This window comes from Rissa tridactyla, chromosome 22, assembly GCF_028500815.1.
Source record: "Rissa tridactyla isolate bRisTri1 chromosome 22, bRisTri1.patW.cur.20221130, whole genome shotgun sequence".
Lineage (NCBI taxonomy): Eukaryota > Metazoa > Chordata > Aves > Charadriiformes > Laridae > Rissa > Rissa tridactyla.
The window spans coordinates 2,995,559-3,115,948 of record NC_071487.1 but is presented as its reverse complement, the minus strand read 5'-3'; the positions used below and the strand labels follow the sequence as shown (position 1 = coordinate 3,115,948).

General features: G+C 56.8%; 7 protein-coding genes and 1 long non-coding RNA gene across 19 annotated transcripts in view; 5 read left to right on the top strand and 3 right to left on the bottom strand.

Moving 5' to 3' along the window:
- Positions 1-9,731: 9,731 nt before the first annotated feature.
- Positions 9,732-19,019, top strand: FSTL3 (follistatin like 3). Its single transcript, XM_054182193.1, has 5 exons — positions 9,732-9,876; positions 12,627-12,812; positions 15,668-15,883; positions 17,533-17,760; positions 17,903-19,019. The coding sequence occupies exons 1-5, from the start codon at positions 9,816-9,818 to the stop codon at positions 17,953-17,955; spliced, it is 744 nt and encodes a 247-aa protein (XP_054038168.1). The 5' UTR covers positions 9,732-9,815; the 3' UTR covers positions 17,956-19,019.
- Positions 19,020-22,559: 3,540 nt separating this feature from the next.
- PRSS57 (serine protease 57) lies at positions 22,560-24,353 on the bottom strand. The gene is made up of 5 exons (XM_054182192.1): positions 24,284-24,353; positions 23,860-24,013; positions 23,529-23,673; positions 22,838-23,098; positions 22,560-22,739 (listed from the first exon to the last, which is right to left on the bottom strand). The coding sequence occupies exons 1-5, from the start codon at positions 24,351-24,353 to the stop codon at positions 22,560-22,562; spliced, it is 810 nt and encodes a 269-aa protein (XP_054038167.1).
- Positions 24,354-25,705: 1,352 nt separating this feature from the next.
- On the top strand, positions 25,706-44,146 carry PALM (paralemmin). Of its 5 annotated transcripts, none has more exons than XM_054182161.1 (9): positions 25,706-25,820; positions 34,855-34,903; positions 36,030-36,110; positions 36,233-36,363; positions 37,946-38,069; positions 38,451-38,472; positions 38,723-38,812; positions 39,840-39,971; positions 41,329-44,146. In XM_054182161.1, exons 1-9 carry the CDS (start codon positions 25,816-25,818, stop codon positions 41,877-41,879), a joined length of 1,185 nt encoding a protein of 394 aa, XP_054038136.1. In that variant the 5' UTR covers positions 25,706-25,815; the 3' UTR covers positions 41,880-44,146. The 5 variants fall into 5 exon arrangements, with proteins under 5 accessions (XP_054038136.1, XP_054038138.1, XP_054038139.1 ...); XM_054182159.1 differs by lacking the exon at positions 25,706-25,820 and adding an exon at positions 30,237-30,554; XM_054182160.1 differs by lacking the exon at positions 25,706-25,820 and adding an exon at positions 30,273-30,554 and having other exon boundaries at positions 38,750-38,812.
- A 3,404-nt stretch (positions 44,147-47,550) lies between these two features.
- MISP (mitotic spindle positioning) lies at positions 47,551-54,033 on the top strand. Of its 2 annotated transcripts, none has more exons than XM_054182124.1 (5): positions 47,551-47,672; positions 49,405-51,567; positions 52,395-52,606; positions 53,033-53,071; positions 53,355-54,033. In XM_054182124.1, exons 2-5 carry the CDS (start codon positions 49,524-49,526, stop codon positions 53,439-53,441), a joined length of 2,382 nt encoding a protein of 793 aa, XP_054038099.1. In that variant the 5' UTR covers positions 47,551-47,672; positions 49,405-49,523; the 3' UTR covers positions 53,442-54,033. The 2 variants fall into 2 exon arrangements, with proteins under 2 accessions (XP_054038099.1, XP_054038100.1); XM_054182125.1 differs by having other exon boundaries at positions 47,574-47,672; positions 49,435-51,567.
- A 1,171-nt stretch (positions 54,034-55,204) lies between these two features.
- LOC128900732 (uncharacterized) lies at positions 55,205-66,694 on the top strand. The gene is made up of 3 exons (XR_008463358.1): positions 55,205-55,373; positions 66,035-66,118; positions 66,589-66,694. It is a non-coding gene; the product is annotated as an uncharacterized LOC128900732 (long non-coding RNA).
- Positions 55,505-70,168, bottom strand: LOC128900698 (uncharacterized protein KIAA1958-like). Of its 2 annotated transcripts, none has more exons than XM_054182134.1 (3): positions 69,988-70,168; positions 60,572-61,772; positions 55,505-57,454 (listed from the first exon to the last, which is right to left on the bottom strand). In XM_054182134.1, the coding sequence occupies exons 1-3, from the start codon at positions 70,135-70,137 to the stop codon at positions 56,607-56,609; spliced, it is 2,199 nt and encodes a 732-aa protein (XP_054038109.1). In that variant the 5' UTR covers positions 70,138-70,168; the 3' UTR covers positions 55,505-56,606. The 2 variants fall into 2 exon arrangements, with proteins under 2 accessions (XP_054038109.1, XP_054038110.1); XM_054182135.1 differs by lacking the exon at positions 69,988-70,168 and adding an exon at positions 62,554-62,739.
- An 11,072-nt stretch (positions 70,169-81,240) lies between these two features.
- On the top strand, positions 81,241-111,957 carry PTBP1 (polypyrimidine tract binding protein 1). 6 transcript variants are annotated; one of them, XM_054182146.1, is made up of 15 exons: positions 81,241-81,385; positions 85,387-85,417; positions 97,064-97,139; positions 98,154-98,326; positions 99,360-99,506; positions 100,729-100,899; positions 101,648-101,758; positions 102,113-102,287; positions 102,904-102,993; positions 104,277-104,425; positions 107,150-107,183; positions 107,690-107,782; positions 108,161-108,377; positions 108,633-108,710; positions 108,902-111,957. In XM_054182146.1, the coding sequence occupies exons 1-15, from the start codon at positions 81,378-81,380 to the stop codon at positions 109,032-109,034; spliced, it is 1,686 nt and encodes a 561-aa protein (XP_054038121.1). In that variant the 5' UTR covers positions 81,241-81,377; the 3' UTR covers positions 109,035-111,957. The 6 variants fall into 6 exon arrangements, with proteins under 6 accessions (XP_054038121.1, XP_054038123.1, XP_054038122.1 ...); XM_054182147.1 differs by having other exon boundaries at positions 81,242-81,385; positions 102,904-102,981; XM_054182149.1 differs by lacking the exon at positions 81,241-81,385 and adding an exon at positions 84,272-84,290.
- Positions 111,958-117,544: 5,587 nt separating this feature from the next.
- The window catches only part of PLPPR3 (phospholipid phosphatase related 3), a 3,518-nt gene continuing 672 nt past the window's right edge, over positions 117,545-120,390 (bottom strand). Inside the window, 16 exon segments of the mRNA XM_054182136.1 lie at positions 117,545-117,753; positions 117,755-117,951; positions 117,954-118,072; positions 118,075-118,357; positions 118,359-118,416; positions 118,418-118,570; positions 118,572-118,723; positions 118,725-118,889; positions 118,988-119,112; positions 119,115-119,160; positions 119,462-119,519; positions 119,607-119,689; positions 119,692-119,804; positions 120,029-120,047; positions 120,049-120,110; positions 120,113-120,161. Of these exon segments, the coding sequence (XP_054038111.1) occupies positions 117,618-117,753; positions 117,755-117,951; positions 117,954-118,072; positions 118,075-118,357; positions 118,359-118,416; positions 118,418-118,570; positions 118,572-118,723; positions 118,725-118,889; positions 118,988-119,112; positions 119,115-119,160; positions 119,462-119,519; positions 119,607-119,689; positions 119,692-119,804; positions 120,029-120,047; positions 120,049-120,110; positions 120,113-120,161 (1,818 nt within the window). The 3' untranslated portion in view covers positions 117,545-117,617.

Below are 120,390 nucleotides of genomic sequence, written 5' to 3'. Positions count from 1 at the left end.
GCTCCTCCAGCGCTCGCCCCGAGCCCCCCAACCTGCAGCCTCGGGGCTCGCACGGCGTCCCCTTCCCAGCCCTCGACCCTCCGCATCCCCCCGATGCTGAACGTGGGGAGGGGACCCCACGCCAGCACCTTTCTTCGAGGCTTGCGGTTCCCCCAGGCAGCCCCGTGCCCTGCTGTCCCTTCCCGCAGGGGACACGGAGGGGCCTGGGCAGACGCACCCCGTCCCTGCCGCCGCTCCGGCAGCCCGGGAATTGGGGTTCTGGGCTTGGCTGTCCCCTGCCAGCCCTCCAAGGGAGCTGGGTCCGGTCGGGAGTACCTTTGAGTCACCCCAGGGAGCAGCGGCCCGGAGGATTTTCCCACGGTGCTGCAGAAAGAAGCAAACTGCACCCTTTTGTGAGAGGACTGACGAAGAGGTGACACCTCCCGAATTAGGTGGCGATTCATCGTTAGACAGAGCCCGCTCCCCAAAGCAGCCGGGCGGGCAAAGCGGCCGTCGCCGCTCCGGGAGAGTGGAGCGGGAAAAGGGCGGGTTTTGGCCAAGGGCAGCGGAAAATATCCTGGGCCTGGTGTTGTCTGAGAGGATGGGATGGGCTGGGAGGCTCCGCCGGCAGCTCGGAGTCAGGATCGCACCTGGGCTATGCCTTGGAGGCGGCCACAAGTCCCTCTGCGATCCCACTTTGGCTATGCCATGGAGGGGGACACAAGCCCCTCTGGGATTCCACTTTGGCTACGTTGTGGAGGGGGACACAAGCCCCTCTGTGATCCCGGACCAGGGCTCACGGGACCCATGGGTTCACCAGGTTCGGGCACACAGTCTGCGGGTGTTTGGGAGCAGAGGTGGTGTGGGGCTGGTGGTCCCCGATGCCAGCCGGGGCTTTGCAGGAAAGGTGAAACCCCGGAGCTGCTGCGGACCATGCAGGTGTCAGGAGGAGGGGGAGGAGGAGAGCGGCGGGTGCCACGTGGGAGCCGCCCCGGGTGTTGGCGATGAGCTCACGTCCCGAGACGTTACTTAATTCAGACAGTGCCACCGTGCCAGGTGCTGGCGGGGAACGGCCGCGGGCCGTGGCGGTGCAGCCGCCGGCGGGCTGCGGCGTGTGCGCGTTCTCAGCGGCAGCCGCCGCGCCGTGCGGCCAGACGCCCCCGTGGCACCAGCCAGCGGCACGGGTGCAGGGTCCGCTTCCCCTCGCACCCCCCTGGTCCCGCGGAGAGCCCCGAGGGCGCCGGGTGAATCCGAAGGGTTTGGTGCCGCGGGATCTGCAGCGTGCAGAGAAACCCGGACGCGCAGCCGTGGCATCGCATGGGCACGTTGCCGATGGTGAAGCCTGGGGTCTCTGGCTCCTCGTCTTTCCTATGGCCGAGTGTGGAGGGATGGACGGCAGCAGTCAGAAACGGGCCTGGCTCACCCCCCAGCCCCAGCCCCACACGTTCCTGCCCTGTGGGGCTGGGAGCAGCCAGTGCTTTCGGCAGATCCCGGCGGCTTTGGGTGCCGTTTCCAGCTCCACCGCCAACTCCCTGCTGCCTCGGGCAAGTCATTCTCTAAAAGGTCTTGGTCTCTGGGCCCTGCGCTCTTAAATGACGCGGTGGCTGTAGCTGAAGCCCCCTCAGCGCCTGGCCATGGCGCGGGGGGGACCCGGGGGCGGCTTCGAGCACGGGCTCCATCCCAGGCTCTGCCTCCAGCCCTTGAAAGCACAAGCACCTCCCGGAGCCGGAGCAGCTTTTCCAGCAGGGTTCCTGCCAAGGGAGAATAACTGGTGCAGCTGGTCTCCCCGCTCCCCTCCACCCCACATTATATATAATTGCCTATTTTAATTAATAAATTGGAGGCCACTCAAAGGAAAGCGGCAAGATTTGTTACAAACACTGCGGGGATTGTCTGCCAGCCCCGAGCCAGTCATGTCACGGCGGATTTGAATCGGTCTCCCTTTGAATTCCCTCACAGACAGATGAGGAGATTTACATCCCCCACCTCGTCTCCCCGAGCTTTGCACCTCGGGGGCTGCAGCTTGGGATCCCGTCCCGGCAGCTCCGATAACCCCCGAGCAGCGGGTACGGGCTAAGCCCCGTCCTCGCCGCCGCCGTGCCGGCCGGCTCTCAGCTCCGAGGGATGCTGCCAGCGTGCGGCCCCCGGCCGGCTCCCATCTCCTGGATGTGGGATTTCACTGGCAGGCAGGGGCTGGCAGCCACCAAGGCCGGGCAGCGGCACATCGGCGTGGTGCCCGTATCCCGCGCTGTCCCGCTGCGCCATCCCGGCGGGATCCCACCTGCCTCCGGAGCGGCGACGGCAGCGGCTCGGGGGAAGTTCCGAGTCTCAAGGGACTGCTTTCGGGCTCCACCAAAAATTTCCCTTTTCTTTTTCTTTTTGGAGTCTTTGCTTTTCTTACGCTTGGTTTAAACCATTGTTTTTTCAAGGGAAATTTTAATGTGAAAAACATGTTTTGTTTTTCTACTAAACGGCAAGCCTGGGCTATGTAAGCAATCCGGCTTCTCCCCTGACGAGGGCTGGGGGGCGGACGGGGGCTCCGTAGGGAGACGTGCCCTGCGGCAGCTCTGCCCTTCGCTGGCCAAACCTCGGCTGCTGAGAGCCGGGGCCGGGGGTCCTGTGGGGCTGCCGGGGCTGGGATGCTCCAGGCTGGCGCGGCCGGGATGTCACAGCCCGGCTCGGCTCGTCCTCGGCCACAGCGGCCATTGTCACTGCAGCTCGTAGCACAAACCGCCTTCCCCCGGTGAGGTCCGGCTGCAGGAGGGGCACTGGCCCGCCGGCATCCATGGACCTGCGCAGGATCCAGTGGCTCCGTTGGATTCTTTCCCCCGGTTCTGAGGAGGGTGATGGTCAGCCCTCGCTCGCCACACGGCCTGTGCCCCGCTGTGCGGGGTGGCCACTTGCCTTTGCTTGCCCAGATATGCTGCCTGGCCCTGAGCCTGCCAGCCCCCGTGCCCTCGTCCGCCCGACCGGCAGCGGGATGTGGCTGCAGGGGATGTGTTGGAGATGGGGTCAACGGCTGGCGTCTCCCACCCCTTCCCGAGCAAGCCCTGTCCATGATGAGCGCCGGGTTATGCTGGCGTGGGACCCCAGGAGTGCTCTGGAGAAGACCCCCTGGGGCTGAAGGTGGGAGAAACGTGCTCAGGCGCCGGCTGAGTTCGCACCCTCCGTCTGGCCGCTATGGCAAGCGGGTGACCAGCAGCCCGGCTGTCCCGTCGGCATAACTGGCACGTTGCTCCCGGACCGAATATGAGCGGAGCAGACGCTGCCCTTCCCGGTGCTGCTCTGCCTCCTCCCGCAGCACCTCCCCGCAGCCTCTCCGAGGAGCCAGAGAGGCTTTAATGACCCGGGAGGTTTTACCCACTCCCAGCTCCTCTGGACCCAGTTCAGCCCCACGCGATTTCATTATGTTTTACGGCGCTGCCAGCTCTTCCCTGGAGGCTCGGTTTGGTCCTTCCTTCCACCGCGGCAGAGGAAGCGTTTAGGCTGGGGAAACCGCACGGCCGGCCCGGCCGCTGACTCACGGCTTGTTTACACGCCGTGCCCGTGAAAGTTACTCAGAGAAGCGTGTCACACGTGGGGGAGCCCGGCCACGCGAGCCCCGACACCCGGCAGCCGCCGCAGCTCCTGTGGGAACGGTTACGGAAAGCGCGGCGGAGCGGGGACGGCCGGGTGCTGCCAAGGAGGTGCCGGGCACAGAGGTGATTCCTGCTGCAGCATCCCCAGGGATGCTCGGAGCATCCTCCTCCTCTGCCCCATGGGATGAAGGACCCGATTCGCTCGTGGCTTTGTCCCTGCGGCTGCTGTGGGTGGCTTCCTGCGGGATGGAGGTGCCGTGGCCGCTCTTCCCTCTGCGTGTGGATACGGGGGCGGTTTTCCTGCATCATCTTCCTCGCGAAGGCATCTCCTGCTTGGAGCCGAGGCGGAAGCACTCGGTGCGGTGGGGAGCGACCCTGGCAGCAGCGCGGGGCTGGGCGGCAGCGGGGAGCCCCCTCTTCTCCCTCCCCAGCCAGTGCCGTGTCCTGGGAGCAACCGGTGCCTTCCCACCCGGCTTACGGTGCTCCCGGCTCGGGCTGGGCCCGGCAGGTGACCGGTGGCTCGTGCAAGCGCTCGGGGTTGCCAACACGAGCCTGGCCGGCCGCAGCGGAGCCCTCCCGACCCCTCGGCCCGGCTCCCCCGCAGCCGCCCCCCACGAGGCTCAGCCAGCCGTGTGGGCAACAAGATCGTTTTGTGAGGAACTCATTAAGGCAGCTATAAATCCGTGTGTGCAGAGAGGAGAGATGGAAACCAGAGCCAACCGCGGGCCGGGGACAAGAGACATCTGTTCTTTCACTGAGAGGAGAAACGCGCGTCGGCAGATCCAGCTCCTAACCCTGGGCCGGGATGCACAGATGGGAAGGGATGGGATAGGATGGGATGGGATGGGATGAGGTGGGATGGGATGGGATGGGAAGGGATGGGATGGGATGGGACAGGATGGGATGGGGTGAGGTGAGATGGGATGGGAAGGGATGGGATGGGACAGGATGGGATGGGGTGAGGTGAGATGGGATGGGGTGGGATGGCACGGGATGGGATGGGATGGGATGAGGTGGGATGGGATGGGGCGGGACGGGATAGGATGGGATGGGATAAGGTGGGATGGGATAAGGTGAGATGGGATGGGAAGGGATGGGATGGGACAGGATGGGGTGAGGTGAGATGGGATGGGGTGAGGTGAGATGGGATGGGGTGGGATGGGACAGGATGGGGTGGGATGGCACGGGATGGGATGGGATGGGATGAGGTGGGATGGGATGGGGCGGGACGGGGTAGGATGGGATGGGATAAGGTGGGATGGGATGGGGTGGGATGGGGTGGGATGGCATGGGATGTCCCTGCTGCCTCCCAGCTCTGCTCACTGCTTTCCCACATCCCAGCCTTCCCGGTCTCTGCTCCACGCTGCTTGCACCTCCTGGCTCCACGAACCGGCATTTCCCAGGGGGCTGGGGAAGCTGGGGACACCAGCTGGGGACACCAGCACCGACGATGCCTGGAAGAGGAGAGGCGCTGGGCGGGCGCAGCTCTCGCTGGGGGCAGCCAGAGCCCTGGAGGACGGCGCTGGGGAGGGGAGAGGGAGCAACCCCCCCCTGGGATGATGCTTCCCGCAGCGCACGGGGCCATGCCGGGTGCCAGCAGCAGGAAGGGGCCCTGGGGCACCCCCCCAGGCACCCCCCGAGGCCCATCCAGGACCCACCACCCCACAGGAGGGGTGCAGAGGGGGAGAGGGCCCCGGGCAGTGGCAGCAGGAGAACAAATCTGGGCTTTAAGTAAGCCTTGGACACAGCGCCTGGTGAAATCTTACCCGAATGATGAAATCCAGTTGCCTGAGATATGGGCACTTTTACAATACACTGAAAACTGGCACGGAGATCACCAGCAAACGGCGGGGGGTGGTGGGGGGGTGAGGCTGGGGGGGCGGCGGGTGCTGCGTCATGTCACCTCTTTCCTGCCGGCAGCCCGGACGCCGAGGTGAAGGGCGCGTTAATTAACTGCCCGGTTGATGCCGCGTTAGGAATCAGCGCCGCCAGCCCCGCGGGGAGGGGGAAGAAGCCACCTCGCGCGTCCGGGTGTTCGCAGGGCGCAGCCGGGGTGGCAGAAAAGGCGTTAAGCGGGAGGGATGGGAGGCCGATCAGGAGTCAAACAGGCCGGGTGATCAGATTTGGAGGGGCAGGTCTTGGGAAGATCTGCAAGCCCGCCCCGCACGCCAGCTCTCCCGCCCTGCCCGCCTTCATCTGCACAAGTGGAAATATCCCAGGAACATGAAACGATTACTCGGCGAGGAGAATCCAGCTCAGCACTTCTTGGCATTTGTTCACGGCTTTTCATCTTCAAAGCTCCTCGCAAACATTAGCTAACTAATCCCTGCAACCTTCCTGTGAGATAGTGCAGGATCAAGCGGAGGAGCATTATCTCGCCGCAGCAGATGGGGAAACTGAGGCACGGAGCGGTGACGCTGCTGCCCCGGGGCGCGGGGCGAAGCTGCGTGTCAGCGCTGGGGGTGGAGTGTGTGTGGGGGGGCCCATCGAGGTGCGGATCAGGCCGCTCCACCACTCTCTCCCCAACGCCGGTGATGCAGCCGTGAGCCATGAGCATCTCCCCGACCGACCCGGCTGGAGTCGTGTGGACACGGCGGAGAAAATCCAGCCCCGGGGTCAGAGCCGCCGGCAGCAGCTCCGCACCTCGAGGGGCAGCTCCCGACGGGGGCTGCGGGGACACGTGCCGCGGGGACGGTGACGATGCCGCCCGCAGCGCCGCGGCCGTGCCTGCGCACCGGCAACTCGCCACGTGCTCCGAGGGATGCTCATGGGGAGGGAAACCGCGGCTCGCGTCAAGTTCCCGCATACTGGGTACACGATCCGCTCTTGTGCGGACCCTCGGCAGACCTCGAGCACGGGTCCCGTCCCTGGGGGGTTCCTGTGGCCCCACAGCTACGGCTGAGCTCGGGCAGCGCCTCGGGTGCGGGGACCCCCAGCCCCTCGGGGACATTGCTGGGACTCGGGCAGCATCTCCATTTGCACTGCAGAAACGTGGGAGTCCCGCTGCGACGGGAGCGTAACGGGGCCGGGATCGGCTTCGCTCCGAGGGGAAAACGGCGACCAAAAGGCAGCCAGGGACCGGCCCGACGCCTGCCCGCAAACCCACGCCGCCAACATGAAACCTCTGCTCTTTTGCCTGTGCCCTGACCCTGGGCTCTGTGAGAAACACTTCTCAATTGAATGTCTTGTTGCAAATTGCAGCTCTAATTGGTTTAGCAGAGTTTAATTAGCCTGAACTGATGCGAGAGGCGAGATTCCCTCCTTAAAGGAGCCCAGCCGTTCAGGGGAACGAAGCAGCTCGGGTTTGGGAGGGAGGACAGTTGGCCCTTGAGCCTCAGCCCGAAATCCTGCCGCCGGCCCAGCACGATGCCAGCACCCAGACGGAAAGGTCAGATGTGAGGCTGCCATTCACTGCGGCTCCAAAGGGCTCCTTTGTCCCCTCTCCAGCTCCTCCCGCCGCCCCCAGCCCCCTGCCCGGCCCGCGGGCTCCTTTGCTTCTCCCGGGTGCCGGAGCAGGGCTGGTTTCTCCATGGTCCCAGCCCGGCTCCGTGGGTGCTGCCGGGGCTCGGCTGCTGTCGGGCGGGAGCGGAGGGCAGGGGGGTGGCAGCGTTGCCCCAGGCTGGTTGGTGGAGTTTCGCTCCCAGCTTTGCTTGAGAACCAACCTTGGCCCCCGCCTGAGGCGAGACCGTGGGCAAGTTGTTTCCCTGCCCACGGCAGGACGGCGCTTCCCAGGGCTGCCGGAGCCGGGGCAGGGGGCGAGTGGAGCCCCCAGCACGGCTTTGCTGGGATCAGGGTGGCCTCGGTGGGGCTCCGAGCCCCTGGGCACCCACGGGCCTTCTCGAGGCAGTGAGATACGCCAGCTTTGGGGAAGGAGCCCGAGCCGCTCCCCTCCGGCCCCCAGGCTCCTCCTGCCCCACGTCAGGCGGAGCGGGAGCCCGGCTGCTCCCTTCCAGATGCGGCAGCGCCGGCTGCTGCGGAGCGAGGTCCGACCCCTTCCCTGCCAAAGCCGACCGTTGTGCAACGCCACTCGCAGCCAGGGAAAATCCCTCCCTGGCCTCCTCTTGCATCCTTGGAGCATGTGAGCGAGTGCATCACCACCCGCTCGCTCATCGAAACCCAGCTCAGGGATTTGGCTCTTCTGCCCTTACATGGGCAATGGCTCCGAGGCCGGCAGAGCGAGCCAGGGGTCACGCCGGCCGGGAACAGGGACGGGGACGGGAGCAGCGCTGCCCAGCCCGGGGCCAGCAGCATGCCAGGAGCCTGCGCAGCCAGGGCCGCCGGCTCTGCCCTTCCTCCCGGGGCAGCAGAGCCTTCACTGGCCATCGCCACGGGGCTCCCAGCCCCGCACGCATGCTGTCCCACCCGAGGGCCCCTCCACCAAACGCCACCTGGGGTAAAACCCCAGCCTTCCCCTTTCCTGTCCCCTCCCTGGGGGTGCGAGGAACTGTATGTGAAGAATGGGGGTAAAATCCACCCTGGTGGAGGGCCAGCCCGCTGCCCTTCCCTGGGACTCATCCTTAGGATGGAGGGAGGGATGGGGACACGGTGGTGCCAGCAGACACAACGCCTCTGCCTGTGCTGGCTGCTGGCATCCCATCCCGCTCCCCGCCTCCCCAAGCCGAGGGACCCCGGGCTGCTCCGTGTCTCGCTGTCCCAAAGCTGCATCCAGCCCCATCCCACGCCAAACCGAGCGGCTCACGCTGTGCTGGCACCGGCTCGGAGCGAGGAGGCTGCCGCAGGCTGGAGGGGTGGTGCAAGGTCCCCCGGGCCCTCCGGCCGGGGCCCCACTCCTGAAAGAGCCCGGCTCAGCTCTGCCGAAAACATGACCTCAGCTGAGGCCAGTGCAAAGGGTAAAACGTTCCTCAGCTGCGCGGCCGGGGACGGACACAGAAGTTCACGGGGCTGGAGGAGGTCCCCGGGCTGCAGCAGGCGGAGCAGGGACAGGCAGAGCGAGCCCTGCGTCCCCAGTGCTCTGCCCGGGGAGCGGGGTGACGCATGGGGGGGCCCTTGGCTGTGCCCCTTGCAGATGGGTGGGCGATCTCCATATGGTGGCACCAAGCAGGGAGCAAGGCTATAGGTGACGTTGGGGACCCAGACTCACCTTGTCCTGGGCTCCCTGCAGCCCCCCCTGCCCACCCCCATCCTGCCAGAACCGTCCCCCCGAAGCCTGGCAGCGCTGGCACAGCCACGGTTCCCCAGCCCAGGACGGGCCGTGCAGGGTGCGGCACACATTCGGGAGCTGGGATGGAGAGGCCCTAGCAGCGATGGGGACATGTGGGGAGGACAGTGCCAGTGTGTGCCATGGGGGGGTGCGTTCCCCCCTCCTCCCCAGCTCTTCTCCTTCTCCTCCTCACCTCACCCGGACCAAGGCTCAAGCAGCTGGAGGCAGCGGGACTCAGCGTTGCCTCAGTTTCCCAGCCGGCGCAGCGTGGGTGATGCCGGGCCGCCGGCGGAGCTACGCCGGGGTTTAGGGAGCAAAGATGAAAGGGGCCACATGACACAGACCTTACCGTAAGGCTGCTGCCAGACGGGGCTGCTTGCGGGGAGGAGGAGGAGGAGGGTGGGAGGAGGCAGACAGAGGGTTCACTCGAGGATGGGTGGGTGGGGAAGGAGCGGCGTGGGGAGGGACGGGGCGGGGGGGGGGGCTGCTCTGGGCAGCACCCAGGCCCCGGCAGTCCCCCACGTTCGGGATCTCCTGGGTCACGTCTCCGCTCCGAAGGTCACATCCCTTCCTCCGCACCCCGAGCGCGGGGGCACCCCCAAACCTTCCCCAGCCCCTCGGCCACCCCAGTGCGGTCCAGCTGCGGGGGGCCAGCCCCACGGACGCGTCGTCCCCCCCACCCCCCGACACCCACCCTCTCACCCACGGGCGGTGACGAGCAGCCCCTCGCTGCACCCCACATCCGCCCCCCCCGCGCTCCCACCGACCCCCCCCTCTTTTTGCACCCCAATTTCCACCCTCGCCCCCCAACTCTCAGCCCCCCCCGACACCCCCCCTCCTTTTTGCACCCCAATTTCCACCCTCGCCCCCCAACTCTCAGCGCCCCCCCCCCCCATCGCCCCCCACCTCCCACCCCCGCCCGCTGCCCCCGCCCCCGGCCGTGGCCCCCCCCCAGCCACCCACCCCTCGCCGCCCCGCCCGGTGATTCACCGCCCCGCCGCTTTATAGCTCGGCCGGCCCCGCCGCCGCCGCACAGGCAACAGGTCGCCGGAGTGTCCCGGCCCCGTCCCGGTCCGTCCCGCCGCCCCGGCTCGGCCATGCCGCTGCGGCTGGCGCTCTGCCTGCTCGCCCTCTGCAGCCCCGCCGCCGCCGCGCACGGTAAGTGCCGCCGGGGTGTGTGTGTGGGGAGGGGGGGGGGGTCCCGCCGGAGGGGGAAGGGGGTGGGGGGACGGCGGCACCGGGGCCGCCGCTCCCCGCCGGGGCCGCCCCGGGCCGTCGGTGCCGCCGGGATCCCGGCTCGGCCCCGCCGGCAGGTGCTTGGGGCGGCTCTGCCCGGGGTCCCGGCGCCGTTACCGGGCTGTCCCCCTCCCCGCCCCGGGCGTTGCTGTCCCCGTCGTTCCCCCCCGCCCCCCTCCCCGGTCCCTCCCGGCAGCCGCCGCCCCGGCCGGGTGGGTGCGGGCTGCGGGGCCGGGCTCTGGGCGGCAGAAACCCGTTTCCCCGGGAGGGGTTCGGGCGCCAGACGGTAGCGGAGAGGTGCCCGGGGCTGGCAGTGCCATCGGGTGACCCCTGTCCCCTGGCTGTCCCTCCCTGCAGGCAGCTGCCTCCGTTGGGCTCGGTCCCAGGGGTGCCGCAGCGGGAGCGGGTACCGGGGGTCCCGCATGGCCCTGCTGCCACGTCCCGTATGGTGGCGGTGCTGGTGCCCGGCCCCGCCATCCTGCACCTCTGTGTGCCCCGGGGTGGGGGCAACCGGGCCGACAGCCTGACTGGTCCCGCCAGCCCCCCTGCATTGCTCCCGGGATGGCTGCCTAGGGCGGGGGGGGGGGGTCCCTCTCCCCAGGCTGGGGGGCTGGAGAGCCCCGCTCTGGAGCTATATGAGCTGGGTGGGAAGAACGGGGCATGGCAGCCGGTTCCTGATCTGGGTGTGGATTTCGCAGCTTGAACCCCTCCCGGTTCGGCTGACGGGGCTGGCAGCTCTCCCGGGAGGTGTCCGGGCTCTTGGGGAGCTGTTTCCCCGCAGGGAAGCCATCCCGCACTCAGGCTGGCTGGGATCCCGGTGCGGGGCTCCAGCAGCCCTTCCCGGCGGAGCGGTGAGCGCTGCTGCCGGCCTCGGCTCTCCCGCAGCGGCGCTGGGGTTTCCATCTTCCCCCTCACATGGTCCCGTTCTATCGCTCTCGGCAGCATGGGCCGGTGCCGCTGCCTGACGAGCGGCAGGTCAGGATGCCCCGAAGGATGGGGGAGGCTCCCGCAAGGCCCCTGGTGCCACTGCAGCCCCTGGGATGGAGTTTGGCATCGCCCCCAGGCCCCGGGATTGCCCCTCGCTGCTGCCCAGGGTCGAGTACAGGCGCTGGAAGGCCCCGGGCAGGGACGTGCTCTGTGTCCCCTGGCAGAGCCCGGGTGCCGCAGCCGCGCTGAGTGCGGGAGCGCTGCACCCTCGCGGCTGAGGCACTGGGGAACCCCCAAGGATGAGGCACCCCAAGAGCCCCACGCTGGCCCCCATGCGTCACCTTGCTCCACTCACGGGGCAGGTGGGCTCTGTCTCCCTGGCTGGGGCATGTCCCTTGGCATCCCAGCGCGGCTCAGGAGGCGGCGTGTGCCCCGCTGCTGCTGGCTGGGGCTGCACCCCTGTGGTTGGACGTGTGATCAGGGGGCGCGTGGGTCCGTCCCATGGCGGGTGGGATCCCACGGGCAGCAGTTGCAGGGTGACCATGGTCCAAAGCCAGGAGGGGGGGGATCAGGGATCAGGGCCACTGGGTGTTTTAAAGGAGAAATGGGATCGAAAGACCGATTAGACAAATCCACGGAGGAAAACCCCCCCGAGGCAGAGGTGTGTTGGCCTGGCTGATGCTTCCCGCGGTGGCCAGGCTGCTGGTTCCCGCAGCCCGAGGGTTTGCTCCGTCCTTGTGGGGCAATCGCTGGCTGCAGCCAGGCTGGAGCCCCACCTGCTTTTGGCCGAACCACAATCGGGTGCATGGGAGGGAGTTGGAGGGACACCCAGGGTCCAGGGGGGGTGCTGACTCTGTTTTAGGACAGGGTGAATCCCCGCTTTGGAGGGGAGTGACTCCATCCCGGCACCAGCGGGATCTGTCCCTTCCCCCATCCCTCCCTCCCATCTTCAGCCGTTTAACAAACCAGCTCAAACGCAGCTAATGAGAGCATAAACCCAAATACGCGTCAGAAGAGGCTGGTTTGCAGAGGCGGAAATTGCAAAGGAATCACTCACAAAAAGAAAAAAAATTATAACTGATTCGCTCATGGGGTTAAGGAACAAACAGGCTTTTGACTCAGAGGGATCCGGTGCCGCTGGGCTGGCCCCGTCCCAAGGGCTGTGTCAAGTGCCCTGTTCTCCAGCCGGTGCCTCAGATGCCCCTCGCTGAGGCTGTGGGTGTCGGGCACCCTCGCTGTGGGGATGGTCCCTGTCCCTCCATGGGGCCGCTGGCCCACGCCGAGGGATCCAGCCCTCGCAGCACGGGTGTCCCTCGGGAACTGGGCAGCGATGCCGGGGGGGGAAAGCTGCAAGCCCAGATCCTGGCTGGGCATCTCCCAGAGCGTCGGTTGTGAGTGCTGGCATAACCGGTGTGTCCCTGAGGTGCCAGTGCTGGGTTTGGAGCCTAATGGCTCCTCCTTGGCCAGAGGAGCTGGGCTACCAGCAGCCCAGGGCACTGGGGCGGCAGTGCGGGCACGGAGCTGCCGCGCTGTGCCGGGCTCCCACAGGGATGCCTGCTCTGGGACAGCCCTTGTGCCGCAGAAGGGATGGGCACCAGCACGGAGCCTCTTCAGGTTCCCAATTTCATCCCAACCGGCCCTTCCCAGGGACTGGTGTGGTCCCCATGGCTCTGCCCCACTGGTGACATGGCCGGGGTCTCGCTGCCCTTCCCGCGGTGGCCCCTCACCCTCTGCCCTCTCCGCAGGTGGGATCTGCTGGCTGCAGCAGGGGAAGGAGGCCAAGTGCACCATGATCCTGAAGACGGGCGTGACGTGGGAGGAATGCTGTGCCAACGGCAACGTGGACGTGGCTTGGTCTAATTACACCTACCCAGGCAACAAGATCAGCCTGCTGGGCTTCCTGGGGCTGGTGACCTGCCACCCCTGCAAAGGTGAGCGCTGCTGTGGGGCTGAGCTCTGCCCGGGGAGGATGCTCGGAGGTTTGGGGGGGATGCTCGGAGCCCGCAGCTCCGGATGGTGGGGCAGGGCTGCCCCACGGCAGGCTCGCCGGCTGCCTCCTGGGGTGTCTGGGGCAGCACAGGGACCCCAGGGACCACAGACCCCGTGCTGCTGCAGCCCTGGGATGGATGGGGGGCGGCTGGGGCTCATGGGGTAGCCTCCGTCCCCTGGCAGTTCTCGTTTCGCGTCTATTTTTGTTGCTTGGCTGCGGAGTGGGATGCGTGACCTGGGTCTTGGCTGGGCAGCCCGAGTGCGAGGAGCCGAGCTGGGGCTCCCAGTTCCCCGGTTAACTCTGCTGTGGCCTCCCGCCCCTGCCCTCGCCAGGTCTGCTCAGAGGGAAACTTCTGAAGTTGGGTTTTTGTGTGGTGGTGTGTGGTTTCTTTTTTTTTTTTTTTTTGGTAAGGAAAAAAAGATCTATTTCTTCCCCTCTGCTCCCCCTTCCTCCTCCCAGCGTGTGTGTGAAATGGCTTTATGTAACGGGCAGTTCCAGAAGTGGAAACTCTCCAGCTGTGAGTTCCAGCCCCGCCAGATGTTTTGGCGTGCGCCGGAGGCGCGGATCCCCCAGTCGCACTTGCGTGGCCCTGTGAGAACATGCTGGAGGACCTGCTGACCGCAGTAGGCAGGAGCAGGTCTTTGGAAGGTCATGTCGTTATTTGCTTAAAGGGGGAAGAAAAAAAAAGAAATTCTTAAAACCGCTTCTTCCAGCCTCTCTGTGCTCCCTGGTGCTGCCGTACTGGCTGCTCCTTGGCCCTCGGGGTTGCACCCTGTGCCATGGCTGGGTGGGATCCTGGCCCTGCCTTTCTGCCCCATCTCCCCTGGGATGGTCCTGCTCGGTGGGTGCCGGCAGCACCGGGACCCTCTCCAGGGGCTGGCTGGGAGCGCGGCTTCCCCGTGTCCGAGCGCCATGGGGACAGGCAGCCCTCGTCCCAGGGGTCTGCCCTCACCTCTGTGGGGAGGCTGGGAGGCATGGGGGGCTGCCAGCGGCCACAGATCCCACTGGGGGCTGCGGATCCTGGGGATCATCGGGATCTGGGAGCAGGACCTTTATCAAAAGCGCCGGAGAGCCCGGTCGGCACGTACCCCACACCTCCCCACCCTTCAGAAAGCCCCTGCCTGTCCCATCCAGATGGAGCTGGTGCTGCTCCCCACCGGGCTCCAGCGCGCCAGAGGCCTTGGAAAAGGGCGGATGAGCCGAGCTGGGCTCATGGGGCCGGCAAAGGTTACTCCAGGATAAAGTGGCTGCAGCCACCAGCCCTGGGCCAGCAGCCGGGGCGGCCGAGCCCCGCGGGAAGGTGCTGGTCAGGCCCCGGGGTCTCGGCAGCAGGTCTCCGAAGGGGAGGCAAAATTCCTGGCTCCAGCTGCTGGGGACACGGCGTCCCCCTCCGGGGACATGGCGCAGGGGGGAGGGCCGGGCTGGGGTCACAGGGTGGATGGTCCCGCTGCCTCCCTCCTTGCGGAGACGGGATGGCCCAACTCTGAGCAGGTCGGCCGTGTCCCGGAGCCCTCCGGAGCGGAGGGCAATGAGGTTTCCGCTTGCTCCGGCAGCCCTGGGGCTGCCCCTCTGTCCCAGGGTCTCAACCCTGCAGCTTTCCGCAGGGATGCTGCCGGGGCTCAGCCTGCTGCTCTCCCCTTCCCTGGGACAGGCCCCAGCTATGGAAATCAGGGAGCAAACCGGGAACTGTCTGTCTCCCACCAGGGAATTTCCCCTGGGGAGAGCTGGGCCAAGCAGACAGGGAATTTCCCCTTCCTCCTCCTCCTCCTCCTTCCCACCACCGCTGTCTCCCTAAGTGACCCCTCTCCGGTGGGGAAATCCCCCTCTGTGCCTCCCGACGGCTCCCAGCACACACCCTGTCTGTGGGAATCCCTCCTGCGCGGGGTGAATCCCCGGCTCGGGAAGTTTCTCGGTCCTGCCCGATCTTCCTCCCTGCGGGTGCTGATGGAGCCGTGTCCCTGCGCCGGGGGCAGCCCCTCTCCCCCCAGCTCCCGGGGAGCAAAGGATCCCTGTGGGGTGAGGGGCTTCCAGACCCCCCGTCCTTACCCTGCTGTGGGCTCTGACCCCTTTGCCTCTTCCCACGAAGGCACCAGCATCCGAGACTGGCCCCTCTCTGTCCCCTTGGCGTGGGCACGGCCCCGGGCGCTGGCGGGACCCTCTGAACCCGGCCCCCGGGTTGGCTGGGGGGGGTCGGGGGCCGGGGTGGGGGGGTATGTGACCCTGGGGACAAAGCGGCCGCCTGTCTGGGGATCTGCGCTCGCTGCCGTGTCCCGCTCTTGTGTTCAAGTCACGGAGGCCCGGAGCGAAACAGGGCTGGGTATTGTCTGGTGGAAGCGGCGTTCTTGATTGCCCAGACAACTTGCGAAGCCCAGTTCCTTCTGGAGGAGCTGGGGCCTTGCAGAGATAGATTTTTTTTTTTTTAATTTTTTTTTTTTTTTTCCATTGCACAAGAAAAAGAAATGTCTCCTTCCAAAAAAGAACTCCATAGAAATGAGTGAGCTGGTGCTGAGCGGAGGCCGGGGCTCTGGCTGGATGAGCGTGCGGAGCTCCAGCCAACGACCTGCTCCTTGGCGGAGCTGAGCAGATCCAGATGCTGCTCGGGGCAGCTCGGCGTCAGCGTGTGTTTTTTTGGGACCCTGGGAGGGATTTGCGACCCCCGAGTGCTGATGCTGGCCCCGTCCCGGTCGGTGCGTGCTTTGGGGCGCCAGCCAGGCTGGGCACAGGGGCCCTTCCCTCGTGGGGGGCAGCCGGTGCTGCGTCCTCACGTGCCGGTCCCCTCTGTCCCCCCCTCCACAGAGAGCTGCGAGGGGGTGGTGTGCGGCCCCGACAAGGTCTGCAAGATGAAGCACGGGCGTCCCCAGTGCGCCTGCGCCCCCGACTGCTCCAGCCTGCCCCGCAAGCTGCAGGTCTGCGGCTCCGACGGCTACACCTACCGCGACGAGTGCGACCTGCTGACGGCCAAGTGCAGAGACCACCCCGACCTCGAAGTGATGTACCAGGGAAAATGCAAAAGTAGGTGTCGTGTCCCCCCACCGCCACCTTTTCATCCCATCCCCCGCGGCTCTTGTGTCCCAGCCCCGCGTGGGACCCGTCCCAGCAGTACCCGCGTGTAGGGAGATGGACGGCAGCGCAGTCCCGCGGGCTCGCCGGCTCTCCTGGCCACCATGAGCCGCTCGAGTGTGCCAAGGAGGGGTGGCCCTGCCATGTTGTGCCAGCACGGCTATGCCCACGGCTATGTCCTCCTCTCACCCGCCCAGGAAGACGGGTCCCCCCCGTTGTCCCCGCTGTGGGCAGCGTGTCCCTGGAGGAACCGTCCTGCCCCGAGCACTGGCGGCTCCACCAGCCTGCGCCTGGCGCTGGCTGTGCCCGGGGGGCAAAGGTCTGCCCCAGCGCAGGGCTCCCCCCATGGGACATGGGGCTCTGTTCCGGCTGAGGGGCATTGCTCTGCAGCCAGCCCAGCGCTGGTGGCCACCAGTGGCCCGCGGGGGAGTCGCGTCCCTTGGCATCGCCCTCGCTGCGGCTGGCAGCCACTGGCCACCCGGGGCCCTGGCTTGGCCACTCCAATGGGGATGTGGCAATGGAGCTGCCCGTGATGCCGACCCAGCCTGTCAGTGCAGTGGGGGCTTAGCCTTGCCGCCGGCTGAGGAATAACAGTCCGTAAAATGTCACTTACAAACATCGAGCCCCCTCTTTTTCTTTTTCTTTTTTTTTTTTTTTTTTGTTGTTTTGTTAAAGAGAGCAGCAGTCCTCCTTGCCCTGCCAAGAACTGTCAGAATTATTATGATTATTTTTGCCAGCCCTCCTCTCTGAAATGCTTTGCCTGTCAAGCTCTGGACTGCACAGGGAAATATGGGGCAAGAAATGTGAGTTGGGAGTTGCAGATGCCAAATCCCCTTCCAATTCGGGGGGGGGGGGGGGCAGGGGGGTGGAGGAGAGAGAGATTGAGGAAGGCAGAAGTCCGGTGTTGCGCAGTATTTACGATGTCGGGGGAGCGCTGCGGGTCCCGCCGTGCCCCCATGGCTGCCACAGGGATGTGCCGGCATGGGGGGGCCACAGGGCTGGCAGGATGCACAGACCTCAGGATGGGGTTTGGGGTGGGGGGGGGGATGTCTATGAGCCCCCCCGCTCCACGCCAGCCCTGCAGAGCTCTGCGCAGGGCCCGATCCTGAGCGCTGGCTGCCTCTGCCCCTGCTAACCGGGCTGGGTCGGGTCCAGGTGACCCTGCCCTTCACTGCTGGCCGGGGTGGCTGCCAGCTGGGTCGGAGCGGCTGCTGGTCACCGTGCCAAGGCACCTGCACGGGGCCACTCGCCCCCACCAGGTCCCACCGCGCCGAGCCGGGCTCAGGCTCTGCAGATGGATCCCCCCAGCCCCGCGAGGCTCCGGCTGGGGCTGTACCCAGGGGCTGTGGGGCCACGCGGTCCCTCACACCCGGGACATTGTCCCTCGCACCCGGGACATTGTCCCCTGCCAGCTCCCATCCTCGGAAGCGGTGGCGATGGGGGAGTTGGGACCCTCCAGCCCAGCTCTGTCCCCTTATGGTGGGAGGGGGCCGGGCTGGCTGGGTGTCCCTGGAGCGATGCCCGCCTGGATCGGAGGAGCTGGGGGAGGAGGATGGCCGTCCCCGGCTCAGCCGCGTCCTCCCGCGTGTGCTTTCCCACAGAGTCCTGCTCCAGCGTGGTGTGCCCCGGCACCCACACCTGCGTGGTGGACCAGACGGGCAGCGCCCACTGCGTGATGTGCCGGACGGCGCCCTGCCCCGAGCCCACCAGCCTGGACCATGCCCTCTGCGGCAACAACAACGTCACCTACCCCTCGGCGTGCCACCTCCGGCGGGCCACCTGCCACCGCGGCCGCTCCATCGGCGTGCGCCACTACGGCAGCTGCTCGGGTGAGCGGGGCGTCCCGGGGAGGGTTGGGGCGGGGGGGGGGCAGCGGGCCGGGACCCCAAGCACCCGGCCGCCCCTCGCACCCCCCTCACCGCTTTCCCTCCTCCCTCCCTCCCCCCCCCTTTTCTTCTGCTCCATTTCCAGCTGCGGCCAGATTCTCCCCGGAGACGGACAACGCGGAGGAGAACTACGTGTGAATCCTCCCTCGCCGCGAGGCCGGACCCGGGAGACAGGGGCATTATGTGTATATTGTACAAACCATATACCTGATATTTATTAAGATAAAAAGATCCTTATTTATACCTGTCTATGTTATGCAGTCGCAGGGGGCCCGATTCTCGGTCCTGCCAGCAGGGGAGGGGGCTCCCAGCCCGTGCGGCCAGGGTGATGCCGAGCCATCCCAGGGAATGCCGAGCCACCCCGGGGATGCTCCGGTGTCCGGCAGAGCTCTCGGTCGCCGGCGCTCGTACAGCGCTGAGGGGGCGTCCGAGCTGCCGCACGTTGGGCCCCCTTTCCCCCCTCAACGTGTCCTTGGCCGGCAGCCCTGGGGCTATTTATTTTTGGATTGAATTCTCGGTACTCCGCTGACGTTTCTGGCCGGGACCTCGAGGTCTAGAGGGAATCTGCGCTTTCGCCTTCCCCGGAGGGGCTCAGCCCCAGCTGCCAGCGGCGGGAAAGGCAGCACGGGCTGCGTCAGATTGGGGACGGATAGATAGATATTTTTATATACATATATATAAAAAAATAAATATATATATATGTATGTTATTTTTCTCCTAAAGTTTTAGCACGCGTATGTTAAAACGGATTTTAGTTTAGGCTTTTCCCGGGCCCCTTCACCGGGGGATATAAGGATCCTGCCCGTCTTCGGAGGCGACGCCGGTGCCCGATGGCTGGTGCGATAGCGGCCGGGCAACGCTGCCCACCGCGGGCCATGGCAGCCCTCCCCGGGGGGGCACGACCGTCCCCCCCCGCTAACCCAGGCCCACCGAGCCCACCGCTGCAGCCAGTGCCCCCACCCGGAACCCACTGCCAGCGGCCAGCCTGCCCAGAGCCCTCCCGGCTTTGGAAGCAGCCGAGGGAGGCAGGGGGGTGGTCCATGGCCCCCGCAGGCACTCACGGTGCCCAGCTCAGCTCCTGGCCCCCCTGCGGAGCCCCCCCGGGGGCACAGGGCTGGGGTGGCTGTGGGGAGCACGGTGTGGTGGAGGGGGACAGGAGGGGGGCGATGGCCCTGCCTGTCCCCACCCCGGGGACCCCCACCCCTGGCCCCCCCACTTCCCCCCCCACTCCGTCCCGGCTCTGTCGACACCCTCTGTATTTATTTTTACTACTTCTCTCATTTTGTGTGTTGTCACCTGTGTAAATACCATCTCATCTCTCACACCGAGAAGCTATTGCCTTTATATAAATATCATATATATTATATATATATATATATATAAAAAAATACCCTATTTTCTATTTTTGTATGAGCGCGTTCTGATCCCTGAGGTAGGCGCTATGGGAACGTATACATTTCCTATTCGGTGTTGTTAGGGGCGTTTTACGGCTGTGTTACAATTTGGATTATAATTAAAAAGAAGAATAAACGCTCCCGCAGGTCCGGTTTTGTTGAGCGGGTTCTGCGGCCGCTACGTCCCCCGGGGTTGTTTCCCCCAGGGCTCTGCTGCCCCCAGCATCGCTGCCCATTCCCCCCCCCCTCCGGCCCCCCCACCGGGTCCGGGGGGACGTGGGGACAGCGGGATGGGAGAGCCCCAGGTGAGGAGCTCGGCGATGGGGGTTTTTTCCAACCGGGCCGAGGCCGCGTTTTGGAAAGGGGAAGAGCAAACCCCAACCGGCAAAGCAGATAAATCTGTTCCCAATATCGGGCCGTGCCATGAGGGTTTGGTATTTCACAAAACAATTCCTGCCGTTAATTGGGTCCCGATGTGCGATGCTCCCCCCCCCAACCCCCGCCGGCCGCCTGCGGCTTGGCGCTCCCAGCCCAACGGGAGCTGCCGGCGGTTCCCCCCCTCGGCCGCGTCCCCTCTGCCGGGGGCCAGCGCACCCCGACGAGCATCGCCTGGGTCAAGACACCCCCCCCCAGCTCATGACCTGCCACCTGGACAGGCCCCGGCATGGCCCCCACAGCAGTGGGGGGCTCCTGGGGCTGGGCTGGCTCTGACAGACAACCCCCCCCCTCCCCCAGACCTGGAGGGGGTTTACACAGGGGAAACTGAGGCACAGTGAGGGCGAAGGAGACCTTTGCTCCTGGCTGGCACCCAGCGCCCTCAGCCCTCCCTGCAGACCTGGGGGGGGCACTGAGCATCGCCCAGGGTCCGGCCAGGGCTGCAGCCGGGCTTGAACCCGGGCGACTCGTGCTCCCCAGGGCTGCGCTGAGCCCGGCTGGGCCCCACAGCGGCATCGCAACCTGGGGCGGGGGGCTCTCCTGCAGCCCCCCTCTACCCACCCAGCTCAGCGATGTGTCCCCCCCCCCCAAACCCCTGCTTTCGGGGGTGGTTGTCAAGGAGCTAGCTGCCAAAATTCTGCCCAGGACTTTCCCTGGCGCCAGCGTTTGCCGCACGTGGTGGTGTGTGGCCCCGGGTTTCACTCCAGCCCGCCCGCAGAGCCTTCCTCCCCGAGGCCGCTCACCATCCTCCGCCTGCCCCGGCCGGAGGGTTTGGCCCCCGCAGCGCCTGGCGTGATGCCCTGCGCCAGCCCGCGGGCACGGGCTGCGGCCGCGACGTCAGCGCCCGCCGATGAGCGGGAGATTTCGGCTTCCAAAACACGGCCGTGAGTCAGGCGCCTCCTTCCCCGCCGGTTTTTGGGTGGTCTGGGACGAGCTGGGACAGGCGCCGGCTCCCCAGGCTTCCCGGCAGCGCGCAGAAGCCCCGGGGCTGGCAGCCCTGCCCTGCCATCCTGGGGGGCTCTGCCCCACGCCGCTGCCGCCACCAGGAGCCCACAGGGGTTTGGGGTTTCCTTGGAGGTTGGCAGCTTGGCAGGGGTCTGTCCTCTGCTGGCTGTCCCCCGGTGTCCCCAAGGCCACCGAAGCCCGTGGCTGTGTCCCCCTGACCCCATGCAAAGCCCCGCAGTGGGGAGCCGGGATTGGGACGGGGCAGCGGGGGGGGCAGCCAGCGCGGGGACCGCGGGGACCACAGAGGTGAGGGTGGCCTCTGGGCACGCTGGCCCAGCCCTGGCCTTCATCCTCCCTGGCAGAGCCCCCGAGGGTGGCGAGGTGGCCCGTGCCGGATGCTGCGGTCAGCTGCAGCCTCCTGCGGGACCCCCCGGGCAGGGAGGGCGGCTGCGCCCCGCGGCCTGCCAGCAATTTGCAGATAAAACAAACAACCAGGAGCAGGGAATGTCTGGATCCGTCCCCAGAGACGGCCGCGACGCCGGGCAGAGCCGCGCGCTTTGTGTGCCTCTCCGCTGAGACCCAGCAGCAGCTCGGCGCACGTACCAGCGTGGGCAGCTCCTGACCCCTGTGCCCGTGGCCACCCAGATCCCCCTGGGGCAAGAGCCCGAGCGTGCCGGGGAGGCGGGCGAGGCTCCCGACTGGATCCCCACGGCTCTGCCAGTGCAGCCGGGATGGCCAGGCGCCCATCTGCCCCCGGGGGTTGTCTGTGGTTCCCTCTTTGGGGGGTCCCGTAGCGCGGTGGGGAGGGTGCGGTGTGGGATGGGACAAGATGAGACGGGATGGGATGAGACAGGGTGGGATGGGAGAGGATGGGAAGAGGAGGGTGGGACGGGACGGGATGGGAAGGGGAGCCACGCCCCGGGGGGAAGGCGGCTCCAACGCTGCTGAGGATGCTCCGTAGGGTGGCAGTGCCTGGATGCGAATCCCTGCTCCTCTGGGGTAGGGTCTGGTCCTGAGTGGGGGCTGCCACTTCCCTCCCTCCTCCTGCACCCCTGCTCCATCCATCTCCCTGGATGGATGGATGGATGGATGGATGGATGAGCTGGGGGTCTGGCTGGGGACCGGAGCAGAAACGGGAGCAGCGGGATGTGCAGAGAGAGGGGTCGTGGTGGGGCAGGGGGACAGGATAGGGCAAAGCTGGGAAAAATCAGCCCCCGTTGAGGTGGGCAGCGGCTGCCTGGGCAGTGCGGGGTTAAGGATCGGCCCAACCAGCCCTCCTGGGCTCAGCTGCCATCGGTGATTAAGGTGATTAAAGGGGGATAAAACCCTGCCCAGGATCTGCTGGCTCTGTGGGCAGGTGGGTCTTTGGTCTTGGTCTTGGTCTTGGTCTTGGTCTTGGTCTTGGTCTTGGTCTTGGTCTTGGTCTTGGTCTTGGTCTTGGTCTTGGTCTTGGTCTTGGTCTTGGTCTTGGTCTTGGTCTTGGTCTTGGTCTTGGTCTTGGTCTCCCCATCACATCCCTGGGGTAGGACCAGGGTGGGCAGGGTCTGGTGTGGGGTGGGCGAGTGTCCCTGGGGCTCCTGCCTGTCCCAGAGCCAGGGGCTGTGGCCCCCATGTAAGCTGGGGGTGGGGGACAGGGTGGGTTGAGGGAAGGTGGAAGGCAAAGGTCTGGGAATGAGGTTTTATTGAGGATGGCTAAATGTTGCGGGGCACGAGGCCGCGTGGGGTGCCGGGGCTTCTTGTAGAGCCTGGGGGGGGGGGCTGTACCTCCCCTCGCCCAGAGGCAGAGCCGATCTGCCCTGCCCTGGGCCGAGGAGCCCTGAGCATTGGCCCACAGACCCCCCCGGAGCTGGGAGGACCTGGGAGCCGCGGCCCTTTTCCCCCCTCCTGGGAGCTCCCAGGCAGCCGAGATGCCCCGGCCACACTCCCTGCAGCCCGTTTGCCCCCGGCACACCCCCCGCCCCAGCCCGGTTAGGGCTTTGGCTGCCCTTTCTGATGGCAGTGCCCTCGCACGGTGCAATGCACCCAGTCGATGTAGTTGGAGATCTTGGTGTAGATGTCAGGGTGCCGGCGGTCCCCGCATCTCTGCCCAGAGAACGAGACGATGCCGTAAACTTTCCCCTTGAAAATCAGGGGGCCCCCGGAGTCACCCTGCGAAGCAAAGGGATGGGAGGAGGGGGAGATTAGCGGGTCTCCCCGGAGGGGGATGGCCGGGGGGCGGGGGGGCACGGGGCCGGGAGCGCACTCACCGCGCAGACGCCCTGCAGCGTGGCGTTGCGGCTGGCCCCGCACATCATGTTGGGCGAGACTTTGCCCCTCCACAGCGTTCGGCAGAGGCTCCGCTTGATGATGGTGGTGCCGGTTTCCATCAGCTCGCTGGGCCGGTCCCCGTAGTTGGAGGTGTCCCCCCAGCCCAGCACGTAGCAGACGGTGCCGGGCTTCAGGTCGATGTTGGGTCGGGGCAGGCGGATGCGCTTCACGTACTTGTTCAGCGTGGCCGACTCGTTCAGCTGGGTGGGGAGTCGGGGGGCGTGGGTGGCTTCGCTTCTGGGGTCCCCTGACCCCCCCCCCCGCCCCTGCACCCATCGCGCTGACACCCCCCCCACCCCCCCCTCCCCAAACCTGCCTTTCCCTTCCCTCTCCGGAGGCTGCACCCCAACACCAGCCCCTCTGCACTGGTCCCAGTCTGCTCTAGAGACCGGTTGCCCAGGAGCCGTCGAGGTTGGCGTGTCCTCAGCCGCCTCCATCGCACCCCACGGCGCGGTCCCGCTTCTCCGGAGAAGCACTGACATCTAGTGTCGGCTCGGGGCGTGGGGGACCCCATCTCCCCTCCTGCGCCCCGTGGGGCGCAGGAGGGGAGATGGGGTCCCCCACGCCCCGCGGGATGCAGGAAGGAGATGCCCACTTGGCCGGCGATGGCCGGCGGCGAGCGGGACTCACCTTCAGCAGGCGGATGTCGTTGTCCACCGAGCTGGGGTTGTAGCGCGGGTGGGCGATGGACTCCACGACGCTGAAGACCTGCTGGGACCTCTCGGGGTCCTCCAGCCTGTGGGCGCCCAGCACCACCCGCACCAAGGGGTTGTGCCTGCGGCAAGTGTGGGGGGGTGATTGGGGAGGGGGAGAAGGGGGCCAGCGAGGAGGGCTCAGGGGCAGCATGGATGGGTGGTGGTGCGGGGGGGGGGGGCGGTTCTTCAGGAGTGTGTAACCCCCTGGGATGGGGGTATCTGTTTGATGGGGGCCGCGGTGTGTTGCGGGGGGGCCGGGCGCTCACCTGGGGATGGGGCAGTGGGCTGCCGTCATCACCCACTTGGGCCACACCAGGAAGCCCCCGCAGACGTGCTGCCCGTCCATCTGGATGGAGGCGATGAAGGGCCGGGAGTGAGGTGCCACCGCCTTTCCCCCGATGATCCGGCTCCCCTGGACTCCTGGTGGGTGGGTGCAGGTGGTCACCGGCTGCCGGAGAGTCCGGGCATGGCTCTTGCCCGTGTCTGTCCCGTTCCTGGATGCGCGTCCCGAGCACCCCAGCTCTACCCACGGGTGCCGAGGAGCGGCCGAGCATCGGCTCTGGCCCGGGGCGGGGGCTGAGCATGGCAGGGCAAAGCCTCCCCTGCCCCTCTGGAGCCCGGGGTCTCCCCCTCCCGCCCCAGCCATGGCGACCATCCCTGCAGCCCTCTCAGCCCCAGCTCTCCCATTACCTGCCGGGGCCAGTGCCAGGAGCAGGACGGAGCCCCCCAGGCTGAGGATGAACAGTCCAGCCATGGCCATGCTGGCGCAGAGCGGGCCACTGTCACCTCCTCTGGGGCCGCTCGGGGTGGGGGGTGCTTAAATAACCCCTGGGGGCTGAGCCTCTGCCTGGGTGCCGGCGGGTTTCTCCCCCTGGCTTCTTCCCCGCCCCCCCCCCCAGCTCCGGGTGTTGCTGCCTTGTGCAATTGCTGTGGGGTGGGGGGCAAAGGCAACGGGGGGGAGACGCAGCGTTGCGGCTTCCCCTGGCGCACAGCGGCTGCTGGCTGGGAGGAGAGCGGGTTGGGGAAGGAAGAGAGAAAGCAGAGCGGCTTCCCGACCCCGGCCTGGCTCCTCTTGGGCCCTGAGCTAACTGGGATGAAACCCCCCTCCTCCTCTTGGCAGAGACGGGGGAGCAACGGGGCCCCGCCACATCCCAGGCCGCTTCCCAGGCAGTGTCCCCAGGGCTGGCTGCCAGCCTGGCTGCTGTGGGTGACACAGGGACTGTGCTGTGCTTGGACCCGGATCTTTTGGCCCCTCCAGAGACCACCTGGCTCCGGGGTGGTGCTGCAGGTGGAGGGGCAGTTTGCTCCCCCTCCTCCGCAGCCCCCCTGGGGTGTGAGAAGGGCTGCGGGTGGGCCAGGGTGGGGGGGACGGGGACCCCACTGCCGGGGTGATGCCTCCCCTGCAGAGCTGGGCTTGGAGCACGGAGCTGTGGCTCCGGCAGCGGGCAGATTTCCCAACGGCACCGGGGTCAGAGGCTGGCGCGGGGCTTCCTGTGTCAGTTTGCCAGCGTTTGCCCAACGCAACCGTTGCGTTGGGAAACGGAGGAGCGGCGGAGGGGGGGGAGAAACGCTCAACCCCCGCTTGCCCCTTTCTCCATCCTCTCCCCGGTCGCCCTTCGCACCGCCGGGGCTGTGTGCGGGGGGAACACGGAGTCCCAGGTGCGGGGGGTGCGATGAGCGTGGTGGGGGGGGGGACTTTGGCCGGGGTGGGGACACTCCTGGGGTGGCAGGAGGAGGGGGGGGGGCAGCAGGAGGAGGGGGGGGGGGCCACCCGAGGGGAACCCCACCCTGCTCGGGGCAAGGAGCTGGCAGCGCTCGCAGCGCCCCCCTCCCTCCCCCGCCAGCTCCGGGGGTCCCCCCTCTTTGGGGTCCCCCCGCACCCCACAAGAAGCCGCCCTGCGGTGGGGCGAGGGGCGGCCCCGGGGGTTCGGGCAAGGGCGGGCGGGGAGCGCCGCGCCCCGAGGCCCGGGTGAGGGGCGGCGGCAGTGGCGGGCGGCGCCCGGCAGACGGAGCTGTGCGGGAGGGAGGGAGGGAGGCGGGAGCACCGGCGCGGCCCCGACATCCCTGCGCATCCCGCAGCCCCGCCGGGGATGCCGCCGCCCGCCGGGCCCTGAGCGCCGGGACGCCGGCGGCTGCCGGCCCCGCTCCGCCGCCCTTCGCCCGGCCCGACCCCGCCGGAGCCGCCGCCGCCGCCGTCGTCGCCGGCTCAGCCCGCCGGGAAGATGGAGTGAGTACCGGATCCGGCCGCGCCGCCGCCGCGGGACCCCGGCACCGGGCCGCGGCCCCCCCCGCCGTGCCGCCGGCCGAGCACCGCAGTACCGGGGCGGGGGACGGACCCCCGGGTGGCGGGGCTCGGCACCCCCGCAGCGGGGCTGCGGGAACCCCACACCGCGGGCTCACGGAGCCCATACCGGGGGCTCATACCCCCGCCCAGTGACGGGGCTCGGGACCCCAAAACCGGGGGCTCGCATCCCCCTCATCCTGGGGACTCAGGACCCCAAAGCAGGGGCTCGCATCCCCCTGATGCCAGAGCTCCTGATGCCAAAACCAGGGGCTTGTATCCCCCCGATAGCAGGGCTTGCGACCCCAAAACCGGGGGCTCACATCCCCCTCCCTCCCCCCAGATGCTGGGGCTCAGGATCCCAATACCGGGGGCTTGCATCCCCCCAATGCTGGGTCTCAGGACCCCGATACCGGGCCCTCGCGTCCCCCAGATGCCACTCAGCAGGTGCTGCCCCTCCCCGGGTCCCTGCCTGGCTGTGGGGTGCCACGGCACCAGCTCGGGGTGCAGCGGCGGAGGCCCTGGAGCAGGTGTGGGGGCTGTGGGGGGGTGAGTGTCCGCTGGCAGCGGTGCGAGAAGTGGGGAGGGGGGTGGGAAGGGCGTTTATTTTTGTGTTTTGAACCTGTTGTTGCTGCTGCGTGTGGCTGGGGCGAGTGGGTGGCTGTGAGCCGCGGACCCCTCCCTGCGCGCACCCCCAGCTGCTGCCGAGGGACCCGGCTGTGGCGGGGGGGATCCTCCAGACGCGCTCCGGCCCCGGCCTTATCCTTTGTGTGCGGTGGCGGTGGGGCCCTGCCCGGTCGGTCGGTGCTTGCGGGTGGGCTGGGAGCCGGGCAGGGGGCTTCGCAGGCGGGTGGGGGAAGAAGGGAGCAGGTGGAGGCCGTTGGGATCTGGGGACCATCCTGGTTTTGCCCCCTGGGATCACCAGCAGCTCCCACCTGCAGCGTGGTGGTGCCGGGAGAGCAGGGGGCTGCTCGTCTGCTCAACATGCCGGGTAGCAGCGACAGCAGCCGGCCGGGCTGGCCCTGTCTCTCCCAGGCCTTTCCTTCCCTCCCTCCTGGGGCTCCAGTCCCCGTCGTGGCAAACGAGGGTCCCCCCCAGCATCTCCTGGGTTTGGCACTGGGGGCTTCCCGGGGGGACAGCCAGCTAGCCAGACCCTCCACTTCTCCACCTCGCCTCACACCGGTTAACCGGCCACCGGCTAGCGAGATGCCGGGCGCTCAACAGGTCCCGCCGGCCACCGTCTGCCTCCCACCTCAGGAGCCCCATGGAGCCGTGGGGCACTGGCGAGGGACGGGGTGGGGGTTTCCTGGGGCTGGGGTGGGCTCTGGCTGGTGCAGGGCTGAGAGCGGCATGGGAGGCTCCGGCAGGGGCCTGGGGATGTTTCAGAGGCTGGGGGGCAGCATCTGTGGGGCCGGGGGCTGCCCTTGCTGCTGGAGGGGCCGGAGGCTCTGCGGTGCGAGAGCTCGCCCGGGCAGGGCCGCGGCGTTGGGCAGCGCCTCGGTGCGTCGCTCCCTTCGGGAAAGTGCCTCTTTGGGGAGGAAAACGTGTGCGTGATTTGCCAAAAGGCAGAAAAGGAAAGGGCCGAACCGAGGGGCACCGTGTGCCCTGGGGAGCGGGATGAGGAGCTGCAGGGAGCGGGAGCGGGGTCTTCCCTGGGGTCGAGGGCTGGGGTGGAAGGGGGGGACGGTGCCGGGCTGGATGGCAGCTCCCGTCCCCGAGCTCCGCGTGCTGCCTTTCACCCTGCTCCGCTCTTCCCTGAGCTCCTCCGGCAGCCGAGGCTCCGGACAGACCCTCCCGGTGGCCTCCGTATGCTGCCGATGGCTCTTCCTTTTGAGTTGAGACCCCGCGAGTGACCCAGGGCAGGGGCTCTCCCCCCACAGCCGTGGGTGCGGTGGCTCCTGGGCAGCGTGCTGCTGGCCTTGCCTCGGCTCCTGCTTTGCCTTGGTGCGGGCAGCGGCTGGAGGAGGGTCCTGGCTACCGGGAGCCGCTGGTGCCCGGTGAGGTTTGGCTGAAAGCTTCCAGCTCTTGGAAAGGTGGCGCTGGTCCCGCCGGGGCTGCTCCTCTCTCCTCCGCTCCCGCTGCCATCGAAGCTCTTGAGCAGCCGGAGATTTTGTGTCTCCACGTCTGGCCGCTCCCAGAGTTTGTCCGGGCAGGTCGTTGCTCTCCCCTCCGGGTCTGGGGTCACCTCGGAGCGGGGGCTCTCCCGTGCCTCCCCTCCCGACCCCGATCCGAAGGCAACCGTTGCACCCAGGGGAAGGAGGGACATTTCTGCCTGAGGGGTGACCTGGGGCACAGCCCTTCGGGAAGGGACACGGGGTCCTGCTCTCCCCTTCACGTGGCTCCGGGGAGAAGCTGATGCTCCCCAGCCTGGAGCGTCGCTGCCTCCCGGGAAGCTGGAGGGGGTCAGGTCTGTCCCTGTCCCTGTGCGCAGCTGAGGGGACGGCACCGTCACCCTTCTCAGCTCTCCCAGAGGAAGCCATAAAGCCCCACCACCGGCAGCCGCACAACGGCACCCATCCCCAGCCGGGGCCGGTGGATCTCAGGGCTCAGAGTTCGGTCACTGCCATGAAACGGGGCCTCTCAGCCCGGCAGGAACCGGAGCGGGTTTCCTGGGAAGCTGCCGGTGTTGGCGTTCCCGCTTCCTCACCACAAACAGCCCCTTTCTCCGTGCAGGGTCGGTGGTTCAGGCGGTCTGCGCCGTGCCGGGAGCCGTGCCGGGGCTCAGTCTCCAGCGGTGGAGGTGGTGGCAGCGGGGAAGGGAGGGAGGAAGGCCGGGGAGGCGACGTGCGCCGGGGCAGGGTCGGTCGGAGGCGTCGAGCTCAGGGCTGGAGGCAGAGCCCTGGCAGGAGCCCGGTTTCCCCAGTCTCTTCATCCGGAGCTGAGTGAGCCCCCGGGCCCCAGACAGAAGCCGCTGTCGGGGGCGAGGATGAGGAGAGAGGAGCCGGGCGGATCCTGCCCCAGGTGTTTCCTGGCGGAGCACGGCTGGACCCGGGCTCAGCCCAGCCCCTTGGCTCGGCGCCGAGGACCGAGCACCCCGTGGGTGCCCGGGGCTCACCGGGGTGTCCCTGCCGGGAATCCAGGCAGGAGCCACGTTCCTGCTAGCTCCTTGGAGCCTTGCGTGTGTTTCATGGCACTGGGGTGGGAAAGCCGCGTTGCCTGGTGTGAACGGGAGCCCAGGGACAAAGTGAGGTGGCCAGGGCCACCCCAAGGTGGCGGGGAGCCGGTGGCAGCATTCCAGGCCCTGTCCCAGCCGGTCGGCGCTCCCAGGCGCGGGGAGAGGCCGGCTCCGCTCTCGTTCATGCGTCGTGGGGGAGTTTCCTGGTGGAGCCTTGCTCCTCTAACTGGAAGAGAGCTGGAAACCCAAGTGTTTGGAGGGCACTTGAACCATTGTTTGAAAGATCTGTAATTTTCCAATCAAACTCCCTCCCCAAGCCTCCGTTCATCAAATATTCATGGGATCCATTTTCTCCTGGCACTCCCAGCCCACGTCTCAGCCCGAAGAATCAATCAGGCAGCTCGGCTTGCTCTAATGCATCCTGCGTTTTTCGGGAGCCCTGGGGCTGCCGTCTCCGCCTCCCGTCTCCCCCCATCTCCCCCCCCACCTCCCCGGCCAGTCGTCCCCCCGTCTCCTCCCAGGGTGGCAGCGGTGGCTGGGGCTCACGGGGAGGGACGAGCGGGACCGAGCGCTGGGGCGATGTGGCCGGTTGCGGGCAGGGCAGGAGTGGCCCCCGTGTCACCGGGACCCGAGCAGGCGCATGGGACCCAGCACCCGGCTCCCTCCTCACCCGAGCCGCTGATTTCTTTGCCTTCGCGATCGATGCGTGCCGGCCCCCCTTACTCCCGGGGCTGCCGCGGCCCCCTCCCCTCCGCGCCCACCGCCAACCAGGGCGTTCGATAGCGGCCCCGCTGCTAATGGCTGCGTGATGGAGGCTTCGCAGACTCCCCGCCGGCGCGCTCCCCACGGCAGCGTCGCTCCGGCCAAGGGGCCCGGCTTTTGGCATGGGGACAGTGGTGTAAATCAGTGTGGGTCCCTCCATTGACGCCGGCGCTGCCGTTTACACGGCAACTCACACCGGGGCCTGTCTCCCCCAGGGTCGTGGCTGGCCAGCGTCAGTACGGGGGTCCAGGCGGTGGGGGCCCCCCCAGGGCTCTCTCCCTGCCCTCCCCCTGGCTCGGAGCTGGGCGGGTGGAAAGGGAGCAGAGGTCAGGGGAGCGGAGGAGCCGCTCGAAACGGCTCTTCGCACATTTGGATGAGCTAATGGGAAAAAAACAGAGGAAGGCAAATAAACATTATTGTTTCATGTCAGGCGGGGAGGAGACAAAAGGTCACGGGCTTCCCTTGTGATGGTAGGAAACGGCAGCCTCAGCAGGGCTGGAAAGAGCTGGAGAGCCGAGGGGGAGCGGGTGCGAGCCCGGGGGCGCCTGCGTGCTCACGCGTGTGCGGGGTCCGTCCGTGGGCCCTGGGGACTGCTGCCTTTGCAGGTGGGAGTTCCCGGGACATCGTCCCCCGGTGCCGCCAGCGTCCCCGGTGCCGCCGGCCTCGTCTCCCGCGCCACGGACCGTGGCTCTCCCTGCCATGCGGTGCACGCGGGAACGGCTCCAGGAGCTGCCGTGGGACACGCGCGCCCTGGACCCTGGGCGGAAAACCATGAACCGGTTAACGGGAACTCACGAGAGCCGGTGAAATGAGGGGGGAGGCAGGGCTCGCTGCGGGTTTCTTTCTGGGCCTGGTGGGTCCTGAGGGGCTCGCTGGCCCTGGGCTCGCTGGCCCTGGGCTCGCCTTTCCACCCCTCCCGGCACCCGGGATGGACACGGAGCTGCCCCGTGGGGGGGGTCCGGTGCTGCTGTGGCCTCGGCCGGCGGGGGGTGCGGGGGGTGCTGGTGCCGGGTCGCGGCGCTCCCAGCCCCGGGGGGGCCCCTCGGTCCCTCCGCCCGCCCCGCGCATCCCGCATCCCCCCTCCCGCCGGCTCGCCCGTTGCCATGGCGCCGTTGCCATGGAGCCGTTGCCAGGGAACCGCCTCCCGGCTCGGCGGAGCCATCAGTCACCGGGGCCGGGGGCTGCGGGGGCCCCACCGGCAACGACCCCGGCCCGGGGGGGAGGTGGGGGCCGGCACCGGCCGCTCTGCTCCGTGCAGGGGCCTCCCCCACCCCGCACCCCCGGGGCTCCGCTTTCCTGCCCCCCCCCCCTCCTCCGGCAGCAGGGTCCCGTCGTGCTGACCCCCAGGGACAGGGTGTGGGGGGGGCTGGGGGCATGGGACCCATCCTTCCACCCGGTGGGCAGGGACCTGGGGGCACCAGGGTTGTCCCCACCCTGTCCCCCTCCCGCCAGGGTCTGGCAGTGATGGATGAGCCCCCCCGCCCGGGGCGGTAGCTCGGGTCGCAGCAGGGCGCAGGGTGCGCGGGGCGCTGGGGCTGGGGGGGGGGGGGGGAGCAGAGGGCGCAGCGAGGGGCATCCAGCCCATTCCATTGCACGTCTCTCCCTGGGCCAGGAAGATTCCTGGCGTTCAACCCTGGAATGCGGAGGCTGTAGCAAATAATGGAAAATAAAGAGGATGGAGGAGGGAGGAAAAGCAGAAGAGAAGGTTTCAGGAATGCCGGAAAAGTTTGGATCCATCGAACGGGGCAAGATCCAGGAGAGAAACAGGCCATGGTCCAAAGCCTTCCCAGCTTGGGATGCCAAGAGCCGGACTCGGGGGTTTGGGGGGGGGCCTGGCCCCGGGTGGCCACCAAGGGCAGCCCCGGCACCGCGGGGCTGGTGCCAGCCTGGCCCCATGGCCGCTTGGGGCAGGGTGCGGGGCCGGGGGGGGCAGCTTGTTCCTCCCTTCAACTTTTGCACACAATCCGTGTCTGCGGAGAGCCGTCCCAGCTGCCCCGAATCCCTGGGGGGGTCGTCACTGGTGTAGGGGGGGGAAGGGGGAGTTTTTACCCCTTGGGCCGGAGCCCGGGGCAGGGCATAGGGCCATGATGCGGATGCTGCTCCCAGCGCCCACTCCGTGCTCCGTGCCAGGACCCCACATCCCGCAGCTCCCACACCCACCCGGGGATGGGGGGGCACCAGCTCCGTCGCCGTCCTTGTCACAGCTCCGTCTCCGGGTTGTGCTGCTGCAGGAGAATGATGCTTTGGGTCTGTCTGTCCTGAGAAAATTCCTTCCCCTGTGTCGGGGGGGGGACGAGGTGAGACCCCAGCCATGGGGCTGGGGAAGAGCAGACCCCGCTCATGGCCCCGGCGGCTCGGCAGAGGGTTTTCCCTTGGGAAACCCGCTGTCCCAGCCCCTCTCCCTGCGAGGGAATGCCTCCTGCCATGGGGGTTTTGCAGGTGTTCGGGGCAGTCGGGGAGGGAGCGGGGTCAGCCCTTCATCCCCTCCATTGTCCCTGTGCCCAGAGCGGCAGCGGAGCAAGCGGGGATGGCGGAGGGCCTGGCGGATATTCCCGCTCTTTCTGGGTTTGTAATTATTAAATTCCCGGCCGGAGCACGGCGTCGGGCCACGGGCTGCAGGCGTGACACCGGGAGGCTGCGAGCGGCGGGTGTGCGCCTGCGCCTGCAAAGCAGCCACAGCGTCGCTGCAAACAGCACAAAAATAACCGCTACAAAAGCGACACCTTCCCCGGTTTGTTTTTTCTGGCCTGGATTTCACGCGCTGCCAGCATCCCGGGGTGCGGGGTGAGGGGAGGACGGGCGGCTCTCAGCAGCTTTCGGTTAATCGCCGGCTTCGCAGGAGGCGGCAGGCGGCGGCAGGGGGGTCCTTTCGCCCCGGCAGCCCCCGTTTTGGTTTGGTGCAAAGCCCAGCTCTCGCACAGGCGCGCGCCGTCTACGCCGGTGGTGGGCTCGTGCGAGGGCACGCGCGAGGGCACACGTGCGGTGAGACCCCAGCCCAGGGGGGTACCGTGGAGGGGGGGGGTGGGTACAGCAGCCCGCCGCCCACCCTGTGTGTAAAACCGTCTTTGGAAAAAGCCCTTAATGGGAGCGCGGAGGAGATCTGCCGCCCCCGCCGCCCCCAGCCCTGGGCCATCTGCGGAGCCCAGCCTGCAGCAGCGGGGGGAGAGGGATGGGGAGAAACCCAGGGAGCGGGGCCGGTGCCCCCCGCCGAGGTGCCCGCAGCGTGTGGGTGCCGGGCAGCACCTCGGAGTCCGTGTTGTCTTCCAGAATGGGCACCCCGAGCTGGGCTGGGGCTGCGGGGCACGGGGCTGCCCCCGCCCTGCGCCCCGGCTCCCGCTGGGGTCGGTGCCGTACGAAGCCGGGGATGGCTTCAACCTGTGCCGGCGGGTCCGTGCCCTCCCCCCGAGCATGCAGCCACGGTGAGGCCCGGCTGGGACCCGGCTCTTGGCACTCGCTCCTTGCTAATGGCTTTTCCCGCTGTGCTGGGGACACGGCGCTGCCGCCCCTCCCTGTAACCCCCCCTCCGGCCACCCCGCCTGGGCTGGGACTGCCGGTGGCCCTGGCCGCTCCGCTCCCTCCCTCCAGCCCCGCCGGGAAGGGACTGTCTGCCTCCTGCTCTAATTGCACTTTGCAAAGCCCTCAGGGACGGAGCCGGGGGGAGGCCGGGGCGTCCCGCCACCCCCCCGTGCATCAGCCGTCACCGCTCCGTGCACTTACAGAATCACAGAATGGTTGGGGTTGGAAAGGACCTTAGAGATCATCCAGTTCCAATCCCCTGCCATGGGCAGGGACACTCGGCCAGGGCAGGAGCTCCCGGGAGCTGCAAAAATGGATGTGCACGTAACCGGCGGGATAAATGAGGTCCGAGAGCTCTCCCTTCCGCCACCTTGGCACCCACCAGCTGCAGGAACAGCCATGGGCAGGGATCGGAGCTGGACCCCACTCTGGGCAGGGGTGTGCAGACCCTCCCGCCCGGCTTCCTCCCTCCTGCTCGCCCAGGGCAGGCGGCCCCGGGTGCAAGGGAGCAGCCGGAGGAAGGGCTCGGCCGCGGGGATGGGAGCCTGGACCGGTGTCTCCATGCCGGTGTCTCCTCCAGAGCGGCTCCCGGCACAGCTGCCCCCTCGCAGCCTCTGCTGTGCCTTGCTCTGGGAAATAAGTGGCAACGATCCATCGCCTGACGGGTACCTCCGCGCCGCCCACCCTAATTACCGTCACAGCCAAGCACTTCGTTAGCGTCGTCTGGCAAGCGGCCAACGGGCTCCCCGTGCGACGCCGGAGCATCCCCAAGGCCCCGGGCAGCCGCCTTCGGCTCCGCTCTGCGGCTCCCGGCTGCTCAACCTGCACCTGATGCCGCGCGACGTCGCGGCTCTCACCGTGCCCCGTGGGGCTACGCTGCCGGTGGAGCCGGTCCGGGGCAACCAGGATGCGGGAAGGCGGGTGTGTGGTTGCGGGGGGGTCATAACATCCCCTTCCCGCAGCACTTCGGGGCCCTGCTGCACCCCGGAGAGCTGCGTCGGGGCCGGCGAGGCGGCTGCCGCCGGTAGCATCCCCGGGGCACGGCGGCGACAGTTGGCGTTGCTGAGGCGGGCGCCGGGCCCGGGAGCAGGAACCCCAGCTGGAGCGGAGCCTGTTGCCGGGTGTGCGTCTGTGCGTGTCCGTGTGTCCGTGCACGTGTGTCTGTGTATCCGTGTGTGTGCTGTGCCTGTGCGCGCTGCCCGGAAAGGTTGCTGTCCGGGAAAGGTGTCGGCAGCCAAGAAATGGGCTTGGAATGGAAAGTGTGAGCCAGGTTGAACCGCAGGGACGGCCAGCACCGTCCCGCTCCAGCCTCTCCGGGGTCACCCTTTCCATCCGCACCACCGGAGGAGGAGCGGCTCCGGCTGCACCGCGTCACCCCCAGCTCCCTCTCCCGGGGGGGGACGAGGGGTGCCTGGAGGAGCCGTGGGAGCGAGGAGCTCTTGGTTCCGGGGTGGCGAGGGGAAAGGGGGAAAGCAGCCGGCGGAAGGGAAGCGTTCCGCCTTTGTCCTGTTCGCTGGTGGCACAATGTCCCCATTCAGCCGCTGCCTGCACCGCTGCTCTTCACCGCTGCTCTCCGCTCTCTTGCAGGGTTGTGGAGGCCAGCACCCTTCAGCAGGAGAGGCTGCAGGCCATCGCGGTGAGTCCCCCCGCGCGCGGCGAGTGCCTGGCGAGCACGCCGGACCTTGACCTGGCGTGTCCGTGTCCCCGCGCTGTCACCAGCAGCACGTGGGGCAGAGGCGAGCGGGAAGGAGGGTGCGGGCGCTGGGGCTGTGCCAGCATGGGGGCTGTGCAGACGCATTCCCAGCCCCTGTCTCTGGCCTGGAAAGCTGCTCCGGGGCTGTCGGCTGGGGCGGGAGCCAGAGAGCCCCCCTGGGTGCCCACCCCGGGCAAGGGGTCTTAGCAGCCAAACCAGGACCTGTGCGAGCCCGTGCCGAGGCATCCTGCCCCGCGACGGCTCTTCCCAGGGATGCAGGATCCGGCAGGGCTTGGCTGCTTTGCCAAAACCGGGACAGAGCAAGCAACGGGCGGCTGGGAGGTTTAATTAACGAAGCAGCGGCTCGATGAGCCCCGAGTGAGAGTGAAATGAGTGCTGATCCCTGCCTTGTCCTTTCCCGGGGAAGGGCTGGGGATCGTGCAGGATCCGTCCCTGCCCACTGTGGGCACTGGTAATTGTGGGTGCTGGTAATTGGTTTTAAACCCCGTGGCTGCCCCGCAGCAGCTCCCCTGGCCCGTCCCGCTATCGGCCGATCTCCGCCACACAAAGGGCAAATTGTTCTGGGCCGGAGGAGAAAGAAAGCGGGTGACGCTTCCCGGGCTGGGACGGACTCTGCTGAAACAGTCTGGACCGGTCCCAGGACGCGTGGTGAGGGGGGGCCGGGCTGGTGTCCCCCCGGCCTGCGCTGGCAGCTCGCTCAGCGGGGCCGGCCGAGGGGAAGGTGACATTTTGAGACGGCGAACAGAGTCCAGGCTCTGCCCCGATTTTTCTGCACCCTCCGTGCCTCAGTTTCCCCCAGTGAGGGCAGGGACGTGAGGCAGGGCTGGGGAGCTTCCAGGGCGTCTGTCCCCAAGGCCAGTCTTGCAGCTCTGGGAAGGGGTTGTGTCCCCATGTCAGACCCCACAGGAGCCCCTCGCCCCCCGCTCCCTCCTCCCCCCAGCTCGGGGGACGCTGCCCATGCTGGGAGCGGGGTGCTCCCGCCCCGGAGGTGCCCAGCACCGACCCCCTCCCCGCGCCGACCCTGGCTCGGCCGCTCTCGTCCCTCCAGGAGAAGCGGAAACGTCAGACGGAGATCGAGAACAAAAGGCGGCAGCTCGAGGACGACAGGCGGCAGCTGCAGCATCTCAAGGTGAGGATCCCCCGGGACCCCGGGGCTGCCTCTGCACCGGGGACGTGCCAAGGACCATCCCCTCCCTGCTCCCAGCCCCGGCTGCGGAGGCAGCCGGACCGTCACCCTTCTCTGCTCCCCAGTCCAAGGCTCTGCGGGAGAGATGGCTGCTGGAGGGGGCCCCCACCTCAGCCTCCGAGGAGGACGAGGCCATGAAGAAGCAGATGCAGGAGGATGAGGTGAAGACCAAGGAGCTGGAGGAAACCATCCAGAGGTAACAGGGACGGCGTGGGGCCGGGGGCCACTTGGAGGGTGGCTGAGTCCCTCCAGAGCCCCCTCGACCTTCTCCCCCGCTTCCCGGGCAGATGGGGGGCTGAGATGAAGCTCGCCCCCCGTGCGCTGGGCACGAGGCATGAAGCACGAAGCGTGCCGCCGTGCTGTGGCGCTTGCCCGGGCTCTGCCGGGAGGAGAGCGCCCGCTCTGCAGCTCGGAGCTGCCGGGATCTCCGCGGTGCTGCCGGGGCTCAGCCGCTCTCGCCATGGACCCTCCGGCTGGGCTCTTGCCGGCATTTGTCCCGGCCGTGGCCAGTGCCAGAGCACATCCAGCCCCACACGGACATCCCCCACCATGCTCCTGCCCGGGGCTGTGGGAGCCACAAACTACGTAGGGCATCAGTGGGAGCCATGAGGCTGGGGGCCAGCGCTGGGCTGGGCTCCCCGGGGGGGCTGCTGGGTGCCCAGCACCCGTGATGAACCAGGGGGCCGGTTCCCCATAGACGTCCACTGTGGCGACTCAGCCCTTGGGGAAGGGGCAGGGTGGGAGGTTGGGGGGGGAAGAAGCCTCAGCCCCTGCCCAGCCCCCTCGTCCCTGGCCTGCTGAAGGCGGCAGGGGGGGCCGGGAGCCCCAGCGCTGAGGTGTCCCGGCAGCCCGGCTGCCCTGCAAGAATGCAATCAGTCACGGCTGTGCCGTTAATTACAGAGCATCGGTGCAGAGAGGGGTCAGGCACGAAGGGGCCTTTGTGTCCGTCTAATGGCGCGGTGCATTCCTCCGCCAGCGCCTTGCGGGGAGACGGGAGTTAAGGCTGGGGGGGGGTGGCTCTGCCGGGGGGTGCTGCCACCGTGCTGACCGAGGGGCCCTACTTTACACGGACATGAATCCGTGGGGACTCCCCCGACCTCCTGCCGCGCCGTGGTGGGGCCCTGCTGCCACCGCAGCTCTTGGCCGGGCTCGGTGGCTGGGAACGGGCCGTTGTCCTCGTGGGAAGCTCGAACAGGCTTCGGGTGACACGTGCGGGAGCCGAACGGTGACAGAGCGGCGCTGCTCCGTGCCACCGAGTGAGGGCACACAGTGCGTGGCGGGCTCGGTTGTCCCCGCCGTGGGGTCAGTCCCCCTGCCCGGTGCCCGCGGCGGGGTTTCTCCCGTCCGCTTGGGCTGAGCCCATCGCCTGAGCGGCCACCCCCATTGCTCGGTGGCCATGCAGCTGCGATGACAACCCTGAGCATGGCTCGCCCCATGGAGATGGGTGGAGGCACACGGCCGAGGAGCACCCGGGTGAGGGCAGCACCCGCTGGCGGAGCCCCTGGGTCTGTTCCAGCAAACGCACGCTTTTCCCCTGCAAAGAGACGGTGACGGCTGTGCTGGAGGTCCGTCTGTCTGTCCCTGGTGCTTCGCGAGCCCAGGGGGTGGTGCGTGCCTCCCCTCTGCCCTGCGCCATGTCGTTGGCCTGTGTTCGCAGGGCTGCTGTGGCTGCCTGCACCGTGGTTGCCTGCACCCTGGCTGCCTGCACCATGCTGCCTGCACCGTGCTGCCTGCACCCCGGCTGCCCGCAGCCTCTCAGCCCCCGACTCTCCCCACAGGCTGGAGAAGGAGCTGGAGACGCTGGAGAACGGCAGCTCAGCGGCTTCCACCAAGGAGAACCTGGCGGAGGTGGCGGCGCCGGCCAAGGAGGAGAAGGCGGAGGCCGTCCCCAACATGCAGAAGGTGGGCACGGACGCGCTCCGCGGGCAGGGCTGCGGGGGGGAATGAGGGGTTGACTGGGGGGGGTCAGCGCTTGCTCAGCCCCCAGGGCTGGTTCTTGCTGCCGGCGCGGAGCAGGGAGCTGCCAGGGTGATGGCACAGTGGGGAGATGCTGCGACCGGCTGCGGGGTGGCAGCGGGGCATTGGCACGGCGGCGGTGGGCTCTGGTCCCAGCCGTGATGGGGGGATTGGCCACCTACGTGTCCCTGTCCCCCTCGGAGCCCCTGCCCTGCTGACCCAGTGCCAGGGGGACCAGGGGTCCCTTGTCCCGCTGGGGCTGGGTGCGTGGGTAGCGGGTGAGCGGCGTCTCCCGGCAGCTCCTAACCTCTCCCTTCTGTTTTGCAGAGTCCCCTGGGCACAGTCAAGGGTAGGTGATCCCCGCCTCAGCCACGGTTCCTGCTCTCGGGGGGCAGCACCCACCGCCCCATCGTGCTGCCCCAGCTCTGGGTGGGGGGAAGCCGGGGCAGCCCCGTCCCCACGTCCCCTGTCCCCTCTCGGGCAGCGGTGCCCTGCGATGGGGGAGCCCATCCCAGGCAGCAGCCACGGGGGACACACGCCGCCCTCCCCGGGGCGCATCCCATGGGTGCACGGACGAGCGGGTGATCGTTTTGGCTCAGGCGGTTGCCTCTCCTCTCCGTCCCCAGCCGAGAAGAAGGTCTCCAGCAGCCCCATGAAGGCGGTGGAAGGCACTGACATGATGAAGGCAGGTGGGTGCCCGCTTCCCCGGGAGGAGCGCTGCTTCCCGGTCGCTTCCCCCCCTCCCCGATCCCGCGCCGCCCCTCGGCTCGCTGCCCGCTCCGCAGCCCTGCCGCCGCCGCTCCCCACCGCTCGATGGCTTTCCAAGCCCAAGGCAGAGCACGTCGTTTATTTGCAATCAGAGGGGTTTGGTTTCGCTTCTCCCCCGCGGCTGGTTCGGGTCCCTTGCCCTCACTCCCCGTTCAATGTCTCTGCTCCGGTTTCATCCTTCACCTCCCGCTCCGTTTGCGGGAGAAGCGGCACGGTGGTGCTGGCATGGCTGATGCCGCGCCAGCGCTGGCGGCCCCGTGGCTGCCGGTGGGGAGCTTGCAGGGTGCTGAGAGCACGCAGGGCCGCACGGGGCCAAGCTACCCACGCTGAGGGGGGTCAGATGCGCTGCTGGAGAGGTCTGGGGGGACGGCTCAGGCCGGGCTGTGGCACCGGCGCTGGGCAGAGCCTGTCTCGGGGTCCATGGAGCGAAGCGTCACCGGAAGGAGGTGACCCCGGTGCCAGCAGGGACTGGCCGGGAGGAGGAGAGATGCCGAGGATCGCCCGTGCCATGGGGCCAGCGGAGCTGCCCCAGCGCCCTCGGTGGGGGATGCCACCTCCCACGAGCGTAAGCCTGGCTCCTCGCCCAGGCCCCCGCGGCCAGCGCCGCTCACCGGCCGGACAGACGGACGCGGCACCACCTGCCATGGTGCCTCCAGGACCTGGCTGAGCCCCAGCTCGGGGGACGCAGAAGCCGTGGAGGTAAGGGGATGCCGGCAGTGCCAGGATGGCCCCGTGGGTGCCGGTAGGAAGGCTGTGCCCGGGATGTCACACTCACCTCTGCCATTCACCACTCCTCGCTGCCGCCCGCTGCCTCGCTAACGCCGCTGAGCACCGCACCGCACCACACCGCATCGCTGCCGCCGCACGCCTGCCCTGCTGCTGGCCGCTGAGCAGGGGCTGGGGAGGGCCGGGGCGGCCGTAACGCGCGCTGTCCTCTTTGTGTCCCAGCCATGTACTCGGTGGAGATCACGGTGGAGAAGGACAGAGTGACTGGGGAGACCAAGGTCCTGTCCAGCACCACCCTGCTCCCCCAGAACCACTGTCTGCAGGGGGTCAAGGTGTACGAGGACGAGCTGAAAGGTACGGCCCGTCCCAAACCGCTCGCCGGCATCAGGAGCACAGGGCAGGGACGAGGGAGCGGCCACCCGAGCATCCCGGCGGGCGCCGGGGCTAGGAAGGGCTGGGGCCGCTCCTGGCCATCCTGGCCAGCCCTGTATGGGAGACTACCGAGGGCAACCCCTCGCCGGCCCCAGTCCCGCATCCCGGCCAGCCTGGCGTGGGATCCATCCCAGCGACATGGTGTGGACGGTCCCGACGGGCCAGCCCTGGTTTGTACATTGTGACCCGGCGCCACTGGAGAGCGGGGAAGAGGATCTGCTGTGTCCAAGACTTGGGGCCAAGGGACGGCCGTGCCGGCGCTGGCAACTGGCCACGGAGCCAGGGCACGTCACTGGGGGCTGTGGCTGCCGAGAGGACGCTGGGCTCCACGGACCTGCCGCTTCTCCAAGGAAACCGTGCTGCACCAGCAGCCGATCCCATTCGACACCCTCCCTGTGGCCATGGCCATGCCGGGCCATGCTGACCTTCACTCCCACCAGCCACCGGCCGCAGCCCCCCACTGCTCCGGGATCCCCAGCTCCAAGGATGAGCCGAGGAGCCGCCTCGGCAGCAATCGGCGCGGGGCAGCCATGCTTGGTCCCGGCCCTGCCTGGCCCGTGGTCGTCCATCACTCCATCGACCGGCTGTTGAGGCTGTTGCACTGATCGTCGCATGATGCCCCAGGTCAAGTGGAAAATGCGATGAGCCGGAGGCCGCTCTCGCCGTGACGCACGTCTGCTGCCTCCATCCCTGCAAGCAGCCGTGCAGAGCGCGCTGGCGGCGGAAGAGCCCTGTCCCCTCCCAGGCAGGGGGCCACCGGCTGCCACGGGCAGTGGGACGTGGCAGGACATGGTGGGACGTGGCGGGGCAGCATCTGCCGAGCGCTCGCTGGGGTCTTACAGGTGGCAGCAGTGATCTGCCACGGAGGATCGTGTCGGCCCCGGCTGAGCTGGGCACCATCCCGCCGCGGCGAGTGTGGCCAGCTGGGCAGGCTGTCGGCAACCTGGCAGTCGGCCGCGGCTCCGCGGGGCTTGCCGGGTCTGAGGCATCGGAGGTGCCAAGGGCTGGGAACGGCTCCTCGCGTTGTGCTTTTGTCTCGGCCTCCCCGTCTGCTGTAGCGGGCAGGGGCTGGGGGGTTTGGCAGCAGCTCCGGCCAAGGGGGGGTCGCGGTGCTGCTGGGCGTCCCAGCCGCGGTGCCGGGTTTTGGGGAGGGGAAGGCACCGCTCCCCAGCCGCACGGGAGCCGGCTCCGAGCGGGTCGTGCCAGCAGGAGCTTTGCCGGGTCGCCCCGTGCCCCCGTCCCGAGCCCCCCCTCACCCTCCCTCCTCTTGTCCCTGCAGTGGTGCACGCGGTGAGCGCCGAGGACGGGGCCCTGCAGAACGGCGCCCACCCCCTCAGCTCCTCCGAGGTCGACGAGCTGCTGCACAAGGCGGACGAGGCCACCCTGAGCGAAGCCGCCCCGGCCAAGGCGGGCGAGGAGGCCGGCAGCGCCCCGGCCAGCCAGAAGGCGACGCCGCGGCGGGAGATCGTGGGGCTGCAAGCCAAGCCGCGGGAAAGCCCGCCGGCCGGCGAGGGGACGGAGCCGAGCCGGGAGCAGCCCGTCACCATGATCTTCATGGGCTACCAGAACGTGGAGGATGAGGACGAGACCAAGAAGGTGCTGGGGCTGGAGGGCACCATCAAGGCCGAGCTGGTGGTGATCGAGGACGCCGAGAGCAAGCCGGAGCCGGCACGCAAAGACCACGCGCCGCCCAACGGCACCGCGCTGGAGCCCACGGCCACCCAGCCGCTGGGCGAGGAGAAGCCGGGTGCCAACGCCACGGACGCCAAGGAGGCCGAGCAGGAGACGGACGTGAAGAAGCAGCGCTGCAAGTGCTGCACGGTGATGTGAGCCCCGCGCCGCCGCCGGAGCAGGCAGCCCCCGCCGAGCCCCCTCCGCCCCGGCCCCCGCCAGCCAGGCACGCCACCCCGGCACGCCGGGCTCCCTCCCCCCACCGGACACGGACCCTCTTTCTGCAGCGCCAGGGACATCCAACACGGCGTCTGCCAACCCGCCGCAGGCAGCACCGATCCGTGGCCCCGCTCGCCCCGTCCCCCCGCCCCGCGCCGCACCCCACCAGCGCTGCCCAGGATATTTATTAGGGACACCCCCCCCCCGGCCCCACAGCCCATGCCGGCGCCCTCCCAATGCCGGAGCCGTTCCCTCCTCTCACCGGCAACTTCCCACCCGCCGTCAGAAGACGGAGCCCGCCGGGCTGGGGGATCGGAGGACGCCGCCGTGTCCGTAGATGACTCCCAGGGAGCCGGCGGCCAGCGGGACCCGCGCTTGGCCCAGCCCACAGCGGGCACGGAGCCAGCCCCACGCCAGCCCCTCTCTCGGCGCCTCCATCACCCGCTTCTCCTGCGGGGAACAGCCCTGGGGTGTCCCTCCCCGGGAGGGGAGCACAGGAATGGGGATGGGGTGGGAGCTCCCGTGTGGCCCCGCAGCAGCGGGAGGGTGTCCCAGCACCGCGTCCCCCTCCTGCCTCTGCTGCCCGGTGGCGGCGGCTTTGCAGAGCCGCTTTCTGGGGCTGGGGGCCGCAGCATCAGCTCCCCCAGGCGAGCGGGGCAGCCCAGTTCAGCCCAGGCACCAGGACTGGGAGCTGCCGGGGGTCCGGTGTTCCACGGTGGGTGTCCCCGAGGTGCTGTGTCCGTGCTGGGACGGCGAGCAGCTTTCCCCGCTCCCCCCACCCCGTGCCCCAGCCCTTCAGCGGGGATTTCACCACCAGCACCAGCGTTTCCTCCCCACTGAGACCCGCTGGGGTGGGCGGGGGGGGCCCACGGTGGCACCCATGGGTGCTGAGCCCTGCCCAAACCCTGGGTGCTCCTGCCGCAGCAGCTGACACATCTCGCTGGCGTTGGGCACGTGGCTCCCGCTGAGCCCACCTCAGCGGGCTGGGGGCACGGTGCTGCCCTGCCCTGGCACAGGGGCTGCCTCCGGGGGGGTTCCCATGTCCCACCAGCGCTGTCCCAAACACTCCGGGGCTCAGAGCCCCGTGTGCCAGCCCTGGGCTGGGGTTGCTTTCGGTGCACGGTGCCCCACGTCAGCCCCCCCCGAGCCGGCGGCGGCCGTGCAGCGGGGCTGGCAGTGCCCGGTGCTTGTGTCCCGCAGGCACAGGAGCTTTGGGCAGTGGCCCGGCCACCAGCCAGCGCAGCTCAGGGGTCCCGGACCGAGTGCGAGTGGGTCCCTGCTGCCGAGCGCGGCCGGGCAAGTCCCCAGGGATGCCCTGAGCCCCCGGCACAGCGCGTGCAGAGCAGCCCTCCCGCTGCCCAGCCTGCCGGGACACGGGTGACAGAGCAGCCAGGGATGGGGCTCAGCCCCCCAAGGCCTTCTTTGCTCCCCAGCCCCCTCGTGTGAGCAGTGACGCCCCCCTCCCTGACATCCTCATTGCCCCCAGTTACCGCCCAGGCTGCAGTTTTCCCCCCAATGGAGTCTGCAGGGATAGGGGAGGGGGCTGCGGGGGGCTCATGGTGCTGCCCTCCTGCGCGGAGCCCGGCCGGGCACCGAGAGCCTCTGTGAGAGGCAGAGCTGGGGAAGGGGGTCGGGGCTGGCCCCCCCGGGGTGAGGGGGAGCCTCTCCTGCCTCCTGCGCAGAGGGACATCGCCGGAGCCCCATCGCTGCAGAGCGGGGTGCTGGGCTGGGTGCCGCGGGGCATCTGCCCCATCCATCCTGGGGGGCTGGGTGAGGGCTCGGTCCCCAGTGGGGATGCACGTCACCTCCCGCCACCCCCTCGCTGGGGGCCAGCACCACTCACCCCATCCCACCCCGGATCCTGCAATCCCCCCGACCCCAAGCCGGGGCCCCCTCCCACCCTCGGCACCCCACCTGCCCCTCCGTTGGCTTCGGACCCAGCGCCAGCCCCCGGCCCCATCCGGCCCCCGCGGCGGCGGGGAGCGGGATCGGGCCCCCGCGGGGCCGGGGCTGCAGGGGCTGAGCAGCAGCAGGCGGAGGAGCCCCCGCCCCGACCCCGCCAGCCCCCACTGCCCCCCGCCTGGCTCCGCTGAAGTGCACTTCCCGCGCTCCCGTGCTTTCCACTTGTGCCGAAGCCGTTTGAAGTTTTCCCCTTCCCCGGCGCTCCCCGTTGTTTGTAAGAATCCCGAACCGAGCAAATAAACTGTGTGACCAACCAGCCTGGCGCCTCCGCCCTCTGCATGGGGACCAGGGGTGGCACCTCAACGCCTGGCACCCCCGCCCGGCATCCCGGCGTGGGCACTGGGCACGGACGGGTGGGAAGGGAGCGGGATGGGGATGGGGATCTGGGGGGTAAGGATGCTGAAGGTAGGGATGCGGGGGATGCTAGGGATGGGGATGATGGGGATAAGGGTGCTGGAGATGGGGATGCTGGAGGTGAGGATGAGGGGATGGGGGGGATGGGGACGGGGATGTAGGGGATGGGGATGCTGGAGGTGAGGATGATGGGGACACGGATGCTGGGAATGCTGGGGATGAGGATGTAGGGGATGGGGATGATGGGAATGGGGATGTAGGGGATGGGGATGCTGGGGACGGGGATGCTGGAGATGAGGATGATGGGGATCCTGGAGATGGGGATGTAGGGGATGAGGATGCTGGGGACGGGGATGCTGGGGTTGCTGGGGATGAGAATGTAGGGGATGGGGATGATGGGGATGTAGGAGATGGGGATGCTGGAGGGGAGGATGCTGGGGACGGGGATGCTGGGAATGCTGGGGATGAGGATGTAGGGGATGGGGATGATGGGAATGGGGATGTAGGGGATGGGGATACTTGAGATGGAGATGCTGGAGATGGGGATGATGGGGATCCTGGAGATGGGGATGCTGGGGATGGGGATGTAGGGGATGAGGATGCTGGGGATGATGGGGATGAGGATGCTGGGGATGATGGGGATGAGGATGCTGGGGACGGGGATGCTGGGGATGAGGGGGATGGGGATGGGGATGCTGGAGAAGAGGATGAATGGGGATCCTGGGGATGGGGATGCTGGGGATGGGGATGCTGGGGATGCCGGGGATGAGGATGGTGGGGACGGGGATGCTGGGGATGGAGATGCTGGGGATGGCGATGCTGGGGATGATGGGGATGAGGATGATGGGGACAGGGATGCTGGGGATGGGCCCTGCTGCCCCATCACTGCCCGGGCTGTGGCTCCTCTCGTCCCTGCCCAGAGGCTTCCCGCAGCCTCACCTCTCCGGCTGTTTCACAGGCACAAGAGCCACGTGCAGGAGCATTTGTGCTGTCGCTGGGGGTGGCAGAGCCCTTCCTCTGCTCGGCAGCTTTCCCGTGCTGCCCAGGCAGCGCCCCGCTGCCCCTTCGTCCCGGCAGGGTTGTGCCCCGTGCTCAGTCCTCAGGTGCCATCACCCACCCGTCACCCGAGAGCCCCAGCAAAGCCAGCGCCAGCCGGGCGGCACAGCAGGCAGCGCATGGGGGATCCCCACCGCCTCCACGCGCAGCCCACGCTCGCCCGGCGCTGCCGTCACGGAGTGCCCCATTTCTCCGGCAGCATCACAGCCCGCCAGCACGGGGCAGAGGCAGGAGCTGGCTGGGATCCAGCCCGGACAAGCCTCTTCCAGCAGACTAAATCCTTTCAGTTCCTCCTTCCTGTGGCCAGCGGCCAGGGGCATGGCGCTTTCACACCCCTGCCTGTCGCCGGCCCCCGACGCTGCCCCAGAGGTGTCTGTCCCCAGACCAACGGTGACACCAGGCAAAGGGAGATGTTCAGCTGCACTGCGCCGTGGCGGGTCCCTCTGTGCCACCCTGGAGCCCAGGGCACCGGTAAGGGCAGTGCGGTTGGGATGGTTGGGATGCCATCCCGGCACTGCCGCGTTGCCGGCCCTGACGCTGGGGTGATGGACACGGGGCCTCGCCAGAGGAGCAGGAAGGAAGAGGCGGGTGGGAGGCAGGGTGCTGGGAGGAAAGGGACGCAGGTGGGTGAGCCCAGGTGAAGGGGACGTGGCAGCCGGGATTCCTGCTTGTCCCAAGGGGCAGGGCTGGGGTCAGGGCCCCCCAGATCCCATCGCCATGTGGCCGCCGGTCTCTGCCCGCCCCTGGGCTGATGGGGGTCCTGCTCCTGCCTGGGGACGGGATGCCCACTCTCGGTCCCAGAGCTGTGGGGCCCCGGCTCGTCCCGGTGCCAGCCCGGCGAGCCACGCACACACCCTGCCGCGGGTGTGGTGCACTGCCCGGCCGCCGGCCATCGCCCATGGACTTTGTCTCAACCCTGCGGTAAAACAGGCTCCGCTCTGCCGCCCGGAAACGCAGAGCCGCCCAGCAGCCGCTGTCCCCAGGCCAACCAGCGCCAGCGCCGGCAGCCCCACAAGCAGGGCCGGGGGCACCAAGAGGCCGGGCAGGGGGTAAGTGGGAGCCCGCAGCCAGGAAAGGGCAGCCGGGGTCTGACCCCATCACCCTGCTCGGGCCGTCGCAGGCAGCGGTGGAGCCGGGAGGGACGTTCCGGCAGGATCAGGCTCCGGCGGGGAGCAGAGCTGTCATGGCGGGGCAGAGAGGACGAGGAGAGGGACCCCCCCACCCCGCCCCAGACGCAGCGAAGGGCTGAGCATCCCGGCACAGCGGCGCCCGGTGCCGGAGTGGGGGGGACGACTGGCTGTGGGCGGCGGGTGCCGGCGATGCCGCCCGCTCTGCTGGGGTCCAGCAGGCACGGCCGCAGACACCGAGGGCATCGCGGCCGCCATGCCACAGTCCTGCCCTTGGCCTGGTGGCTACAGGGTGCCCGAGGTTTCCCGACCAGGCGCAGGGGCTTGTCCCTGCTGGGAGAGGGCTGCGTTCATCCCCGGGGAAGGAAGGAGATGCCCCGTGCGAGGGGCTGGCGGGCAGCAGGGGTCCGGGGGGGGGGGTGTGTGCCAGCAGAGCCGGGGCTGCCATGGCAGCGAGGGCACCCGCCCCAGCCCCGTCTGCGCACACCGGGGGGGGGTTATCAGGCGGCCGGGCCGGGAGAGGCCCCGTGTGTAAACACAAGAGCGCGGGCTCCTGGCACCGCTGCTCCCCTCTGTCCGTCGGGCTCCTCCACGTCCTCCCCAGCGGGCACCGCCGCGGCCCCCGGGGCTGAGGGACGCCAGTGGCAGCCTGGCTGTGTCGTCCCCCACCTCCCCGGGCTACCTGCCTGTCCCCCGGGAGCAGCCCCAGCTCTTCTCAGGGATGGCCGAGCCCACCTTTGCGCCGCTCCGTGGGGAGAAATGGTGGGGGGACACACAGGCTCCCCTGGGGCACGGGGTCAGGGAAGAGACGGACACCCCGTTTCTCCTTGGACCCCCCCCCACCATTGTGTGCGGGGGGAGGCAGAGCATCCCTGCGGGCGCGGGTGTGGATGCCTTGGCATGTCGGCGGGTGGGGGCATCGGCCCACCGGTGCCACGGCACCTCGGCGTGTCGGTGCGTACCGCGGGCGGGGAGAGGGCCAAGGTCAGCCCCGGCGGCGCGGGGGGGTTCGGGAACAGGTCACTGAACCGGGGCCAGCGCCGAGCCCGTTCAGCGCGGTTCTTGGAATTCCCCGCGGGCTTGGGCTGAGCTTATCAGGGCCCTGCAGCCCCACTGGCCCCACGGCCCCCCCCGACGCCACCTGCGTCACTCCCGGGCAGACACGGCACAGCTGGGTGCCCGGCACAACCTCGCGGGGGCATGGGGACCCCCACCCCGACGGCTCCCCCGGACAGTAAGTGCGGCACATTCGGGGTGGGGGCGAGGGGAGTGCTGGGGTGCTCAGGGCGGCCGTTCCCCCCCCCCCTCAGATCGGTCCCGGCGCAGGGTCCGGCGGCAGCGAGGGTTACGTGCGTGTACCGGCTCTGCCTGTGGCGGGCAGGTGGGGGGGCCCATGCCGGCACCCTTGTGCACGGCTCACACGTCGGCGGGTTTGGGAGTGCACATGGGCGCTTGCACAGGGGGGGTGGGCACGCTGCATGTCCGCAGCCCACTGCGGGACCCCCGGGGCGGGGGGATGCTGGAAAACCCCCCAGAAGTCTCTTCATGGCGGGGGGGGACCCAAGCCAGGCTGACGGGTGTTGCAATGCCGCCTGCTCTGCCCAGCGTCTCCCCGTGGCGCTTGATCGGGCCGGGGGTGGCCTGGCACAGGGGGGGGACAAGCCCAGGACCCCCATGTCCCGGCACATGGAGGGGTGAGTCCGGGACCCCCGTGTCCCCACAACCCCACAGCGTCGGGCAGCCGGGGCCAAGCCGAGCCAGCTGGAGGGTTTTGGGTGGCGCTCTGGGAGGGGCCGTGCACGGCGGGGTGCAGCCGGGAGCCCTGATAACAGCCCTGCCGGCCTCTCCCTCCCCGCCAGCGCTGCCCGGAGAGGGGTCCCCTCTCCGCAGGGGCCTCCCACCTTCCAAACGGGATGAGAGACGGGCAGATGGTTCTTAATATCCAGGTCGGGGGTGGGGGGCCGTAAAAGAGCAATAGTGACTCACAGGCAGGGACATGAAGAGGTGACGGGGATGGAGCTGGGCACAGCGCACCGGGAACGGCAGCTCCCGCAGCCCCCAGCCCCGTTCCCACCGCAGGCAGCGAGGCCAAGCTGGGCACGGGACCGGGCAGCAGCACCCTTGGGGTGGGGGCATCGCCCTGGGGCTGGCACCTGATGAGCCCCAGGTGCTCCCACCCCAGGAAAAGCTTAAATGGCTCCTCAGGTGCGGAGCAGCCCTGTTTGCCCCCCCGGGGAGGAAGCCGGGAGGTGAGCAGAGCTCTGTCCCCAGTGTCCCCGCAGGGAAGGAGGCACGTCCAGGGCACGGCGCATCCATCCTGGGGATGAGCCGCGTGCTCCGGCCGCAGGGACCCGCAGCCGCCCGCCCCAGGGCGGCCTCAGCCCTCGCCAGGACGGCAGCACCCGGGCATCCCCCTCGCCTTGCTCCCGGCTCCCCCGCCTGCTCCCGGGAGGCTGCCAGCGCCAGGGGAGTGGTGCCAGCGCTGACACCCCCCCTCGGCGACGGCAGGGCTGAGGCTACGCCTCGGCAAACAGAGGATATGCCGCTCGCCCGCGGGCACGCCCGGCTCGCCCAGGCCACGCGTGTCCTGCAGGCACAGGGGCACGGGGACGGTGGCTGCAGCTGCCGGTGCCACCCCTCCCTGCCCGGCCCCCGCCGTCCCATCCAGGGGAGGACGGGCACCAATGTCGGGGCAGTTTAATCCCGTTTTGCGTGACACGGGGGTTAAAGTCCCTTCCGTTTTATGATCCGTGAAACCATTTTTATGGTCCCCGCTGTTTCAATAGCTCGGTTATCGGGAGGCTCCTTCCCGCAAATGTGCAGGGAGAGATTCCAGGCAGGGGTGGACCCGGTGCCACCGGAGCCTCTCCCTGCCCCGACCTGATGCTCCCGGGATGGGGAACTGCACGCCCCGACCTCTGCTCCTCCTGCTGCTCCTAACGGCCGCTCTCCCCTCCCACTTGCAGGGCCCCCCACGTCCTGCCCCTCGTCTGCAGGTCAGCCGGGAGACCGAGGGCCACCTGGAAGCTGAGCGGCGTCCCCGGGCGAGGTTGGCAGAGGGTCGAACGCTGATTCCTGCCGGGAGATGGATAGAGTCACCAGGCACCTGGTCTTCCAGCTCCCGCAGACCTCGCACAAGCAGGACTACGGCGATGCTCCCCACGCCGGCTCCTTCGCGGAGTGGAGGGCCGACAGCGACGACGACGTGTTTGGCTCCGCTCAACGCAGCAGCCAGAGGGTGGAAAACGGCTATGGCTGGAAAATGAGGTCGAAATCTCCCTCGTATTTCCTGGATGGCGGAAAAGACGTCTGGACCCCGTCCCCGGACAGGGAGTCCAGGCTGGAGGTGGTGAGGTCGGGAAGTTTGTACGACCTCAGGGCTTACAGAGGTGAGAGGAAGCCCTCCAAGCTTTACGATGAGGACGAGCAGGAACAGTACAGGGTCCCTCCACCGAACATCTCGCCCGAGAAAGCCAGGGAGCTCGAGGACGAGAGGAGGGATGTCATCCGGAGCCAGGTGATGAGGAAGAGCTCCACCATAGCTGAGAGGTGGAGCTCCATGGATGAGCTGAGCTCCATAAACACCGGCACGGGTGACAGCAGGCACGCGGGCAGCTTCACCAGCAGCTTCGCCATCTCCTTCGACAAGCCTTCCTCGGGGAGGGCAGCGACGCCTGTTGACCCTGAAAATATCGACACGGAGCAGATCAACTTCTCCGCTGCTCGGCAGCAGTTCCTGATGCTGGAAAAGACCAACCCGGGCTCTTTCGTCAGCCCAGGGCAACAGGCCATGTCTCCAAAGCCAGAGTCAATGACGAGAGTCTCTAGGCAAGAGTGGCCCAGTCCTGAGATGGCCACGAAGGCTACGAGAGGTTACAGTAACGCCGGTGCCTCCAGCCAGAGCAGGACAGACAAGACCGTTTATCAGGTTTATAGTGTGTCCTACAAGACGCCTGGGAAGGAGGAGGTTTATGCTTCCAGAAGGGCTGATACCAAAAGGTCATATCCCACCGGGAAAATGTCCAGCTTGACTAAAGCGTCTTCCAGAGAGGACCTCGACTCCGGCTTGGGTGAGATGTATAACGAAGGCAACGCAGGCTACACCAGCGACGGGAGCACGTCCAACGAGGTCTTCAATGGCCTTGTGGATCTGAGGGGAGGGAGTAACGGCCTGGACAAGGAGACGAAGATCGGCAACGAGACGCCCATCGAGCGGGAGATCCGTATGGCGATGGAGAGGGAGGAGAACCTCTGGAAGGAGAGGGGCATCCAGCGAATGACCTCCAGCAGCGAGCTGGTGGAGATCCAGACCAAGCCTCTCCTCTCCATGCACGCTTCTCCCGGGCCGGGCAGGAAAGGGAAGGACAAAGGCCGCGCTTCCCTTTACGTCCAGAGGGAAATCGAGCAGGAAACCAAGCGCGAGGAAGATCTGAAGAAGCAAGGGAGGCTGCTGGGGACGTATGACAGGGGGACGCAGCAGGAGCTGGAGGAGCGCCGGAGGGTGTTTGAGCAGGAGGAAGCCCCCCCGCAGAAGCCCCCCACCCCGAGGAAGGCGGACGAGCAGAGGAACTGGGTTAATGACTTTGCGGCGGAGTCACCCACGAGCCGCAGCCCCCACCCCGCAGAAGACACCAGGGGCGGGAGAAGCCTTCCCAGCTACGCAGTGAGCACCGCGCACGTCCAGGCATCCCAGACGCCCTTCGCCGCCAGCGAGAAGAGCCGGGACCAGCCCCTGGTGTCCCAGCACGTTTCCGCCAGCGCCAGCAAATGGGGGAGCACGGATTCCCAGGGAGGAAGGCTTCCCGGCTCCACCCCGAGCCCCGCCGGCACCACTGTCCTGCCCAGAGAGTACTTCTCCTTCTCTTTCTGGAAGCCCAAGGTCTCCTTCGTGGACAACATGGGGACGCAGAGCCCGCTGAGGAGGGAGGATGGCCGGGAGGAGCAGTACAAGCTGAGGACCTGGAAGCCCCAGACGTCGGCGATGATTGAGGAGGAGATCCGGAGCGACCTGCAGCGGGAAGAGGAGCTGCAGGAGCAGCGGCGGCAGCGGCGGCAGCTGATGGACGGCTACTCCATGGTCGGCAGCGACGGCTTTCCCCAGGAGGGCTCCCGCTCGCGGCACAGCTCCGGTAAGGGGAGGGGAGGAACGGCGGGCTGGGACAGGGCATGGGCCAGTCCCGGGGGCATCGCTCCTGCCCTCCCGTTCCTTGTGGCGCTGAGTGCCGGCAGGAGCCATTGGAGGGGCAGGAGCGGCACCGTGGGGAGTGCGTCCCATGGGACCTTCCCGTGCAGGCCGGTGCCTCCCCCAGGCATGGGAAGCCCTTCTGGCCGGTGTCCGCAGCCAGAGGCGACCTGGGCGAGAGCAGGAGTGGCCACGGCAGGGACCGAGGGGGACAGAGTTCGGGGTGGAAAGCATCAATTCCCGGCCTGGGAGAGCCTGGCTGTGGGTGAGGGGACCAAGTTCCTCCCTGCCAGGATTTGCCGAGATGGTGACACCTGTGTGTTGGTAGCGACACTTGTCCCAGGAGAAATAATTCTCCGCGGACAGGTATTGTGTGGTCAGCCAGCAGAAGTGAAATGATGTGATGTGAAATCCCTGTGAGGACCGGGGGACCAGACGTAGGGGACGTGGCGATGATGACGATGAGGGATGGGCTCTGTGAGAGCAGCACGGCTTTTGATCCCAGAGCTGCTTGGGTTTTGGCGACTTTTGTGCCATGTTGCTGCAGAAAGCAGGGCTGGAAGGGCCCAGAAGTGCCCAGCTCATGCATTTCCCCCCCCTTGCTCCCGACGCTCCCCGCCTGACACCCAGGCACGGGGTCCCAGCTGTGACCAAACCTGCTGGACCTGCCGAGGAGGCCAGTCTGGGGCAGGAGCCGGGCTTTTCTGGGGTGTCCCAGCCCCCAGGGACTGTCCCAGTGTCCCTCACCCCCTCCAATGGCTCTTTCTCTTGAAGCTGCCTCAGGTGCCAGCGGCAGCTACTCGGTGTCCGAGTCTCCCGTCTCCACTCCTGCCTCACACCAGGGTGGGGTCCTGGGGCTCATCTCGTCCTTCACCCCGCTGAGAGTGGCCGGTCCCTCCCAGGGCAGCACGGAGACCCTCACCCCCGACTCAGCTCGTTCCAGCCCCTTTGAGGAGCGGAGGAGGAGGGTGAAGGAGGATGGAAAGGTGAGTGCCCCCACCCTGCCTGCACTGGGCAGCATGTGCTCAGGGAGGGAGAAGGTGGCCAGTGGCTCCGGGGCCGAAGGTGGCCGTGCCCAGCTCCCACCCGGAGCTGGATGTCCAGCCGCTTGGCTTGGGGGGGAGACCTGGCGGTGGTGTCACCCACAAAGGGCCGTGCCGAGCCCCCCGGGGCTGTGCCCCCGCTCAGGGCTGCGGCACTGGGTGGGAGCAGCAGCTTCCTCCTGGGATGGCGGGGGGGTCCCAGCCCAAACCGTCCCCCCGGCTCTGGGGAGGGCACGATTGCGTGCGCTGTCTCCCCTGCCCGGCAGCCTGACCCCCACCCCCCCCATGCCCCACGTCCGGCTGCCGCTGGGTGTTTCCCTACGAGGTTGCTGTTTTCTGAACTTTTTTTTTTTTGCCCCCTTTTCGCAGTACGCCGGCATCGAGCCCGTCGACAAGATCAACACGGAGGTAAAACCCTTCACACGTGCGGGGGGTCTGCCTGCGCTGCCCCCGCTCCCCGGGGCTGGCAGGGAGGGATGGGCTGGGGGGAGGGGGGGTGTCCCGGCTCCCGCAGGGCCACGGGCACCGCGCGTGTGGCACCGCCGTGGGCAGGACGCGTGGTGGCCGCTGCCGGGTGGGGGTAACCCCGAGACGGGGGGGGTCCTGGCCGGGAGGGCGAGTCGTGCAGAAAGGATTGGTTATAAAAAATACCTTCTTTATCAAACGATACCGCGGCGTCTGGTTTGTTTAGGTTGTGGAAAGCACCAGAGTGGTTCGTCACAAGAGCGCCATGGCGCAGCGCTGGGAGGCCGGGCAGTACGTCAGGGATGACGACTGAGGGAGCCCTCGGGGCCACCAGACTGCGCCGCATACTTGCCCCATTTGGGGTCAACTGACCGAAATACCTGCTCAGTTCAGCTCCTGGTTATCGTCACAATCAGAGACTTGTACACTGCAAATCGCGTCCGTTTTTAATATAACAGCCGATCCTTCCAATGCGTTACACGCGCTCGTCCCTCCCCCCTTCCCTTTGAGGTGAGGAAATACTTTTTCTTTTTTTTTTTTTTTTTTTTCTTTTTCTTGAGAGGGGAGAAATTGGATCGCTTTCTTTTAATCACTTCTGCGAGGAGGCGGCTAGAGGAAATCATACGGTAATTTAACTTCTTTCTCACTGGAAGCTGTGTCTCTGCCTTATGAAAAAGCTCTTTTATTTCTAAGGGGTTTTAGGTTTTTAGGCCCCACACCATCAGGGCCCCGCGTAGGAGGGCACCTAAACTGGTGCCTTTGGATCAACATCAGCGTCAAACTGGGAAATCAACGTTTCTGCTTTAACTCCTGTGATCTGCTGCGATGCAGTAACATAACATACATATATGTATATGTATAAATGCTGTTTATTTTGCTAATTTATTAAAGAGTCCTCGCTCTCCCTCGTTCTTCCTGGCCTCTTTTCTCCGCCTGCTCCCCTGGTTTTGCAACCGGGTGGTGGGGGACACGGGAGGGGACGGGCACCGGGGGCTTCTGCCGGGGGAGGCGGCTCCGGGGGGGTGGGATGGCTCCCTGCGGATGCCGGGACCCTGCTACCACCCCCCCCCTCCCGCCGGCAGCCGGTCGGGCCCCGCTGTCGCCGCTGTCCCCGCTGTCGCTAGGTGGCTCCCGGCGAGCGCGGCGCGGGCAGCCCCGGCGGGGGGGGGGGATCCCGGCCCGCGGCCGAAGCGCTGCCCCGGCTCCCCGGGGGGGTATTTGTGTGTGTGGGGGGGTCAACACCCGCCTGGACAAAGCGGGACAGAAACGGTTCTGCAGCAGCCGCCGGCCGTTCCGCCCCCCCGGCCGAGCCCCGAGCGGCCGCTGCGGCGCTGCCCGGGGGAGGCGACCGGTCCCGGGGGTGCGGGGCCGCCTGGGGCTCGCCCCATCGCCGCCCCCCATCCCACCCCCTCCGCGGGCTGGACGAGCCCCGTTTCCTGCGGGGGGGAACCTGCTCCGCCGGGCCCCGGAGCCCCGGTCCCGCCTCCACCCACCGGCCGAGCGCCGTGTCCCGGTCCCCGCCCCCGTTAATCGCCGTTTCTCGGGACGCGAAGGGGAAAGGGGGGGTGTGAGACCCCCGGGCGATCCCCGGCCTCCCCCTCCCCGCAGGATCCCGGGGGTGGGGGGGAGAAGCGAGGGCTGGGCAGGAACGGGGCAGCCCCCATCTCCCCGGGCCGGGGGCTCGCTGGCCACCCAGGGCCGCAGCGCGCTGGCCTGGCTGGACGTTCTGCCGGCCCCGAGGGCTGGAGGGTGGCCCGCTGGCGAGCCGAGAGCGCCCGGTCTCCCTCCTCGCTGAAAAAGATGTTCCTAGAAATCCTTTCCCACCGCATCCCAACACACAGGCATTGAATCGGGGGGGGGGGGGGGGGGCGTGTGCCCCTGGCAGGAGGACGGGGACGTTGCCCGCTAATTGTGCCACCTGCTTGTTAAGGCAGCAGCCTCTCATTAACGGGCTTTGGGGTGTGGGCTCAAGAGATCAGCCCAGAGGAGAGAAAAGCCTGACCCGACCGTTATCTCCAGGCGGGTGGGGGCAACCCAGCCCAGCCCAGCCGGAAGGGCTCTGCTCTGGCTCCCAGCCGGTTGCCACGGGGCTCCCAGGTGCCCACGGGGCTCCCGGGGCTGTGCAGTGACTGGGCTTCACCTTGGGCACCGGCGGGTCCTTCGTCACCGGCTGCAGCAGTCGCGATGCCATCGGTGCTCAGCAGCGCAGGGAAAGCTGGAAGATGCCCTCCAAGCATTAGATTGAGTGAGTTTGTCTTTTTTTATGGCTCTTTAAATAACTCTTTAAAAGTTACGTGGTGATGTTAAATGTTGCTCGGACAGGAGTGGTGGATCATTGGCCCCAAAGCCCTGGTTGAGAAGGTGAGAAGGGGGGGGGCTCAGTGGGTTCCCCAAAGCCCCCTTGGGGCCGGTCCTGAGGCTGAGCCGTGACGGGCTGGGACCAGGAGGGACCCGGGCACATCAGGGATCCATCACCTGCTGCTCTGGGGCCACCGGCCTCCTCCGGTCAGAACAGACAGAGCAGACAAACGGGACCGAGTGAAACGTTCTTTTATTAGGTTGTGTCGGCAACCCAACCACCAGCTCCATGGGCTGGAAGTCACCGTCTTGACTGAACAGTACTTGAACAGCTGAAAAAAGCCGACTGCGTCTCCCAAAGTGTGTTTCTGTAGCTGTATTTAGCACTCCGGGGAAAACACTTGCCACAAAACCTTTCAACGCCGTCAGCCGTTTTCAATAACTTTCGAAAACACAGTCACAACTTCTTAAATCTACAAATCTTTCACTAAGAAAAACGATGTAAACCTTGTTGAAAGCACTCCCAGGAGACAGGGGTTAGCCGCTGGCAAACGCGGCGTTTCGTGGTTCCCCTTCCAGCCTAGAACCGAGTCCTGTTACTCGTCCTTTTACAACAGGCTGATGTGCGAGGCTGAACGCCGGGACAGGTCTTGGCTCCCTAAATCCGAGCGCGGTTTAAGCTCCTTGCCGGGTTATTCAGCTACCGAGCGCCCTCCACGTTAACATTAGCTATTTTATCACGTCCTTAATAATACAGTAGAACATTAACTTGTTTTACAGTCATGAAACCCAAGATTCTCATATTTATTGAACTTGCTGAACTATCAATTCCATTAATAGAAAGAACAACGGAAGTTTTTCACTTAACCCCAAAGGCAGGTAATGCAAATGCGTTACGCGCACTTGTGCACTGAGGACTCTCCCAAACCCCTTCCTCTAAAGCTTTGCTGTGGCTCTGTCTGTTTAAATGGGAGAGAATGAGACTAATTCATTAATTAATGAGATTTAATCACCACGTGTCAATGGAATCACGAATGCAGATGTTGATGTTTTAAGGTGTAGCTGAAGAGGAAGATGTTCTCCTCGACCTATCCTAAATATTGACACTTAAACCTTTCAGAGCCTGCTCTAAAACATGCTCCTGTCAAAAAGTGGCACAGCAGGAACTCACTGGACACCTTTATTTCTTGGACTTCTTGCCAGATTCTTTGACTTGCTGGATAATAACTTTCATGATCTTTTCCATTTTGGCTTTGGTCACTGACTTCCTGCTGTACCATACCTGGTCCCAGATGGAGCACAGGGGCTTGGGTGAGAGATAAAGCGGGTCGTAGTCGTGGAGCATGTCCAGGGGCCTCCTCCTGGCGTACTCCTTGTAATCCGCCACCGGGCAGCTATCGGGGCTGTCGGGCTTGGCAAAGAGACGCGGGCCCGACTCCCCCGCGTTCAGCTCCACGCTCAGGTCATCCTTCCACTCCAGGTACTCCAGCTCCCCCTCCTCCTTTCTCAGCACCAGCTGGCCCCAGTACAGACCCTGGCTCTGACTGTGCGTGCTCGCCCCGAACCCCCTAATGGCGTTTGTGAACATGAGGTGCAAAAAGCCCTGAGGGTTCCTCTTGCTTAAAATTCCCTTCTTACGAAGGTTTTCCACATCTTCGTCTGTCAGATTCTCCAAAATACTCCACTCTCCCTCTCTCTCTTTTTGGGATAGGTGCTGTTGCTTTAGTTTCAAGGCTTCCTGAGACGCTCTGAATTCCAGCCCTTTAACCACGCTGTACTCGTAGCTGTGATCCTTGAGGTACCTCTCTATGCTGCTCTGGTAGAAGTGCAAAGAACTGGCGGAAAAATCTGTGCCGTTCCGTCTCTTTGCAGAACTGTAGAACAAGGCCAGGTAATTATCGAGGTCTTCGGGTGGCAGGTTATAGATCTCGCGCGTTTCCAAAGGGCAATGTAAAACCAGCCAGTCTTTGAAAGTTTTTATATCGCCAATGTTACGTTTTCTCTTTTTCTCACACTTCTTCAACCCATCTAAAAGATAAAACACAGCTTTGTGGGCAGCAAGAAATTACAAGGAGATCAGTGAGATAGAAGGAGATGCAGAGTAACCTTCACCTTCCTTGAAAAAGTAATTTAGAGATTATGGGACTTTCACAAACCCCTTCCTCTAGAGCTTTGCTTTGGCTCTGTCCCCTCAACACCAGCCAGCGCCAGCCTAGACACAGGCAGCACTGCCGCCTTCCCTGGCTTTCTCGCTTGGCTAGTGCATCTGCACGCTCCCATGGAGGTATAGTTAAGATATTCTTTCTTTTTGAACTATGTTTAAGTGGGAGAGCATGAGGTCCTCGTGAGCTTTAATGAGTGAAGGTCACCGTGGGGTGCGCAGGTGGAAAGCGTTGGTGCGAGCTCTGTGGGCCGGCTCCGGCAGCACTGTGGGACCCGAGGCTGGACCCGTTGTGGGGGGGCTCAGCCGGACATTGAACTTCCCCCTGGCCGGTTTTGGAGCTGACTCTGGGTGTGCTCGCAGGGACCACGCTGGTGGGACCGGCCACGTCACTGGTAGCTGCGGTCCCAAGCCTGCAGCGCCAGCTGTGCGGCCCCAGCAACCCCGCGTGGACCTGAAACGCTCTCAGCAGTTTGCAGCGACTCTGGCGCAGATTTTGTGGTGACTGGAGGGGCTGAACTCTGTGCTGTTAAAACAGAGAGTTAATGGCCTGTACGTGGATCGTGTGACCTGCCCCAGGACTAAGTAGCATCCATTTCATGTGCTGTACAAGGCATTATGCAAAATACATTTTTAAAGTGTTTGTCTTTACAAAAATCTCTTCAGAGCGAGAGAGCTCTCACTGTGAAATAAAAACAGCAACCAAAAGCTAGGGGTGGCTAGTAAGGAAGAACAAAAAGATGAGTAAAAGTGTGTTTATTTAAAAAAAAAAAAAAAAAAAAAGATTGCCAGGATTCCAGTTGGGTTCTCTCTTGAGTTGCTATGGCAATACCACATCTACCTAGTTCGATGTAGCATGAGAAATTAATGCTTTGGACTGGTGAAAAGCTCCATCTGCTCGCCTGTGACTTTTCCAGGGCTGAAGAGGGTTCTAGAGCCAACATTTAGCGATTCCCCTTCTTGCACCGAGTTATTTTGTACATGCGTCACTCATCTTAAAATGCTGTGGCTGGACTGAGGTCTACTGATGCCTGTGCCGCTGTTTGGGGTTTTTGCTTGTTTTGTTAGTGACTGATGGATGTGAAGAGGTGACTGGCTCGTAAATCAGTACGTGCTGAGGCCTCGCTTCAGCCATGAGCCATTTATCTTGGCAGGAACGGCTACTACCCAGCCATTCCCAGCTGAATTCCCAGTCTCTTCAGGTGATATATGTTGTCAATTACAAAAATAGTCAAATAATGTTCACAAAGAACAGCTGTGCCACTTCATACAGCTGTGGCTACATAAGGAACACAAATGTCTGTAACGCTGAGTTTACTCTGAATAGCAATGGTGCTTTCAGTATCCGCCCATTGTGTTACAGACAACCCCCAAAATACTATTTCAGTAATCTTTTTTCTTTAGAAGGACACTGTCCGGCCCCCTGCATTGCAGAAACCTACAGAAGGGTGTTGCTCTTTAATACTAGGGCTAATTAAGATAGGTCCTTAGTTCAGCAGAGCAATAGGTACAGCTGGCTGGGGACGGGGCAGCACGGTTACAGCCCTGCCCGCAGCTGGGAGGATTCTGGAGACGCGGTCGGGCAGCATCCTGCATCCACAGGGCAGAGCCGCAGCATCCTGCATCCGCAGGGCCCGGCCTGCCATGGACAGGGCCATGGCGCGACTGCGGGAAGAGAACAGGTTTCGGGGAATGTGAAATGGGATTCTCATACCGAGCGTGTGGAAGCGGGACACGCGCCGCTGGGGGCTGCTCCTCAGATGGAGCCAAGGCACTAAGCCACTGATGGAAAACATATACTTTTACTCTCTGAATTAAATGTTACAAATCTGCCTCAACATTTACACCTAGATACTACCAGACAAACCCATAAAACTGACTAGACGGCAGTTTACTTCGTATTAATGTCAAAAAGGACCTGCAGGCACTCAGATCATTAGAGATGCAAATTTTGTGGCTTTACTATAACATCTTTAAAAACATGGGCATTTGCATTTTAGTTTGAGGTGTTTTAATCACCAGATTACATAATATATATGTACATGGCATTAAGGCTCCAGTGTATTATACACTATCCTAAAATATGATCATTTATTAAATGAATTACATCGATTTCAGCGATGGCTTCCCCACTACTTGCAGAAGACCAGCGTAACTCTGATCCTGTCCACACGCTGTACGTCAGCGGTTCCTTCTTGTGCAGACAGCCTCAGTTTTAGAGGAGGATTAAAACAGCCGCAGGCTAGGCTTCCCAAATCTTGTCAAACAGCATACTCTTATGCTAGGGAGTCGTTTAAAATATGCTCTGTGTGTGGCTTAACCTTGGTATTGAAAGTTCCCTTGTAAGCAGGGTGTCTTGCAAGTTGACATTTGAGCAATTTTAACTCTCCAGGCTCCAGTAGGATCCCAAGAACAGTGTGTATGAAAATCTTAAAATTCTTAAAAGTACTAAAGCAATTTATTTAGCTCGTGCCATTTAATATGCAGGATTGAAACTTTGCTCCCATTGCGATCGCTGGGATTTTTGCCACTGACTTTGCAGCCAGAGTTTCAGCCGCAATTTCTCTGTTTCGCTGCTTTAAAAGTTACTTCCTCTTGTTTTCTTCTCTCCAGACCTGAGTTCCAATCTCTGGCTCCAGTTTCTCACAGGGAGTCCCTCTTAAGTACAGCCAACATATATGTGGTGATACTAAGTAAAATGAAAGACCAAAGTATTCAAACCGGGTAGGTAAGGCTGGGCCGCAGCCAAGTACACATTTGGGTACCTCAGTGAATGGCGTTATCTACTGAAGTGCTGGTTGCTTGAGGTAGGAATCCTGTTAGTCCCTTCTAGTAGGAACAAGACTGCCCCAAATCGGAGGCATTTCCTTAGGTGCTACAGTACAGATTTTGGCAGCTATGTGAACTCACCCCCCTTTAATATTTTGGGAAACAATGAATGTACCCACACCCCCCTTCAGGAAGAAAACCCCAGACTCTCTTACCTTTGCATGAAGATGCAGGTGGGTGGTCCGCGTTGCTGCTCTCTGGACTCAGTAAGGCTGAGAGATGAGGTGTGTGCCCAGATCCTGACGGTTCACTCCCCTCACCAGGGTTTTCAGTGACGTTCATGCTGAAACCTACTCCTGGTGTGCTGTGCTCAGGAGGGCTCAGCTGGAGCTCCTGCTGGACATCGACAGTGGCTTCAAACTCAAAGAATGTCACAGAGGCGGGTGACTCAAGCTGGGCCTTTGCTTCAATGTTGGAGACAGGAGCAGATCTTAAATGTTCTTTCAGTATTGCTGACCCAGAGGAATTTCTTGCTCTAGAAGTGTCGGTTATGGACCCTGCAGGATTAAGAGGACCCAGCCTCAAGAAGCTGCTGTCCAGGCTCTCTTGATTGCTGATGGGGGGTTTCAGAACGCAGGCAAGAGTCAGGGGGGCCTTTCCTGCGGGGGCGAAGCCAGATGTTTGGATGGCCGTCAGCTTGTTAAATGCCATCTTCTGACTGTGATGCGTGTGCAAATCTACCTCAGCAACTACACCTCTAACTGGTGATTCTGACAGAATATTCTGGTTGATTCTGTCTCCTTGGTTGTCTTCATCTGATATGCACTGTTCTTCATCAGAGATGATTTGTAGATCTTCGTTGCTTTCTACCTTCACCTTACGTCTGTCAGTTTTGACTTCACCACCAGATACTGACAAACGCTTCTCTGCTGCAAAGCATGGTCTCATGGATTTACTGTTTTTTCCATTTTCTCTGGGTGACGGTTCATTATGTATTACGTAGACTGTGTTGTCTGTCTGCTGAGGGACCCCTGGAGATCTCCTACATGACCCTGTGCTAACAGCATCTGCTTTAGCCCTCTCAAAAGACGGGGTCATCCTGAACCTCCTTTCCCCTAAATTACCTTCCCTTGATGAAGCCTCAGAAGACACTAACCTCCTCCTCTTTTCTCCACCTTTATTCTCTTCTCTGCTTCTGAAGTATAATTTCCCACACTGCCAGTGATACGCGTGTCCAACTCCACATATCCACAGGACAGAATTGTCCTTGCTGGGATGGCCCGTGTTCTGCACAATTTCCAAGGCTGGGATTTGATTGCATATGGTCCCGTGAGCGTGTGCCCAGGTCACGAGACTGGAGAGATCCGTGTGAAGGGAACTGGCATCGCTGCACCTTTCGCCACCGACGCTCTCATTCTGTAAAAACGTGTTGGAGATAACGTAAGTGGAAGAGGATGGGCATAGCAGTCCTGGGGACTGTTTCTAGCCCCACCTCAGTACAGCAATAAGTGCTTTTTAAGAAGAATCATTAGAGCAATCACTGATCTACAATTTGTTCATTCTTTAAAATAAATAAATAATTCTGTCCACTTTGAAGACCTGGAGGGTAATTTGGGCATGGTCCTAGAATGATGAATTTATTATAGACATAATTCATGAATAGCTATGGGCTCTGAGTCCCGACCAAGTAGCTCAGCTTAGGAATTTATCACACCTTAGCCGAGCCACAGCAGCTGTTCACGTGCGTGTTCTAAATCCCCAGCGTAACCGAGATTAACACCCGAGCAGTGACCACAGCTCATAACGGAAGGGTGACTTGCTGAAGTGTAGTGCTCTGTTCGCAAAGCTGAGTCCTGTGATCTCGGCAAGCTCGTGCCCCCGGCCAATTCTGTACTCGCTTACGGAAAATAACAAGGGAAAGTGGCAGAAATTCAGAAAACTGAATTCTCAGTTTCCCACCTCTCCACGGCCACCAGGGCTCATCCTTCTTTCATCTGTCAATGGCAGCACTACTTGCATCAGAGGGCAACTGGATACCTGAAGTTGTTTGTGGGATGCTTTTCAGAAACTAAAAAATGGACCTTGCATCCACGTATCTAAAACTTAGTTTAAAAAAATCTACAATTTTTAACGCTATAATTGGTTCTGTTAGAAACGATTGTCTATGGTATCACTTATGCTAGAAAAGAATACTCACCATGCTGCTGTTTTCTGTCTCACTGAGCCTTCTCAGGTGGAGATCAGTAAGCGACTGTTTGAATATTCTTTCTCTCTCAGAACCTAAAATAATCACCGTAAGTGTGTGTCTGTATGTGTGTATATATATATTTTAAAAAAACCCAAATCTGTCTAGCAGATGCAACTATATTTTTTTGATGCTCAGTCCAAAATAAATGCTACTGTAGAACATGTGCCTTTAGTAAGGTGAGCTCCCATTGAGCTCCAATGAACTATATATAGAAAGCTTGACTTGTGTAAATATTTGCAGGATTAGCCTTTACAGTGTACCAAAGTTAAAACAAAATATAAATATTGAAAATAGAATTTTAAAAACCAGACCCTGCAAGATGTTCCTTTCAGCACTGGCGCTGTGAACACAAGCTGTGGTTAGCAACCTTTACTTCTCCAAAGAGTGAACTGCAGAAACAGAAGTACCAGAAATAGCGAAGCTAGTTCAGATTCTGACACTAGCTGACTTGTCAAACAGTAAAAAGAAGAGGAAGTTTCCTAACTAAAGAATTCTTTGCATATATATGTAACTCATATTTACTGCGGACTAAATCTGAAATTCTCCCATCTGTTTTGACGAGTTCTATGTAGTAGTCTAGAAAGTCGTCATCATTTCCGTGTGACAGGCTAGAGAACAATCGCTCGCATAAACTCCCCGTCAGCACACGTACTGCGAGAGAGGCAAGAAGCCTTACGCTGCTATGTGACTGATACCACGTGCGTTTACAGGTCACAATGGCAGCCTTCCCTCCAGGCACCTTAGTCTATTATTAATTAAAAGCTTTGCATTTAGTGGTGGTAAAAGATGCCAGACTGAGAACACTGGATGCGGGAATCTTGTCTAAACTGGTTCTTTGAGCAGCTCTGGCCTAAATGCGTCACAGTGTCCTGGTGAGAGCAGGCCCCTGTTGGCGTTGGAGGTGAGCAGGCAGCCCAGCACCCGTCCAAGCCCCCGGGTCTCCTGCTCTGCATGCGCCTGTTCTCCAAGCAAGCTGCAGAAGACAGTAGAAGCCCATCCCGGGTGACAGATGCAGGGCTGCTCTGTAATCCGTGAATGCGGTGTTTGTCTGCAGGGATTTATTTCATGAGTATGCTAGTTAAACTGGGGGAACTGCCGTGCTGCTGAAGCCCAGCATCCACAGCAGAGGCTACGCCCGGTGCCTTTCATGCCCTACCTCCGGCTGTGCTTGTCCTCGCAGGGCAAGGAGGGACCCGGCGAGGCTGAGGAGCCCTGCCTGGAGGAAGGGACATCAGGGTGTGACTGGCCAGGCTGCCCAGGGGCAGCACCAGCCCCATGCGCAGGGCGAGGCGTGGTGGCTGCTGCAGGGCTTGGCCAGTGTCTGTGATGTGAGGTGGGTGTGGAAACCACGCGGTGGAGGGCCCTTACCCTCTCTGTCACCAGCCTGGCACCAGGACGGGGTCACCCGGGGCTCCTGAGGCCACCTGCCCTAACTCAAACCGCCTCATGGCCAGCAGGGCTGGCCTGAGGGGCCTGGGGCACCCAAAGGAGCCTGGTTGGCTATGAGTGATGGGGGTTGGACCCGTATCTGCATCCCCACCATCCTGCCACAAGGCCTCCAGAGCAGGGTGGAGACCAACCAAACGCAGACAAACCCCAGTGACTGTGGAACTGCCTCTTGGCCGAGCCCCTGCTCTGTGGAGGAACCCTCTGGCAGCGTGTTAGGGGTTTCCTGCTCTGTCCATCCCGGACCTGCAGAACCCGAGGGGTGGGGGTGGGAAACGGGCTGCTGAGCTCCAGGGCTGCAGCTGGCCGGGCACTCACCCACCACTTCATTTGAAGTGAGTGCTTTGATCTACCGATGGCAAAGCTAAACGCGCTTTGCTGGATGCAAAGTCTAAGCGAGTAAGCATGCAAAATCTTCAGGCAAAAGTTTAATTGTCCCAACCAGGAAGGGGAAGGAAGAAGAAAAAAAAAAAGGCATGAAAGTGGTGTGGGCTTCCACGCTGCGAGCACCAGGGAGCCTGCGTGAGCAGGGGTGATGACTGCAACGGCAAATACCCGTGGAACCATTACTGAGTGGTTGGTAGTTAGGCAAAGCTCAGCCCCAAGAGGAAAAGAAACAAACACAAGCAAAGCATACAAGAGGCGCCCTCTCTAACCTCAGGAGACAGGGCAGGGAACGAAATGTGCCTTTCGAAGAGAAAAGCGCGGGTGAAATGTCTGGCAGCATGGGTTGTCCTGCCCAGAGGGGTGAGCAGTGGCATCGGGGCTGCTGCCGTGTGGGGTGGAACTGCTGCACAGCAGCACAGTGCTGGAAAGCCCTTCTGCACTTACGCCAGTTATCAATCCACATGTTCCTTCTTCGGGTTTTCTAATGATAGTACAGATCATTTTAGCCCAGAATGCTTCGCTGGTTGCACATGCTAGCTTGTGAAACATGCAGAGCTAGGATTTTCAAATAATTTTCTAACTGAAATCCGCTGTTTGCTTTAAACAAAACAGTTTTAAAGCAGCAAATGCATTTTGAGCTCTTGACCTCTGTTGATCCCGGCGTTGTATAGGGTCTCCTGGCACTGTCATCCAATCAGCTAATGAGTCACAGAAAAGGGGTTTGAAAGCCACCTCAAAGGGCCATTTCAGCTGCCCTTGTTCTGCACAGAGGAAGGAGCTCTGCCCACACCTCTCCGAGAGGTTTTCCTCCAACCTGCTTCAAACTTTCCAGGGACAGGCACTCACGGCCCATTCCTGGGCCTCGGAAAGCTGAACGTAAACTTATGGGAAAGCCGTTTTTCCCCTTCTGAAGTCCAAGAGAGTTTTATCTTCAAGTTGAACCTGTGTAATTCCTCCCTAAAGGGCTGAGCTGCTCGCACAAACGGAACGGAACTTTCATGCCAGTGACTTGGTGCTTAGTGTGGGAAAAGGTAACAGAAACGGAAGCTCTGCATGGTCATAAGGCCATGAAATTACTGACTTGGTAGATGAACATCTTGATTTCTATCACAGGCGTCTTTAAATGGAATGCTTTTAGCTTTCCTTATCTCCAAGCACATGTCTTCCTTTTCCTGATCTCTCTGAAAAAAAAAATATCCTTTTTTCTCTTGATATTTAGTTCCAAATAAAGGCTCTGGTAATCAACTAAGGATTCTTCTTCAGCCCACTCCTGCTCTCATACTTACATCAATTGAGAGTACCTCCAAAGGAACTGGCAAGTGGAATGAGTCTGAATTTACAGTTACAACTGAGCGGAAAAAGATGAAATATGTATTTACCCACAAAGGCTGAACTGACATACTGCTCATCTCGTCAATTAATAAAAATCCATCTTGATCACTGCCACAGTTTTTACCTGCTTCCAAACAAACCCATGATCCCTAAGGGGGAGGGTTCTGGGGCTGGAGTTTGGGGGCTGAGTTTTGGGTTGAAACCTTGTGTCTGGTTCAGAATCTGCAGGGCTGTGAGTGATGCGGCGGTTTAATTATCTTTCCAGGAGAGCCTCCCATCTGATAATGGACACTGAATATGCAGGACCCACACCTTTGTGCAGAAAAACAGGACATTCCAAAGCTGTACGGTAAATGTTTTCTTTCATTTTTTTTTTTTTTTTAACCCATAGGGAATTTAGTGCACTAATATAATCTATAGTTAAGTGAATTCATGTTCACTAGAGGAAAAAAAGTTTTTTGAAAAAAAAAAAAAAATCTACAAGGTTTTGCTTTTTCATGAGTCTGGTCTACATAGTAAGCTTTCAAGACGTCAGCACTGTATCTGCTTATTTTACCTCTGCATGCAAGAAAATGTGGCCAAGTAATTTCAAAGAAGTCTACAGCATTTCAGTGGAGCTCTTAAAACTCAAGGCTGACTAAAAGCATTGAAATGCTTGTTCTGCTTTAAGACTTTCCTCTGTCTAGTTTGAGCCCTTGGGGAGGAAAAAACATACTCAGCACTTTCTGAAAATGACTCTCTTGTAAGGTCTGTCAAACACAGGTACCTGGAATCACCTGAGAATGTAAACATCTGAATCTTACTCTCTTTACATTTCAGTGGACTCTGTGCAGCATTATGGTATGCTGAAGGTGCTCTGAAACCCTCTGTGACACACGCAGGCTAACTAAATAAAGAACTAATTATATAGGCACTGAAAGCCCTTCAACCGCTTTGTTCCTGTCCCTCCACCCTTTAATAGTCCTAGCTATGTTTCTCTGAAGTCTTACAACATCTATTTTGTAGATTAGAAATCCGAGGCACGCACAGAGCAAGTAAATATGAGAGTTTGGCTTTTCAGCTCCAGATAAGACAGTGCAGGAAACTGGAACAATCCCAATAGGAAAACAACAGGATACAGAACAGCAGTTCTTAAACTTGACTCCTGTCCCATTCTCCCAGCTCAGACTGTGTGCTCCCACTCACTTGAGAAACACTTACTGGAGGTGGAGGGGCACCGGACGGCCGTAAAATACACATATAGAGGGGGCGTATTGCCGGAGAGCTGCCAGGAATGAAGGACACTGACGGGGGATGTGTGTCTGGGGCAGGAATGGGATGAAGCTGTACTTAAACACATCTGGTTGCAAGACAGGAGTTGAGAGCAGAGCAGAAGTAGCTCACGGCTGCCAAAAATCGTTGAGCTTGTCCCACCACTTCTTAGCAAGGGCCTTTGGGGTGGATTAATCATTTCCCAGCACATCGTTTTTCCTGTTCTCTGGGTTGTTTGTTTCTCTCCTCCCCCTCCCCTGTACAAGAGCCTTCTCAGCACCTCTTCAGCTCCTTTCCTGCTTCACCAAATCCTTCCACCCGTATCTCCTGCCCTACTGCAGAAATACAATTCCCAAGATACATCCTGCACTTGCTACAGGGTGGCATTCCTCCATTTTGAGAGATGCTCTGAGAAAATAATACCCAGCGTATCTGATGGAGGGCAGGGTCTAACTGCACACACCAGCTCTGAGCCAGAGAAGAGAGACTGCTGTTAAATATTAGCCTGCAGCACCACATTCCTTAGACAAGAGCGGTTCTGTTCAAAGAATGAGACACAATTTTTTTCATGAGTCCTAAACATCTCTTCTCTTGAGGGTCTGCATTACAGAGCTGCTGTCCTTGTAACGTAACTGCGAGTTCTAAATCAAGTCGTGTTAAAAGAGCTAATAAAAGCTGCAGCCAGCCGGCAAAGCGTTGCCTGGTCCAACAAACGGTAATCAACCACCAAAACCAGCTGTAGTAAAGGAAAAAATTAATTTAAAACCCTGCACTTCTATAAATAGGTCCTAATATTTTATTTCCTCAGGAAGAAGTGGGAAAGCTGAAATTACTACAGGGCAATTCTGTTACTTGGGCAGAAAATGGTACAAAGTTGATAATAATAGTGTTATTTACCCCGTTAACACTGCCGTTTGTGAGCAGCTTCACACTTATGGTTAGTGCCGCCAGGGGAGAGCGGGCCATTATTTTCTGTAACATTCTCTATGCAGGCTGGTTTACTTTTCCTTGGATTTTTTTTTTATTGTCAGTCCTGCGCTACAGATGACTGTATAATTATATCGGCATAGAACCTACTGTGGGAACTCACTTTGTTCCCCAGCAGCCATTTGTATTAAAATGATCTTCTTTCACTTAATTAGTGGAAGAAGATGTCTGCTGGCAAGAAGGCACTTGTAGGAGTGTTTGCTACTCTCTTAATTGCTTCTCTCACTATTTGTGGTATTTCTCATAAAGCACAAGCTTTGCCAGTCACGGGAAAACATCATCATCTCCTACTATAAAACCACTTTTAATCCTTGCAGTTTCGCGGAGTTTGACTGCAACAGGCTCAAAAATAAGCGGGGAAGGGTGCAGGACTTGGATTCTTTTGTTCCCTTTCCCCGGGACCTGCCGCCGCCGCTCGCTCCCGGCAGAGGGTGCTCAGTCCCCGCCACGCGTGGCCGCCCCCGCCCGGCCCGGAGTGGCCCAAAGCGACCTTCACTCGCCACCCCCAGCCCGCTTTGCTCGCCGCAGCCCTGCCCCGACCCCACGCTGAATAAATAGTGCTATTAATGCCAGGGTCAAGGTCCTCTCACACGTATACTTGGGGTGAAGGCGCCATCCCTGTGCACTTCCCTATTCCTGCCAAAGAACCTTTGCACCTGGAGCTCCAGAGAAAGAGAACGGCAACAATTTGGTGCGAAGCTCTCACCACAGATTTACTGACCTCTCAATGTGCCAACTTCCTAGGAAACTTGCTATCTTACTGCTAAAAATACATCATAAAAATGCTGACCGGTAACTTTGCCTTTAGCCAAATACAGAAACTTCTGCATTTGCTGTCCTTGGAGCAGGGATAAGGCTCTTACTGTATCTCACCGTTGATGGAATATTTTTTTTTATATCTCTAACAGCAAAAATCTTTTTTATATCTCTAACAGCAAAAATCAACATCCTGTTTGTGCGTTTGCTAAGGGGAAGCTGCAAATCTTATCTGTTGAATTTCATTGTCAAAGTGTTTATTGCAGTTTTATGTATTTCTGAGCAGCCTTTTAAAGTTTAACTAAAATCATAGTGTGGCGCAGGCCACTTTTTTCTACCATCTGCTAAACTAAAATGCAATGGCCCGTGCTGTGAGCTGGAGGATGCATCACCCAAAGCTTCACCCACTGAACTGCGAGTCGGGGCCAAGCGTCCATTCCCTTTTGTTTGATCTGAGCCAAAACGCTCTTTCCTTCCGCTCTGCATCAGGCGTTACCTGCCCGCAAACCAGAAGTAATGTGTTACTTCGTAACGTGCTCTGCATGAAGCCTGGTAGAAATTTGTTATTAAACAGTATTTGTGGTGAATCTGTGACTTGTAATTAGACGTAATTGTTCACAATGAGACACAGTAACCTACTTTTCTACAATACAGAACAATTTCAACCACTGACACCTCAACTCATTCCCAGGCATGAGGATTTCACCTTTTCTGAGGTGCTTTAAACCGGTGGTGACTCAGTTTGGGGGTGGATGTAGAAGTTGCTCTCGCTAGCAACAGGGAAAGAACTAGCTCTCGTTTTTACATCTCAAGTGTTTGTGAAGGTTTGTTGAGGATGGGATGGTAAATGGTTCCTGAAGGTAGAAGAAATAACTTTGTTGATAAACAAGAAACTTTCAAAGCAGGGAAAGTTCTCCCTCTGGGATTGCTTTTTCCAGTCTCCGCTGGGGTCTCTCGGCCAGATGCAGATGCCCACAGCTGGCACAGGGAGAGGACAGGGAACCCCAGGGTGCAGTGCCCATGTAAAGGAAAGGTGCTTGTCCTTCACAAAACACACCTTACCAAGCAGCACCCAAGCTTTTTGGCTGCAAATTCATCGATTCATGATACCTAACCACGCTGACAGGAAATTTGGGAGCCTTGCTGGCTTCCCACCTTTGGAGCCTTTGCTTCTATTTCATTTTCTACTATTTCCTTGTTTTGAAGTGCCGCTGTCTCCCTTACCTCCTCCAAGGACAGGCCAGATGCTTCAGGAATCCTCCCACGGAGCAGAGCTGTCTGTGGAAGGACAGGAATCTCACTGGCGCCTAGAGGACAGGGAAGCCTAGGAGAGAAGGGAGAGAGAAGGTATGAGGTATTTAGAAAAGTGATCATAAAGTAACTTGAAGATCCTCTGTGTGGGATGGAAGCAATAAGCAAAAGGCTCTGCCCTGAGCAGAGTCTGCACTCAATTTTCATAGGTTCTCAATGGCATACTTGAGGCAGGAGCAGGGATCAGCAGTATCTGGGGATGCACCAGTAAGAGGCAGTGGCTCGCAGTTTCTGTCTCCCACTTCTTGATTGCTGCATTCAGCAGGAGCTGAGAGCCTCACAGATGAAAAATACCACAAATGGATGGCATCTTGCCTCTTGGAGAGGCAGCAAAACCCAGCACTGGCACACCTAGCTGCTAATTTGGAAAAGAAAAATACACTCTGGCATAGTATCCGTAAGAGGTTGCCAGGCCTTGTCCTACAGCAGCGATAACACACTTTCCGAAGTGTGAGCAAGAGCAAACAATTAAGCCCACTCTACAGATTCAAGCAAAACTTGAGCCAATGGTGGGTTAGGATCTGGAGTTGTCTGCTGAAATTGCCCTGAGTGCAGAAAAGGCACTTCTGAAAATACACTTTGGAAACTTTCTCCAAGGCTGCAGCACAAACCCAGCCATTTCTTACTGGATCTTCCAGCAGACGCTCTCGGATGACTAAGGCATCAGTGAATGCTTCTTAGAAAATCACCGAGGCTGCTGGCTCCCTGAAGCCTCATTGGGTACCTCAAAATAGCTGTCTGTGCAGGGCTGAGCTCCTTGGAAGGCAGGTCTGGCTGTTAGAGGACTGGGACACAGCCATGGCCGTCCTGCTCTGTTTACACAAAATCCTTTTTGTTCCTTTGGTGACCACATGTGTACTTAAGTCCTCATGACAAAACTTAAGAGGGAAGAATCTTGCTAGCTGACTGCTAGCTATAGCAGAAGCAACTGGTCAGTATTAAATTATTTTATCAATAAGTGAAGTATTGGTTAGATATTTTTTTGAGCCCTGACCTTAAAGCAAGAAAATTTAGCTGAAGGCGCCCCCCTGAATTAAACTTAGCTCTGTAGGAAAACTGTTTTAGCTCATGAAAATCATCCTGTTGGCTTTAGGTACCTGCAGTACATGAATAGTGGGGAGTCAGTCAGTGACAGATCTCCAACATTTAAGATATGCCACTGGTTCTTTCCTTTCTAACTAACCTGATCGTTAGGAGTCTCTTTTGTAAATGTCGGTGCTGTGTTTTTAGCAAGAACACATCTGAATTAAATGGCTTTTAGAAAATGGCTGGTGCGTGTACAGACCAGGTAGCTGTGCATAAAACTGACAGCTCTGCAAACAAGGAGCCTTTTGTGCCCGTGTGTTTTGGTGCTTCGCGAAGGCCCCTGTGGCTGACGCAAAGCACCCCTCGCACACTGCGCTCTGTCATCACCCTCTGCATTCGCTGCCCTACTATCTGAGCATCTTACCAAATTAAATATTAAACGTTCTAAAGGATATTGTGTTTCTTTTGTTCCTTTGGCAACTGAGAGCTCGAGTGCTCTCAATTCTCCCCGAGTTCACATTTTGCAGGTTCATGTCTTAATGTTCTTTTAATGCTTAATTCAATACTCTGGAGTTCCTACTACGCACTCATGTCTGTTACACAGAAAATTTGGTGTACAATCTACTAGACAAGAAGATAAGCTATTTAATGAGCAGACATTTCTCATCAGCATCCAGACCTCAGCCTACAAAGCTGAGAAACGCTGTGGGGGAGAGGTGGATGGGCTGCACAGTGGTGGCTGGGGGACAGAAGCCCACGTTTCTTCGTGGCAGCAAGGGTCACACCAAGCCCTGCCACTGATCACAGCGCCAGTTCCTCACATTAGCCCTGGGGAGCACTCTCTTCCAGAGGCCAGCTATAACTATATAAGTACCATAACTATATAAGTAATATTTAAAAGTGGTCAGTCTGTATTAAAACAACCGTTCTATGACACTGGATGTAGGCCACCATTTCTTTTCATACACTTCCATCTAGTTTGATCAAACAAGAGCAACTCCGGTTTTTAAGACTGAAATCAGAACGTTAGATTTCTTAATATTTTCATCATCTGAAAGATAAGCAAGTCTTCATACAACAAATGCAAAACCCCTTAGCTTCGTGAGCAAGGCTTCCCCGCACTGTTTCCATTGCACAACATCCTTCAGGACCATATGGGCCAGCAAATAGAAGCCGTCCGCTGCATAATTATGGTACTGACAAACCAATTGAACCTCAGCAGCTGCCGCTGGGGAGATTTCATTCATTCCCAGTATTGCCTTTTAAACTTAAGTGGCACTGGAACAAACACATCTTTGATCCAAGTAGGAAATCATTTGGAGCTTTGTGTTTAATAGAGCTGAAGCCCTGGGAAAATGATGTCTTTATTAGCCTGTATGACAATGCGGGCCTCATGGCAGGCACACAGCGGTTTGGTGTGTCAGTCCTCTTACTTTCTCGGATGTAGATGGACATATTTGCTCTTGAATCAATGTGGAAACAAGGACTTCAATTCAGCTGCACTGGTGAAGTGCCTATAAACGGCGTGCATGACATCAAAAGGAAGTATTCGGGAAGGGAGAGAGGGAGCACAATTTTGCCAGTTCCAAAATAGAGCTGGTATGTCTCTGCGTTTCTGTCTTTGTCTTATTTTATGCCATTTTGGGGTCACTTGTTTCTACCGTATAATCAGGGTGCTGCACACTCAAATACAGAGGGATATACGTGGCCGGTATAGTGCTATATACACATTTGTACTTATGTACCTCTCCACGTGTGCATATACCTCTAGATAACAGGACACCTCTTCAAATGTTGCTGAAATTTCTACCAGTACACTTACTGATGTAATCTAATGAAAAATAGTAAAAAAACATGTGAAGAATCCAGTAAGGACACATTTTGGTGTGCTCCAGGCGTGCATATTATAACCTGCAAGGTTAGAATAAATCCTGCTCTGAATGGAAGCCTAGCGAGGAGGAGGTAGTGGTATGTTGCCAGCTGCGTGGTTGCTGTGAGGTTTTTCTCTCCTGCTATGTATTAGTTGTGATGCTACTGTATGAGCTAATCAGCGCAAGGCCTAATTGTAATTATGTTCCTCTTCCTGAATAGAGCGATACCTATTCAGACCCGAGTACATACCTGGGCATATTAACGGGGATATTCTTAAAGGACATCAGCCCTTCGTTGCGCACCACAGTATAGAAGATTGACCCCTTATACTGAGGCAAAAGTAAATATATCTTTGCAAACTTTGCAACAGGAAGCTTACTAAGAAAGCAGTAAGATCCATAAAACACTCAGTAATGATTCATGGAAAGTACCCACTAAAAATTCCTAATTCATTCACTTGAAGTAGTTCATTGACTTCGGTTTGGCAATATAGTTAAAGAAGCTGTCTGTGTTTTCTCCCTAAAAAGATAACGTTGGGAGTATATTGTAAAATACCATCTTGCTGTTGTTTTTTTTTTTAAAGTATTCCCCTGGATCCTTCAGAAACTACTTAAATGCTTCATTTCTTAGAAAGTTGCTTTACAAATACAAGTAAGAGAGTTCCCAACAAAACCACTTTATCTTATTTGCCAGTGGAGGTAATTGTAAACATTATCAATCTAAATATTACTCTTAGCTACAAACAATTATATCAACTGAGAAATGGAAGCTGGCTCACACGCAGCAAAACCCGAGGTGTTTACAGTATGAGAGCGAGCAGCTTGCAGACACACGCATCTAATGGAGAATTTCTAGATGCTCTGCGTGTCTATCTCTATCTCTTTTAGGGCCCCTTTTTGCATTTAAATGAACTGTGCTCAGACTATGAAATTCCCGTCTGGAGTCATCTAGCATCTGTGTAATATCCATTTAAAAGGCAGATGCAATGGGAGAAAACCTGAGGACAGAGGCCGTAGGTGAGGAGCTAGCGTTTCAGTGAACAATACCCAGCCTGACAGGTGAGCGATGGAGAAGCTTTAGAAATAATGCATGGGCTCCAGCTCCCCACCACAGCCCTCGGTGACAGTGCTGCTCGCCTGGTACCTGCCGTCTCATTTACCATTGATCTCTCTTACAGTGTCAGCTGCGCTGCTGGACGAATGAGTATAAGACAGCAGCGCGATAACAGACTGGGGAAAACCAGGTTACTGGTGTGCTTTTGAGAGCAACAGGCACTAGGGCTTTGTTTCTGTGAGTTATGCAGAACCCTCGAGGTTCCCGCGTGAGCGAGACCTCTGTGAAAACCTGCTTGCTGAGCCATCGAGACCCCTTAAGTGGTTTATCAGGAAACTGGCACCATCATTAGAGGGTAATAAAATAAAATCATTGTAAGGAAATGAAAGAGCATTCCAGTCCATTTCTGAGCAGATTTGTAGCAGAGAAAGCGACTGAACTGCACTAATCTTTCATTGCAAAAAATGTCCTTGAATAAAGAAAAAAAGAAATGTAGAACTGCAGCTACAGAAGAGAAATGATGTTTCTTTCCCTGCCCTAGGATAGCAGGGGGAGATGTGCTTGTAAGGACGGTTGTTTGTATAAATAAATGTTCATTCTTGGCAGTGGAATGCAAACTATGCTGAAGGGCTGGAAACAGACCACTTTGTAAAGCTGAGGCCAGAGTAAGGGAAAGATGAAGCGAGGTTGTGGGGAGGAAATTCACATTCATTTTTAGCAACTTGGAGAGTTTCTCAAGCATGTTTGACATTTTTAATTATGCTGATGTAGAGCCTATTCCAAGGACAAAAGAAGTCAGGATTACAGGATAAACAATTAGGAAATTTCATACCAGCCGGCTAGGGGTAGTGTTGCCTGTGGGTCTGGAGACTTTGCTGAAAACAGGGAATCATCTTTCATACTTTCTAGACAGATGGAATTTGAGTGTCTTGCAAAAATCTTCACCTAGGTCAGGAGACTCAGGTCGTGGTCTTACGAACTTGTACCAAAGGCGTATTTTTTGATAGCCCACATTAGACAGGAAAAAGATTAGTCTGAACCGCTGCTATTTGTCCAGGCTTTCCTGCGAGATTTCCTGAGAGGGTAGGAAACAATCTTGCTATGTTTATGTCAATTGTCTCAGAGCCTGTAACTTTACAATGGAAAATAAAACTGAAATTTCTCGTGGAGAATAAGATCAGCTCTATGGTATCAAATCACAGAGTAATGGCCTGTTTGTCTGTTTTCCATGCTCAGAACATCCTGCATCGTGACTGCAGCATCTCCCTTTACGTGTGTACCCGTGGAAAAGAGCTTAGTGTGCTTGCTCACCCACCTTCCTTTCCAAAGAATTTGCAAAAAAATGTACCTGCGTTATAGTTTCTGTGTCAAGGGTGACATATATGGCATTGGAATGGCACGAGTTTCCCATTTGTTGTTGAGCAGAACTGTTTGGGAGAAATCCCAGGGGAGTGGCTCCTTATGCGCCCCTGATCTCTTTGCTCGGAGCCCCTGCTCCGTGTGCCCAGGCGGGGGCTGCTGCTGGCGCTCCTGGGGCGAGAAGAGTGAATAGGAACCTGCATTCTCCTTGAGATAATGGAAAGTCGCAGAGGAGGTATCCAGCTTTCGGGCATGAATAAATCATTGCGGGTATGAATTATTCAGTGATCATCCCTACAACATGTGCTACATTCAGACTCAAGAGGCAGTATCCCCATTGTGTGGGTTTTCTTCCCAAACATTACAGATGTATGACAGGCTAATGAATCTAAATATTCAAATGAAATGATGGGAAACAAGATTAAAAGAATAATTTAGAAAACAGCAGTAGAAAGCTGCTTGCAAAAGTTGTGATACCTCAGGCTGGCATTACAATGACAATCTTTTAAGTCAGTGCGTTGTTGAAGCAAGCTGTCCACAACAGTTAGAGTCATAATGTGAAGTATGAATAAATAGCGGCTGAGGAAATTGGAAACACAGGTTGGAGGAAAGAGCTGGAATTATGGACACATAAACTGACCCAGTCTTCTAGTAACCTGTGCCTAACACAAAAACCAAATGCCAATATGCAATCTCGGTAGCACTTATTAAGATAATTCAGAATTTCTAGGCTCAGATAGCTGTTGTAAGATCAGTATCTTTGCCCTATGGTGCTTTTTTTACCATTCCATTTATTATGAGCTGAAAAGGATTGAATTAGGAGAAGAACTGGGTTGCAATGACTGGAAGGATGGCACTGTTAAATCTGTGTCGCTGTAATTATTTTAATTCCACAGCCCAGAATCACAGAGCCGATGGGCCAGGTAAGCAGGGGCAAGCCACGATCCCTAAGCAACACGTGCTGACAGTTTATTATCGTAGCAGGCTGCAGCGAAGAGTTGCAGTTCTGGTGTAAGTTGCAGGGGGTATAATCAAACCATAGATTAATCCACAGCACTCCAACACAGACTGGAAGGAAAAAAAAAAAAAGTCCTCTCCTCAATAGCCAGGAAATGGCTGGTTCATCCTTCACAGGAAATGAGTCACCCAAAAGCATCAGGCGAGGAGCAGCGCGACAGGGAAGTTCTGAAATAACATGGACTGATAACAACAGAAAAACGCATACAGATAGGTCTCTCATTTTGTCACAGCTCAGAAAGAAAGAAAGAAACATAAAATAGGAGCTGTTGTGATTATACTTAAAATTTTAAGTTGATAGAACTACTTGCAGCACAAAAAATACCTGTAGATGCAGTTTGGCAGTGCTGTTAAAAAGTGAAATCAGAGTGCGCAATGGCAGCACTAATAAAAGCTCCAGGTGCTTTTCAACTTTGTCCCTGGAAGGGCGGCCTCACGTTGCTGGGGTGGCACAGCTGTCATAAAGATCCAGCTTCGGGAACTTGTAAACTGGTTTGATGCATTTACTTCTGTTTAACACTGAAGGTATATTAAGCTCAATTCCAAAGCAGTTTATTTATCTATTATCAATTGGTACACATTTTGATAATACTTTATGCTGCCAAACTCTTATGGACCAGTGGAAAAAATACTCCCCTTGCTAACGATGTATACTACTAACGATGGATGCTGCTTGTAAAACCACAGATCCGCAGTTAAGAAATGAACTTTTCCCAAGCACTGGAACTAACACAGCCAGCTCTCCAGTGACTCTCTGTGTACCCACCCCTCTTCCCCCAGTAACCCCAGCTTTCTGCTTGTGCGGCTTATGGCTTTTACCCGTGGTGCTGCTGGTCCCTCTCCCTTCTGCCTGCCTTGGGCATGAGCTGAGCGAGGAGATCCCCGTGTTCTCAGCGGTTCTAAGCCCCCTCTGAACCGACTGCCCCATCAGAAGCCACGTGTCTTTCTGTTAGACTGATAAAGGCAGCAGCGAGTTTGCTCCTTCTCTGCTTGCTCTGGACTAACCATTTCCAGAGCTGTGATGTGGCATCGTGAATGATGCACAAAAGAATGTTCTGGCATCCGAAGATGTTGCTAAAGCTGCAAATACTCTTTTAAACAAAACAGCTGTGTTAATTGAAAGGGGCTTAAAATAAATAAAAGCAACAAAAAGAAGCAAAAGTATTTGAAACACACCCTGCCCCCCAAGTTTATTTGGGACTATACTGGTAGGAAAGTTATACACGAGAGAGTTTCCTGGTTTAGGACCTTGCAGGGTACTGTGAATAACGGGGGAGGAGGGGAACTTGCAGGAAAACAATTGTCATTAAAACCAGTATCAAGGATATAGCATTATGCACAGCAGTTCGGGTTCCTGAACAGAGACCATATTTTAGGAGGTTTCTTGTTCTCAAGTCACCGACAGAAACGTTGGGTGGAAGAGGAAGAAGGGGGGGAAAGAAACTTTGCTAGTTTGCAAAGGAATATAGTTACGTAGTACAGGCTTCGGAGCTATTTTAAAAATACAAAGGGAAAAAGGCAGGAAAAGGGTCTTTTTTGTTTCAGAGGGTTTTTCTTCCCTGCACGGTAAATTAAATTCAAAGAGATAACATAGGCAGGAAGGGCTTAAAAAGAGAAAAACCTGGGTGTGTCCCGCCAAGGCCTTTCTAGCAAGTGAGTAACCGGAGCTGGGGAGGGTGGGACGGGTTTGCTGGATTGTGCAAAAGAAGCTGATTCATATTTTTTTTTCCCTTCTCCCTCCTCTTTTTTTTTTCTTTTTTTCACATGGGTATTTTCATGTGGGTTTCTTTTTCAAAACAAACAGAAAGATATACAGATGTTTGTTTTCAGTTTTGAGTTTTGTTTTGGTTTTTGTTTTTTTTTTTTTGTATAAAGTATTATTTTGTTCTTGAATGCATTTTCCTGTTTGGCCCAGAGAGTGACTGTGCAATACCCAATAGTATCATTAGTCAGTTTGCTACCACAGTATCTGAAAAGATGCTGCCTAAAAAATTGTTAGTATTACAGGAAAATGTCTGATAAAATGTAGCATAATCAGCATTTCTGCTAGAATTGTGGAAAATCTGAGTGAGCTTGCATGATCCTTAAAAGAGTCTTTTAAGCTAGACCACAATTGCACAGGAGAGCTCTTTGAAAAGTAATAATTCTTTGATGGCATCCACCTGTGTTTGCTTTCCCAAAGGTATCAGAAAAGCAGCTGGGATATCTGCCCAGGCAATAAATGAATGTCAGCACTCACTAGAAAATCAGATATTGTTCTTACTAGTGATCAGTATCTAGCATTAATAATTTTTTTCAACGCCTTTGTGTCATGTTCAGGGTACCTTTCTTTAGGGTACGCTTCTTTACAAGTGGACTGAAACATCCCATATTAAAATAAAATGAATGACTGTCTCCATACCATCCTCCACTCTGGGGGGATTTCTTACTTACAGTCTATAAAACAGATTATTTTGAAGGGGAGATGAAGTGAAACGCCTCCATGGGAAATATAGCTTAAAATAGACATAGCTCAAGAAAGTGCACTGTGGCTTGTGAGATGGGAGTTAAATTCCTGCTCTGCTTTGATCAAATCACTTTATCTCGCTGGCTCTCAGCTCGGCAACTCTAAAGTGGATCGCATAATCCCATCATTTTCCCATTCTTTGCCTCATCTAAGTTGTAAATCTCTTATCTGTGGAAAAACCTGAGCCTTTCATATGCAGTACCTAGTAAAATAACTTTGGTTTCAGATGGGGCCTTTAGTCGCCTGGAGCAATAGGCAAGAACATACTTTTCCTCCATTTTAAACGTCACTGCTGGAACAAGGGCCAAATGGCTGGGAAGCCCAATAAACCAAAGACAGGGAAATCGGAGCTACCAGCTCTTGGTAAAATCCAACCCCAATGGAAGCTCTTGCGTCTCTCAAACGGTGACAAGAGTGAGGCAGTAAGTTGATATTTGGTCCTGGCCAACAAAATATCTGTGCATTGCCCCACTTTCTGAGTAAATAAGGCATCTGGCCATACAAACCAACATAGTAATACGTGTTTGGGAGAAAATAATAGATGCTTTCACTTCTTTTTTTTTTTTTTTCTCCGTATTCATGTGTCTAGTGTACGCTTCAGAAAGAAATGAGAATATAAAATGCATGTCTGTACCTGTCAAAGTTATCTGGCATTAAGCAGAAACACGGGTTTCTGGATAGGACTGCAAGAATAAGACTCCAAATTCCATTTGCACTAGATTTTTAAAATCTTTTTCTGAACCTTCACATATGTACCCCTGACACGGCTGTGTTACAGCTCAGGTGCTTCCATCAGTGGCACTCATCTATATTAGAGTTTTACTGTTTACCACTAACAATAGAGGCGGATTGTCAGAATTGTACAAACGTTTTCACAAAAATGTCAAAAGTGGGTGTGCTGGTGAGGTACGAAGGATCCTTTCTACAGTAAGACCAGTATTACGTTGCCTAGAAACTCTCAAAACAGGGTTGCAGCTAATGAAGCCAAGATCAATGTGGACTGGACATTTGATATTTGATTCAGTGCTACACAAGGGACTTGTAGCGAGGTCTGGGACAATTAATTCTTGTGCTGCAGTCAACAGATAGGGTTATGACAAGCAAGGCAAAGAAAATGAGTAATTGCTAGTCCAATTCCCAGTGAGCAAATACTGTCTATATTTAAACAGAGACAAGCAGCATTTCAACCACGGGAGCAAACTGCTTTACAGAACAATGTTAGTGGAGAGGAAGGAGCAATGTCCTGGTGGACAGGAGGACGATCCCCGGATCCCGGTCCTCCCGTGCCGGTTCCTGCCCAGGAACAACATAAATGCGCCAGCACTGGCTACAGCAGGACCAGGTGGACACTTGCGTCTCCCTTATATTTTTTTAGGGGCCTTCATCTTGTGGCACATGAACGAGCTCAACCATTCTTCTGAAGGGAGCCACAGAATGTATTTAGCACAAGTAAGTCTATTATAGTAGGCTTAAATTTACTATAGATGGCTCAGCACCTGAAAAGGAAATCTTTTAGAGGTTTGACAGTCCCCAAAAATAGGAAATCCATGGATTTTACCCGAATCTGTGCAGAAGACCTACAGGCAATGACATTAATAGTGAAACAAGCTTATCCAATTAACCACTGAGATCCACCTGACTGGAAAAAGAGCTGTTTTGATCAGCAAACAGTGTCAGGACTGTAACTTAGGAAAAATATTATCCTGATGCCTGAGCAGAGCAGGTACGTATAATGCCTTACCTCACAAGTTCTCTCTCTCTCTCTGTCTCACCCACTGGGTAATCTTTATCCTTAAAACATTTACTGCAATTAAACAAACTCTATCCTGTACCTTAAATAAAACTTCTAAGTGCTGTCTAGCGCCACTAAAAGTCCCCAGACTGGCAGTGCCAAATAATTAACCTAATTTCGGCGAGGCGCCCCGCTGTCCCTCACTCGAGATGGCACCGGGCAGGAGCGCGCGGCTTCCCTGCCCGTAGCCAATATGGCGGCGGCACCGCTCCCGCGGGTCCGGGCCCCGGCCCGCGCCGCGGGTGACAACACAATGTGCACGTTGGCGGCCTTGCCCGTACTCAAGATGGCGCCCAGCGCGGTGATCCCATGCCCTGCCCCCACTCAAGATGGCGGATCCGTGTGGCATCTCGGCATCCTTCCCGCTCTCAAGATGGCTCCTCCCAGCCGTCTGCCTTCGCCTACCGAATCGCGCCGCGCACCAGCGCTTCGCCCCGCCCCTCGCCCCGCCCGCAGCCAATGGGCTTCGCGAGGGGCGCCAGGGCGCTAACCCCCGGAGGCGGGCCATCCCCGCCCCTGCTATCAAGATGACATCTCTGATAGCCAATGGTGCGTTGGCGCGGGTGAGGCGGGCCGGGCGGCGCCGCCATTTTGTGAGTCTATAACACGGAGCGGTTGGGCTCGTTCCTGCTATTCCGGCGCCTCCACTCCGTTCCCGACGGGTCTCCTCCGTGTGCAATGGACGGGTGAGTCCCCGCTGGCCCGGGCCTCGGCACGGCCGGCACCGCGCCGGGTGCCGGGGCGCAGTGCTGCCGGCTCCTTCCCGGGGTGCGGCGGAGGGGGGAGAAGGCGGCGGAGGTGCGGGACCCGTGCCGGGGGCCGGGGCGTTACCTGAGGGGGGGCGCCGCGGGTGCGGCCGGGCGGCCCGGCGGGGGCGAGGCGGGAAGGGGAGGGGGCAGTGACGGTGACCGGCGGTGTGTGTGGGGGGTTCTCCTGCGCGGGCCGCCCTCCCGGAGCCCCTCGCCGCGGGGGGTGAGGGAGGGGGTGGCGGCTGCTCCGCGGCCGCCGCCCCGGCGCGGCGCCTCGTGTGGGCCGTGCCCCGCTCCCGCCGCGGGGAGCAGCTCGGTATCGGGGGTCCCGCCCAGGGGAGGCCGCCGGGGCGGGGCGGGGGGGCTCCGGGGTGGGTGGGGGGCCGGGAGCGGGCGCACCTGGCCGGGGGGGCGCGGCCGATCCAGGCCGCGGCCGCGCTCCCATTGTCTGGGGACCTGGCGGGGGGGGGGGGGGGGTCGGGGGTGTGTGTGTGTGTTTGTTCCCGGATTCCCTTTTGTGCGCGGTTTTTCCCTCCGCCCGGGTGCCGCAGCGCGTGCCCGGCAGCCGCGGGGCTCGGGGCGCCCGGCCGCACCCCCGCCTTCCGCGGCGGAGGCGGCACCTGGGACGGGGCGGGGAGCGCAGCGCTTCTCCCGGCCGCCCCCGGACCCCTCCGGGACAAAACTCTCCCCCCCGCCACCGCGGGACTTCTCCGGTTCTTGCGCTTTTATCGTGGGCAGCGTTGATTGCTCTTTAACCACCGCCTCATCCGGCGTCTCGCTTCGCAAGTGTTTGCTTTTAAAACTCATGTTTTTATCACGGCAGCCCTGTCAGCAGCGAGGTCTCCACAGTTCTCTCGTCTCTTACGGCGTATTTCTTTAGCGATCTGATTTTTATTCTTCTAGGGCCCAGTAGTTAAAACGCTTCCAAAGGCCTTCGAGTGAGCAGTTTGTTTTCCCAAAGCCTTAAAGTCCGGGAAGCCCAAATTAGTGCCTCCTGCTCCTCGCCCCTGGACACCGGGCTGGTGGCATCAGGTGTAGGCACGCGTCTGGGGGTTTTAGACACTGCAAAGGTGCTGTCCCAGTGGTGTTTTCATCTAAAAAAAACCCCAAATAATAGTGTATTACATTCATTTTTACAGTCCAGGGTGCAGTTCAGGTTGCTCTGCTTCTTTTAATAAGTTGCTCATCATGTTGAATGATATTTAAAAAAAAAAAAAAATCTTCAGCATGTGTGAGACCGTACATTCTAATGGCAAAAATCAGTTTGTTATCAACTGTCTTCACTGTTGTTCCTAGCAAAGCTGATTTATTGTGTATGTTAAAATAGTTGTGATTTTAATGTAGAAATTTTAGTATAGCATATGAGTCTTAATTATCCATTATCGTCCGAAGATCTTGGTGCATGATCTCTTTGCCCTGTGGAAGCTGTCTCCTGTTGGAACTTCCAACGCTGCTTCTGAAAATGGTTTTATGTTTTTGCCGAGCTGGCAGTGAGTGGCCTCTCTGGCTACAGGCTGCTTCTCCTGCCTGAAACGATGTGGAGCTGTGCTTTTCAAATGATGCTGTTTGCATAAGTTGCTTTGTTAAAACATGCAAGGAGTTCATATGGGAAAAGTCTGCTTTGGAAAATGACCCAGAGGTTTTACTGGTGCTGCTTAATTTTTCCTCTTAATGTGTAGGAATTATCCCATTCCCTGTAAAAAGTAATTTTTATGAGAGGCTTTGTTGCCGATCCTTTTGGAAAGGAGGAAAGTTTTAATCCCCTACTGAAGTTTGACACAGGAGAAGAGAATGAAGCTTAAGGTGTGATCATTTGTTGAGGGGGGGTGTGTGTGAACTGGAAGCATGTTGCACACTTCTTGAATAAAAATTCTTAAATACTGGTGGTGCTTGTTTCGTGTGGTATTTGTTATCAAGGAGGTTACAACAATATTCCAGGAATCAATAATTCTTGGCAAATAAAAAAAAAGCTCTTCCTGTTGGATAATTTTAAATACTATCCCCTGCTAAGGCTACTTTATGTAAAACGTTTCCTGTGTGTGAGGCCCACAAGAGGAACAGGAAGTAAGAGAAATTGCTCTGGGGTAAGTTCGAGAGTTTTGGAAACTTGGGAGATTCCCTGTTTTTACTCTGCTTTCTGGAAAGAACCTTTTTTTAAGGTTATGAAAAATCACTGGGTTAAGGTATGTGTTTTAACTGAAGAAATGTGTACTCATGGAATATTTAGTAATTCTAATAGAATGATTGTGATTCTTTAAACTGATACGTGCAGATGGGTTTAATTAGTTCATTACTGCTGGCCCTCAAAGTGCAGCAAAACCCATCTGTCTTCGTTGGTGACCAGACACCAGGGGTTGCAGTGCCCCGGATCCTCATACAGAGCGTTCTTTAAGTAGTTCACTTGGGGGGGGGGAGAGAAACAAACTATCGCGTGGCTTCCTGGCAGCAGCCATTGGATCGGGCTGTGACTCCAGCTGTAAAGTGCTGGGTTATGATGACATGGCAGGTTGGTTTTGAGGAGGAAGTGCGAGGAGCTGAGCTGGCTTAAACTTGTGTTACGGCTTATTTGTGGAGCTGGTGAAATATGAATGACTTAATCAGTTCAAGCAGTATTTAATTCCTTGAGAAGCAATGAATTGTTGCAGGAGGGTAGGGAAGGAAGAACTAGTAAATGCAAGTTCTCTAGTGTTAAATCACTTTGTAGAATTGTTCTTGGGTGCTTCAGATTTCATATTGCTGTTTCGGAATGACTGCCCTGCCTTCTGCTTCTCTGCCGTGTTTCCCTGAAGTTGCTGCAGGTCTTTTAGCCAGCCACTTGTGGATCCTTTACTCTGAAATTATGGTGAGCCGTTTGAAAGATAGACGTTGCAACAGGCAGTGCTGCATATATGTCAGTCTAAAATGATCATTTCTGCTCTTATTTTTACATTGCTGCTTTACAGTGGTTTGGAGTTTATATAAAAAAAATAAATCTTCAAGTGCAAGGGTATAACTGAAATTGTTAGGATGTCTAGAGCACTCCCACAAGAGACTAACGTGTAGGTACTGTAATAGTCTGGAATGTTACCCAGGTACAACAGGCTGAGGTGCAGACAAGTTATTCTGATTCCATCAATGAAAGCAGCTGTTTGTCGTGGTATATAATGGTCACTGCTGGTGAGAGCTGGCATGAGTTGCTGGAGGTACAACTAACCTGATTTTTCATGCTAGTTGATCAGGAAGTCTCATTTCAGGAGGTTTAAGCATATGTGGTAGAGATTAAAAACTGGTTTTTCCTTCAGATCTGTGTCAGGGGAAAAATATTATTTGTTTTCTGAAATGGAAAAGAATGGATAGAGGAATCTTGTGGACAGCCATGCCCCGGTCTGGGAGCTGCTGGGCTCTCTCTTTCTCCTGGCACTCTGTCGGTCTGGTAGGGGGGACCACCCTTCGCCTGGTGCTGCTGGGGCTCTGGTGTTACTGGTCTTCACTGGTGACTTGATAATTCTGCTAGAGATAGTGTCTTTACAGCCTTGCAGAGGTTACTCCTTTGAATATAAGGTGCTTAAGAAGTGCAGAAGTGGATATTGGTGATGGAGTTGACTCTTGACACTTTTGCTCTGGGTTAGTCAGAGGTGGTGTTGGAATTGCATCCCTTTCCCGTGAGGAATGCTGGGCTGTGTTAACTGTGGGTTTTGGTCTTAGTCCCCCTGGTACCCTTGCAAAAAGAGCCAGCTCCACTGTAGGAAGTGGCAGAGCTGCGGTTTTCTAGCACTGCTGGGTCTTGGGTCTCCACCATCACCATCTAATAATTTTTCTTTGTATAAACTGTCCTTGGCTCACTCGCAAAGACAACTGTGCACTTTGACTTGCTTTTTTCTTACTACTGTAAACTATGCTGGATATTTGTGGCAAACCTATCTAACTTTTTTTAATCCTTTTCTTTCTTTTTTCTACAGCATTGTCCAAGATATAACAGTTGGTACAAAGGTAGGCACTTCTCACTTTTTCTCTCTTTTTACACTGCTCAGCATCTGACCTAGTTTTAGCCTCACCAAATGTAGATCTTCACCTTTAAAGGGTTATTTCTGGTACCATGTAAATTGGTTTTAACCAGAAGGTAATTTAGTTTCATGTGCATTTAAAACTTTTATTATGGCTCAGCATTTGCTCTTGGCGTTTGGACATTGATTATCAACTGTCAGAAAAGAACTTTACTGCATTTAGAAACAGCCCTTTCCCCTACTAAAATGTCAAGCCATCCTTGTTGTTTGTGTGCTAGACAATGCTTCTCAATGGAGAAATTGGTCCTTTCTTTTTTGAGAACTCTATTTCCTTTGTTTATGTGAATTCCTGTTCAGTTATATGTCAAAAATCCTTCTACCGCAAAAAATGGAGTGTTTAGCTGTTGATTTTTATCTCTTGCGAGTACAGTAAATATGACCTTTACCCTTCTAGTCTCAGGTTTTCAAAGTGCAGACTTAGCCCTGAAACTCAAAGTGCTGACAGGAGCCTCCTTATCTGCCGTGGGTGGTAGTAGGCTGTTGTGTTCACAGGATAAAAGCTCATTCCTGTGAAATGTTGAACTGGAATGTGCGGGATGGACTGGCACTCCTTCATGTATTAAAGGGTTTTCATTTTCCTTCGTGAACATTGTAGCTAATGCTCTGGGATCAGGATTACAGTAAGTTCAGCCCTGTGAGTTCTTTTTATTAGATAGTATGTGTGTGAATGTTGGCCCTCAAAGTAGTCATCTGACAGCTCTTTAATGGCCCGAATTGTGTGTTGTTAGCGTCTTCATTATTAACTAAGAGTAGAGTTGCATGTGGCAACTTGAATTGGCTGGTGAAGTGATGCAGTGTGTGATAGCACTAATTTGAAGTAGAGCCGAGTGTGCGCAGTGTGTGCTCTGTTAGGTCTGCGTGAGTGAAGTGGGAGCATTAGAGAGAATTTGCTCCTAGACAGCAAATAGGTTTTGGTATTGGAAGTACAAGATTTGATGTGGTTGCTGTTAGGCATAGGCATGTTTATTAGTGCTTCAGGGTTTCTGAGAAGCATTAAACACCTAAAGAGGCTCTACCTAATGGCTGTAGGGGAAGGGTTATTCTAACTTTTCCTCATATGAGAATCTGGAGTTTGAATTAATCGTAGTGCTGTGATAGTGTCTGGTTCTGGTTGAGGACGCTATCTGCTGCGAGGAGTTCAGTTTGCCATCGGAGGAGGAGGAGGAAAGGCTTCAGCCTGGGAAATAAGGTTGGTTACTAGTTCATAACCATTATAAAAGGTGGACTAAGTCATCCCTTGACTACTGTTAAGCAGTTTGATACAGCATGTAGTAATCTGATTAATTTAGGTAAAAGTCCCCTCAGTTGGTTTTAGCAATGTGTAATTTGCAGCTTTGGGTTTCTGCAGCTTTAAGAAGTAGTTTTATATAACTAAACTTGACCAGGAAGCTTCTGAAACTGTAATTGTAGTCCTCAGTGAATCTTGAAAAGCTTCAGGATGTGGTATTGCATGCCTCATCACTCCCATCTGGGGGAGTGATTTCAGGCCCTCGTGCAGTAAGGTCAGATTTCTAAAACAAGGACTGGGAGAAATCCCATCCAAGTGCTTTCACTCCTAGCACAGGACAGAACTGTAACCACGATTTTGCCAGTTGTACAGTGGGGTGGGGAGTGGTGAGACAAAACCCTGCATCAAAAATGAGGTTTCTTGTCAAGTCAGATGAGGCAGGTTTTGAGAAAGTTGAATCAAAATTTAAAGAGTGGCAGAAGCAAAAAGGAAAATTGAATCATCTTGATAAAGGTAAGTCTTAAAATTATTTTCAACATGACCGTGTTACTGATTATGTTTAAATAAGACATTGAATATGCCAGTGTAGAACATGCGATAGAAGTATGTTCTTTAATGCTATGGTGTGACACGTTGTGCATGTCATGGATGTGCTTAGGTATGTTAGAATCCTGTTTGCACACAGTGAGGGACAGTGAAGGCTTCTCTTGCACCTGCATCCTCTGTGTGGGTGGGTGCAGGTCAGCTACCTCCAGTTTCCCCCTACCCTGCTGTTTCTGTACTACTTCAGGTCCTCTGACTGGAGGGCTCTTGCCTGGAGAGAGGTACAGGCACCTCTGTTTCAAAAAAACTGTAATCAAATCCTGTATCAATTGCTTCTTAAAAATACTTAACCTCTATGGTAAGTGTAAAACCTCATTGGCCGCAGCTTTTTTGAAATTTTGGTGTTGCTTTTCTGTGTGGCTTCCCCTTGAATCTGCCTTCCTTTGGTTTGCCAGTAAGTAGCTTGAAGGGACTGCAGAAGGTTTCTTTAGCATCACAGAAGCGTTTCAGTGTGGTCTTTGCTGAAATAATTGCAGTAAAGCTCTGTCTATCCATCAGCATTTGTTCCCTGGGGCATCACTGAAATGGCTTCAAGGATTAACTGATTCCCCCCCTTCAGAAGCAGATGTTCTTTATAATTGCTTGATAACTTAAAATAATGCTGTGGAGCTGTAGTTGTGATCTACTGACTTCATAAAACATACTCATAGAAATGAGATTCAGGTGGAGATAAAACTACTTTGTTAATGTCTGTTCTGAAAGCTGTGCTCACAGGAGAGTTTGCTGGCTGAGCTTCTAAATTAGACATGAAAATTTGAGCTGGAAAACTGTTTTTAATCAGAGGTGTAAACTTACTCATTCTTGCCGTTCATGTACGAAGAAGGTAGGAGTGGTACTCCATCTGGTTTGTTAAGGTATTAGAAGATTACAGTCCCCAAAAGCTGTCAGCTCTTGTCATACTTTAGGCAGTACATTACTGAGACACCAGTGGACCTTTTCAATGTTCTGTTATTGACTAGAATGTCCCAAAGCTGGAGAATTCTCAGACAAGGAGGAAAAGTGCCTGTAACCCAAAAAACAATGCTGAGGAAATTATCAGAGGTAATTTACAGTGGCCTCTTGGTTATATTCCTGCTGTAAGTGGTTGCTAAGTCTAACTATGAAATTGAGGACTTTGTGAAAGTATGTATCAGTTTGCTCTACTTTATTGTTTTAAAAGACAGGGTGCTGGCACTTTTTTTTTACTTTCTTGCATCCTTAGTTTACATATTAAGGGTCCTCACACACACTTCTATTAACCATTCTGAGATCTTTGTTATATTTAGGTTCTGTAACTTAAGAAGTCCCCAGGTGTTCTCATGGCTTACTTCATGAGCACTGTACTGCCTGATGGTCTTGTTTCTAATCAGGACGGTAATTGTTGGAGCCATTCCTGGGTTTCACATTTAGCCTGGTCCACAGACGCTTCACTTTAAAGTGTGCGAATTTGTTTAGGAAGCTCATTACAATCCTGGTATGGGGCTCTTGATGCACAGCCTTCTGGAATGTCCTGCAGATTAGAAACACATGATTTAAGTCTTATTTCTTCCCATAATTTCATTGGTGTCTGAAAAGGAAGGAAGTGTGGCCTTAAGATGGAGGCGCTGTATTTGAAGTCTAAGATACTGGGTCTGACCCCCGCAGTTGCCTCTTCTAAGTAATTTGATCAAGATCACTCTCTGTATCTCCTTTCCCTTTCTTTAATTTGCCTAGATATCACTGTCTCTTTAAGCTGTAATGGCCTCTGAGCGGGGCTGACTTACTAGAAAGAATATGAACTATGATAGATCATTATTCTTTATGCAAAATGGCATTTCAGTGATTGAAAAAGTCTCAGGATAGTTTAGGTGCTGAATAATCTTGTAGTTTCTTGCTTAAGTTGGGCTTTTTATTGAAAGATGATGCTTCCAGGAAAAAAAAAAAGTACACTTCTGTGGCATTCGAAAAGTTAATTTTTAAAACAGGGTTTGCTAGAGTGTGATACAGGCTGACTGCATAGAAGTGATTTGTGATCAAGCCAGGATCTTTGCCATGGGAACAGTAATTATGGCTTCAGGCAGCAGGCCAAGAATGTTGTGAGGAAATTCCAGTCCCCTCCTATGGCTTTAGTTAGAGGCTGCAACAAGCTGGCTCTTGTGGCCTCGAACAGGCGTGATCACACATGTCAGCCACATGTTGGTAGCAGGGGCCATGGATGGCTTTCGGCGAGCATCGTGTCAGCTAGATTTGGTAAATAGCTTGATCTAATCTGTGTTAGTGTTGCATACAGGTTTTATGCACCTGTCTCTTCAATTTATGGGTACCTGTCCTTTGCAGGGCAATTGATGAGCTTCCTCTGGCTGGGTTGTGAAAGCTGTTTAATTCTGTATTGTGTTTAACAGGAATTTAAGCTGTTGGTTGAAGCACAGATGCTAGGCAAGATTGCTACCATGGGTTTATCAGCTATTAGGTCTGTTCAAAGCAGTTTCTCCATCACATCGCATGTGGAAGGTAGCTCAAATAACTTGCGCTTGGAAAGGAAACAAGATGAAAATGAAATTGTGTGAGACTTCCTAGCAAATTATCAGTTAATAAAATGGTTGTAGAAAATATTCTGGTTTAGCCTTGGGCCTACTTTGCCCTCGATCTGTGAGGATTTAAAAAATAGCAAAATATTTAACACACCTGAATTTATTCAACTTTGTCTTTTTAATCCCACAAGTGTAGGGTCTCTGAGTCACTGACATCAGTTTCAAGTATTGTCAAACTAAAGATGTAGATGTGCTGGTGCCACATTTATCGCACTAGCAAGAAGAGTAGACATTATTTAATGTCAAATTCTATGTGCTTCTGATATAGCTGTCTTTCCAGCTTCATATGAAAACTTGTTGAATGCTGTGCTTAGTTCAGCAAGTGTGTGTTGGTAATCCCAATGTAATGATTGCTCGCTGTTTGCCAAAGCAGATTGTAGTTATTACACAACTGCAGTTTAGATGAGATTGAATTAGCGTGGAGTTCCTTCTAAACTTGCGTCTTCCATTTGCTGTTTTACAGATCTGGGCACAAAATGTTCTTTCGTAGGTTCCATTTCCCCAAAGTGACTCATCTGGCAGGATTTCTTTCTGATAGTATTTGTACTAAGCTTTACCAAGGACCTGTGTGCTCTGCTGTGGTGATGTAAAAAGCTCAAGGTTGCCTACTAGTTAAGTTTCAGCTTGCGAACAGGGTGTCATAAAGCCTGGGTGTGTGCTACCCTACAAAGCCAGAATGACTGCATTACTGCAGTACTTGGAGTTTAGGAATTTTGGGCTATTTAAAATGGCCACACCTTTTATTTGCTCAAAGGGCAGGTTTGTTTGGCAGGGTGTCTCCATAGCAGCAGGGAGAAGGGAGGGGATGAGTGGGCTGAGGATCCGGCTCTGCTCTCAGGCAGTGTGTGCTCAAGCTCCTAATGCATCTTATTGCAAAATCTCCCATTGGGTTGTACGAGCAATTGCTTCAATGTAGCGCTGAAGCTTCTAGTGCCTTTTAGGAAGTCAAAAATCTATCTGTGTGCTATAGAAATGGTACCAGCTCTTGTGGCAGTACATACAGTAGGAAGATTTTCCTAAGCACTAAATTCTTTGCAGTGCTCTGACCAACTAACCGAGTTTCAAAGATGCTAAAAGCGTATGTGTGTACCCAGTATGCTATTGTGAATCTTAGTGGGAAGTTTACCACGCTGGCTCTTTTGCAAAAGTATTAGACTAAATCTTGTCTAGACAAGAGCGAGGTTATAACAATTTTGAAAGCCTCAAGTGGTAGGTGACACATGTTTGCTGGCCCCGGCTGAACACAGTAGAGTTTAAAAACTGAGTGTATACTCTAAGCCTGCCAGATAGGCCTGTGCCTCCTCCACACATTCACTGTATCAATGAAATATGCTGACTGCTGGGTTGGGTTTAATTGGATAAGTGACATGGGGGTTCTGTGTTTGAATTGGTATGTAAAAATCAGCCCTGAGCAACTTGGTGAACTAAATTGATTTCCCCCCCGCCTTACTTTTGGTTCTGGTCAGGTGATAAATTGCATGTCTCAAATGGGCAGAGCAGAGGAGTGAGTGCCATGCAGTGTTCATAGCAGCTACTTAGAGCCGGTGGGACAGCAGTGTCCTACGGGGCTCAGCAGCCACCCCAGAGGCTGCCATCCTCAGGAGCCTGTGTATTGATCGTAGCTCTCCAACTGTACTAGGACTGATGGAGGACACAGTTGTGTTGTGTGTTCTTCAGACATGTTTTCACAAAAAGGTTGACTCATGCTTTCTGTTCATGACCCAAATTAGAATGTTTCTTTTCTCACAGCTCTACCTTTAAATGCCTTTAAAAGAGTGTTGGAGGCAGGAGGGGGGAAAGAGAAGCGGGGGGCGGTGGGGGGGTGGGGTGTGTAATGTGAGGGCGCCTTGCTGGAAGTGAGTTTTCCATGGGAGACAAGGAAAACTGGCATCCTTCTTCCTAGTAGGTTAAATTTAGTTCCATTCCTGGCTCTTGAATCTCTCAGCAGAAAATGTTGGAATGTAACATGAGTGTGAATGATGATGTCATCAGACTGGATTTCTCTTATTAGTTTCTTCACAAAGTGATTTGAGCTGTGAACTGAAGTATCAAAGTACATTCTTCCATTCCTCTGGGACTGGACTCGGGCAAAGCCCTTGAAGCATATTTCAGAGACGCTCAATTCTTTTTGTGCTCCAAGAAATTTTTTTTTGCTGCTTATATCAGAATGAAGGGTTTGTGTGAGCTTCTCCATGATTTGTGTGTCATTTTGTGTGTCAAATATTACAGTGGTCTTTTACTGAGTCCAAAATCTGTACAAGTGGAGGGACAGTGGAGCAGAGGAGCAATGCTTGCATGCTCTGGCCAGGCAGAGCTACAAGACTTCTGGCAGAGGTTTTTCATCTGAACTTAAGAAGAGCAGACCAAGGATTTCTAGCAGTACAGATCTTTTTGTGGTTTATTTTCAGAGGTTTCCAGGTGCAGCTGTGTTACCTGCTTTGCTTTTTGTGAGTGCATGTTGGCTGCTGGCCTGTCTGCCTCAGTCTTTCTTTTCCCTTGCAAGGAGGAGGGATGCTGCTATCCTTGGTCTGTGTAAAAATTATTACAGCCGTGTGGGGTGCTCCATGTCCGAAGGCAGAGAATGCTGCTGCTATGTAGGATTTCCTCAGTAAGCCAGGGAAAGGAAGCGTTTTTTGTAGATCTTCAGCCTCGCTGGCCTTTCTAGTCCTTGTCCTCCTCTTTTCCATATGCCCTTTTTGCCATTGCTTTAATTTTGCTTTCTGCCTGTAATACTTGCTGCTTTCTGAAAATTGATTGTTACCACGTACTATCACCCGTTTGTTTTGAAATTAATATTTTTATGGTTGTTTAGTTTGTATTTGTACAGGCAGAATGCAGATGATTTATTGTAATCCACTTAAAATAACTGACTAGATTTTAAGTAGATAAAGGATTATATAGGACAGCTGAGAATTTCTGTAGTGCTTCTAGGTGTGCTGGTAGAAGAAGGGAACTAAAGAAGTGTTGAGGAAGCATGGGTGTTTATCAGGAAGCATGGGTGCTTATCAAATTACTGCAGTGTGAGCAGTGGACCTTCTGCAGCCAGGAGTGTGGCAGAAAAGGGAGGTGGCTGTCACAGAGACGCTCCCTGGCAGTGCTTTACCTGGTGGTGGCGTGACTGCAGTGGCAGGGACAGCCTTTCCCTGCCTAGGTACGGTCTGGCAGTGTAACTTCCAAAGTGGGATTTGCGCTCTGTAAACAGGAAGAGGAGATTTGTTAGTACAAATGAAGAATTTTTTTGTAGAGCAGTGTTGCTGCTAGCATGCTGTTGCTCCTGTTAATCTCATCGTAAAAATACCAGCTGCAAAAGAATTAGCTAAACAGAAATGTCAACATAAATTAATGCCTCTTGCAAGCAGGGATGTGAACTTCAGAATCTGAAGAACTGCGTTTTGAACGAAGGACTGCGCAGCTGGGCCTCCCCGGGGTAGTTGGAGAATAAAAAAGGTAGAAAAGTAGTGTTGTGGGTTGATGCTGGTGAGCAGCCGAGCACCCACGCAGCCATTTGCTTGCCTCGTCCCCTTCCCTGGATTTGCAAAGCTTTAAACTTAAATAAAATAATATAATACTTCAGAATCAATAGCTTTTGCACTGTCTTTTCCAATATAATTCCAAATATCCAACTGTTCCTGAGAAACTCTTCCAGACCTTTTAAAACCAGGCTCACTGTGATTCCTCTGGCTCTACAGAATCAGGATACTTGGTGTGGAGCGTTTGAGTTTATAACATTGTTTTCAAGCTTATTCATAGATGATAACATGTACAGAAAGAACAGACACTGCAGTCTGGAAGGAGATAATGGCAGTTGCTGCAAGTGTGGAGACAGACGATTGATACAGGCTCTTGCCCGAGTTCCCAATACCCAGTGCAGATTCATTGAGCGCTTGTTTTCAGTTTGCCTCGGGGCAGATCATTCCAAAAGCAAGCGTCAATACAGATTTCTTGTGGTTATCTGAGATCCGCTCCAACAGTAACGGAAGGAGGGCAAATGCTGATGAAAAGTCGTAGTTGATGGAACTTCCCCGCGTGGCAGGAAGGTTGGCAGCGCGCTTTGTGCCGTGGAACCCCTGGGTATGCTCCCCCTAGGCTTGCGCTCCAAAGCCCCAGTCTTTTAAAGGCAGCCTGTGTGGAATAATTGTGATATAACTGTACAGTACTATGTATGTACTGTCTGTAAACTTCCTTGTGTAGAGAAAAGACCTTGGAATAATTGTAGTTTTCCAACTGCTGCAGTCTTCCCTCTTCGTTTGCATGTACTTCCAGCTGGGAAGCTTACAAATTGACTGCTGCTTCTTTTGATGTCGAACAATCATCCCCCTCTGCCTCCTGGCTCTGGTCACAGCGGGCAGCGTAGACTGTCTCCAAGATAAGAGGGGAGTGGATTTGAAATTGCTCTTTCATTAAAGAAACATCGACATGTGGAAACCAGCAGCAATGAACATTCCTTGTCAAAGTGCCCTGCAAGTAAATTTTCAAATATGTGAGAAAATGTTTATTTTAAACAAGCCATTAGGAAAGTTAAATTCAGGGAATTTAAATTCTTTCCATAATAGTATAAATGTTTGTTTTTCCAGTTTATAGTTTCCTAGTGTTGCTTCCATGAGAGCCAAATATGCGGCTTGTTCTCCTGGTGTTTCCATGATGGATTGCAAGGGCTGCCTGAGTGTGCTTGCACAGACACATTGATTTATACTAGGAGTGCTGGAGTTCTGTATGTTCAGAAATTTACACGTTTTTATTTAAGAACACTTTTTTAAAAAGTTCAAGGCCCATTAGGGCCCGATGGGAGGGGTTTCATGAGGCCAATAAACATTGTCTGCATTGGTAGGGCTTTTGTTTGCTGGTGGGTGGTTCTGTTAATCCCTGCCGGTTGTATCCTGGGCCACAAAGCCAAGCCCTACCTGTAGTGTTTGCAGCAGCCCCAGCACGGCAGCGTTGTTACAGTAAACTGGTGGGCTTTTAGCCTTGGAATCATGCATTAATTTGAGTCATCAAAAGGATGGGATCACAGTCTAATAGCCTGCCAGACTAGCGCGCCTCTCACTGTACTCAGGAACTCAAGTACTAATTACAACAGCTGTTAAAAGGCCTATTTCTAATGACTGCACCCTGCTAGAAGGAGCCCTCGCTGGGTGCCCGTAGCCTTTGTGGAACCTGGTCAGTGCTTGCAGGTGACCAGCAGCAGCCCATGAACCATGGTTTTGGAACCTGGCCTAATTTCTCCTATTCGGGACATCAAAGTCCTTGAGCCTGTCTTTGAAGAGCTAGCAGTGAGTAGTCAAACAAGAAATTCAAGATTTGAGGGGGAAAGAAAAAGAAAACCAAAACCTGTGTCTGTAATTCAGTGTTGTGGGGCTCTCGTGTGACCTACTTTTCCAACCTGTTTGCTGGAGCAGAGAGCTTTTGTTGTCGCGCAGATACTGTTTCTGCAGGTGCCACCAGATCTAGGGCATGGTGAAGGCAGAATTTCTGGTAGCCACAGTGTGGAGTGGGGTATGTTTGCCTTGAGAGGGGTGGGAGTTAGCCAAGGCAGGGATGAGCTCTCTGCTTTTTCTCTGCTGATGAAAGCGTTTTAGTGTGGCGTTTCTGTGTAAGAGTAATGTAGAAAACTCTGGGAAAGTGATTTCATGTGTTCGATTTATATTATATTTGCTCAGAGTTTACAGTGGGATTTGAGGTCTTCTATGTAATTTGTTTGAAATTAAGCCATACTGATTTTAAGCTGTATTATGTATGTAAGTATAGATTGTGCTAAGAAGTAATTTGTATGTGTTTTTGCTATTGTCTTAGTAGTATTTTTCATACTTCCGACTTGGTTTAAACTAGCCTCGGTCAGTTGAGGTAGCTTGGGTGACTTTCCAGGGGATGCTGTGATGAATTGAAACACATACATTGCATACAGTAATCTGTTCATAGATGCGTTTGGCTTTATTTGCAGGGAATGGAGGAGAAGTGCCAGGCTCCTGCAATTCAATAACTTTGTGTGAATAGAGGAATCATACCCACAACTACTAAAAAGCCTAGAACAAATGCATTTCTGTAATTCTGCAATACCTGTTTTTTTAGGTAGTCTAATTCTAGTAGAAATTAGTTTTAGAATTTTTTGTCAAATGTTTTCTTCCTCCGTAGAGTTGAAATGTACAGTGCTGCAGTAAGAAAAATCAAAGAATCAAGTTGTTGGGGTATGCTGTGCTACTCACAGCTTTTTTGGTTTGTGGGTAGCCACCTTGACTTTACTGTAGAACAGCTCCTAGTGCCAAAGGCAGTAGAGGATGGGATTACAATGGCTTTTGTACCTCTGGTACTTGGGTTTCTCTGCTTCAGGAAGCTAGCCTGTCTTTTGACTTAAGTGCATTTATTTAACCTAGACTTTATGGTACTGTTGTCCTAAAAGTTGTTGCTGCTGTTCTGGGGATCGTGGCTAGAAAACAACAGACCAGTGATCAAATTATTTTGTACTAAAATCTAAATTATTATATGTCAACCTCTTTCTGCTGTAAAGTAGCTCTTTACTAGTAGCTTTACTTTCCTGATTTGCCCCCTCTTTTTGGTATAGGGAGGGGAAGAGATCCATTTCTTTCAGGTCTCAGTTTCTCCAAGTTGCTTCTTCTACTTGTAACTGGAAAATATACATCTTTGGTTCATAATTGCCAAGTCGTATACTAACAGCTTGGGCCAGTTTCTGATAACTTGTCTTTTGCTTAAGACTTCTTTACTCCTGGTAACCCCCAGTAAAATAATCTCTGTCCTCTTGATGAATGCCAGGAGGCCTCTCTCTGTTTTGCTGTTCCTGATCAACTACAGTATTGTTCTAGCTTAACCTAAAAAAAGAAAAACTTGTCTGATATGAGTAGTCCAAAATCCCTTTTGTTGGATACAATAGGAAAATGTGAATATCGGTGCACGACGCTGCATTTAGTGGCTTCAGACAATTCAGCAATGCTTCATCTTTTAAGATTCCTAATGCTTAGCTGAAAAGAGATATTGGATAGTGCTACTCAGTTACTAAATTGGATCTTGCTTATCTTTAATTTATGGTGGAGGTGGGGTTCACTGCCCACTGTCAGTATATTTTCACTTGCGCTTCTGTTCAGCTTCTCTACGCCTTAATTTCAATTGTTCTGCTTTAGGAGTACCTGAATAGAGTTTAGTAAAAATGCTGTCAGTTTACCTTTCATCTTTTCTTTTCCAGCGGGGATCTGACGAGCTTTTCTCTACTTGTGTTACTAACGGACCCTTTATCATGAGCAGCAACTCTTCTTCTGCAGGTAATATTGCTTATAAAAAAGAATAGCAATTGATAAGTATTGCAAATACTGTGAGGGGGGTCTGGTTTTTCCCCACTTAGTCTTAATTTTAAAAGCCATGCATTTTTAGTGGTACTAAGGCCTTTTGTAGGGCAATGCTGAATAATAATGAACTTCTGCCCTATACCCTTATAAGGTTAGTAGATTGAAAAAAATTTTTGCAGAACAGTTGCTAAAATGATTTTACCAAGTTAGAACGTGCAGGTTTTGCTGTAAACTGTTATACTTTAAGCACATTTGAATTTCATGTAGGATTATTTTGGCTGTGTTTAGTAGTTTGCTGCTATTTGGGAGTTTTACACCATCTAGAGATTAGTAATCCCACCCGAGACAGTGTCCTTGGGTGCTCAGTCCAGAACTTTGCCCTCTGTGCTGGTCAGGGCCTTGAAGTGTCTTTCTTTGAGCTACTGTTGTCTTTTGAGTCCCTTCTTGTTCTGCACGTGGCCTCCCAGATCCAGACTGGATCAGCTCATGTCTCTGGTGTGCTGCTGGCAGTCTTTGCCATATGTAAAATCCATGTGAGCTAAAATTACGTTTTGGTTTGTATTTGGGTTAACGTCATTTGGTTTAATATCACTTGTTTTAAGATGTCCCCTTCAACCTGTTTCATTGCCAAGAATACGGGTCAGAGTGAAAAGGAAGCAAGCAGCAATCTTGAGTGAGCGGCTCAGACCTACACAAAGTAGAAATGTGGGTGGGTGTGTGCTGTAAACAAGCTGTAAAATGGCCACTGGAGAGTTGATTCCATTGCGGTGGCATTCAGCTATGTCACTTGCATCATGTAATTTGGAGGGAAAAAAAATTGAAATGAGTAAAACCATGTGTCTTCAGACTCTAGTTAAATTAGACTATTGAATTTCTCTGTAATCGAGAGTAATAACTGGATGGGGAGCACAAACTGTATGTCAGAAGTTGTAAGCGTGTGCATATTCTTTCAAACTCGGTCAAATAAGCAGTAACTCTTGCTTTTTACAGCTAATGGAAACGACAGCAAAAAATTCAAAGGCGATAGTAGAAGTGCTGGGGTCCCATCCCGAGTAATCCACGTCCGCAAACTCCCCAGTGACGTCACAGAGGCGGAGGTCATTTCTTTGGGCTTACCTTTTGGCAAGGTCACCAATCTGCTCATGTTGAAAGGAAAAAATCAGGTATTGTCTCCCTAATTGAAAGCAGGGATTATGTCAAAGGCTTGATGAGTTTGTCATCAGTAAACCAGATCCAAGTTGTTTAAACAACTGTCATGTATTAGGAATCAATAACTTCTGCATACTATTATTTTACTTTTCCATGATTATCCCATGAGTTGTAGAAAATACTATTTTCAGACTGTACAAGGAGCTAAGTCCATAATTATAGGTTGTCACTTATAATTAGCATTATGCCTGGTTTTTAAATTACAGACCAGGTAAATTATTTGGACAGCAGTGACATGAGTTGGCCTTTTTCACTCAAGATGGTTTGACAGTTGAGTAACCACCAGTGTAACTTTGTGTATTAAGGACACCTTTACAGATACAATAAATTAGCTGGGTACAGCTAAAACACTCTTGGGTAACGCACAAGGTGTGCACTAATTTGGTAGCTAAAATTGTCTTACAAATTAAGGAGTAAAAAAGCAAGCCAACTTTAATCATCGCTTAAAGTACTATGTCTTTAATCTTAATTATGAAAATGTCCCTCTGATACATTGCGTGGTGTGATTATATGTGAGTACTTAATGTAATGACTTGCTACAGTCCCTCACCTTTTTGTTCTGAAGTAGAGAAGACCATGAAGGTACAGAACAGTGAGTGGCCTTCCTGCTCTCTAGAGAAGTATGGGAAGTTGCTAAATATGATAAGAGTTGGGGAGTCTGGATTATTGCTGTATTCTTGGGTTCTTGCAGACGCTTCTGTCACTGTCAGGTTCCGAAATATCTATGGCAGGGAGATCTTAGGATGAGACTGAAACATCATATACGTTAAGTCCGTCTGGGCAGTGAAGATCCTTGTTTGTTCTGCGCACAGTTGGTTCTTAAACAATTCTGTGTATAAAAGCTTGCATGTAAACGCGGTTGTGAAAATCAAATGCAGTTACAATTCACCCGGACGTTCTTCCTAAGGTTATCAGTTGTATAATGCTGTTGTCACCTGTTAATGTTGTCTCTGATAATATGTCAATGTTGGTTTGACTTCTGCGCAGGCTTTCATAGAAATGAATACGGAAGAGGCAGCCAACACCATGGTAAACTACTACACCACAGTCACTCCAGTCCTGCGGAGCCAGCCCATCTACATTCAGTTCTCCAACCACAAGGAGCTTAAGACAGACAACTCTCCAAACCAAGCAGTTAGTTCTTGTTCTGTACATTGTCATCCTGGTGGGAGGGACTGACACTTCTCAGCTGCTGGTTTGGTTTGTGCCGCTGGTATAGGCCTGGGAAGGTTTTGAGATTTGGTTTAATATCAGAGTGGTAAACAGAGCATACTAGCTTCTAGCTGGTGGAATAAGATCTCCTGTAATAGCTTTTATCCAAAGCTTCAGCAGACTGCTAAAACCGCCTTAATGTCAAGGGAAGAAAATGCATAGTGACTATGAGATCATGAGAAGTGGTGTTTTAGCATTCTTTAGTTAGAAAGAGTATCAAAAGACAAGATTAACATCTAGTGCTTTAGGATGTTCTTTTCTAATATTGGAAAAATTTATGTAAAATGAAGCTCTGATGGGGCAAAACTTGTGTCTGCAGTTGAATACAGTCTGGTGCTGGTAAGTGCTGGCTTTAAGGCAGGCAGCCCTTGAACACAGCAGTTCTTAAGGCCTTGTCTGGGCTGTCTAGAGTTTCCATGCAGGGTTGCTCTGCATAGGGTAAAAGGTTCCTTTTTCAGCTCAACTGCTCTTGGCAATCTTTCAGGACAGGAACACTGGAAAGAAGTTCAAGTTACTTGTGCCTCCTTATCAGGGGTGGCTGCCGAGTACCACTGGTTTGCCTCCTCTCACCTTTCAGGCTGCCTTTCCCCAGGATCAGAGCATCTAGTGCTGTGCAGATGAAATGCTACTATTGGGTGCATCGAACAAAGCCAGAATCTGATGCCCAACAGTGAGCACATCGTAACGTTTTATGTGTGAGGGGGACTCTGCAGGAGAACTCGCAAGTCAGTTTTCACTCCTGGATCCCCATAGCAGATGTGCATTAATCTTTCAGTCTTGTCAGCTTCTGTAGGATTGTGGAGATGGTGTTTCACCCCAGAAGAGCCTAGTTTTTCCTTTTTTTGAAACAATAGAATAATTTTGCTGCATTGGTAGATGCTGAGCAAGGTTCTAGCAGTAGCATAAGTACTTCATATTTTATTTAGTCTGTATTTTTTTGCATTGCTCTTACTGATCGGGGTGGTCTGTATTGTCCGTGTTTAAAACGTGCAAAAATCGTTGCCTTAGGAACAGTAAATTGCTTTCTGTTTTTCTGCTAACTGTTGAGTTCTGCTGGTAGTTTGCAGATAGGAAGCTCAAGAGAAGCTGACTGTGTATTTTCGCAAGCAGGAGTGTCAGTCTAACAGAATGTTTGGTTCTGCAGCGTGCCCAAGCAGCTCTGCAAGCAGTGAATTCTGTCCAGTCTGGAAACCTAGCACTGTCAGCCTCTGCTGCAGCAGTAGACGCAGGAATGGCGATGGCTGGCCAGAGCCCTGTCCTGAGGATCATTGTTGAGAATCTCTTCTATCCTGTCACTCTAGATGTTCTGCATCAGGTAAAACATGTTGCCACAACTTCTTGACGATTGCCCTGGAGGAAGGGCTAGCAACAAATAGTGAATTGCTGTATTTGCAATGTCTATGTGTCTGTATAATTCAAGTTCTGAACATGGCTGTCAAATTTCTACCTTCTGGAGACCTGGACACTCACTCAAGATTCTTCTATTTTTGGTCTCGATCTGGCCAGACTTGAATTTCCAGAGATTTGATTGCTGGTCCATTTTAATTGGATTACAGTCTGGTACTGTGCATGGGACAAACATTTGTTTTCAAGACAGCTCTTCAAGTTTTCTTTAGGTTTTAGCAGAAGTAGCTGTTATACATCGTTGTGCAAGGGTAGGGGGGAGCAAATCCAGTGTCAAGGAGTCACTTGGGCAGTTGCTTATTTGGAAAGTTCCTGCTGTCCTCTGTGGCTGCTTAGCTTAATCTTCACATTTGAAATGCAAACTTGACTGCATTTAAGAACCCCAGAAATTCTTGGAAAGTTCCAGTTTGTGAAGGTGTCTGTGAATTGTCCTGTGTAAGAACTCACAATAAACAAAAACTTTATTAAGGGGGCCGTTCAGTCACCCTGTTTTTCTAGTCCCATGCCACGATGCAAGTTAAGCAACGCCCGTGGTGTAGGGTAAAACCATACATTGTTGAGTTGGAAAGCTAACAAGGTGAAAGTATAACTTCTGTTGTCTCTGCTTCTAATAATCAATATGAAATGAGATAATGATATATGCAAATATTATCTTGCAGATTTTTTCCAAATTTGGTACAGTCTTGAAAATAATCACATTTACGAAGAACAACCAATTTCAGGCCCTGTTACAATATGCTGACCCAGTGAGTGCTCAGCATGCCAAACTGGTGAGTAGTATGCCTGCAGTGCTAAACACCTGAATTATTTTAGCTTTTAGGCTGGCTTTTATTAATCTAGGGTCAGTGTTAGAAAGTATTTGGTTTACGTGAGCGTTGCCCTCATGGCAGATCACATGTGGGAGCGGGAGGGCATTTCCCCACCAAGAGCAGTGCGAGTAACTCGGGTGGGTGCTGAAGGGGCTCAAACAAAGCGGTGCTTTCTCTACACAAAGCAAGACACTGGCTCCATCTGCAGATACACCCTGGTACCTGGGATGGTGTAACACCTTCTCTCTTCAGAGATCTGTTCCTGTGATGTTAGTTAAATGCATCTTGGATGAAGAATGGTTTGTTTCCTTGCAGTCTTTAGATGGACAGAATATCTACAATGCCTGTTGTACGCTGCGCATAGATTTCTCAAAGCTCACAAGCCTCAATGTAAAATACAATAATGATAAGAGCAGAGATTATACACGACCAGACCTACCTTCTGGGGATAACCAGCCCGCTCTTGATCAGACAATGGCAGCTGCTTTTGGTGAGAATTCTTCCAGTGGGAGCAGGACAGATGTGACTGATGTGTGTGTCAGATGGGGAAAGGGAGGGGGCACGATTCTAGAGTGTTTGGTCACCGAAATTTTGGAATACGGTGTGACTAAAGAGGAAAATTTGAGAACCACTGAATCAGACTGGTGCAAAATACTAGTAGGAACATATGGGTGTGGGTGTGTGCTGCTGCTTTGAAGGCTCCTCTCCATTTGGGTGAGGACTGTTTAAGGTTTTCAATCTGTCTGTGCTTCTAGTGCCATCTGCTGTTTTGCCCACAGTATGGACTCGGGGATGATTCGGGGTGTTGTAACCTATACTTTGAAAACTGTGTTGTGGTTAAACAGTTGCAGGAGCTACTGGCTTGTGTTCTGGTCAACAGCTCTATCCTAATGGCTGTTTCAGAACAGCGGAGTTGGAGGAAGAATGGTTTTTGTAACTACTTAGAGTTCAGTGTTACAGTAGAGGCATTTTTGAATTACTATTTGTGTTTTAGGGTTTAGCTTTCAACTAAATGCTTATGTTGAAGGGCAGATCATGGCATTCCAGCTAAGTCTAGAGTTGTCTTGCTGTTGACTGTCTCTGTATAATGTGTATACCTTTCTCAGGTGCCCCAGGAATAATCTCCGCTTCTCCGTATGCGGGAGCTGGCTTTCCTCCTACCTTTGCAATTCCTCAGGCTGCAGGTACTGTATTTCGTAAGTTGAAATTTTATATGGGTTTTCTGTTGCTGAAGCATCTTGGTGTTTTAAAGCTAAGTAGTGATATTTTTGTTGGGGTTAGAATGATGTTTCAGTACATAATCTGAACTAGGAATGCAAGTGTGCAGCTGTAGCACCTCTGGCTAGGCAGTATCCCAGTGACAAGGAAAATAAGTAGCAGGATGGGAGAGAATAGAAAAGGCAGTACTGAAAATAATTGGGGGAGATGGGGAAGGAGGTCAATTTTTTTTATATTTCAAATTTCTTCAAGTGGCTGCAGAGGTTGGGAACTTGCTTTGACTGCTGTAAACGTGGTCAAAAGCAAGGAATCTTTGTCCATTTTTTTCGTAAATATTTTGAGTAAAGATAGTATTTAAACGGGAACCTAATTACATACAGTGTTATAGTTGCACTGTGAAGTTTGCAGCTCATGTTGCAGGTAACAAATTATTGCTACTTACAGAAATATCTCACTGTCTGAGATAAAAGGCTTAGGTTTAGGTGCTAAATATACTCACTGGAGTGCTAGACTAAACAATTTTTGCTTTGTTTTTCATAGCATACCAAGCTATGTTGACTTTCTTGTAACTGGATGGAATTTCTTTGCTTATGACAAACAAGCACAGATCAAACTGGTGAACCGTTGATGTACTGTCAGTGTCCTGTCCTGTTGGGGGACATAGACAGTGCCGCTTTGAGAAGTAGTTTAACTGATTCCTAGCAATTTTGGGTTGCACTCTAAAGCTCTTCCCTATGGAGGGCTATAACAGGGTGAGGTGCCAGCTGCTACAGTTAGCAACCTAGAGATGCCTGTAAATAAAATGGTAATGTTTCTGGACTCAAGAAGAGATGAGCCGATGGCAGTGTATGATGTCTGACTGTTAGATGCATGGTTAAAGAACAAAGCGTTTTTGGCATGCACTGGTTGGAAAGACCCTTACAAATGCACCGTTTGTGATACCTTTCCTGCACCAACAGAGCTGAGGCTTTGTGCTGATTCCGCTTCTTGTGACACATGCAAAATATTGTAGTCAACAAGATAGTGCTGAGAGGCACCTGTTCAGCACCAGGCACTGCAAGAGCAAATACGATTAGGAATGATAACATTTCCTGCAGCACCAGAATTGGAGGCTCCTATTGCTCCTAGAATACATGGTCACTGTGTTTTGAATGGTTACTTGCATGTTACGGAAGGTGTGCTGTTCTCCCTTCTGGTGCAGCAAATACACTAGAGTACGTGCTGTTAATTTCTTTACTGGTTAATATTCTTTAATTTCCAGGCCTGACAGTTCCAAATGTTCATGGAGCACTAGCTCCTTTGGCTATCCCATCAGCAGCAGCTGCAGCGGCTGCAGCAGGACGGATTGCCATTCCCGGCCTCGCTGGGGCAGGGAACTCTGTTCTGCTGGTTAGCAATCTGAATCCTGAGGTTAGTGGAGTCCTAACTTTACTTTTTTTTCTCCTTCCTGTTACCTCTGCTTTCACTTTCTGAACACAGATTGTGCTGAAACTCATTGAAAGTGAAATCCTACTGTATCCTAAAGGAAACGGCAAAACTAGAAAAGCAGATGACGTGCTCTGCCGACTCTAAAACTCAAAGCAGATCAGTACTCTAGTTGCTGAAGGGAAATGAGAAAATCCATCGCAAATTAAAATGTTGCTCTTCTTTGGTTCAAAGCCAAGGATGCTGCCTGCCTGCTCTTGTCCCATAAAGACTACAATGGCTGTCCCTTGCTCCCTCTTTTATTTGGAGTCTCCCTGCCATTCCATGGAATAGTGTCATTTGGGTCACAGAATAGTCAATTCCATTCTTTCTTTCCCGTAGCATGTTCTAGTTTTCAATAACATTAATTCAGAACTGCAGAGAGAGTTTGTCCTGACCTTTGCTCTTTCTGTGTAGTGTCTGGACCCCTGCCAGCTTGACCTTGTACCTGTGCAGTATTTCCTCTGCCATGTGCTTGCACATTTTCCCTTTCCAAGATTCCTGGAAGTTTTTTCTTAGCTAAACCCCTTAACAGCTCACAGTTTACATTTTCAATTCTACTTAACTTAGTGAGTTGAAATATTGGGGTTTCTTTAAAAATAAAGCAAGTCATATTTGAACAAAAATCTTCTTTAATGAAAGAGAGCATCATAAGAGATTTGATACGGGTATCTTGGATTTTTCTTTGGTCAGCTTTTGGCTCTTTGTTGGATTGAAAGTGTAGAATCTTCCAGTGTGTGCAGTAGAGTATGATGAGTCTCTGCTGAAAAACACTCTTACTGGTGGGACTGTGCACACAAGTTAATACTACTTTGCAAAGCTATAAAACTTACCAGCAATGTCAGAGTAACCACAAAACCTCTTTTGCATCAAAGGGGAAGCCTGGATGTGATGAATGATCAAAATATTTAACTCTTGATGAGACGAACCGATTGGATCAGTATTTCAGACTACTCTTTTTACCTGTCATTACTGTTTTCTCCAGGGCATGAAATAATGGCAGGGACTGTGATACAGCTTTGGATGGGATGAGTTGCTCTTTCTACCTAGGAACTGCTCTGCCATTCCATGAACTGTGTCATCTCTGGCTTGGTCCCACGACTTGCTGTTCAGATAACAAACAGTCTTAAGCCTTAAGAGCTGGCATCATTACTCTTGATCAGCGTAATACTGTCAAGTGTGTGTTTCTTGGGATGACTTTGCGTTGTCTGGGTGGCAGTGACAGGCCAAAGGACTGTGCTGGACCTGTTATATTTGCATGTGTTCCCAGCGCTCGGAGCAGTGGCTGAATGGTGTTGCACAGCTCTTGGTTAAGTAGGAGCAAGCAGTTATTTCATGCCTTGTATTTTTTTGATGAGCTCTTCACTATCCATCCAGCTTATCTTTGGGCTAGAGAGACTTTGATACTTGTACTGAAGCTGTGAACTAACAGACCTGAAACTTTTTCCATTGCCTGTATAATCAGTGTTGTAGAAACTTACCTGTGCCACAACCAGTTAGTTAAGAGACAGTATTTCTCTGGAGTGACTACTCTGCACTAATGCATAAGGCTTTTTTTTTCTGAATCAGAATTGTGGGAATCAACCTTACTGCATATTTTCCCTTTTCACGATGACTGGAGGAAGTCTGCATGTCTCAGCTTGCTTTGACTTCGAATGCAGACCCTTGGCTGGGTGCGAAGTTAGTGCTGTCACTGGGAGCAGAGGTGCTTTTCCTGCCTTTCTGGCCTAAGGAACAGCAGTTTGGGGTTTCTGCATGGTGAGGCCAAGCCACGGAGGTGGAAAGGAATAGACCTCTGTTGCAAGTGAGGTACCAAGTTCCTTTCTACCAAGTGCTTCTAGCAGACCTTCGAGGTTTTTTTTGTAGTGGTACAGCTGCTCATCCAGAGAACTCTTGCTTTAAAGGCAGTGGTTGGTATCTAAATTGGACTTCTCTCGTTTTGTTACAGCTGAGTGTGCAATATGGATTGCTTCCAGTAGTCACTGGTCCTAAAGCAACCAATACAGCTGTGGTTTTGACTTGATCCATGGAGTCATTTCTTCTAAGAAATACTTGTAATCCGAGAAAATATTTTTTTTTAGTCAAATTTTAGGGAATATCACTGCAATTAAATTCTGTATTAAAGCCTGTAGAAGTCACTCTGTTGTGATACTGTCTCTTACTTCTTTGTATATCTTAAGTAAAAATGCCTTTTCTTTATCATTGTGTTCCACTAGGTAAAACCTATTAACTGTTTCTGTAAACAAGTTATTGTATGTAGAATTCTATAAATCTGACTGATGGAACACTACATATTTCCTTATGTATTTACTGACCTGTGTTTTTTGCTACTTTTTTCTTTTCTCCCCATCCCTGAATTTTTTTTCTTCCCCTGATCCGGAATTTCTTTGCCAACTGACTGCACGGTACTTCTGCTTCCTGTTGTTGCTTGAAACAAAAAATAAAAACATTCCCCTTCCAAAAAAAAAAAAAAAACCCTGCTCTTCGGAAACCAACCTGCCCTTCAATATTAACCATCTTGAAAACTTCATCATCCATCAACCAATTTCGCCATTTCCTGCGGGGACTCTGCCCTTCCTCGTTGTGGACGATTTGTGCAACCTCGCTCTCCCCTTCGATTCCTTACCTCTTCCCTGTCCCTCCGCTGCCTTGCTCTGCTGTTCTCTAAAGAGAGTTACACCCCAATGCCTCTTTATTCTTTTCGGTATGTTATTATTCACACTTTTTATTACCTTGTTTTTCATTTATTTGAGATTACTTTTTTTGATACTTCAAAAATGTACAGTTTGCAGTTTGCCATTTTTTTGAATGCATAATTTCATTTTTACATTGTTTACTTAGTTTGCTATTTAATTTAGTTTGCCTTTATTTTATGTTCAGTTATGCATGGTTTATTGCTTTGCATGTCTTTTTATAAGAGTTTTAAATTGTGATAGCATGCTAAATTGTCCAGTCTTCTGGCAGTAAGATTTTTGCTTTTTGCTGAAACCCAGTATCTTTTCTTTAATGTATTGTTCCATTATTATTCTGCTATATAAGAATTTCCCCTAATTAGAGCAGAATAAGTAACCATGGTTGGAATGAGATCAGTTCTGGTTGTGAATGAATGTTTTTGCTGTTGGATTGATTAGCTAATAGCTAATATTAAGTTGAATGCAACTTCATTTTTTCCATTACCTAAGACTGTTCTTGTTTCCTCACTTTCTGAAGGAGTCTATGGTGATGTGCAGAGGGTGAAGATTTTATTTAATAAGAAAGAGAATGCCCTAGTTCAGATGGCTGATGGGAACCAGGCCCAGCTTGGTAAGCAAGCTTAAAAGTACGAGACGCTTAGCGCTAAGAGACCTAATGGGTAATTAAAGCTTTAATATCAGTACTTTCTTCTCTTCCAAAAAAAAGACCCAAAACCTGAATGTTTCCATGCCCTTAATTGTCTGCCTGCGTATGTAGTATGGATTTGGGGCAGCTCTGGAGAAGGTATGGTTTGTTTGTGCGAGATAATCTAGAGGGGAAATAGCATAACCGATACAGTGAGGCAGAGTGACTATGGCTGTCACGCAGTTCCTGGAGGATGTGGCGTCTGCATAGGGAAGAAGTAGAATGAAGTTCTAGCTTTGACTTACATGTCTGGAGAGAACTGTGAAATACCGCTGTGGTCAGTGCTGTCTCTAACCCTTGCAGCCATGAGCCATTTAAATGGCCAGAAGCTTCACGGGAAGCCAATCCGTATAACATTATCCAAGCACCACACAGTGCAGCTTCCCCGCGAGGGACAGGAGGACCAAGGTCTGACCAAGGATTATGGAAATTCTCCTCTACATCGTTTCAAGAAACCAGGCTCCAAAAATTTCCAAAACATCTTTCCCCCGTCTGCCACTCTTCATCTCTCCAATATTCCGTAAGTACCTGCCTGGAGAGTTCCTATGTGGCTGAGTATAAAAACGTTTGCAATTTTAGTGTGTGAGTAAATAACGGTCAGCTTTTTGCTGCTAGCAGGAGGAAGGCTTGCCCATCTTCCTCCTCTTCCTCATAGCCTTTCCCAGTCCAAGAAACTACTGGTAGAGAATTTAGAAAAAGCTCTAATGAGAGTTGGTGTTTAGAGATTAATTTGGTCCGTCAATGTACGTTTGACTGCAAAAACTATTTGTTTCAGACCTTCAATAACTGAAGAAGACCTTAAGATGTTATTTTCAACCAATGGTGGGATGGTGAAAGGATTCAAATTCTTCCAGTAAGTGTTTTCTCTTACATCCTGTCCTTACACTGGGCTTTTCAGCGTGCGAAGGGTAGAAGTGTATTGCAATTACCTGGGTGGTTAACTTTCTGCTGCCTTGTTGAGTGCTAGGTAAGAAAACTTGCACTGAGCCAGGGAAACTCTGCATGTGGAGGTACTGAATGTGTCTGAAACTTGTGTCTTGTCAGGAAGGACCGTAAAATGGCTCTGATCCAGATGGGCTCTGTGGAAGAAGCCATTCAATCGCTCATTGAGCTCCATAATCATGACCTGGGTGAGAACCATCACCTGCGTGTGTCCTTCTCGAAGTCCACCATTTAGAGCTTTGGAAGGCGTGAGACAAAATGGACTTGACTTAAAACCTCTTGGGTTCAGCCTTGACCTTTAAAAGGCTGAACACGAGGGTTTCAACTTCCATCATTCCAGAAAAAAAGCCACTTTAAAAATGCAGCTGAAGTGACCTTAAAAGACCAGAGATTTTATTTTTTTAAAGAGAAATCAGTTTACCGGTTTTTAAAAAAAAAAATAATAATTAAATCTAATTCATATTGCTAACCTTGCGGTGATGGGTAACAATCTTGACTGTTCAAATAAAAATCACAAGTTAAAGTTTACACTTTGGAACCTGCTCTGGGAAATTCCCCTCCCCTCCTGCTCCTTCTCCCCCAAAACGCAGATCCTAACAAGTTTATCAGGTTTCACATTGATGCCTTTTTTATTTTCTTTACCCATCCATGCCTTGAAAGACCTAAAACCACTGTGTAAATTCACTTTAGCGCCTTTTGAGTCAGGATTTTGCAAAATGCATGGTGTATAGGAGCTCCCAACTCGCCCAGCACAAACATTAAGTTGCATTGATCCTACCTTAACTGTGCATCTGCTGTCCTGTGCCTTAAACCTTTTTACTTCTTTGGGGAAAACATCGGAGCTGCAGGGAGTGGATGGGAGAGTTGAGGGGAAAGCGGTGAGCTCTGGCTGACTGCCCGGCTCGCGGTGGGGAAGGACAAGTGGAGCTGGCAAAGTGGATAAAGAAAATATTGGGCTTTGACTCTTCAGGCAGTTGTATCCCACTGTCCGTGAAATGTCGCAACCTGCATAGTGTCGTGTCTCTTCATGCCACTTTCCAATCCACTCGTGGTTTTATCGCCATCTGCAAACAGCAAGTGGGAGTTATTTAAGATCCTTTGTCCGTAACATTCAGACCAAGCGGAAAGGTCTGGGTGGGGAAACGTTCCCAAACCAAATCATTCCATTGTCACCAGCGAGTCCCCGGGCTCTGCCCTTCACAAGAGCATTGATCAGGAGATGAAATTTAACCACTGTTGGACACTTGTGAAGACGAATCATTACGAGTTTGTCGAAATCGTGTGTGTGTATATATATATATCTAAATACTTGGCTAGGATTTGAAGAATTATTGGATATCCCACATTTAGAAAGGTGTTCATGTGAGTCACCTTCGTGCCCCTAATTTGAGATTAACAAGACCAATGTAGCTCTGCCATCATTCTTATAGCATGTCTTCAGCGTTTGAGCTTTTTGTTTTAATTCTTGTATTATACTTTTTGATGCCGTTGCTGTCATCTGTGCCTAGCAATATTTCCAGTTGACCAAATATTCTAATCTCTTTATATGCAAAAGAAATAGTTTAAGTACCTTTTATAGAATGATAAGATGGTATAAACATAATCTAAATTTACTCCTTTGTGGTATTACCCTTGTATACTGTACTTTCTTATTTTTTTTTTTTTTTGTAATTGAAACTGTAGGGCAGGAATTTAGTTATCAGGCTGAGGTCATGACTGAGGATGAGTAATGTAATGAAATCGATAAAACATGTTAAGCAAAGCAGATTTTTTTTTAAAAAAGCAAAGTGTTTGAGATAACAAGCCACAGATAGCTTGTGAATTTAAGAAAAAGGACCCAGGCTAAAGTTTTTACCTTTTTAACCTATAAGCCCAGATCTTCTAAGTTATAGGAAGGGAACTTATTAAAAGTAGAATGCAGCAGATCGTTTTTTCCCAATGATACAACCATTTTATTATTATTTTTTTTTTCTGGCTTACAACTCTTTCCCAGGCCATTCTGCCTTCTATTTTGTGTAATCCGATGTTGCCTTACATTTCCCTCTAACCTGCAACCTGTTCGGATGCAAAATAACAAGAATCTTGTACTTTTTTTCAGGGTTTTTCTGCAAATTGTGGACCAAAGTTTGTTTTTTAATTCTCTTAGTGTTGCAAGTTATGATTTCCTTGCTTAGTGTGGGAGCTCTTGACTTGCCTAGCACTGAGTGTTTGGAAAAGTCTTAACTTTTCTTAGTTTCCTCCCTGGACTCTCGAGGATGTGAATTATGCTGGAGGAGCGTGTGGCGGCTGAGTGGGGGTTCAGCTTGGGTTGCTGGTGTGAGATGGGGAATCCTTGTCTGCCGTAGTCTTCGGCTTGTGGCTGAGGAGTGTGAAACACCTTCACTGCAGGCGGTGTGCCGGGAGAGCTCAGCCTGGGAGCGGATGCTGGTTTCGGTTACCTCGAAATCCGAGCGAGCCTGTTAACGGAGCCTTGAGATCTCCTCTCTGGGAAGCTCCAGGTTTCCTTGCCAGCATCTCACATTCAGGAGGGCAAATTCTGGTGTCTTGGTGGTAGTTGTGGGAGCTAATTAGCTCGTGTCCCTTCCTCCTGAAGTGGCAAAAGGGTTTCTCCTGCAAGGGGGGTGGAGCACGGGCTCCATCCACCCCGGAGTGTCCCCGCAACCCAAGCGGAACAGCGGTGGTGTAACCTTCAGTGCTTTCTGTCAGCCTCAGCCCAGCTCCTGGGAGGAGGCTTGTTGGAATGAAACCTGTCCGGTGGCCTTTAACACTGATTTGGTCAACCCACAGGCTCTTTAGATTTTTTTTTTTTTTTTTTTTTTTGCAAAATGCAAGCAAATGAAGTGAGGTAACCCCGGAACCCAGGCGATTGTGGGTTTTTCCTTTGGATCCCTGTGTTTGCATGTAAAGAATGTGAGTAACAAAAAGGGTGTACATATTTATAATTTTTTTATACCTGTTGTAAGACATGAGGGGGCAGCAAAACCCAGTTTTTTATGGTGAACAGATGTATTGTATATTTTGATAACAGCTATTACAGGTTCAGTATTGTGGAAGGTGGGGTGGGGAGGGTAAGCATACACAACATCAGAATTCCATTGCCTCTTTCAAAGAATGTTTGTAATGCAAAAAGAAATGAAATTAAAACTATTTTATAACAACCTTTGTACCTTTCTGTAGCTCCATTATTTACTGTTCAGATTGTAGAAAGCAGTTATTGGCCAGTCTGTACTTGTGCTTTCAATAAATTTCTCCTGTATTCTTTGCTTCTGATTTTCCTATCTTTTTATTGTGCCTATTTTGCTTCTGATTTTTTTTTTTCCTTCTAATGTAATTTCAGCTGCCTCATTTTATATAACTTTCGACTCCTCACATACCTCTGGGCTGGCAGTTTGGCCCTGCTGTGCGGTGAGGGGTGGTGAGCCCGGGGCGGGGGGCTGTCACCCGCATCCGTCCCCCCTCCAGCCTTTGGGTGCCGTGGTGAGTTCAGAGGTATGAGGCTGTGGGGCCTTCACTGATGCTCTGCCTGTGTCACACTCCAACACTTTTTATTTATTTATTTTTTTTACTTCATGTTCCTAAACTTTCCATATATTCTAGCTAATACCCATGAAATAACCCACTTTCCAGTCAAATCCGTGATTCTCTCTGTAGTGTTGCGCTGTAGCTGTGGTGAAGCTCTGGCCAGCTGGAGCTGAGGCTCCTGCAGAGCGGGACGAGGGATGGCTTCGATTCCGGGGGGCTGCTCCGTGCGAGAACCCCCTGTGGGGCACAGCGGTGTGTCCCTCTGCTCCCTGGGGAGCGGGGCTTGTCACAGAGCTTTGGTTTCTCACCAGCCAGCTCAGCATGGCCGAAACTCCTTTCGGAGAGTCCCTGGTGCAGGCCTGGAGCCCTCGGAGCGTGCTTGGGCTCCTGGGGGCAGAGCCGGGCTTGGGGATGTGGAACTCCCAAAGCTTTGTCTCTGGGGAAGCGGTGGAGCAGGGGGGAGATGGGATTCCCCCGAAGCCCATCCTGGGCTGTGGTGGCCAGTGCGCTGTGCTGGGAGCTGGAGCAGAAAGGGGGGGTGCAGGCACCCCCGGTGCCATCCTGTAGCACCAGTGGGCAGGCACCCCATCTTCTCGGGTAGAAGGGAGCAATGTCCTGAGCTCTTGTCGTCCCCTCTGTGCAGGGGCACCAAACAGCAGCTGATTTCATGGGTGATTTCATGGCAGCTCTGCTGCGGGGGCCGGAGCTCCTGACACGGCTGTTCCTTGCAAGTGTGAGAGGATTTGGAACAGCCCCATGCCAACGAGCGTTAATCGCTCCTGGTTCGGCCCAGCATGTTCTCCTGTGCCAGGCTTGCCAGCGAGCGATGGCAACGGCTGTGCAAACCGCCATTTCTGTGCCCATTTGGTTTCCCAGATGAGGTTGTTGTGACCCGATCTCTTCCTAGATGCCGGGAAGGTTGTTGTGACCCGATGTCCCAGGGAGGTGACCTGAGCTGCAGAGCGTGACCAGTGTCCATCCATGTCCTGGCAGGTCCCTGGGTGAAGCTGCGGGCACCGACTTCTGCCTTTGTTCCTGCTCCTGGTGGAGCCTGGGCACGGGGGCCGGAGAGCGGGCGATGGAGCCCTGCGGAAGGCGCGAGGCCCCTGGCCCAGCGAGGGGGGGGTCCCTGTGCCCAGCCTTGTCCCTCTCTGACAAGTAATGAATTGCTAATTAGCAGCCTGGTGCAGTAATTATGTTCTCCCAGCCCTGGCTGCCGGCAAAGCCCATATCGATGGGATGCGATGGGCTGGGTCGCCATGGAAACGGCGGCAGTTCCCTGGCGGGAGGATGGATCCTGCCCGTGGCTCCGCTGTCCCCTCCCTTCCCAGGGCAGAGACCCCCGGGATGGGGGGGGTCAGGGTGGCACCGGGGCAGGGTGTCCCCAGTGGTGGGGTGTCCCCAGCCCCCCATGAGGAGGGCAGGGCTGGGGCAGAGCCCCGTGGTGCTGCCCTGCCCGTGTCTGCTCAGCACTGCGGAGCCCGCTCCTGCCTTGGGCCCGTGACCGGGACGCCTCGGCCACAGCGCGGGGAACATTTCCAAGGGGAAACGCTGACTTGGGGAAACCCAGGTTGCTTTCAGCGGGAATACGCCGGTCTCACCAGCTCCGCATCCAACGGCTCTTCCGCACAACGCCCTGCCCAGAGCAGGGGGAAGCAGCTCACGGCAGAATAACCGCCCTCGGAAAGGCCCGTCCTTCCGCGCGGCCTCAGCATCTCTGGGTGCAGAACACGGATTTGCTGCCAGCCCCCCCCCGGGTGCCCCTCTGCGGGCTGCGGGTGCTTCTGAGCACCCCTCCATAAACCAGCATGTGCTTAACGGTACCCCCGGTGCGGTATGGGGAGGGAGGAGGCACCCCGGGGGGCTGCACCCCCAGCGCCGACGCTCTCCCCGGTGCGGTTGCGGGGTGTCGAAGCCGGTGCCGTGGGGCGGCTGTGGAGCAGCAGCGGCACCAAAGCCCCTGGCTCAGGGACGCGAATCCCCTCCGGGTCCCTGCCCAGTGCCGCTGCCGTCCCTTCCACCCGTGGCTGCATTTCGCGGACGGGGAGGGGAGCGGTGTTTGTGTCCAGCCTTCCAGGAGCAATTAGCAACAGGAGTTTGGTTAATGAGGGGAGCTCTGCTCTCCCCGCAGCCGGAGGGGGGGTCCCAAAGCAGGTGGCCCTGGCTGGGAGGGGGGAACGGTGCCTGTACCAGGGCTGAGCCCCTTGTCACTTCTCCCGGTTCACGGCGGGGGGGTCAGGGACCTGCCCACGGCGGGTGGAGGGGGGGGTCTGGCAGCCCCTTGGGACCCCATCACTGATTCCTGCGGCCTTGGGTGGGGCCGGGGGGAGAAGGATGGAGGAGGATGAGGAGGACGAGGATGAGGATGATGCTTCTGCTCCCTCCTGGGCCCCGTGTGTCCCTACGGGAGGTGTCTGTGGGATGCTGGGCGGGGGGGCCTGCCCGCGGGGGGCTGGGGGCTGCGGGATGGCGCGGGGCTGGCAGTCGCTATGGAAACAGCTGGGTCAGAGGCAGCGTGAAGCGGCGCGTGACGCCATCGCTCACCGCAATGAGCCGTGAGTGGGGGCCCCCGCGTCGCCCCTTCCCCCTCCCTGCCAAGGGCTGCCCGAGCGAGGCCTCTGTCCCGGCCTCTGCGCCGCCATCGGCCCCCATTCCCCTTCCCGGGTCACCCGCACCGAGGTGGGACGTGACACCGCCGTGGCCTCCTGCTGCTGCCGGATGGCGTTGGACCCCCCCCTGCCCCCGGCTCACCAACCCTTAACCGGGCAGGCACAACCCGCCCGTGCCCCCGCCGCAGCCCCCCGGCCCTCGATTGCTGCCAGCAAAAAAACCCCCCGCTAATCCCCGGGTGGCGTTTCCAGCACCCAGCCCGGGCGATGCGGGATAATCCATATGTTTGCAAGGCGGAGGCTTTGGGATATCCACTGCTAAGCCAATTGGCGGTGGCAGCTCGCTGCCATCGGCTCCTCGCCCCGGTTTGGGGGGGGACACAGGGTGCCCCCGCTGCCGTGCCCCAGCCTGGGACGGTCCCAGCGGCTCCGGGGGGGGCTCAGCCCCCGCTGGCTGGCAGCTCCCACGGGCTGCGGAGCAAAACCAGGTGCTGCTGTAAAGCCGGGGCCGGGGGGGGGGCTCTTGGGGCTGCTCCAGCCCCTTCGTTGTGGCACCGGGGCGAGCTGGAGCACGTGCCCTGCCAGTGTCCCCGATGTCCCTCCAGCAGCCCTGCCGCTGCCCGCCGCACAGAAGCAGCGTGGCGGCATTCCCGCTCTGCTCCCTTGGGCTTCGGCGGCTTTTCCGCTGCCTCTGCCCCCACCTCCGCTGCCCGCCGTCCCCATCCCCGCTTCTCCCCCGGGGTGGCGGCCGCCGCTCCCCGGGGCGATGTACAAGCGGTGACTAATGGGACCAGATGCTGCTCCGCGCCGTGGCCGGGTCGCGCGGGGTTTCACCGTCACCGTGCGGGGACGGGGCTGGGGGAGGCGGCAGCGGCACCGAGGGACACTGAGGTCTCTGTGCCTCCACCGGCCTTCGCCGCCGGTGCCTGCCCTCGGTTGGCGTCCACCCTGCTGGGGCTCCGCCGGCCGCTGCGGTGCGGTGACGGAGGGGGGTCACGGGGCAGCGGCTGGGGGTCACCGGGCCTCATGGCGGTGCCACTGCCGGCGGTGACACGCGGGAGCCCGGTGCGGTGCTGGATCCCACGTTGCCACAGCAACGAGGCGGGAAACTGCAGCGCCGGCATTTTCCTGCTGCGGCGGGAGGACGACGAGGGGGGTCTCGGTGCGCGGGGCCCCTCCGTCCCCGGGGGTGTCGCAGGACGAGCCGGGTGGCAGCGATGCTGTGGGGCCAGGCAGCAGTCCCCCCCCCCCCCCCCAGCTCCCCGGGGTGCGAGGGAGCCCCCAGCACGGCTTGAGCCCCCTCCTCGCCATGGGGCAGCGATGGCTGGTCACGCATCACGCTGTAGTGCCGGAATGGCTTGTGTTTGCCTGATGGCTACTGGAATGGGGAGCCTGGAGGGGCTCAACCGTGGCCCATGGAAGGGGGAGAAGGAGCCTGAGCCCGTTTTGGAGGGGTGGGGGGCCCTCAGCAGCCGCCTCTCCCTGGAAAGGGGAGGGGGGGTGTCACCCAGTGCATTAGCAGCATCACACCCTCCATCGCCGTTGGGCTGGGGGGGCCCCGGCGCAGGCTCAAGTGCTCGGGCAGGGTCCCCCCCCCACGGCTCTTGCCTGCCCAAAGCCCCCGCTCTGAGCCCTGCCCTTGGCAGCACCGGGCCGGGGGGGGGGGTGTCTCCTGCCCACCATCCCTCCCCCCCCCAAGCGAAGGAGCCCAGCCGGGGAACATCCATATGTTTTATTTGCTTTCCAAACCAAAGCAGCTCCAGCCATTGCCCAACAGACGCATTCACAGCCTAGAGACACCCCCCCGCCCTCGCGACATTGCCCCCCCCCACCCCCCAAAACCCGCGGTCCCCAGCCCAGGGCTGCTGCTCCTGGGGGACGGGGCTCAGCCCTGGCTCCCCCCACCCTCTGCCAGCCCCCGCAGCACCCGGACCCTGCACCCACCACCCTCCGCCATCGCCCACCCCCGGCCTCAGCCCCTGCGCTATTTACAGCCTCCGCACGCCCAGAGCCCCTGGGCAAAGACCCCCCCACGCACTTCCTGGCACCCCCTCACCCTCCCCAACACAGACCAGCGGTGTAGGATGGGGGGGGGGGGGGTGTCTGCAAGGACCTCCTCCCCACATCCATAAATCCCCACACAAGCTGGGACCCACTGCCCCATAGCAGCTCCCCCCCCCCTTCCCACCCAGGACCCCTCGATCCAACCCCCCCCCCCCCCCCCCCCAAGCCCCCTTCAGCACCATTTGCTTCCCCTCCCCCCCCCCCCCGCCCCAAGATGTACAATTCCAGAGCCGTAATAAATTAACCCCTCAGAAATGTCAGCACCTATGTTAGAGAGAAAAAGAAAGTCAAAAGTGCTTGGAGCTGCCCGGCCCCATGGGATTGGGGGGGGGGGTTGGCAGAGCCCCCTGAGCCCCCCCTGAGCTGCCCTGGCAGGAGCGGGGGTCCTGCATCGGGGAGGGGGTGTCTCCCACAAGTTTCGACTGGCTCCGTGTCCGGTGTGACCGTGTTCTGCCACGTCCTCGTGCCGCTCGGTCGCCCCAATGCCAAAGAGCCGCGCCCTGGTGCCCCCCCCCACCCGCCCCCCCCCGCACCCCAGCAGAGAGGGGACCCTGGCGTTGTGTCCCCCTCCCCACTCCAGCCCCCCGAGCTGGGGGCCGGGCGCAGGGGAGGCAACTGGGGGCTCAGTCCTTAAACCTGCGGCTGGCTTGCATTTTCTTGTAGTAGTGGTCCACCTCGCTGTCCCCCTGCCCGTCCCTCTCGGCCGGCTTCCTCCGCAGCGTGGACTCCCGGCTGGCCGTGCCCAGCAGCCCCTCGGCGGGGGGGTCCCCCCCGCTCACCTCCGCCCCCCACCGCCCCCGGGATGGCGGCCAGGCTGCCGTAACGCGGCTCGTCCTGCTCCATGTCGCTGACGGAGGAGCCGGGGGAGACGCCGGCGCTCTTGGCCGGGCGGAAGCCGCGGAAATCCTTCCCCATCTCGCCCAGCTCGTAGGCATCCGCCCCTCCGGCCCCTTCGGCCCCGATTTCCACTCCCAGGGCCCGTTGCCCGCAGAGAGATGGACGACGGGGTGGTGGGGGGCGTGGGCGTCGATGGTGATGATGCTGGAGCTGTCTCGCTCCGAGGGCGAGCGGTACTGGAAGAGTCGGAGCTGGTGGAGGACGAGGAGGTCTCCGAGTGCTTGGGGGTGACGGAGACCATGCTCTGCTGCTTGGACATGGCGATGACCTGCATCAGACGCGGGGGGTTGGCCACCCGCTGCGCCCCCCCCTTCTCCGCCACCATCACCCACTTGGCCCGCACGGCCGCCCCGCTGCCGGCCGGGGCGCCGGCGCCCGCCTGGCTCTCTTCGGGGATGTGCACCAGCTGCGAGGCGCCCGGCCGCGGCTGGATGAGGACGCGGGGCCCCATGGCCCGCCCGCTCAGCCGAGCGCGCTTGCACCGTAGGGTAGAGAGAGGGGGGCACGTCCTCGCCGGCATCCCCCGGCCCCCGCCCCGCCGTGTGCCGCCGCTGCCTCCTCCGCCAGCGTCATGCTCCGGCCCTCCAGCGACTTCTGCTTCCACTCGGTGATGAGCTGCTTGGAGCGGGAGGCGTCCACGGGGACGTGGATGGTCATGTGCCGCCGCGCGGGTCGTCCATGGAGGGGTGTTGACGCGGGGCAGGGTGTTGCTGAAGGTCACCATGTTCTCCTTGCCCATGGGGCTGCGGGGGGCCAGCAGGTCCACGTCCACGCTGGCCCGCTTCAGGCTGCCCAGGGAGTTCTTCTCCCGCGGCACCGGCCGCGCCACCCTCCTCCAGCCGCGTCTGCGGGTTCAGCTCGTCGGTGCTCACCGACTTGTTCTGGTGGTAGACGGAGTCGTGGCCCCGCTGCGTCAGTGCCCGCAGCGCGTCCTTGGCCGGCGCCGGCGCCGGCACCCTCTCCATCGGGGCACGGAAGTTGCCAACGGCGTGGTAAGCCTGCGGGAGGGGGAGCGTGGGGTCAGCACGGCTCTGCGCCCACCGCCCTTCCCTCCCGAGACCCCGCCGCTGCCCCGAGGGCAGGGACCGGCACCCACCAGGTAGGCGGCGATGCCGGAGCCGATCAGGAAGCCCACGTAGACGTCGGCTGGGTGGCTGCGGTACTGGGTGATCTGGGTCAGGCCGCAGACGCCGGCGGCGATGGCAAAGGCGAAGACCAGGATGGCTTGAGGAGTTTGGTGCTGTCCGAGATGATGGAGTTGAAATACATCTGGCGGCGGGACGATGGGGCAGGGACAGGCTGTTAGTCGCAGCTGGTGGCACCTGCTGCCACCGCGGGCACCGCAGCCTCCCCCCTGCCCAGCCCCCGGCCATGTCGGAGAGCCCGGGGGTGCGTGCACGTGGGTGAGCACACGGGTGTGCAGGCACCGCGCCTCGACGCGTGTGTCCGGCAGAGCTCGTCCGTGCACGGGAGGGGGTGCAGACAGCAGAGGGACGCTGCCGCCCGGTGGCACGGAGCCCCGGAGCTGGCACACACGGGGCCGAGAGCCAAGCGGTGCCGGGAAACTCACCGACACGTAGACGGCAGCGAAAGCCGAGAGCGTGGCGTGCTGGGACGGGAACGTCTTCCTGCGGGGGAGACGGGGGCACGGTCGGGACAGGGTGACGGGGTTGGCATCGTGGCGCGGGTCACACACACACCCCCCCGGCACGTACCTGGCGGAGAGGATGGCGTGCTTGTCCGTCCCCGAGCAGATGTCCTGGGTGATGTAGGGGTTGGCGTCGCAGGGGGTGCCCAAGCAAGCGTGTAGTTGGGCTTGCAGACGGTCAGGAAGAAGGGCGCGTGGTAGCCGGTGGCCAGTTGGATCACGTCCGTCACCAGAGCCGTGGCACAGAGCCCGAACACGTGAACGCCTGGGGGTGGCAGGAGCAGGGTGACGGGTCACCCCTGTCCCACGCCGGGCACCCAGCCCCAGGGCACCCACAGGCACCGGGAAGGGTCCAGTGCGGTGTCTGGGTGGGGACGTTCATTCCCGCTATCGCATCCCGGGTGTCCCCGCGTCCCCTCCATCCCCGAGACCCTTGGATCAGCCCCCCCCCGCAGGCAAAGCTCCTGCTCGGGCTGCGGCACAACGTACCCACAAACCTTACGGTGCGGGCGCAGGAAGGAGTTGAAGTTGCAGCCGCCGGCGTTTAATGCTGCCCTCGGCTCCGGCGCGTCCCTTCAGCCCGGGACTGCAGGCAGTACACGATGCCCTCCCCGACCATGATCTGGGGAGAAACCGGGGGCTCAGGGGGTGCTGCCCCGGGGTGGGTGTGGGGGTGTGGGGGTGTGTGTGTGAAACCGGGGGCTCAGGGAGTGCTGCCCCGGGGTGTGTGTGTGTGTGTTGACGTCGGTGGTGCCACCACGCGGATGCAGGGCACCTCCAGGCTCCCCGCACCGGTCCCCTGGTGCTGCTGGCACCGGGATGCCAAGCCCTGGCTCTGCCGCCGGGCCGGC

Coding starts and splice junctions, on each gene's coding strand:
- MISP (XM_054182124.1), top strand. CDS start 49,524: ATGGATAGAGTCACCAGGCACCTGGTCTTCCAGCTCCCGCAGACCTCG. Junction 51,568..52,394: donor CCGCTCGCGGCACAGCTCCG/GTAAGGGGAGGG, acceptor TTTCTCTTGAAG/CTGCCTCAGGTGCCAGCGGC. Junction 53,072..53,354: donor TCGACAAGATCAACACGGAG/GTAAAACCCTTC, acceptor TGGTTTGTTTAG/GTTGTGGAAAGCACCAGAGT.
- PALM (XM_054182159.1), top strand. CDS start 30,451: ATGCGGTGCACGCGGGAACGGCTCCAGGAGCTGCCGTGGGACACGCGC. Junction 36,111..36,232: donor GGCAGCTGCAGCATCTCAAG/GTGAGGATCCCC, acceptor TCTGCTCCCCAG/TCCAAGGCTCTGCGGGAGAG. Junction 39,972..41,328: donor GTACGAGGACGAGCTGAAAG/GTACGGCCCGTC, acceptor TTGTCCCTGCAG/TGGTGCACGCGGTGAGCGCC.
- FSTL3 (XM_054182193.1), top strand. CDS start 9,816: ATGCCGCTGCGGCTGGCGCTCTGCCTGCTCGCCCTCTGCAGCCCCGCC. Junction 12,813..15,667: donor GACCTGCCACCCCTGCAAAG/GTGAGCGCTGCT, acceptor CCCCCTCCACAG/AGAGCTGCGAGGGGGTGGTG. Junction 17,761..17,902: donor CCACTACGGCAGCTGCTCGG/GTGAGCGGGGCG, acceptor CTCCATTTCCAG/CTGCGGCCAGATTCTCCCCG.
- PTBP1 (XM_054182146.1), top strand. Junction 98,327..99,359: donor TGTTGAAAGGAAAAAATCAG/GTATTGTCTCCC, acceptor ACTTCTGCGCAG/GCTTTCATAGAAATGAATAC. Junction 102,288..102,903: donor GACAATGGCAGCTGCTTTTG/GTGAGAATTCTT, acceptor TACCTTTCTCAG/GTGCCCCAGGAATAATCTCC.
- LOC128900698 (XM_054182134.1), bottom strand. CDS start 70,137: ATGATCACTTTTCTAAATACCTCATACCTTCTCTCTCCCTTCTCTCCT. Junction 61,773..69,987: donor CTGGCCTGTCCTTGGAGGAG/GTAAGGGAGACA, acceptor ACGTTTTTACAG/AATGAGAGCGTCGGTGGCGA. Junction 57,455..60,571: donor ACCTGCATCTTCATGCAAAG/GTAAGAGAGTCT, acceptor TTTATCTTTTAG/ATGGGTTGAAGAAGTGTGAG.
- PRSS57 (XM_054182192.1), bottom strand. CDS start 24,353: ATGGCCATGGCTGGACTGTTCATCCTCAGCCTGGGGGGCTCCGTCCTG. Junction 24,014..24,283: donor CCTGGCACTGGCCCCGGCAG/GTAATGGGAGAG, acceptor CCCACCCACCAG/GAGTCCAGGGGAGCCGGATC. Junction 22,740..22,837: donor CGCTGCAGGGCGTCTGCGCG/GTGAGTGCGCTC, acceptor TTTGCTTCGCAG/GGTGACTCCGGGGGCCCCCT.